This window comes from Pezoporus wallicus, unplaced genomic scaffold (genome assembly GCF_028554395.1).
Source record: "Pezoporus wallicus isolate ANWC-B61680 ecotype Strahan unplaced genomic scaffold, APGP_CSIRO_Pwel_v1 contig_3812, whole genome shotgun sequence".
Classification (NCBI taxonomy): domain Eukaryota; kingdom Metazoa; phylum Chordata; class Aves; order Psittaciformes; family Psittacidae; genus Pezoporus; species Pezoporus wallicus.
In genome coordinates, this window is record NW_026639618.1 from 2,450,045 (window position 1) to 2,594,223 (window position 144,179).

Consider the following 144,179-nt stretch of genomic DNA (forward strand, 5'->3'; position numbering starts at 1 on the left):
TGGGGGTGAGAGACATGCCTGGAAGAAGACTCCCAGATATCTGGTATATCTTGTCCTACCCAAACCTGCAGACACTGAGCCCTTGCTGTTTTGGAAAGCAGGGTGCAAGACAGAATAGAGCCTGGGTTTGGTCTTCTGCTCTTAAAACCCCACTGCTTTCCTGAAACCCACTCTGCCCACATCCTCCTGCCAAGCTTCAACCTGTGCAATGCAACCTGCATCCTAGCAGCAAGCCAGGGCTGGCACGGCATTCACATGGCAGTTTCTTCAAACGGCAAATGGCAGTTTCTTCTCTCCTGAAGTGATTTGCTGAACCTGAAATAGGAGTGTTTAGCACAGAAAGACAGCACAGACCAAGCCAAGGAGTTTGGGGGTATCCCATACCTAGTAAGAGCTATAGCCAGAAAAAGAGCCACCCATTTCCCTCTGAGATGTCCCTCTGGGTGCAGGTAACAAGGATACGCAGCCTGAATTGTGATAGCAGTTGTAAATGTTTTAAAACCCATTTGCAGTTCACATCTAGCAGGCAGGCAGGCTGCCATCAGCTCTGATTTTGCTATTTCATTTCCACTCGCTCTCATTCACGTGGAAAGATGCTGAAGCGCCCTGGGCTGTGATCTGCTCAGTTCTTGTTTTGTCTGTCTCCTTCCTCAAGGATGGTGATTTCTCACACGTAGAGTTTTTCCAGCTATCACTTGTTGAGACAACCCCCCTGTTATATTACAAAGAGAATCAGGTGGCAAGTACCTATTTACAAGTCATTATTCTGAGGCACAGGAATGCCTTATTGATCCGAGCTGTGAATTGAAACTCTTCAAATGGGACTCTTGGGAATCACACTTCTTCTGTCTGAAGTGACTCTTCTGTGGGAGATACAGAAAATTAGGATTCATCTCATTTACTTGTGTGTGTGACTAGGGTGACAGTGGTCCATTGCACAAGGATTTAATATAGCCGAGTGTCTTCTACAGGATGCTGTGAAGTTCCCATTGTATTTGATATTAAACAGGCTTTCTTCCAGCTTCTGTTCACCCACCGCACACCAAGCTGTGACCCAGCTGCTTCCTTCATTTCAAAAGCTTAATCCTTTTTGGTATATACTATTAGTTTGTAAAGCACGTTATCAGGAAAGCATGGATTTGTGAATGGATGAGTGGGTGAGCTAGCAGTGCTGTGGCCTTCCTTTTTGCTCTATCCCAGTCACAAGATGCATGGGATTACCTTTGAGCTCTACAGGCAGCATACATTTGGAAACTGGAAAATGCATGGCAATAAATGAGATTTCCATTAGCAAGGAACAACTGACTCATTCTGCATCAAAAATTAGCTGGAGTATTGACAGCATTATCATCACACATCACATACAGGACATCAAAAGCCTTGGGGCTGGCTCCTGGCATGGGCTGATCAAAGCCACATGCCCTCCTCACCATCCACTGTCCCAGTGGGTCCCAAGGCAGGTGCCAGCAGTCCCCAGCGCATCCCAGTCACAGCAGCAGGACCAGCAGGGTCTTGCTTGGAGCAGCCTTGTCACCAGTGGAGGCTCCCCACTGGACCAGCTCAGTGAAACCTCCAGACTCTGGTTTCCCTCCATCCTGTCAGCTCCCAGAGGAGGTAGTCCTGGTGAGATCTGCTGGGAGGAGGATCTGTTTTGTTGACACTGTGGACGTTTCATGCCTTATAACCTTTGGGTCTTTTTGGCAGCCACCTTTCCCTTTGCACCAGTGTCGTCAGAGCTGTCTTTTCTCCTTGAAACCTGAGTGAATTTGACATATTTCTGCAGTTTCTGTTACTTTGGTGAGCAATTTATCCCAGGGTCTTTACACCAGCTGCTTTCCTCTTCCAGCTGTTCACGCACATCTAATGGAATGATTTCATTAGAGCAGCTTCGAGCTCCTTGTAGTCAATGCCCCAGTTTCCTTTACGTGTCATTGAGATGCAGTACATTTTCTTGCTTGTAGTTTTAGAGATTGAAACCGAGCTGCGTCATCATTCTGGTAGTTTCTGTTTGTTTCTTACCCATCTTTTCATTTATAGACACCCTATTTTTTCTAGGCAAGCAATAAACCCATTATCTCTCTTCTCTCTATGTATAATTTGATCAGAAAATCAAATCTGACAACCAACTCATAGGGCTTTTCATCTACAAATGCATGTATTCAGCCTCTGGTGAGCTGTTTTGGCTCTGGTTCAGATAAACACAAGTACCAGATGTAAATATGATAACTGTAGGTCCAGGGAAACTGAAAGAGAAAACCAGCATCTTTCGAAAGGTACGAGAAGGACGTACACAGTCAGTGTAGGAGCGTCCGTTTTGAGGCCCACAGGCCTGGACTGTGCAGCCTTACTTTACACGTGGGCACTTGTATTGGAGATTTCTGTGAGCAACAGCTACCAGAAGGAGTGCTGAGAAAGAAATAAGAGGTATGATAATGCTGCAAAAAGCACGGGCCATGAGTTGAAAAGTTCAGTAATAGCACCAGGTAGCTGCAACGGAAAATGCCCTGAAAATATGTGATTGCTCTCTACAGAGCCTTGCAGTTGAAGTTTCGGGACAGTAAATGGACTATTTCCACATCAAACGTGACAGGAAGGCAGAGGAGGCCATAGGGTACCATATAAATATGAACTATGACCATTACTTAAAACCACCCTACTGAATAGTCTGACACCTGGAAATCCATCTACCAGCAAGGGCAGTTATTTTGTCCATGTCTCAATCATGTTTCTGAACCTTTTCTACCTGTCAGTAGTTAGGTTAGAAATAATTACATGATTCAACAGCATGTTTCTGGAAAAATAAGGAGTACGAGAAACCAGGTCTTTTTCCCCCCTGCAGCTTTGTTTTCTGTGCTCCCTTCTGTGCTGCTTTCACTCTCCATGTATTACATGTGGGAATCATACTAATATGAAGGAAGAATCAAGTGGCCTGGAAATATCTTATTCTAAATTACACGTGCACTCAGGCTTCTGACCCACAGAGATATCTGATAGAATAAACTGGTGTGGTGGGTTTAGTTGAAATGGGTTTTACTGCAAAGAATAAGCAAGGGAGTTTACTCTTAGGGCAGCAATAGTTAATCTTTACAGATTTGCTACGTTAATTAAAAATGGAGTAATCCAGTGATTGCATCAGGGTTCCTATTAAGACTAAATCAATAAACCAATGGGCTCAAATCACGGAATCCCTGAATTAATGCAGTGAGTAATCAAACTGGAGTCCGAGGTTGGCAATGGAAGGAATTACTTTGTGTTAGTCCTACTCCAAGCTCTCGTGAGAGCCAGGGGCAGAATTTAAGGAAAAGCCAGCTTCCTCCCCTTCCAGGCTGCAGGCTGTAGTCTAACCAGCGCATGAAACTATTCATCCAGGGAAAAGGCATTGTGCTTTCAGGCCCATGCCAAGGAGATGTTGCAATCCCATCCTGTTTCATTTTGAGGAAATGCAATTTAGAGTTCTCAGCTCCTCTCTAACAGAGCTCTTCGTGCTCAGCTGCTGCCAGTGGTTTTGGGCTAACTGTTCCCTCTGAATACCACAAAAGCTAGAAACTTCCCAGAGAAGAATAGAGACCCCTTCCATGAGGTGCCCTCAGACCAACTGCTCTTTCCCCTCCTCAAGCACTTGTTCCCATCAGCAAACTGATAGGAACAACTCTTCTGACCCGTGTGCCTTCAGAAGAGGCTATTCTGGCACAGAAATAAACATACCCTGTTGTAATTGCTCCAACCGAGTGACTTTGGAAGTGGAAAAGTTACCTGAGACTAAAGACACTTTTCTTTTAAATATATCTACGACCCTGAGTTTGCTACTGCAGTATAAAATGTCCATCAAATTGCTCATGACACACAGAAAGCCCCTCATGTGGGTGACACGGTGCATCCTCCCTCCAGACCTTCTACACTAAGTACCCCTATATGCACTGCGTGCCCTGCCCTCTCTGCTCACTAATCAGCCAAATCAGTGGCAAGACTTCAGAGCATTTTCAATGATGATCTGATTTGATTTGATTGCTTGTTTTATACAAAGTCCTTTTATAATTCAAGCTGTCTTATCTGAAGAAAGACCTCAGCCTCCTTGCCGTGGCTGTGACTTTCCTGCTGCTCTGCCTTTATCCAGGCAATTTCATGGGAACATAATCCAAAACTATTGTCCAAATATCTTGTACATTCTTGTCAGGACAGAGCAGTGCAAAGAAAACAGGGAGCTTTTACCTGTGGAGACTTAGTTCAGGATTCACTGGGCAAGTTTTGAAAGCCACATTTTTAAGGATGCTTGAAGATCCTGACAGACAACTCGTAGGGGTTTTAGTACAGGCTTTACAGCTGATTTGTAAGCTTTTGAGTTTCTAACTCGCTCACATCAGTGCCTTTAGAAATCAGGTATAATGACTAATGAGTGCATGCCTGGGCAAGTCAAAAGTTGTCCTGTTCATTTCCCTATGCTTACAACCACCTCTCTGGTACTGAGCATCCTACTGCGCAGTGTCCCAGTAGGTATCTTTTCCTACATTTACCCATTTTGGTGCATTGCTTCAAGAACTGCTCACAGCTCAGATGAACACACTCTCTAAGCATTCATTAGGATGATATGATAAGCATGAGACAGAGAAGACAAAATGCTGTATTTTTTACCCCTTGCCTGGAAAAGTTATTTCTGTCTCTGCTTCCTTGTGTGTAACACAGGGTACAAAACTGTGCCCCTCCTTTGCTGATGTCCATCATCAGAGGCACAGGCTATTACACAAGAGAGAAGGTCAAATCTTAGTCAGGGTGGCTCCACACCTGATCTAGTACCATCAGTAGTCAATATGAACCCTGTCCGAGTGCAGTAAAGTCCTGTGTGGACACCGGATCACACCAAACAGTCGGAATAATCAAATGATTTGTTCCAGATGAAATCACTCTTACAGTGTAATGACTGGGAGTCTGGGCTGTTGGGCATAAATACACCACATCTAGCAGAGCAGCTGGGGTTGTGCCATCACCAAGTGACTAGAAGGCTGGGTAGGCAATGATAACTTTGCCATAGACTTCTACGGGAGAAGTGAAAAACACAGGCAGGATATTGTGTTTTACTGGATTTGACATATTTTTAATGAATTAGAAAAAATCCATGGTAAATTCATTATGACTCTTCCGTGGGGGTCTTTAACCAGAGTCCCACAGCTGGGATTTAGAGGTCCTGAGACAAGATGTAGAAGTTTTCCCCTTGGATGAGGCCCAGAGAATGTACTGGAAAGATAAATGCACACTCCTCATCTTCTTTCTTTCTCTGTAAAACATTTAGGCTTAGATCTTCCCTGGAGATAAATTGGCACGGTTTCACTCGCTGCAGTAACTCTGCAATAATTTACAAAGGGCCTGTGCATTTTAAATCACTTCAGCTATGGCAAAGCACTGCAATCCATGGTCCCTTCTGAATGACCACATCCCCTCTAGCACCTGGTCCCCACCTGACTGCTCTCCCCATCACCACTTTGAAGCCAGGTTCAGAGAAGGTTTGCTCATCTACCAGCATCCCAGTTCTGATGTGGGGACAAGTGCCTGAAGGAGCCAAGCTGCAGCTCGTGTGCCCTCCCTGTGCTGAGCAAAGGCAACATTAAGGCTCCCTGCAAAGCTGTGCCTTGGGGACTCCTCCCACACTGCCTCCCCACACTGCCCCCCACCCCTTCCAGTTCACAGCCAGAGCGCAGGGGCCCACATCCAACCTGGACCTGCAAATCCCCCATCCTTTCCCCAGAGCCTTTGCAAGCTTTGGGGTTTCCATTTAGCAGCCCTCTGAAGTAATTAATACAGGGGGCCGTATGCTGATTCTGCAGAGCCCATTAATCACTTCTGCTGAGACAGAGGGACTGTTTGCACAGAGTTTGTAGAGATTATCGCCCTGGCTCCGGGATTTGTCACATTGAATTACAAATGGTGTTTTAGTGAGCTCCTCAGTTCCCAGCGGGCCATAACCTGTCTGATGCAAAGTCAAATATTGTCGAGCAGCAGAGGTTTCCCAAGAAAGGGCTTATCTGTTCCAGATTGCTTGATTATATAAATAGGACTTCGATATGAGATACAAATGCAAATAATTCCTCAAGGGCTACATTTGATAATGGCACAGAAATTAATCTTCAGTCACAGAAATAACACTGGCTGTTTCACAGCAAAAGCCTGTAGAGATATCCACTATCCCACCAAAAATGTTTTCCCTTTCCAAAGAATTATATTATTATTATTGTAATCTACTGAGATTTCTTATTTGAAAACGTTTTAACAAGGATTAATTCATTAGTAACTGAAAGAAAGGGCACAGCAGCTACAAGCGCTGTTCTGCACAATCAAGAGGCTAAGGCAGTGTTCCCAGGTTTGAGAAACCACTCTCCCTGCCATTATCTGGCAGAAGAATGAACCAAGATTGAGTTTTACAAAGTCATTTAATGTGCCTAAGTACTCTATTGTGAGTCAGTTGCCTAAGAGCATTGGATAACACCTCCCAGGGGAAACTGGGAAACTCTCATGTGATTGTACAAGGAGATGCTAATCATAAAGCTGTTCCTGGCAAAGCTTACCAGCAGGACAGTCAGATAAGGACAGTCCTAATGCCAAGGGCATTAGTGAAGCATAACTATTTTGGGGACTATACCATACATTTTTCAGCTGTTCCTTCTGCTTTCAAGTGAAGAGCAGATTTTCCAGTCTTAAGCTTTTACTTAAAGTAAACTTAGTAATTTAGATGTACTTAAACTTATTTAAACTTAATAACTGCATTACTGATACTTGTTTCAGGTTAGATTTTCTTTTCTGGGCCCAATGTACATGTAAATGCATCCAGTGCCTTCCCCAAGCTCTTGTTCTCCATCTGTTAAGTGGTGGCTCTATTCAGTTTGCTGTCCATACACCTCATATGCCCATGCAGAAGATCAATGCACCTAAATGCCACAGTTTTTTCTGTGGCTTTCATAGAGAAGATAACCTGGGAAGAGATGGAGGAGTGAGAGGAGAAGAGAGGAAAGGAGAGGCAAAGGCTGGTAGGATCTAGCTTCGATGCAGAGATGTTACAGCAGGGGTACAGCCAAGGATAAGTGGTGTTCAGTCACTGTCAAATATATCAAACAAGTGGTGCTTAGATATCAAGTGAAATGTGCCCAGTGACTGGGACGCACAGTTTTGGCCCGATGATGGAAAACAAATGCTGGGAAATCCTTCAAAAAAGGTGAAAGCAGGGCATCGGTCTTCTTCAGCATAACGGTACTAGATTGGTTTGTGGCAGAGGTAAGCTTATGTGTAACAGGAGGGGAGCTGAGAAAGCCTTAATCAAATGGAGGTTTAAAACGTAGCCATGAAAGAAAAGTTTTGCTATTTAGAAGTTTGGTGATTATGTATTTTGAGCAATCCTACCACCTGCATCTCAAGTCAGCTCCCTGCTTCAGAGACTGTTGGAAGGCACAAGTGAACAGATGGTGTATTTGTGACACCATCAGGTAGTGGGCAGTGGATATCAGTTAACTGGCAAGTATCCACCACAAATTATTCCAAAGCAGATAATTAAATAAGTTATAAATAACAAAATAACAAAAAAAAAAAAAAAAAATCTCAGGAGTTGAAAAGGAAGGAATGAGGAGACGAAACGAGATCTTCAGATGAATTATACAGCCTTTTTTCTTACCTTTTCCCAGCCCATTACACACAGAGACCAATTAAAAATCTAATAAATTAAACATCCCTCAGATATTCTACGCAACTCCGTCTGCCATTTTCATACAGTCAAGGATACCTAATAACAACATTCTAGTTCTCACTAGCATTAAGAAATCAGCCCCTTCCAATCTGGGCTGGTTTATGACTCTATTCAAATTATCATTTACATCATAATTTTGGTGTACAGGGATACAACCATAAGTCTAATGTATGACATATTTAGGACTTATTGTGTATTAGGTGAAGACTGACCTCTTACAATGTGTGTGTCAGCACAACAGCCAGTTGACTTGTGTGTGCCAGTGACCCCAACCTCTGAAGATCTTGGGAGCTCAGGGAAATACTTCCACTATCATTCCACAGGCAAGAAGCCGAGACGCATCCACGGTCAATGGCATTCAGCTGAGGCACATAGGGAGCTGGTGGCAAACCAAGAGCTGAATGCTGAATGAGTTCCTGTTCTGCACCTTTTCTCACAAGACTTGTCCACACTCTTCCTCGAAGAACATCCAGTGGAAAGCAGAGACACTCTGGTGTCTTCTCAAGTGGGCCTGAGTAAGTTGCAATCTGCTTTCCTGTAGGTGCTGCTGTTTGTGATGCAGAAGACACTTGGAAAAGAGATGAAATATCACAGAGATCTATGCAGTTGTGAGTGGCATGGGAAAGGTGACTATGGAATGTTTGCTTAGTGTTCCATCCTTACAAGTGCTAGCTGGTAGGTAGAACATTCAAACCAGTGATGGTATTTGTCATAAATATGTTCAAGTTGTGCAACTCCTCACCACAGAAAACAAGAGGGTTAAGGTTTACACATTCTGAAGGAGAGGTCAAGCAAATTAGTTAAACAGAGATTCATCGTGTGCTGTTGAAAACATAATATTTTGTCTGGGTCAGGAACTCCCTCACAAATTGACAGAAATTTGGAAGCACATCTGGGGAAGTACCAAAAAAACATTTTGTCTGTTTTCTTCCTGTTCCTGAGCAACAGCTTTCGGCCACTACTGGAAGTGTGATGCTGGGTGAGACAGACTTTTGGACCATCCCACAACAGCTCTGCTTGTGTTCTTGGGAGCTGAAAGAGAGGTCAGGGGTGGAAAGAGGGAGCCAGGAATTCCAGAAAACCACTCTCTTCATGTTTTCTGAACTTTGCCTGTTGAAACTGCTGCCAATTCACACAGTGAAATATGTCCTCAGTGTTTCTCCAAGACAGCCTGAAAAAGTCCCTGCCCCAACAAATCAAATCAGTAGCATCTTTGGCCTCAGAGGAACATGGCAAAAAGGTCATTCTGGATCAACTGGAAGTCAAGGCTGCAAAAAGAAACTTTTGAAGTCCCCTACTGAGTTCCTGGAAGGAGATTAGACTTTAAAAACCCTCATACCATGCTTTGGGTCATGATCTCACAGCCTCAGTCTGTCCCAGGATATTGCTAAAAGTACCATCAGGCCAATAAACTACATGGATTCACCCTATCAATAATGGCATCGGTAAGGCTGCTCCTGGATGTAATTTCTGCATGCCAGGCAGTGAGCCACGTGCAGTGTCAGGCCAGCTCTACAGAAGAAGGATTTGGCTGCAAACTTCCAGTGCTGCAGAGTGTGTGTCATATTGAAAAACCATAAAGACAAAGCATTTGGCACCATGAGCCCTTCCTTCTGCAGGAACTCGCGGGCTATCAGCGCAGGATCTGTGAGTGGGTTAGTCAGTCCAGCTCCCTGTTTTGAAAGGGCCGAAACTGAGTCAGAAACAACAATGAAGGTCTCTTAAGGGAATTAGAAAGACTGGGGTTTTAAATTGGTTTATAGTTTATTATTCTGTTTCCTACTCTCCTTGGCTGTGGGGCCATTTCTTGTTCACCTTTCGCTACTGACCAATTCTTTCCTCCAGTTCGCACCCAGAAGCCCTCATAGATATTTTTGTCTCTTCCTTGGTTTCCCTTAAATCCCCATGACTAATCTACTGTCTCGTCTCTTCCTCCCAGCTCTGAGTTGTTTTTAATTGGGCCCTTGTTAACAGCTTCGTTGTTTGCCTGTATCCATACACAGAGCACAGCTGCACGATCTCCCTCTCAACCACAGGAGAAGAAATCAGCAAGTAGAGCCCCTCCAAGAGAGCCCAGCCCGTCTCTTCTGTAACAACCAAAGCAACTTGTGCAAAAGGACTGCCTCTGTGGGCAGACAGATGAGCTTTCTGAGACAGATCTGCGTAATAAGCACCAGAAATGCATCACGAGCCGCTCTCCAGGCGTTCCTTAGACCATTCCTAAATCACCAGGTGCAGTCTCCCTCCCACTCCTGACTCTCTGGGTACGGAAACTTTTGCTTTCTGTCATTCCCTCTTGGTACACTGCAATCTTTCTGCCTGAAACTGTAAATGATAACACCTGCTGGGGCTCTTATTTGTTCATTCCCCGTATCTCCGGCTGCTCCCTGTGTGAGATATTATGCCCACACAGAGGTATGAAATATACAATAGTTGCTTGTGAAAGTTCTATATGAAAGATGCAATGAGTATAAATAATGGTATTGTTCTGACGTTCTTCATCTTGGATCTGACAGAACATGTTCAAGAAACTCTGGGAACACTCTAAAGCTGATGGAAAAGTCACTCACGCTGCTATCAGCGTAGATGAAAACAAATGAGCGGGACTGCTCTGGACATCTTATTTTCCTTTCACCACCAGAATGTATTTATTCCTCAAGTCATACCATATTCATATTTAGTTTAATGATTCATAAACATCCCAGGTTCCAGAAGCTTCTAATTAACTCATCTATTTAGTGTCGTTAACAGATGCTCAGGGAGTGATTTATTGTACAATACCCGCTCATACCATCTTATAAATCCAGCCAATCTAATTGGCAGGCACTCTAGGTAAATATCTTCTGCTGGTGGATGAGATGCTGTCCTAAATTCAGCATTAATGCCCTGCAGACTGCAGCTGAAGCATTATTATCTTCTCCTTCTATTACTCTGCACGACATACATGGTGCTGTACAACACCAGTTATTTCCCTCTTTTAAAAAAAGAGATGTAGTGAGGCACTGTCTAGGATTCGGGATATTTATTTATCCTGTCTGAGAAAAGAGAAAATGAATAGCCCCAAAGAAGTTCATGCTTAAGCTCTTTTTAATGTACTTCTGGCTTTCTGTATTTTCAAACCCAAAACAAGTCCCTCTGACATGCTACAACAAAACAATCCTAAACTTTATTAGAAAAGTCATACTGGGAATCCTGTCTTACCAGAGATGTGGCCAAATGTCCAGACCATTTGTTGCTAAATAAGGGAGTGGGACTGGCCACAGTGGCTCTGGGCAGAACATGGAGCTGAACACCTACAACAGGAAAGTTAGCTCTACAGGTACTTCCACTGCTATGGAAGTAGCAGTGTAAAGGTACAGGTACAGGTAGAGTGCAAGGACACTCCCAGCCACTCATATTGCTGGATTATTAGAGGGACCCCAGCATAGTTTCCAGCCTGAGCCAGCTAAACCTCCACCAAATCCTGACTGGCAGAGGCAGCACAGTCAGTGAGCATCGGCATGGGGCTGTTCGCAGGCAGCCAGGCTGGTGAGCACCATGTGAGTCCAGCCTGGACAGAGCCAGCACACAGGACTCTCTTAGCATCACTGTTTTAATGATACACATCCACCTGGCAGGTTTGGTGGACTTGTTTTACTTGGAAACCAGGGTGAGGCTTTTCTTCTTCCCAAATTTCAGAGTGGTAACAACACAGGGGCTGATCCCTCTGCTTGTTGCCTGGGCAGAAGCAATCATCTTCCAAAACTGAAAGACAAGTTAGCTACCTCTCTGGAGAAGAACTGCAGCTATGCTGCACACAAATTCCACGGCTTTTCTCTTAAGAGCTCACTCCCTTTGCATTCCAGTTCTTCGCAATGGCAAAACTATGACTCAGTTTGTGTTAGCAAAATACTAAGGAAACATGAATAAATATTGTCTTAAATTCCTTAAGGTGGGAGTCATTAGAGGACTGCTAAAATATTTCTTTTTTTTTTGCAGTAATTAGTTTTTGTCTGTCTGTAGTCTTCAAAAAAAGTTTATTTAAGCTTTTTGTTTCAATGGCACTGAAAGAAACCATTGTAAATAATTAGGGTGTGTTTTCTCCTCATTTTAAAACCAATGTTTTAAGTAAAGGTACTGGGTTTTAATACACTTTTGACTCAGAATGAGATTTTGATGATGAACCATCTCTGCTGTCTGCTCCAAGCTTTACTTACAGCAGTGCCTTCCGTGGGTGGGTTTGGTGAGGGGGAGGAAGTACAGGGAATATTTTAGAGGGAATGCAAAGCAAAACTACATTAAAATGGGACTGTGCCCAAATAAATGAAGGAGAAGGGAATATGACAGCTTGAGAAAGGGGTTATACATTCATCATATATACTGCAGAATTTCTAGGATTTGTTAAAGTTCTCCTCAGGACTCACTATGAGCAATCAATATAGGAACAATACCATGATGAGAATGACTGGCTTAACTTTCATCTTCAGTACAGCACCCTTCCTTCCTACTTCCCTCTCTCGTGGTCTGCTCCCAAGGTGCATGCGGTCTCTCATATGCAACAATGAAGGCACAGCCCACTCCTAACATCTGTATTGCAAGAACAGCTTTGACCCAGGCCACAGCAGCAGTGTACTATGCTTCAAGCACTTTTAAATCATTGTATCCTGGGATTTGAGTTGCATGTCATGAGAATTATTATAGCAAGAACCACCTGAAGCAATGGAGTAGAACCCTTACTTGGGGTAAGCAGCGCAGGTGCAGCAGTGACCCAACTGAGCTGGCTTTGCTGCCCAGTAACGCCACAGAACAAACCACCTCTCCTGTCCCAAGGGACCACCATTACAGATGGAACCCAAAGCCATGGGCTAGATTAATTCAGAGGACATTTTGTGGACATTTTACAGATTTCTTATAGAGGTGGCCCATCAACTTAGGGAATCGTATCTGTGTATTATATCGAAGGATGGGAAGGATGGTGGCAGTGTTTAATGAGGATGTGTTGGATAACGTGGGACCTGAGCGTGATACAAATGGCATGAATTAAGGGGTGGAGAATGTGCTTGTCTGGGATAAGAGTTAATTTTCTTTACACTCTCCGGTATGGGGCTGTGTTTTGGATTTGTACTGAAAACAGTGCAATATCAGAGACGTTTTAGTCACTGCTGAGCAGTGCTTACACAGGGTCAAGGCCTTTTCTGCTCCTCATCCCATCAGTGTGCAGGCTGGGGTGCACAAGAACCTGGGAGGGGACACAGCCAGGACAGCTGACCCCAACTGATCGAAGGGATATTCCACACCGGCATGTGAAACGGGGAAGATGAAGGAAGGGAGGACATTCAGAGTGATGGTGTTTGTCTTCCCAAGTAACTGTGACACATCACAAAGCCCTGCTTTCCTGGAGATGGCTGAACATCCGCCTACCCATTGGAAGTGATGGATGAATTCCTTGTTTTGCTTTGCCTGTGTGCAAACTAAAGATAAACTAGATACACTAGAGATACTATTATAATGTCAGGAGTATGAACCCAATTCCATGCCTTCTGGATCTTCTTAATAACAAAGATCATAAACAACAGACATACCAGTTCACATGGAATTTACACAGTAACTTAGGCTGGAAGGGACTTCTTGAGAGCATCTGATCACTTTGCGGAAGTGTTAACTTTTCTATTAAAACAACAGAGATAAAGAAGATACTCTGCTCTTTTATGTCAGTTTCACATTCTATACCAAAACAAGCGTCAGAACTAGTTTTAGTATGAATAGCAACGTAGATTTAGGAAGAAGTCTAGTATCCCACCAAAATTCATATGGAACACAAACAATTCTAAAGAATTCTCATTGATCACATGAGTTCTCTGACAGGAATCAGGATGCTTAAGAGAATAATGAAATATGAGAGTTCCTAAATATTTTGTCAGAAACCCAGTGACTAAACAACAGAATAAATTGCAGGGACAACCACCCAGAGACATCAAGATGCAGTAATGAGCTGTACCACCTAATAAAAATAAGTTTTAATATTCACAACTTAATTTCACATGAGTGCATATTAACCTTTCTTTTTGCAAAGTTCAAACAAGGTTCAAGTCCTGCATTGTTTACAAAGCTGGGGTTACTCTTCTTCATTCTTTTGCACTGACTGCACAGCTTCTGCTTTAACTCTATTTCGTTTTCTTTTTCTTCTTTTCTTCTTCTCAGAAGAAGGCTCCTGACCCTCCTGTGTTTTCTTCTTTTTCTTCTTCAGACAGCTGAGGGGATTCGGGCCGCCTGCCCTTTTACGTTTTCTTCTCTTTTCACCTCCTTGCTTTGCTAGTCCTTCTTGCTCTTTAAGCTGCACAATACTTTGTTTTTGGTGCTCTGGAACAAGCTGATTGGTCTGCAACTTTTGAACAACTGCCAAAGATTTAGTAGAAGGTTTGTCTAGCACCATGGTGTTCTGAATAATAAAGAGGAGAGGAATGCCAGCCTTCTTTTTCACCTTGTTTGCTAAATCCTGGTCCTGCAAAATTAAATACTTTAGTCAATATTTTAGGATTAAATGATATTTGCAATTCAAATGCACCTACTTTCAATACAAAACTATGAAGATAAATTACATTATGAAAAAGATAAGAAACTTAATCTATCAGATATACATGGCAGTGCATTTCAGAGCAATTTAAATTTCAATTTCTCTCCTTCTGATAAGCTGTCCTTCTGATGGAAAATTTATTAACATTTCCTTTTTTCATGCATGTGTAAGCATACGTGCATTTTCTGAGGAAGAAGTACCAGTTCATTGGTATGCGCTCCACCACTTCACAAGAAGTAACATCATTACTCATATAACAAGAATGTTAGATTCCTTGTGTCTTACGTAAGTATACAGCATTCTACTGTAAACCATTATATACATATTGTATATGAGTTAGACATACAGTCCTAGTAACAGACCCAAGAAAAAATCTGCCCATCTTATTTGTACACAATTTCTACCTTTATTCTTATTTAAAATGTCCCAAGTTTCTTAAAATGAAAGTTATATGGTCATTTAACACTTTATTTTCAGACTACTGTGCAAAACAGGGGCAGGGAATGCACACACAAGCAATATGTAAAGTAACATTCATCAATTGTTTGCTTACATGTCAATAGGTAGTCAGCATGCTTTCTACACCTGCTAAAGTAAGCAATATCCTTCTAGGGTAAAAAAACCTAATTTTTCAAGTAGATGAAAGATTCCCTACTTCATAGTTAACAAACACATTAAAAGCCAGTAAGGCTTTACAGCTTTACAAGATTAATTCCCATAAGCTATTTAGAAGTCTCATAATGGAGGTTTCTTTAAGTTTCCTTATCCTTAGGTATCAAAGGATCACCTGAAATGAAACAACGTTACGTTCTCCATGAGCATTTACCTGTGTAGCAATAAAGAAGTGATGAGGGTTGCCTTCTTCAATCATGGAAAGTAAACAGCCCGAACCACTGACAGGATCCTTGTGGTGAGAACAGTTTCGAACTTGAAAACTTTGGGCAATTAATTTTGCTCCATAAAGAGCTTTTCCCAATGACTGCAGTTCTTTTAGAACACATCTGAAAACCAAAAGCATCAAATTTAATGTGAAAGATAAGATAACTACACATTTTTTACAACAGCAGAAGGTTGACATGAGTTAATTAGGAACAAGCAATGCCTAGTTGTTCAGGCTTTACGATTTATAAATGGCACCCAGTAATCTGAAAGGAGTAGCCCATCTGAAGACGTCAGCAAGATTTTTTTGGTTCCAAACAAGATTAAGAAGCAACAAGTTATATTAAATGATTTAAAAATATTTCCTATCAGTGCCAATGCTGAGTCCTGACATTTATGTTTAGATATCACCCAGCATAGGAACTAGTACTTAACAAATAAAATTACTTGAATTAGCAAAAACTGATTAATCACTGCATACCAGTTAAATTATTAGTGTCCACCACCCTGCTTCAAACTTGCTATCAGAATCCAACTGACTCAAGCAGAAGAAGAGACTGTCCATCTAATTAAAAATCTGGAAGCTTATGGCTCCACAACATTCCAAATAGACAATAAAATGCAAACCCAAACCCCTCCTCTCAGCAGAGATGAGCAGATGCTCAGAAGTAGCAGTCTAGGAGGATGCTGCCTTCAGGATATTCAGAAATGAACAAGGGATGAAACCCAACTTACTCCTGCCATCGAGTCTTACTATTAAATATAGCCAGTGGTAGGAATGTATGGCCTTAAAATACAACTTCAAGGATATGGTAACAACTGCTTTTCTTTCCAGAGAAGAAAGGTTAGCCTTTGAGGACAGTCTTTGTGGAGATCTGAGCCTGTTCTTTTTGCAAAGACTCTCACAGCGAGACAGCTCATTTCCGCAGGGAACCTCTGGTCATGCCACTTGAGGTGCTGCCTCACCAACTTAGCATTCTGACAGCAGAGAAAATGAGTCCATTCAGCTGCCCTACGTGAAAACAGGTCAAAAAGATGAACAGATACTGCTGAAAGAAGGAAGCAAGAAAGGTCATTTAGACATGACTGCAATACAGTTTGGATCAATGTGATTCACAAAAATTTCACAGCAAAGGTCATGATCTGATACTTTGTACTGTTTAGAAGTAGAGACCAGTTCTGTATGCTTTGCAAGATGGCTCAATGTTCAATTTTTGTAGCCTAGGGTATACATCTTCCTGATCTTTTCGGTACTTGCCTCCATGATGGGCAGTTGGCTGTTCTGTCATTGCAGAAATCCAAGTGAGGGAAATCTTACCATATGCAATATGGAAAGTAAAGTACAAACAAAAGCAACTTCAAGGCAACTTAGGTATTTAGTGTGCATGATTTACTTCCACACCTTTGTCTAGCATACCCTTGCTCTCCCTTGAGAACAGCTACTTTGGAAACAATCCCTTACTGGCAGGCTGAAACTCCAGACAGGCAGCAATTCCCTCCATGCACAGGAGATCTGACCTTGCCTCTGTTCTTCTCACTTAGCCAAGAAACTGGGAGTGGGAAGAGGCCACTCCAGATGTCCCTCACTCACTGTGGTTACTTCTTGACCCACCACCACATTCAGCTCTGAGGCCCCAACGCAAGAAGGACATGGACCTGTTGGTGCAGGTCCTGAGGAGGCCATGAAGATGCTCCGAGGGCTGGAGCACCTCTGCTACAGAGACAGGCTCAGAGAGCTGGGCTTGTTCAGCCTGAAGAAATCTCCAGAGAGACCTTAGAGCAGCCTTCAGTACCTGACAGGAACCAACAAGAAATCTGGAGAGGGACCTCTTACAAGTGCATGCAGGGATTAGACAAGAGAGAATGGCTTTAAACTGACCATAGGACAACACTGGCTTTAGGACAAGAGCTAACAGCCTCAAGCTGTGGCAGGGGAGGTTTAGATTGGATACTGGGAAGAAATTCTTCACCAAGAGGGTGCTCAGGCATTGGAACAGGCTGCCCAGGGCAGTGCTGGAATCACCGTCCCTGGAAGTGTTCAAAACCCGTGTAGGTGAGGTCCTCAGTGACATGGGTTAGTGGTGGTCTTGGCAGTCCTGGGGTAATGGTTGGACCTGATGATCTTAAAGGTCTTTTCCAACCTCACTGAGTCTATGATTCTATGGCAGAGGGTAGATTTAGGTTGGCTAATGGGAAGAAATTCTTCACTATGAAGGTGCTGAGGCGCTGGCATAGGTTGCCCAGAGAAGCTGTGGCTGCCCCAGTGACCTGGTCCATTGGAAGGTGTCCCTGCCCGCGGCAGGGGGTTCGAACTGGACCAGTGTTAAGGTCCCTTCCAACCCAAACCACCCTGTGATTCTGTAACAGTTTGTCCCATCTTCACAAGGGCAGCCGGTACCGAGTGCAGCTCCGTCCCCCTCCAGGTTAACCACAGCGCTGCCTCCCCTCCACAGCCACCTCTCCCGCCTGGCACCGCAACGGTCTAAGCAAGTGGGGGAGTGGTGAGGAAGGTGTTGGGGGTGTCCAGTGCGTGGCTGTTGCTGCCTCACCGCCACGCTGCGGCTGCCTCTCCTGAGCGCCACCCGGGAGGCTGGGTGCTGCTCGCCCGGCGGAGGTGAGGCCAGCGAGGGCTCTCCCACTGATTAACTGAAAGCTAGTCCATTACCCTTTGTTTGCAGTGCTGTGCTAGCTCCTGTCTTTGCTGAGATCAGAAACACAGTTTTAGTTTGTCTAATTCACCTGAGGGAACTGGGGTTGTTTAGTCTGGAGAAGGCTCAGGGCAGACCTTACTGTTATGACTACGTGAAAGGAGGATGGACAGAGGAGGTGGCTGGTCTCTACCCAAGACGAGTGGTAAGACAAGAGGAAACAGCCTCAAGCTGCACCAGGGGAGGTTTAGATCGTATATTAGGAAAACTTTCTTCACCGAGAGGGTGGTCAGGCATTGGAACAGGCTGCCCAGGACAGTGGTGTAATCACCGTCCCTTGGAGTGTTAAAAAACTGCGTAGATGGGGCCCTCAGTGACATGGTTTAGTGGTGGGCTTGGCAGTGCTGGGATAATGGTTGGACTTGATGATCTTACAGGTCTTTTCTAACCTGGTTGATTCTATGATACTATGCTGATTAAATTACAGTTACTGTCCCAAAGACTGTAGTTTAATCATGGATTGACATACTTCTCTTAGGAAGTCTTATTCAATGCCTAATTATGTTTGCCTGTATTGGCTACATTAGTGTAAACTCTGTATGCACAGAATTGAAGTTCCAAAGCATATATTCTACATTTTAATTATACTTTTTCCATGACCAATAGAAAAATCAGTTTCACTGTAGTTTGGAGAAATGACTGTCATTCAGAAACCTAGACTACACAAATTCTTCCTTGTCCAACAGAATACATGAGCACACCAGACATTTGGCAGCTAAACTGAACCTAATGCCTGTATTTTAGGCAGCAAAGGGATGTGGTACCTTAACATGATTAGATATGGAGACATCTGTCTTAGTATGCAGGTATTGTGGGGAGACGTCTTTCTGCCAGGGACAACTGTCTTGCAAGCAAAAAGTTGCTGGTACCTTCCAGTTAGCTGTAATCAGTCAGAATACTCTAAAGTCTAATTTAAGCAAACATTCACCTGTAATATTGCTCTTTTTGGTAGCAATTTGGTTGGAAAATATCTGCTTCCAGCAGGTTAGTTAGTGATAAGAGAAATTGACAAATAGTGCATTTAACTACTATTCTAGAAATTCAAATAGTTAAATGGGAGTGATGCAGAGGGTTGACCAATGTACAAGGGGGTTGTACAAGGGGCTTGTTTGTACAAGGGGGTTAGATGAATTCGATTACTTAAACAACTATTGCCTGTACCTGTCATGCCTACTAAGCAGAACAAAGGCACTAACTATTGATAAGGAAAAGCAGACACCTGGTTCTATTGACAAGGAAAAGCAGATGCCTGATTCTGCTCATAAGCAGCTATTGATAAGGAAAAGCAGATGCCTGAAGGGGGTGAAGCAAATGGTTTATGGCTGGGACACCGACCAAACCCTAAGGCCATACATGAAGACTAAAAGATGGAAAGTTCAAGAAGAGGAAGACTCATTTACTTCATCTGAAGACCCCTACCCACAGGAGGAAGACTCATTTACTTCATCTTGAGACCCCTGCCCATGACCAGAGGGGGCACTGCACAGGCGCAAAGGACCTTCTAGCTCATTATAATACGAAGCGGGGATAGGACATGAATATGTATAGGCGTATTGTGCAACCTTATGAATATATATAACTTTAGAGAATAAATGTAGAGAGAAACAACACTGAGGCACGCATGACTTTGAGGAATTATCCCCGTGCGTCTCAGCGCTGAATAAAAGCATACCTACTTTACAACTTTTAACCAGTTGTGGAGTCTGTCCGTGTATCAGAAGGATATTTAAAAGTACTTACAGGATGAAAAGTGTGAAGAATGAGTGATTCAGAGTATTTCCATGGAATCTCACACTGTTAACAGTATTTTTCTGTCATTAAAACCTTCTTTCCAGCTGCCTTCAGGAGACAGTTGTGTGTGTTTATGAGTATCACAGACATAGGTGGCCACAGGCCTGTGAGCCAAGTGATACACTGAATTCATTGGTCTTTATTAACCTTCCGTCCCATGGCCAATGTGTTCACACAGTAGTGTGGAGTCCCACTTCCTCCATCTAACTCTTAACTATAATTAATAGTTTTAATTATTTAAAAAATTGGACAGGAATACTTAGCAAGAGGAAAACTTTAGTAGATTAATTATTTTTTCTTCATGTAGTTTTTTTCTTTTTTAGGAGGGAGCGGTGGCAACTGATTAAGTGCCCAAAGACAGGCAGTTATTCCTTATTAAGAACTCTTTCCACATCTCACAGCTAGAATGGGGAGTCTGCAGTGATAACAGCAGCTATTGCAGATTGGAGATAAAAAGGACAAAAAAAGTAAGTGAGAGCTTGAACTAGCCATCATTTAAACTAATTGCAAAGTAAGAGATAATCCAGAGCAGGGTGTCAAATACCGTTGTGAGGAGATAACTCTTTTCCTGTTCAGCTGGTAAATAATACCATCACAGACAAGTTGTAATGCAATTGGCATGGTAAAATAAGTTCAGGAGGCTGGCCAGAAGACAAAATGACAGCACAGATTTCTCCTTCTTCATCGTACTGAAGACAGCATTAACTGTAGGATAAACTACTTGCAGTACCATTCTGTAGATTGTATTTCACTTCTGTACAATTCTTTTAAATTATGTTAAATAATTTTTAAATGTTAAAAGAATCCCATCACAGTATAAAGAAGTACAGGGTTTTTTTTTGCATTTTCTTTGATACTTTGTCAGTATTTTGCATATAATAAAATTTGCCATATTCAAGTTCAGTTCTTTTGCTATTCCCATGATCCATCTGTAAAGTGGACTTTTTAACAATAAGCCTAAGGATCTCATGGGAGCTGCTGGATCCAGTAGTCTCTGGGACCTGGGGATTGCTGCTTCAGGCTGCAGAAGTCCATCTACGTATGCTGTTTGGATTTGGGAGGGTTCCTCAGCTTGTGTGTCCTGGATAAGTGTCTGCATATGCAAGCATGCATGGAGGACACTAACACAGCCAGCCATGCACACCACAACAGCACATACAACTCTACCAGAAATCATGTACAGGGTAAGCATGGATAGTGCAGTTCTGCTCCCCTCTCCAGCTGATCAGCACTGAAATTCCCAGGTGACTTCTCACATGCCCTTAACTCCCTACACTCACCAGCACACCCGCATTAGACATCAGCATGGCCCCTCGGTCTGTCTGATACCCATGTCTGGACCTTGGGTTCCTGAACTCCTGCTAACTGTCTTGGCCAACTTAAGTCTGCTAATGGATTACACATCCACAGGATTAAAGTCACTGGGGAAAGATAACTAATTAAGGAGGGTAACTAATTAAGAAAGGGGCTTAATAAGAAGACAGGATAGGCTGCTGTGCTCAGGCAGAGAGCTCAGCCAGGCAACTGTACTGACTGCTGCCGGCTCGTATGTGAGACTCCCTCCACCCCATTTTCCCACTCATCCTCCTAGATCCACCCTGGTCCTTCCCTACCTTTGGCCAGTTCCGTGTACATTCCATACAAAGTTTTGCATAGTCCCACAAGCCCATGCAGATATCCCAGAAAATGTTTTGCACAGTTCCATCTGCCTCCTCAAATACTCGCAATAATTGTGTTTCCCCCTTCTGACCAGAGACAAAGCCTGGTTGACCCCTTCAGGGTGGCTTTCTGGGCATCTTCTTTAATGGCCTGGAGAGTTCTGCTCTTCACTCTTGTCTTTGTTACCACCTGCTTATCTGGCAAGTTTTGTGTGTTTAATATATCACTTCCTTTCTCATTTCTAATTTCTTTCATACTGAATAGTCTTTAACCAGATGACTTAATGAACCAAATGCTCTCATATTCCACATACTCTTACAGAAACTGTCTGTAGCACAGCAAAGCTTGTCATAAAGCTCAGAGAAAGATACATTTTTGAAATTACTTGTTATTATATTTTTAATGAATTCATTTTCATCATGTGGCTGCACCATTAAAAGACTTTGGGGTTTTTTTTAAGCGAGCATTTTTTTGAAGAACGAAGAAACCACTTGCATTATCAGCAGATTGCCTGCCAGCAGTGTCACTGTGGAAGTGAGCTCAAGGAGGCGTGGAAGTTGTTGAAGCACCACTTTTGTTAATGTGACTTGTTTTTTCCAAAGGTATTTGAACTGGGGAGCTTCTTTTTCTCAAACAGAAGTCCTTGATTGCTGCTGGACAGGATACAGGTCTAGGGTTCAGTTCTGACCTAACAAAACTATTCCTCTGACTTTATCCATAATGTGAATACCTTGTGTGTAAATATACAGTATTTATGGAAAGGTGTCACTGAAGGAGACCTTCTGTATATCCAAAGTGGGAGGAAAGCTTCATGCTGCACTTCTCATACCTGCACAGAGATAAGCCAGGCACTACAAGAACTTGGGCTTCCCCAGTCACACTGCACATGAAACCAGCTCCAGCAGAGTATAGCTGTTTGCAGAGAAGACTGTCTCTTGGCCTGTGAGTTCAGCTCTGTTTTTGAGATGCTAGGTGATGCAGAAGTAGAATTAAGTAACATGAAATTGCTGTGACATGTGGATTACTTGAAGTGAAAGCCGTTCTTTATCAAGAGCTTTGATGAAGGCCTGGTAACAAAAATTTCCCTTAATAGCTGGCACTTGGTAAATGCTTGTAGCTTGGCAAGAAAAACATCTCAGCTCTCGATTATCCCAAAGTTGTCCTCTGTCAGACCTTTTTAATCTGAATGTGTTGCTTTTGGCCAAATCTTATGCTCTGTGGTTATCTGCAAAAAGTCTTAGCACCAGACACACTTAAATTTGAAAAAATGAACTGATTTAAAAAGAAGGGTAGGGTTTTCAATTACAAGATTTGGAAACAAACGCATAATAAACACAAGACAGTAACACCCCGTTAGAGTGTGTCTCAAAATACTTTTCTAGGTGTAGTTTTGAAATTTTCTGAGCTATGTACAGGCCACAGAAGCATTTAATATGCTAAATTATATTTGTCAGAATGTTTATTGTTCATTGCTGCCCCTTCCTTTCATTGTCTGGTTTTGAGCTTTTGAATTTTAGCCTTCACCATGTATGTTCATCTTTTACAGCACCTGCTTTTCTGGCATCTCTTAAGAATGTGGCAGCTGAATGTATAATGAACATGGCTGTGACAAGCTCTGTTCTTTATGGATTGGTATGAACTCAGCAGGTGAGAATTTTGTATGTGATAAAGCTTTCTGCACCTTTCTGGCTCTCCTGTTATCATACTCCTTAGTTAGAAAATTACTCCTGGCTTAAATACCATAACTGCCCATCACAGTATGTCCCATAATAACTATCTTTTAAATTGTATATTGTAAGAAGAACACATTTAATGTAGAGGTTACGATGCTTAGTTTTGCTACACACTGGTGGCTTTTATGGGTAAGAAATAGAATACAGGAGATACCTATACAGGCTTTTAAGTGACTGCTTATAGTAGCAAATACTTTGAGATTTGCAGGCAACTTCAGCTTTCTTACTAGAGCTGAAATAAATTATAGGGCTGAAAATAATCAGTGGGATTCTCAAATGTTATACCAGCTTTTCTCTCTTTTTTGTCCTCAAGGACAAAATTCACATGAATGATGAACAAAATGAGATCTTACCTAATTTAACTAAATCTTTTCTCTTGCTGAATAAACACACTGATACACATTATTTAGTTTATGCAGCATTTTTGGTTGATGCAGCTCTAAGAAACGCATGTTAAACAACTGGTTTCATGCTGCTGTAAGGACACACAATGGCACTCTTTAGGAGCAGTCTTTCCTCCCTGCACTGTTCATCAAGATCTGCACTCGTTAGTTGCCATCTGCACATGTAACATGCTGCAGTACTGCTCCCTCTGTACTTGCAGAGCTTGTAGAAGCTCCTGAGTGATGCAAGAGTGCCATAATCTAGGAAAATAGGAAGTATTTGCAGAGTTCCCAGGACTGGAATTGTAATTTCAATCTGGGGAGTGGGAAGAACACAGAAGACAAGAAGATATCTTGCCAAACACTGATTATGTGGTAGTTGATGTGCTAGGTAGATAGAGGGGAAGAATGGAGTGATGCTTCACATCTTGTCTCCTATTATGTCTATGGAAGTATCTGTATTGTGTTTTTGTGGCAAGGTTTTGGTAGTGGGGGGCCACAGGGGTGGCTGTTGTGAGATGTCCGACAGAGCCAGTATCAGGCAGCTTCAAAACAGACCCGCTCATGGCCAAGGTTGAGCCCATCAGCAACAGGGGTAGATCCTTTGGGATAACTTAGTTGAGAAGGGAGAAAAACTGCTGTGCAGCATCAGCTGGAAGAGAGGAGTGAGAATATGTGAGAGCAAGAGCTCTGCAGACGCTAGATCAGTGCAGAAGGAGATCAGGAGGGGCAGAAGGTGCTCCAGGTGCTGGAGCAGATACTTCCTGTAGCCTGTGGTGCAGCCCGTGGTGCAGCCCATGGTGAGGCAGGCTGTGCCCCAGCAGCCGGTGGAGGTCCATGGAGAGGAGATCTCCACCTGCAGCCTGGGGAGGACCCCACGCTGGAGCAGGCGGATGCCCAAAGAAGGCTGTGACCCCATGGGCAGCCCACGCTGGAGCAGGTTCCTGGCAGGACTTGTGGCCTCGCTGGAGAGAGGAGCCCATGCTGGAGCAGGTTTGCGGCAGGAGCTGTGACCCTGCAGGAGACCTGCGTTGAAGCAGTCTGTTCCTGAAGGACTGCACCCCATGGAAGGGACCCACACTGGAGCAGCCTATTCAGGAAGGATGCACCCCATGGAAGGGACCGATGCTGGAGCAGTCTGTTCCTGAAGGACTGCACCCCCACTCCCTGTCCCCCTGTGCCACTAGGGGAGGAGGCAGAGAAAATCAGGAGAGAAGTTGAGCCTAGGAAGAAGGGAGGGTGGGAGGAAGGGGGAAGGTGTTTTAAGATCAGATTTTATTTCTCATTACCCTGCTCTAATTTGATTGGTATTAAATGAAACTGATTTCTGCAAGTCAAGTCTGTTTTGCCTGTGACAGTAACTGGTGAGTGATCTCTCCCTGTCCTTATTTCTCTCCCCTGTCCAGCTGAGGAGAGCAGTGACAGAGCAGCTTCAGTGGGCACCTGGCATCCAAGGTCAACCCACCACACTAGCCATTGCTTTTTTTTGAACAGAACATCCCTCTCCCCCTTTTAATATTTCTAAGTAAATATATCAGGTCTATTTTAGTTCTTTTAAACAACTACATGGTTTTACTTTGGAGATCACAGGAAGAAGACAAAACGGTTTGGATTTTTGGTATGCTTACTTTATTTGTTTCCTCTTTTCTTGTTCTCCTTAGAGAAGGTTGTTATATTCAGCATGTGATATATTCTTGATGATTGTGCATCATCAAGAATCAGAAGGTGCATTAGTTGATAATGAAGATAAGGCTGAACAAATTGACATCAAAAGAAAAATGACATGGGAAGCTATCTCTGACAAGGAATTAACTTCATGGCCAACATTCTGATTTGTGCAAGAGAATTCAGTTCAGTAGCCTGAGATGTGTCTTTTGTGTCTTTACACCCTTTCACTGATTTCAGGGAGAAGTCAGTTAACTGGGAATAGACAAGTGGAATCTTTACACTGTAGTGATAAAATGATAATCTACTCTCTATGCTTACGTAATTTTCTAACTTGATACTATAGGAAGAGACTGGCTTTGCTTAAAAGCATACCATAACTTTGGGCAAATAACTTTTCTTAGAAGTTTCACAGGCCAAAATTAGCACTTAAAATGCCAGTCTTTTTCATCAAATGCATTTTCAATTAGGCAATTTTATTGTAGTTCCTCTTTTTTTTTTGTGCCAGTTAGTTGTATCCTGAAGGTTTTGACGTGCCGCAGTAAATGATCCATTAATAATAAAAATACCTATAAGCACCAGGAATGTAAAAAGAGTGGATAAACTACAAACATGCATTGGAAAACAGTTACTGAAGAAAGCCATGAAAAAGTTAAGCACTGGAAAAAAACAAGCCCACCCTTCCCATGAGGAGAGCTTACATTTTTAAGTATCTCCTTCATGTGCAGAAATACCTTATTATGATACTGTCCAGGATACCTGTTCCATTTTTTAATATAATGCTTTTACATGTAGTCAAGCAATTGCTAAAAGGTTGCCTGTCTCAGTGCATGGCTGAAACCACGCATGGCCTCTGAAACCTCCATTCTTAACAGAAAAGAAATTGAATTTTCCAAGCTCACATTCTGGTCCTGTAGCTACTTTATTGCATTTGATGTTTGTCCCTGGGGGTTTTTCTATGCTGTTGCAGCTCCCACCTTTACCATTCTTCTATCACTCCCGCACCTTATTACTTTCTTATTTCAAATAAAAGAAAAACCAAAACCATAAAACCAGTCTCCTCACTTTGATTCTCTTGAAGAAAATTAGAAAAAAATGTGGAACGGAATTCAGTATTGGAACCAGTAACTTCCAAAATCACAATTAGCCTCATGAGAAATACTAGTAGTTAAAAAGACTTTGGCACAAAATGCCTGCAGTTATGTAGCCTGATCTTATATCCTCACATTGAGCTCCTCTGTGGAAAGTAGGATGGATGCAGTGGATGAAAGCACTGGATGAATATTTGACACTTCAGAAGATTATTATTTATCAGTAAAACAGAATGTTGTATGTGCTGTAGAAAGAAGTGCGCAAAGGGCCTTACTTTAGTGACTTGCATTTGATGATCAGTGGTATCTGAACACAGTGGGTGTACAGTGTGACCTCATTTATAAGGAAGGACCTTTGCTAACGTGGGTTGATAGGCCAGGGGATATTTCATTTCCTTTTGGCTAACAGTGCTGTGGTCAGCAGAACACAAATGGCTGAGATCCTTGAATAACACAAGGCTTACACAGAACACTGCTTCCTGAAGCTGTAGTGAGTATTAGGAATTGCCTGTGCAGGGCACACTGCTACTGAAGATGATCACAGTTAACAGTTGTATATAGTTATTCAAGTGTGCACTTAGCAAAACTGTCTGCTGGAGAGACCTGAGGGTTCCTGTTATATCTTCTTCTGACCCCCTTGTTTTTGGGGCATAGACGCACAAAAGAAATAAAAGAATGAGTATTTAAGAGATTGCATCTGTTCCATTGCTTCTGAAATGTGATGCACAAGTCTTCTCACTATCATTCTGTTTTCTCTCCATCCTGTGCAATGGGAGTGAACAAGAAGTGAAATAGGGGCTTGGCTATGGGCTGGGGTCAGTCCACCACATACCTTCACAGATAAACACAGGGACCTTGTTATCAAGACTTTCACTCTCCCTATGGGATATGAGAGTGGGATGTGAGAGGCTACTATTAAAGATATCCTGTGAATAAGAAAGTAATTTCAAAAGGAGCAAAGAGGCCATGCCATGTGTGGAATCACACAGAGTAAGCTTTTTACTCGAACACAGGGATTAAGTACAGCCTTGTATTCACTATCACAGTATCACAGTATGCTAGAGATTGGAAGGGACCTCAAAAGATCATCTAGTCCAATACCCCTGCCGGAGCAGGAACACCTAGATAATGTTACACAGGAATGTGTCCAGGCGGGTTTTGAATGTCTCCAGGGAAGGAGACTCCACAACCTCCCTGGGCAGCCTGTTCCAGTGTTCCGTCACCCTCACTGAGAAGAAGTTTCTTCTCAAGTTTAAGTGGAACCTCTTGTGTTCCAGTTTGTACCCATTACCCCTTGTCCTAGCATTGTTTGCCACTGAGTAGAGCCTGGCTCCATCCTCGTGACACTCCCCCTTTATATATTTATAGACACTAATAAGGTCACCCCTCAGTCTCCTCTTCTCTGAACTATAAGGACCCAGCTCCCTCAGTCTTTCCTCATAAGGGAGATGCTCCACTCCCTTAATCATCTTTGTTGCCCTGCGCTGGACTCTCTCCAGCAGCTCCCTGTCCTTCTTGAACTGAGGGGCCCAGAACTGGACACAATATTCCAGATGCGGTCTCACCAGGGCAGAGTAGAGGGAAAGGAGGACCTCTCTCGACCTACTAACCACCCCCTTCTAATACACCCCAGGATGCCATTGGCCTTCTTAGCCACAAGGGCACAGTGTTGGCTCATGGTCATCCTGTCATCCACTAGGACCCCCAGGTCCCTCTCCCCTACACTGCTCTCTAACAGGTCGTTCCCCAACCTGTACTGGAACCTGGGGCTGTTCCTGCCCAGATGCAGGACTCTACACTTTCCCTTGTTATATTTCATCAAGTTATTCCCTGCCCAACTCTCCAGCCTGTCCAGGTCTCGCTGGATGGCAGCACAGCCTTCTGGCGTGTCAGCCACCCACTATAGTTCCCCCAAACACTATAGTTGCCCAAAACACAAGCCTTACTTTACACAGAAAAGATACTAGATTCTTGCTTCGTTTTTAAGCAATGCACCTGCCTGCTGAACCAGAATAGGTACACTGCATGTAATGGCACCTGGAAAAATGTCAGTGACACATTCATATGGCAATGGGCCACATGCCTGTGTTTCTTGCTGTTTGAAAGTTTAAGCCTGAATATTTCATCTCTTTGAGAAAACTGAACTTTTCTGAGCCTGACACTTGTAAGGGCGTGGGATATTACAAAGGCAATTTAAAGTTTGTGTTAGGAGAATCTGCTGCCACTGGAGTTTTGGAGATTATTTTACTGGAAACAGTTTTTTTTTGTAGATAATTAATGTTGGTTTAGGCAGCTGTAGTTATTACTGCAAGTCTGCATTTGGGGCGGTCTGTCTCAGTGCAAGTAGAGACTGTTATATGTGTATCCTAAGTGATTCTTTCCTATTCCTCTACACTTTGTGATAATAAAATTAAGGTATTCATTATGGTTAGAAATATTTGGAATTGCTGAGAGGGTAGGGAGGAAAAACACAGAATTAAGACATGAGCCATTTACCAAGTGGTAACAAGTCACTGCAGGTTAGCCCATCTCACGGTAACTATTCATGTGCATGGTCTTAGCCTGCAGCATACACAAACAAAATTCAAGTTGGTTTAGCCCTTAAGGTAAAGACAGTCTGACAATTTGGAAGGGATTACATCTTTGAACCCTCAATCAGACGATTTCCACTTAGCAACACTAGTTCTGCTCATAGCACTGACATGGAGCAGCGCACTGTGGAGGGAAATAACACATCTCAGTTACAGCAAGCTTTTTACTTAGGCAGATCTTGGGAGTAAAAGGGTTTTGTTTGGCTCCAGCTGTCTTTTTAGAGTATAATTTAAAAATGATTAATGGAGTTTGTGTGCTGCTTGAATTTTTAAAGTATTTTGATGGAATTCTTCAGTTTTGTGGTTTTCCGGAGTAGCTTGGGCAATGCTCTTAAAATTCTTCAGTCTGACATCCTTTTTATGGCCTCCTTTTCAAGAATTCAGTATTTTCAATGCTGAATTTCTGTACGACCTCTTGCCTACAGTGATCTGTTGAGTTCTGTAAAGTAGAAAGTTGGTATTTGTGTTTTGTCTTTCATGTTAATAATAATTAACCAAATTCACTGAATTATTCTGGCAGTGCATTAAGTAATGTGAGCCCTGTGCCAGTCCCTTGAATAGGGCTATTTTGGGTGCCCACAGCAACCTCTTTGAGCATGCTGATGTTCTGTGCTGTAGCTACTTGTTGGTTTGGGATTTTTTCCCCATCTCTTTTAAAATTACATTGAGTTTCTGTTCAAAAGCTGATAGGCAGGAATAGTGTATCACATTGGTCTGTCTCATTCCTTTTATCCCTATTTCATTCCTTTTCAGATATCAAAGAATTTGCCAGTGGTAAAGCATTGTGCATTTACAGACAGAAGGTTATGTTTTTTTTCTATTTAAATACCTTTCAGCAGTATCTTCGAAGCAGCCCACAGATCTCCAGTTGAAAACCACTGTATTACCATAATACTGTTTCCTAATCTTATTTTTCTTTAATTAAAGCTATTTGATCATATTTGTAAATTAAAATATGTAAATAACAGAAAAGTGAAATACTAACGTTGAATCAAGCAACTGTGTTCTCTAGAAAAACTTCAAAAGGCAGTGATGGGCTGGGGGGGGAGTGCAGCATTAACTCATGGAAACCCGCCAAGGGTAGGACTCAAGTTTGCAACACAAACATGATGGCAAAGCTCACTGACCACAGCATGCTGCCCTGAAACTTGGGGTTGTTACTGCATCTGCCTCCCTCCAAACTTACGTTTCACATCAGTGCCCTAATCCTGTTGCATATGCACACTTCAGTCCGTTTGGGGCACAAGGCATGTCTGACATCAGCTATGCTGCAATTCCGAACTTTCCCTTCAATTTCCATTTGACTTCCCCCCTGCCCCCCTCCCCCGGGAAAATGAAAGTGGGATATATCTCATAGAATTATAGAATCACAAAATGGTTTGGGTTGGAAGGGACCTTAAAGCTCATCCAGTTCTAACCCACTGCCACAGGCAGGGACACCTCATGCTAGACCATGCTGCTCCAAGCAGTGCCTCACCACCCTCATAGTGAAGAATGTCGGCCTTACCATCTATCGTAAGTCTCCCCTCTGTCAATTTAAAGCCATTTCTTCTTGTCCTGTCACTACCAGCCTCTGTCAAAAGCCCCTCTCCAGATTTCTTGGTGGCTCCTTTAGGTACTGAGAGCTGCTCTAAGCTCTCCCCAGAGCCTTCTGTTCTCCAGGTTGAACAACCCCAACTCTCTCAGCTTGTTTTTAGGCTGAGGCCCTCTGATCATCTTCGTGGCCTCCTCTGGGCTCACTCCAACAGCACACGGCAGTGTGCTTTTTTAAAGGTAAAACCCAACACTCTTAGATCTGTTCTCTCCTGGAAATGTTTCTCTGTACTGAGCTGGTTCATAAGGCGCCAATGCTCCGTGAGCTGAGCCTCCCTCAGCCCTGACAGCAAACCCTCTCTGCAACCACTCTCTGCAACCACTCTGACCCCGAAGCATGGCGGTGATGCACATGCCCGCGAAGACCTGAACCGCCACGGGACGCCATGAAACTTCCACTCCGCGTTTCCGCCCGGAGCCGTTACCCATCGGACCGCCGCGGCCGCGCCGCCGCTTCCGGTGTGTCGCTTTTTTCTTTCCGGTCGGTGCGAGGGGAAAGATGGCGTCGCGCAAGGAGAGCTCCGGGGCTGCCGGCAGCGGGTTCGGCGCCTCGAAAGGCAAAGGCAAGGCCGCCGCCCCGGGTGACTCGGCCGTCAAGCAAGTGCAGATAGACGGGCTGGTGAGCGGAGGGGTCGGGGCGGCTGCTGGCGGAGGGCGGGCGGGGAGGGGCGGCCGCGTGGAGCCGCCGGCGGAGCTGCCTCCGTGTGTGGGGCGGTGCCGCGGCCGGGAGCCGTGTCCGTTCTGGGGCTGGGGCTGCACTGGCTTCCCGAGGGGCAGGAGCGGTTCCGTAGAGTCACAGAGTGGTTTGGGTTGGAAGGGGCCTTCAAGATCATCCAGTTCCAACCTCCTGTCACGAGCAGGGACACTTTCCACTAGAGCAGGTTGCTTCAAGCCCCGTCCAGCCTGGCCTTGAACACTGCCAGGGATGGGGCAGCCGCAGTTTCTGTGGGCATCCTGTGCCAGTGTCTCACCACCCTCACAATTTCGCCCTCCTCTCAATCTTCCTGACTCATGCTCATCTCTGGGGAGGGAAGCAACTTGCACCCTTCAGCAAGTGAAGGCTGGGTCAGGGCAGAAAAGAATTGCTTTTAAATATTCCCTTTCATTTTTCAGTTCCACTGCTGTGGTGCCTAGATGTTCTCTTTCGGGGTTTCATACACCAAGCTGGTGAAAGCTACACAGGTGTAAGAGATGGCGAGCATAGTGGGTTTTCCCCTTATCTGTTGCACTTTTTCCCTTCTTTGTGCTGCCCACAACTATTTTGTTTTCTTAATAAACAAACTGATGAATGGACTTAGCAGAGAATGGGGGCACCCTAATAAAGGCAGTCCATGCAGACTTTTAATGGAAGAGTGTCTGCTAAACTTGATTCTTGGCTTTGCTGCTGTCTCTTTGTGTTAGTATACATCTTATGCAGTTGGTAATGTTCATAATGACACAGAGTGGGAAAAGACATGGCTACTTAAACTTCTTAAGGGTAGAAGCATTGTTTGTTGCCTCATTATTTTTGGCAAGTGTCACCAGAACACTGTCCAGCTGAAGCATGAAGGAGAATGGATATACTGGTGATGAGAAGGAAGAGCATAATTTTGAGTGAAGCTTTGAAGCTTGCTTGGCATTTATTAGTCATAGTCCACAGTCATTATCCTGGAGTTACACAGTATAGTAAATACTTGTGAAGAGGAAGAATAACTTACTTATGTGTAGTTGTTCTTATGAAAGACTCCAATTCAGATTCTCTCTTTCTGCGATACTCTGTTCAGCAGTCTGTGTATCTGTGGTTTTCATGCACATAGTGTCTTCAAAGAGTGGTGAAAAATGACCAGTTGTGAAATGTAGCCATGAAAATATGGCAGCTGACAGCAGCCTGCTGCTGTTGCAAGCTGGGTAGCGCCAGATGGACAGTGGTGTGTGTGTGTGGCTTTTTAATAGCGGGATTGAGGGAATAATGAAAAAGTGAATAGTTAAGAGCAGGATACAGGTTAGCACCATTAATTTGATTTCTCTGGGTGTAAAACCTATTCTATCAGATTTGGACTTAACAACTGTTACATTTGATTTCTTTTGTTTTTCTTTTAATGAAATAAAAAGAACAGGTGTTTTAAAACTGTTCTCCATTAGATGTGTAATCGTCTTTGTGAACTGCTATTAATTCAAATCAGCTATGAGTAGCTCTGATGGTCAGCTTCCTTTTGCTTTATGCTTTTGGTTTTCTACCCTGTCCTTGTGTAATCTGGTACAGCACAGTGGTGCCTCTTGCATGGAGTCTGTGTGGAGGAAGGTGACTTACTGAAAACAGTTGAAAGCTTTCACCTTTCCACCTGCTGAAGATGTCTCCCAGTGGGTCTTATACAACGTGTTCTCAGGGCACTAACAATATGGTTCACAAACTTCCATGACACCTGTGGTGAAGAGAAGCATTGGCATAAATTTGCTTCATTTGTAAACAAAGTGACTCCTATTGGAAGTCCTGGAATTCTGCTAAAACATTTCTAATATCTTCCTGATTTAAATGTGTGGTCTGTGCTCTCACAAAGTAACAAGACTTTGTCAGTTGTCTTGGTGATAACAGGGTGATTATGTGCCAAAATCTGGGGTGGATTTTGGTGGGTGTCAGGGAAGTTGGTGATCTCTTTCCACTGGTGCCTTGTCTCCTGGCAGTGGCACAAGTAATCCTTACAAACGAGGCTGTTTTGAAGGCAAAGGAAAGGTATGTAGGTTGCTTTTGGATGTGTGTATGCGGAACAGAAGATGCATCAGTCTTCTCTGTATGTGCAGATGTGAAAGTAATTTTAGAAAGCTTGTTATTTCAGAGGACCAGTAAAGTAAAAGAAAACAATATTAGTAAGGAAGAGAAGTTCTAAATATCAGTATGTTGCCTTAAAATACATAATGATGTAGGAATACCTACTTTTATGGCCTCCTTTTTAATTTTGGTACAAGTAGAGCAATCTGTAGTTAACTTTCTTTAATCTGATTAAGTCCTTATTTTGTTATGTAATGGTGTAATTTGAGTTTAGATCAAGTTAGTTGTATTTCAGGTAACACTATAATAAATTATAAAGTGCTGCCATGGCAGGAGTAAAAGCTAACAATGAAACCTGAACTAATAGGATGGACTAAAATCACATAACTTGTTAAAATGTTAATGCTGTTAGAGTATTCCACAAAAATAATAGCACCAAAATTTGGGAAGACGGGGGAAGAACTGTGTCACATCGTAGACACTTGATAACTTGATTGAGCTACCTGAATACTTATTTATAAAATGCTTCTGAAATGAAGAGTGAATGTAGATTTCCAATCTTCACAGTTTGACAAAAGGAGAAGAAAAATCCAAGTCTGTACTTTTCCTATGAGCTTTCCTGCTAGATACTGAGGTCTCAGTCCTCAAATTATATGTGTGCCTAGCTACTGTATCGGCATGATCATGAGATTCCAAGTATTTTATTCTGTTTTTAATAGCTTGAACATGGTTTTGTTTTCTGATGCATTTTTGAAAGGTTTGCAGCAGACAGGTATTATATATCATATGGTTATATTGGCAGTTTTGAATTAAGAATGTCTTTTGTAAGGTGTGATAAGCAAAAGTGGGTGGTATTATTCATCCAGCTCAGGAATACAAGGAATGACTGCAGTATCAAAGAAAATCGACTCTATCCAGTTGCTTTTACAGCGCAGTGAAAGACACTGATTGCACGTGGATTCAGAGCTATTGGTGTTGAGGAGGCTTATTAAGGCATCTTTGACGTGCTGTCTTTTCGAACTTGTCACCTCCTGTATTTTTAATTGAATGGGTATTGTGGTTTTGGCTATATGCTGAGTAGAAATATGAGATTTCTGTTAGTCCTTTGAAGGCGATACTGTGATTTTCTTTGGGTTTATTTAGCTTAAAGATTGTGGCAGTATGTGCTTGTTTTACAGATCACTGCATTTTAACTCATCCCTAGTGAGAAGATATGTGTAGTCTATGTAAGAACTTGTGTAACTCTAGGGGATAACACAGTTGTTGCATGCCGTGGAAAGTCCTAATATGTCACTGCTTTATGCCATCATGAAGTGCTTGGACTGATTCAGCAAACAGACTATGCTGTGTGTTTAAGTTTTTACCTGGAGATTTTGTTGATACAGCAGTGTGTTGGAAAAATTACAGGCTTGATGAATAAATCTGTAGTGAAAGCAGTTTACGATGTAGGTAGTCTAGTCTAAGAAATTAGAAATGGCAGGGAAAAAAACAACCCTCCAGAAACCTGGGTTTATAATGTGCATTTTCTTTCAGATAAGAAAAAGGTCAGCAGTTGAGTGCAGTACATCACATTTTGTTGTCTTTGCTTCCTGTTGTAGAAATCTGAATAAAAATTCCATTGTGTTCTCTCCAGTCAAGTAGTCCAAAGAAAACTTGTGTTCACAGTAGCTTTTAATATAAGAGCTGAAAGAGGAGGGATGAGGGAAAAAGCATGATTGGTTTTTTGCAGCTTGGTTTGCAGTAGGCTTTTGGACCTAATTAGAGCTCACACCTTCTTAAAGCTGTGTGTCCATTTGGAGTACCATAAGCTTTTTAGCTTGTGTGAATTGCTTTGTAAAGGCATTTTTTAGAAGGTGAGTGAGCTTATTCTTCAAATAGTCTTTTTACTGTGGTCAGATACATACTTGCATGGAGTCCATAGGAAGGAGAGCTTTCTTGAAGAAGTAGGTTTAGTTTCTGAAGTTTAGCAGTATCAGCAGCAGCTTTGGAAATATAAGTGGAAGACCATGGGCATGATTAAAGTTTTCCTTCTGTAGAAGAGAACTAGACTAACAATTCTACTGACTCAGTGTTTTCTCTTATTGAAACGTATCTGATGTGGTGGCCTCAACTGTTTTGTAGTTGTGTTTTAAAAGAAGTACAGATCACCTTATGATCATCTTTTGGTATCTGAGAATGTGTAAACAGTGTTCAGACATATAAAGACTAAAAATTACTTTGGTTTATTATTAGCTCTGGGGTCCCACATACTCTCACCTTTCTGGTGGTAGATCAGGGCAGCTAGTTTCAGGTGTACTGGATGCAGTCACAGTTGATTGCAACTGTATTTAACTGCAGGGACACCACTTGGAGATCAGAAAACTCTGACCAGACATCCAGGAGTCCCTCCTTGTAGATAATTAAATGTTGTCTCTATTCACTTTTTCATTGAAATAGAGGATACATAAGACATGAGTTTTCTAAGCTTTATATGTGGAGGAGAAAGGGTAGCACAGCTCTGATGTGTGTGCGCAAGGAATGCATGTAAGGAAAGAACATAATCTTTCTTCTCCGTTGCTCCTGTGGCGCAGATTGTCCGATCCCTTTTTCCTGCTGAATGGGGAATTAGCAGCAGATACAACAAATACCGTAATTTGTAGTTCTTACTACATGTGCTGGAGAGGCCCTTCTGATTTTCTGTGTAACTAATGGATTAATGCTAAAGATATTTGGACTTTAAGTAAGAGCCACTGTAATTGTAGAAGCAAGTATAATGAGCAATTCTGATCACTTGCATTCTCTTGCGTTTATTTATTATCTATTACAGTTTGGTGTTTGTTTGGTTTCCCCCAAGTTACTATTCTGCTGTTGCAATTTTTATTTGGCCTCTTACATCTGCACTGGATTATAGCCTTTAACTGTGTGACAGCTCTGCTCTGTAGTACCTTTGCATCCTTCATCTCACACAGCAGAGTGAGTAAATGGACAGAGAAACTGGTGCTGAAGTAATTGTGCTGTGTCTGTGAGAGCAGATGGAGTCAGTTAGTTTGTCACTGAAGTGTCTCGCTTCCAGTTTGTTGCATTATTACAGTGGAAGCTGCAGGGTAACCTTGTTTCATGTTTGTAAGCAACTCTTCAGCTTTTGCTTTTGCAATATTAGTGTTCTCTTCAACAAAGCCACCGTATGCATGGTAGTGTTATTTAGGCTCAGTATCACATTGCTTTACTGGAAGTAGCAGGTTGATGGCTGCAGGGTGTTACGATACTGATAGTTCTTCATTTACAGGCTCATTTCCCATTGCTGTGTAGCCTAATCTTGCAAACTTGTGCTCATGGGTAAACTTATTCCTGGGAAACCTGGAAGTTTAGTTTTGTGTAAGGAAGCAGTGTTAAGATTCTCCAGTTTCTAAATTGTCTACAGCTGGTAGTACTGGGAAATGGTGTAGTTCTATTAAGAGATTCTGAATTTCCATCAAAGCTTGGAGACTTTGCTAGACTGTTGTTCGGTGAAACTTCTAACCCTGCTCAATTGATACGAGTGATATCAGGCAAGATATAAAGCTGTGAAAGCAGAGATGAACTGATGCATCACTCGGAGATGTAAGGTCAGGCAGGGTAAGTAACATTTTTAGTAGATGAGCATGAAAGCTTATGTAATACAGAAATTGAACTAATATTAAGAAACAGAGTTACTCCATGTGGTAGACTGTGGGTTGTGTCTGACCACTGGTATGTAGATAATGGATATATGGAAACTTTCTTCTGGGAAAATAACAGCTGTGGGTTGGGAGATGGGGATTTTGTAGCAAGGCAAGTGTGCTGCTTGCTAGGCCAAATAAGTATTTCTTATTAATCAGGTTTGCCTTCAGAGTAGTCACAAGGAAATATGTTGTTAATGGGAAGCTGTTTACGTTCTTTGCAAATCTTCTGCATGAGGATACTCTAGGAAGGAGTGTAAAAGTAAAGGAAAATGATTCTCATCTAATTAAATTCTTAAGCACCGATATATGACTTTTTTGTTTTTCTTTTTAAAATCCTAATCTTTTGAATTTGTGTATACATTCAGAAAATTATAGCCATAAACACTTTTGTTGAGAGTCAAGTTTTCTTATAGCTTATTCTTGTATATTGATACAGCTGGAGCCTTGGCAATACACTAAAGCGTTAATATGTACATTGCTCTTAGTATTTCATTAGTGGGAATGATGTTTCCATTTTTATTAAATCTCTGTATGAATTCTTTTTACACTTATGCAATATTTCTACAGCATTTTGTATGTTTTAGATGTTAGCAAAAGTTATGTAGGCTTCTCAAAACAACTGTAAATTTCCGTTCCTTTATCTTCATAGCTGCTAATGTGGAAAGATGCAATAGTAGTAACAAATTGCCATTCTGTAGTTAATGAATATTGCAAGAGCTTTCAACAGAAGCCTTCATGGATAGCAGTGGGTGAGGGATACCTGAGTCCTTATGCCGTCAGACTCTGACGTGAGGGTTATAGGCCATGGTACTACTGAAGGTGTTTTTCTAATGCCAGGTGATGTTCGAGCTACTTAATTCTATAAATCTTTGAATGTATATATATATACACATATATATATGTGTGTGTGTATACTTCCTAAGGTTTGTATAGAACTTAAACTAAACCCTAAGACATCCTCGTCGATGTGTTGAATATAAACATACATTGGCTAAAACGTATGTCAAGAAGATGGTTAGAAGTTGTAGGCCTTTTCTGCATTTGTGTTTACACCAGTATGGCTATAGTGCAGATATTTCTCTTGTGTCAGAGATGACTGATTTAATCAAAGATTGTTACTTTAAACTTCATTATGTCATCCTTGGTTTGCTGATGGTAAAGTCTGCGTAATTGTATTCTCATCTATGGTATGTGTAAAGTTTATTTATTTTAAACATAGATGAAACCACATTAATTTACCTTTTTTTAAACACTCTAAGGTTACTGGATTGTTTTTAGATAGTTACTCTGCTCATAGTTGTGGTATTTAAGTTGTCTGTGTCTTGTATTCTTTACCAGCCATTTTTGCCCTGAAGGTGTAGGATAGACAGGATTGTATCCCCAGCTGTTAATAGGGAAAGTCTAGTTAGTTTCTTGGGTGAGGAGTTCTTTAGGTTGATAGGTTTGATCATAGTAATTGAAACAAGATACCATGTTTACTGAAAATCAGTTTTTGAGATTCATCTTACAAATGTTTGTTTAAGCACTTTTTAAAATGACAGCTTTTGACAGTCTTGGAAAGGAAGCAATCCATTTCTGTAGTATTGAGTAATTTGTAGTAGCAATGAAGCCTGTATTGAACTGGCTAAAAGTCTTTCACATTTCTTAAATTGTGAAGATTGTGCTTTTCCTAGCTTCTGTTGTGGTTTCTTCCCTCCTTTATTACCCTTTTTGAAGGCTTTGCATGAGTGCCCAGACTGTGTGTTCTGCCTGCTGTTCTCTGTACAGCTTCCTGACATTGCAGACCTGTAGAACGGGGTTTTCCAACATAATGTCCTTCAGTCTCTATTTTGTTTTGTGTGTCCTCCAGAGGAGTTCAGATGGAGTTTTGAGTTTTAATCTCTTTAAGTTTTCCTTGACCTTTTTCCCTAAAAATTTAGATCATATTATGCTGGCACGGGGTTAGTGTGTGAATTGAATACTGGCTTGATGTGGTGTTCATGGATACCTTAAACCATGGAGAAGACAGAAGTGTTTTATGTTACTTAGGTGATATACATATACTTTCTATTAATTTTCAGGTACAGTGAGTTGCATGAATCTGACCGAGGGGAACTTCTGACATATAATCCATGCTTACATTCAGAAGAGGAAGCATTGATATGTACTAGCAAGTTGAAAGGGCAAGAACCTCCTTGCAGTATAACACTTTTCATGCTCAGTGCATATTTCTTTGCCTGAAATGGGTAAAGTACCTACATTGTGGTGGTCTGGGGATTAAAATTCTGGTGTGTTTTGTCAATGAATAGCAGGTATACTTGCTAACAGAGCACAAACTTCAGATAATTTATAAGGGTGCATTGGTGCACTCAGCATCTACTAAGTGTCGTGGTAAGTATACTCTAGTGAGGCATTTAAAACTAGAACATCTGGTATCACTTCATACCGTGAAACTTGTGTGCTGACAAAAGGAGTTAATCTAACTGTGGAGGTGACTTAAATGTGTTGAGCAGCATTATACTTCAAAACTTGAAGGGAAAAAAATTATTTCAAAACAGCCTTTTTTTTTTTGTGCTGTGTGCAAGGAGAAATAATGTGTTGCATTCTGCACTACTGCTATTAACAGTTAAACTTCCTGTTTGTTTGTTTGTGTTATGTGCATATCAAACTATTCTTTTGCCTCGTACTATCTATGTGTAGCTGTTGAAAGCAGTAAGTCATGCTCTTGTGATACCTATTTGGCCATTAATGCCAAGAAAAAAGAGCATTTCCACCAAATACCTGTTGAGTAACGTACTACATTTTAATGATTAAAATACTACATGAGAAACAAAAAAAGATAATAAGTGTTACTTTTGCTATTCAGGTGTTAATTTCGACTCTAGTATCTATAAGTGGGGAAGGTGGCAGTTGCTGGCTTTGTTGCAGAGACAATGCATTATGTCCCCTGCACACTGAAACACTCTTAAATATTCTCCTTTGGTTTTCAGTTTATTGTAACAGAATTAGACCTGTGCAGCTGACATGCAGCATGATGTAGTTTAGGGAGGCATACAAGACACAGCAAGCCATGGACAGAAAACCAGCACATAGAGATGCTGAAAGGCCCTTTGTGGTATGTATAAAATGAGCATCTTTTATGCCTTATTATGTGTTAGGACCTCCACCTTTTAAATCTTACAGACCTTATAAGAGACTTTGTAAGAAGAGGAACAAGACTTGTCCAACAAGCCCTAGTGGATTTTCAGGTTATTGTTGCTATAATATTTTTTATTAATCTGTCCTTGTCAGAGACTGTTTTTGGATATGATTACTTTGTGTGCTATTTTTCTATGTATACACACATGCTCAAAATACATTCTCAGTGATGGTACAGTTTTGAGCGTGCTGTTCTTTCATATTCTTTTTTGATCTTCAGGTAGCGTTAAGATTGCAGAGATACGATGCTTGCTCCAACAGCAGTGCTTAGCAGTTTGATTATGTTAGCACATAGCATAACGGTATAATCTTAAAGGAAAGTAAATATATTGTTAATGTAATAAATTGGAAAATTTCTTGTATAGTTGTATACAAGCTTGTATAATTAAGTATTCTTGTTAGTATTTTGTAAGATAAGTCAATCTAAAATCAAGAGGGCAAAACGAAGACAATATAACTTATTTGACTTTGATAATAGCTTTTGTAACATGCATACACAGGATTCTCTAGGCATAAGAGTGGGAATATTCTTTGGTGGCTTTTATGTTGATACTTATTTCAGATAATCATTTTATTAACTTCTTTTGGCTTAATCTAATTTCCAAGTTAATGGAGAGGCTTATTTACTTACTGGAGTTTGAAGATGCACCTGAATTTTGCTGCATGCATACAATAATAGGCTAATTCTTTTATAAATATTTGATCTTTTACTGGAAAGAGGGTCAGGATTTTGCTTTGAGCATACAAGGCTTGTCAGTCTACCTTTGTTCTGCTTAAACATTGTATCCTGCTTTGCAGCCCATTTGCTTTACATCCTCTCCATTCCATGGAGCCCTGTATCAGTGCAATACGCAATATATGTACTTATTGGTGTTAAGCAAGTGTTATACCCATTTGGCATTTAGGAATTAGTTGGAAGTGTCAGTTCTTGCCAATGTTTGGGGGTTTCTTATGCAAATCTGAGGAAAATAAGCAATCTTGTTGCCAAAATTCCTCATTAACATAGAGCTGAGTTTTCTGCATTTAGGACTCGGTTATTTTTTTAATATTACATTATTTTCAATGCAAAAAAATAAACTTTTAAGGCTTTTTAAACTTCAGATGACATACAGGGTATTTACTGCAGCTACCATGTCACTTGTTGGGAGCAACCTGAAAGTGCATTGTTTTATCTATTGGTGCTCTCAGTGATAAAATTAGAATGGTGGTTTTTAATCTTACTGTTACAGCAGCTATTACTAGAAGTGGAGCTCTTCTGGAAGTGATTTCACATGGCCATGTTCAGATGGTGATACCAAGACAAGTCCTATCTCTGTCTGAAAGATAGGGAAGCTGAAGATTATCACCAGCAATTGACTTTCATTCCCTTTCCTGAATTTTATACTTTAAGCAGGAAAACTGAGATTCAGCCCAGGCTTGGTTCTTTGAATTGCACTGCCTGTTACTAGGAGGATCTGTCCCTTAGCACATAACCGAGCATTTGCCAGAGAGGGTAAGTGCTTGAATGTGGAAAAAATTATTGCACAAAAGCTCATAAATCATGAAAATGACGTGGAAGTCATGTCCAGTAGGGATTTTACTGGTTACTTGGAAGCATCTGTTGAATGCATATGGAAGTCATGATTTTTTAAGACACACCCTTAAGTAGTATATGTGTTCCAGTTCTGCTGTGCCGGGTATGGCCTTTGAAAAGGATCAGTAGTCTCAGATGAGCCCCCACTCCCTCCTCCCCTCATATCTGTGCCCTGTTTTACTAATTTCTGAAGGTCAAATAGATAAGGGTTACTGTCTTGCAGTTTTTCTTCAAAATGGTAAGTTTGGCACAATCTGATTAAAATATAGGCTGTTAAATAAAATTTGCTGCTGCTGCTTTTGGCTGTCATCCTTAAATCTTTTTATAGGAAGCTGCTAGAAGTTGATGCTGAAGAGAAATCCTTTTATGTGCAAATACGCTACCAGCTCAATGAGCTATGTGGATATGTGAACGATGGTGACTCACTAATACATAGAACATACATATCAACTGTGTGTTGGAGTACAGTATAGGGCGGAAAATATTGAAACAGTGCCTGCCTTTACTTCTTCTATGTAATTTCCTTATGTTGTGCTCTACTAAAGGAGTATATTCATCAGCTTGCGTTCTTGAAGTGATGGTTAGGTATTGAATTCATTAAAAATAATAAATATAAATTGTATTTGCAGTTTGCAAAAATTGTCCGAAGTACTGAATGTGTTCAGAAAAGATTTGAGTTCCGTGAGATTTGTGAAATAGGAGAAATAATAAACTAAGTAGTCCTGGGGAAATGCTCCATCCCACTTGTAAGTAGCAGTATTTTGGACGGTAATCTTATTACAGCCCTATTGCTGCTTCCTAACAGTGTGCTAATAGCATCTAATGCCCTGCTGCTTGCATGATTGAAATCCTGGGGCTGCCTTACAGAAATGGTTCTACAAGGAAGTGATTCTGCAGTGCCTGTGGCCCTGTTGGTTTCCATGGCAATGAGCATGAGTCCGTGTACTGTGAAATGCGTTATGAAACTTTGTACTGGGGAGAAATACGTTATTCCAATGTGTGAACAGGGCAATGGAGAATTTAAATACACAAATGTAACTGTTCATTTTTACTGATACTGGGGGAGTATTTGAAGCGTACTAGTGGCTTGAGAACAATCATGGAGATGGCTGTTAACCTGACCTGTTGTGCAGTCCTAAAAAACCCAAACAAATGAAAATGTAGCAGAGCAAAAATCAGGAAGAGATTTTGTTCCATTTGGTAAAACACACCTTAATATTTGATGGTTTTCTGTGTTTTAATAAGCTTTGCTTTTCTCCACTGTTTAATGACTCTTTCCTTTGCACGAACAAGCAGCTCACTTGGACAAGCTTAATAAATGACTTGAACAGATGTTTCATGGTACCTACAAGACATTAGCTGATTGACTCTGTCAGGAACTTATGTTAAGGAAAACCAAAGCCTATGAAAAACCAGCAGGCCTCTAGGCCTCTAACCAAACTCTAGTAATCTACCCTTCTAGTGTTGTGTTTGTACAGATACAGACTTACTGTATCTACTATTTCAGTTCTTCAGGCTGAATTCCACCTTCTGATTTATGTCAGTCGCAGAACCTTTTTTATTATATATATTTTTAGGTAAGATATTTACCAGTTTTAATTCTGGGTATTAACTAATGGCTTATTCCATTTCTGTGTTTATTTTTATATAAAATCAGTGATTTTTATAATTTGGAATAGTTTTGTTTGTGTTTTTTTTCATAGGCTTAATGTTTTTGTTAAATCCCTCCAGCTTGTGAAGTATCCCGGTAATAGAATGAGGAGCTAACCCATGCATGCAGCATCTGGGTGTGCTTCCAGTAAATATGGTGTGGGTGTCAATCACTTGGCAGTGCCTTTAGTGAGCCTAGACTCTCACTGTGTGAACGACCACTGTTACTGGAAGACTGAGACTGTTAGAAGGTGCAGACAGGCTGTAGAGAAATGCCCTGGTCTTGTTAGACTGGGTTTCCCTCTTGTTTGATGGGCAACTGTAGAGCTGCTGAATTACAGTAGTGTGGAGGTGGTTCTTAGAAAGAGAAATAACAAAATAACAAAAGAGTGGATGCTTATGAAGTATTTTATGTGGTCATTTCCTAGTGATTGTTTAAGCTCTGCATTTATTTTACATTGCATGGGTCGCTGAGGTACGCATAGTCTGTGTAACAGTTACAGAAAGTGAAAAATGAACTGAATGTCTTCTTCAGGGTAAGTAAGGTGCAGCTCTTCTGGCCATGCCCCAGAAACTGCACATTACCAGTTAATGTTCAGGAAGGAGTGACAAAATGCTGCTTGGCCTGTCACTGGCTTTGAGTTGTGCTTTGAGTCAACCACTTGCTGAGATAGTCAAAGTGGCAAGGTATATTATAGCCAGCTTAATGCTGTGTATGGATATTACCACTTTCTTTGTCCTGTTGGGGGAGACCCCATCAAAAAAACCAAACCCTCCAAACCCCACAGGAAAACGTTGTTAGATGGCTGTAAGTACTTTATGAAGCACGGGATAATACTGTAAACCACTTAGATCCCTATAATTACAGGGTAATATGTTTCCTAAGCCAAGTAGAAGTGATAGAAAATACTATGAAAATAGTCAGTGACCTGTTATGATTGTTTTAGTTTTCTTCAGCCTAGCTTACATATTGTGGAGCTGCATACTTTTTGAAGTTTACTGATGTTCTCTTTTGTAGTTAAATCTTGGGGTTTACAGACTAAGCAGGTGACATGTTACCAAGCGATGTAGTAAGTCACCCAGGGAACAAAAAGCTTTGGTTGGTTTTCATATGCTTCTTTCTATTCAAAAGTATTTAAATAGTACTGAAGCATGTAATGTCCCCATCCCATTTTCCCCCAATCCCTACAGTTCAGGATGTAGTATCTTCCCTTCAGTTTAACATGGATTGCCAAAGTGATTTGGTAATCACCTTAGACCTGCATGAGACAAAACCAACAAAATCCTATGATTTCCAATTTCTGTGTGAAATTCTATGTAGTATCCCCTGCTTGAGGACCTCAGATCAACATGCCTTGATTACTCATAATAGTTGAATTTGGGCTCAGCTCCAGGAAACTTCCACTCTCGTGTCAGAAAGAGATTTTGATATTTGCATCTGATTGGGTTGGTATGAAATGTCGTGTATCATTCTGGTATGCCTCCTATATAATTATTGTTTTTTAAGCCCAAATTTTCTGTCAAGTTCAGAAATATGATTTTAACATTGGGTGTTTATTAGCTGTTGAGTGACATAAAATGTAAGCTTACTATTCCAAGAATTGTATTTTCAATGTTGGTGTTAGGGCTCTAGCCAGTCAAGATAAAGGTAAAATATTGTGGGCGTTTGAGGTCTTCTGTCCAACTTGCTAGACAGAAGAGTGAGGCCTAAGACTTGCTGTTTCTGAACAGCAAGTTCAGAAATCACGTTCTTCTGGAGTTACCTTGCTTTCAGGTCTATTCAGTCTTGGCCTTTTGGCCTTAGATTTTGAACAGTATGTTCAGATTAAGTATCCTTTTGGTTACTTGTCAGGGAATCAAAATAAGTTGCTTTTTCTTTTTTTTTTTTTTTTTGGCCACCAGTCATACTTAGGATTGAAGGTATCTGTCAAAACAGTTCCTTTAAAATGTTGAAGGTCTTAATGGAAAACACTGGTGTTTTTTTTTTGTTGTTGTTGCATCTTCTTTTTCCTCACAAGATAAAATGGATCTAACAGTTGTAAGAGTTTTTATTCCGAAGTTCAGCATAAGGAAGAAAAGAATAAATGTTTAGACATCAGTCATAACAGGAATGGTCAAAAAATCAGCAATGTTAAATAGGAGAATCTAGAAAATCCTCACGGTTGGGCTGGGATATGCACATAAGTGAATTCAGTGTTTGACTCTAGAGATTGTCATATTTCTCAAGATTAGTACATAATGAAAAACTAAGTTTCACCTCAGATCTTCAATTCAATCATGCCACAACTTTCTGTGGTGGCAGTCTTGTGCTATAAAGCTTCATATCCAGCGCCTAAAAGACTAGGGCATCAACCTGTTGATGTCGTGCTTTTGACACATAATCTGTCAGACAGTGCTTTCTTTCTAGAACATGTTTCTGTGGACTGCTCTGATTAGGTTGGAATTTTTCATGTGTGTCTCTAAACATCTGTCTCCTTAATCATCTGGAGGAGAGTGTTATGTGTATTAGGCACACGTTTTCTTACTCTCAACCACTGCAGTGGTATCTCTAATTTGCTTCAGAGTTCCTTTTCTCCTGGCAGGAAAGTTGAGAGACTTTGTTACCATCTTAACCAAGTGCTGTAGCCAGGAGACAAGGCAGCTGAAGGCAAGTTTTTGCTTGGTCAGCTTCCAGAACATGTCTTTGTAACTGTAGGATAAGCGCTTATCTGTAGTGTGTAAAAACCTCATCTGGAACTATTAAAAAATGTTAACATTGCTGGTGTCTCACTGTATACTGCTCTAGTTTTCTCTTTTTTTCTTTTGAAGTTTCTGTTTAAAACCAAAGCCGTTCAGTGGTTACCTGAGGATTTCAGACCTGTGTAACTAAATTCCATTTTTGTGTAGCTAATAGGTTAAGTTTCAGCATGATACAGGTTGTACATTTGCTTTTGGTGTAGTGCGAGTTGGGGAAGCAGGCAGGGCCACTAACTTAGTATAAAATTTGATGTATAATGTTTACTATGGTTTTGGATATTATTAAAGAGATTAACACTTTTTCCAGAGGTGACACATACACATTTTATGTGTATCCAATAGATGTTTTGATTCTAGGCATCCTTGAGGTTAGCACAATTCAAGCTCAATTGCATGCCTCGTTGTTAGTAGTAGTTAATACCTATGCATTTACAAAACAACATTACCATTTCTCTCTTGAACTTTGTCTGTACTAAGAATTGAAGTAAAGTTGCTTATGCTGTAACACTTTAAAGTTCATGATTTGAGTTTTAAAAATACATATGGAGAAGGCACCATATGCGGTAGGGATGTATTCAGAATGTATCAGACACTATTAGTGATAATAACTTTCAAGACTCTTTTACCAAGATAAATATTGATCAGAGTTTCATTAGTGTTAAATATTGAGAGGATGTGGGTGTTGTGGCACCTTCCACATTTGGTGCCCTTGTTGGGTTTGCGAACGCCTACATAGCAGTGTTACTCTCTCTGTAGATGCTGGTAGTTGGTGCTAGTGGTTGTGCCCACAAAGCTTTCTTGGGTGGGAAAAAATGTTAAGCATTCCTAAATAATTAAATGTTTTATTTAGGACTTTAAATCGGCTTGTTACATCATGTATCCAGTGGGCTAACAGAAGCTCTCTTTTGTCTGATATCCCATCTGTAAGACACAGTACAGGTACTGGAAACCTGGTTTCAATGTGGCAGCTCTCAGCTCTCTGGAACACAATCATAAATGAAGCTTCAGTGCTTTGGTTTGCTATTGTCTCTCTTCGGAGAGATACAGAAACAGGCATCTTGGCATGTTCACGTCCCTGCAGCAGAATCTTCCCAAGACTCCCCAAGGCTTACAATACTTCAGCTGGTGGTTCATGTTACAGGTATTTCTGTAATGAAATACAAAAACAAAATGATGTCGGGATGTAGCCAAGGTTAGAATTTGGCACTACACTCCTGCAGCTAAAATATGTATCTTTAAAGTTTTTAATAGTTTCAGAATGGTTCTTTTTTGTAGTATGACTTAATTCTTAATGTCTGAGCAGTGCTTTGAAGTTCTTAAGATTAGAAGCACTTCTGAATTAATGACCATTAAAATCTGACAAGTGGCTACTTTGGTATTCTGAACACTAAATTTACAAGGCTGTAAGACTCTTGAGTTTTATTTAGGAATTATTTGTATATCCTTTAGAGTCTTAGTGTACCTGAATATTTCTTACATACTAATTGTATTTACTAGATCCAAGCTGCATGCAATTATTGTCTTGCGTGTTCAGAGGATCAGAATTTAGAAGTCAAATTACTTGATACATTTTTCTACTTGAGTACGTAGCCTTTCTTGGTTGGACAGCAGCATTACTTAAGAAGAATAGTTGGAATGTGGTTTGGTTACTCTTAATTTCATATAGCAGTGGTACAGCAGTGAAGGATGAAGGATGGGTTAGATGGTGTTTATTTAGATTTCCTTGGGATTTTTCTTTTCCTGTGTCATTTTGAAAAATTGTTTTGTATTTCTCTGTGTTGTTACTTGCATTATTTATAGTAAACTTTCTTACCTTTATTTTCAGAACAGCAAAAGTATTCTGATGTTGTTCTGATGCTTCATAAACATAATGTCTTTTTGAGGAAATGTCTAAATACAAGCTAGTGTTCATTTTTTGGCTGTGTGTGTGGTTTATTCAGTATGAAGTATCGATTTGTGTAGTCAAATGCCATGGTGTTGTCATGTTGTTGTATAGTGACCAGCCCTTCTTGCTGTATCTAGACTAGCAAATAAATGGAAATGACGTTTTTAATGTTTGAAACTGGTTATCTCCAGAGAAATAGTTCTACTTCACAGCTGAAGGTCTCCTTTTTAGTACTGAAACGCAAGCTCCAGTGCACATTTCCCTCGTAGTCATATGGTAGTTTTTTGATAACAGGTTTTTCAATCCATGTTTAAGAGCCTGCTATACTTGCGTGTTATATGTGCTAAATAGAACAAAGAACAAGCAGCCTTCCAGTATCTGATGGGGGCCTATAGGGATGCTGGGGAGGGACTCTTCATTAGAGACTGTAGTGATAGGACAAGGGGTAACGGGTTAAAACTTAAACAGGGGAAGTTTAGATTGGATATAAGGAAGAAATTCTTTCCTGTTAGGGTGGTGAGGCACTGGAATGGGTTGTCCAGGGAGGTTGTGAATGCTCCGTCCCTGGCAGTGTTCAAGACCAGGTTGGACGAGGCCTTGGGTGATACGATTTAGCGTAAGGTGTCCCTGCCCACGGCAGGGGGATTGGAACTAGATGATCTTAAGGTCCTTTCCAACCCTAACGATTCTATGATTCTGTGATTCTATGAAAATGTAAAACAAGAATGGTGTTTCAGTGGATGCATTTCTCAGACTTGTTAATTTATCTTTTTATAAATTATTTTGGTGGCTAATGCATTTTTCAGTTCAGTCATAAACCTCAACTTCAGCAGCTTGCTAATGGGTGTGAAATAGAGAGTTCCTGACCTTCTCTGCTACCTTTCTCAGACTCCGTTAGAAACAAAGCTTGCAGGTAGGCCCAAATACGGGTCTGTACCTCCCTGAATAACAACTGTGGTGGTCTTCAGGCTGGAGATTGAAAACTGCAGACTTGTGTAATAACTTCTTTGTACATTGGGGTATTTGATTAGCATTTAAGAGTTTTGAAGTCCTGGTTTTATCTCCCTGAAAAATCACTAATACTTTATGACGGCCGATGCTCATTTCATTTGCATCTGCCTTCTGTGAGCAGTTATCATCAGAAATGCTTCAATAAAATTGATGCCATGTCACGAATCTCCTAGAGTGGAATTAGAGGCAAACAGGATTCACGGTAACAAGGACAGTCAGTGTGCATGGAAAACTCAAGAGCAGATGAGGAGAAAAATACAGGAGAAGGTAAGGCTTACACAAATGTAAAGAGGTGAGAATAGTTATATAGTAGGCTGAGAGTATGCTGTGCTGTAATCTTTACAGTTATGGATTCCTTAACTGTGCAAGACAGAGCCCATGGCAAATATATGATAAACCTTAATTTTATACTAAATTCAGGTTGAATATTATTTATGTTCTGGCTATATGGTGGAAGACATCCCTCTTCTACATCCAGGTGATCTCAAACTGGTGTTTGCTCTATAGTCTTCAGCACTGTTAAATTTTACTTCACTGTCTGATCTTAATTTCCTTACTATATTCCCATGAAATGAGATTTATATCACCAAAGTGTATCTTAGTCTCTCTGCTCTGTAAATTTGCTTTAATAAATTGGATAAAAAAGTACAGCTTCAAGAGTCTTGAGGGACAGATGTGAATGTGTATTGGGGTGAAATGGCGTTACCCATCCGAGATTGAGGAGCCCTCAATGCAATTGTATTTAGATGCAAGGGAAAGCTTAAGTGAGTGATGCTGTGAATAAACAAGAAATCAAGTGGGTTTTAGTTCTGTTTGATACTTACATCCAGCTTTGTTGGGGAAAGGTATTTCTTTTCCATTCTCTGACACTTGTCATCTTCCAGCAGGTGGAAGGTCTTGGTTTTCCCATTTTAGCCCAAGAAGACAATGTATTTGTAAAGAATTTATTTTCTAGTCACCTTTTCTTCCTTTTAACCTACATAGTGGTGCTTTAATTCACTGACGGTGTTTTTAAAATTGTGACATAAAGTTCTGTGAAACAACCAATGGGAAAGCTAAGGCCAAATATGTGTTCCTGATGTGTGAATATGAACTTAATGTTATTTTCCTGCCTCTCTCCCCTGTAGAATGTTTAATAAATGCGAGCGTTTGTACAAAATCTGTTCTCAGGGTGGTTGAGCTGTAATCTATTAGGCTAGTCTGTTTGCCAATAGACATTAAAGTAGTATTGCTTTAATGACAATGTAGTCATCAGATGATTTCTGATGCTTGCTGGCTGGCTGAAGTATTAGTGAAATAAAACCTTCTTAAGCTGGACAAGGTGTAAGTTCTTTCAAGTCTGTGTTTGTGGTTAGTGTCTTAGCTTGTTCTGGTTCTTATTGTTAAGCATAAAATGTTATTTAAGTATAAAGTGTTTCTAGCAAATGACTGACTATTTTTAAGGGGTTTTGTTCATACTATTCCAGTTTACAGTATCACCTCATTAGAATTATTCATTGTAGAGTCCAGATTTAGGGAATGAAGTTAGAATTACTTTATTAAAAATATAATGAGTAATTTGTGCTTCTTTTACCATTATTCTGAAGTATCCTATGACACAGTTTACAAAATATAAACTGTCACCTGAAGTAAAACTGCAATGAGATGTAATTTTCAAGGTTGATGCAACTGAAACTTGGTGTATTTTGTACCCTTTAAAAACTTCCTACCAGTTTCAACGTAGTTACTTTTAAAGTGTTTTGTTAGTTTCTTGTGCAGTGTTTCCCTCAGGAGGGAGCTTACTGCCCCTGCAAAATAGCTTTTAACAGTTACAGCAACAAGGTAAAGTAAAAGAGATCAATATCTTATTTTACAAGGGTGTTTCAGCAAATTGGTTTGGAACTGTTTTGACCTGTTTTGATGTTTTGGAACATTTTGACCATTCATGTAGTTGTCTCTTTTTTAATTCTCCTGTAATATTAGAATTGCTACATGTTCTTCAACTTGCATTAAAATTGGTGGTGTTTAAGCCAGTAGCTGTCTTGGTTTGCAGCTGTAATTTATGCAGCACTTAAACAAATTCCAAATTCCGGATACGTAGTTTGAGGACAAAAAAAACCATTGCATGTTATGATTTACTTGTTTTGTGTTCTAGGTTGTGTTAAAGATCATTAAACATTACCAAGAAGAAGGCCAGGGGAATGAAGTAGTCCAAGGAGTACTGCTGGGTCTTGTGGTGGATGACAGACTTGAAATCACAAATTGCTTCCCTTTCCCTCAGCATACAGAAGATGATGCAGACTTTGATGAAGGTAATGGCTACAGTGTTGAAAAACTTTAAAAGAATATAAAATCCATATGTGCAAAAAATGATTTATTTTTTTCCACAGTGGCTAAGAACCTTGTATATGATCAGAGAGTGTTTTTGTTTGACTTGAGGCACCAGTGGGTTGCTTGCTATGCCATACTGAGTATCCAGCTGAAAGCTTGTCTGTATAAGGAAAGTTGTACAGATAAATACTGTATTATGTGGACACACTTAACTTTGGATTAAGACTGTCCACGCAGGAAGTTGCATTAGTCTCCAGTCTGTAATTCATACAGACTTTAAAGCTTTTTATGAAAATGGCTTTGTGTGTATGTGTCTGTATGCATACATACACCTATGTACATTGTCAGGTATATAGATTGCCTCTCTGTGGATTTATTTGTGTTAAGTACTCATTGAAAGCCTGGAGAGCAGAGCTTTGTCAATTTAATAGGCTCTGGTTAACTTGAGATCTGGGTGATCTTTTCTCCGAGGAAGCTAGAAGTAGCATCAGTGGTTTCTGTCTTGGTGTTTCCTTGCTGATCCTAGTGATATTTTGTTAGTGCCATTAAGTCAATATAATTGGCTTGAAACAGAATGATATAAAATTTATAAAGAAAGACTTTCAGTTCTAATCTTTGTAATGTAGATGTGTGTTAATGATGCTAGTAGAAGTGCTTCTTTGTTAGGGCTTGAAGAGAGTTTAACTTCAAGAGTAACTAAAGAGACAATATAGTCAAAATAGTTGTGGTTGGAAGCTTGGTTCTATCTAATTTTGGTAATTCAGTTTGAGCAAGATTACTTAATCTTTAAATATAAACTGCCTTTTCTTGCTTATAATGAGATTAGATATTGTTCAGTTAATATCTTATTACAAAAGAATCTTCGGCCCTGCCTTTTAAAAGAGAGATTATTTTAATTCTTTGCAACTCGGTAAGGTTTCTGAGCTGTTTATTTCTTCTGTTGTGGGATTATACAATTTGCTATATGGAAAAAAAAAGGCAAAACACAAGGGAATCTGAATTGTCTTAACGTTAATATGGTGCTTGAGTCAGAGCTATATTTTATTAAAGCCTAAAATATGTCTTAAAGATTCATTCTTTTCTGGAGCTCTTCAAAGGGTTGGAATAATGTGAATTTTTAATTATAGCCCATGCTTCAGTTCTTCCTGTAAAAAATGGCTGAATTATTTCCATGTAGCTGATAAGCAAGCAGGGAGTGAAATAAGTTTTAGTTTCAGAGGTGGATTCATCTCACCGTATGGGAATTACCATGCTGAAGCTGTAAGTCTGTGATCTGGTATGCAGGGTTCAGCTGTTCCTGCTTGGGAAGAAACTTTATTCTGGGAAAGAGGCCTTTGTTACTGCTCTTTGTTTTTCCCTTTTTAGCAAGTAGGCGATAATCTTATTGTTAATAATGTGCAAAAGACAATGCTTGTGGAGATTCTCTCACCTGGATGGTATGCTAGAGGCATGCATCAGTGTCACTATGCTAGTTTCACTTCTGCTCTGGCTAGGGTTTGCTCTTCTTTCTGTGCCTTCATCTTCCCCAGAGGTGTTCTTTCTGTATTTTTCTCAGTGAAATACAGTTAAACAGGCTGAACCATTCGGAAAATACACCAAATCTTCATTCTGCTTTTTCTTTACTTAGGGCCTATTCAGCCCTTTGACCAATGTAATAGAGGCTAGGGAAGATGAAAACTCAAATAAAATGGCTCTTGAGGTTGCCAGCTTGAGCATTAGATACCTTTTTAGGCTGTATATGGAGTTGTTTTCTGTCTTGCCAATGTGAAAAACAATGTTTTATAAATGCTTCTTGTTTGTTTTCCCTGGAGCCATGTTTCCCTGTGCAAGCATCCTGCCAGATTTTCAAAAGCTTCTTTTTTTCTTCTAGATACAGGTATTCCAGTTGAGAAATCTTTTGTTACATGCCAGAACTTTCAAATTCAGGATGTTAAAAACCAAACCAAGCAAGGCATCTCCCTCCCTGCAAGACTTATATGTTATATCAGTATCGTAACTGGCTTTATAGATTTGCACAAATTCAGACCTAGAGATGTGGAAAGAAAGTATAAGGGTGTGACACTTCAGTGCCTCTGTCACCCAGAATGTTGCTTAATGTTGTTGTCATTGGTCAGAAGAACATTGTATTGGCATTTCTTCCTTAGTGTATTCCCCCTCTGCCTTGTCAAAAATTCTGGAATACGAACGATCCTGTTGAGATTCCAAGTTTTTGGGCCTGCAGAAAGCATTTTGCAGCAGGCTTTGGGCATACCTGATATTATGTTAATGCAGGGACTGTTGCATTGGCTGAGGGGCCACACTACACCAGCTGCCCTTCTCCTGAAGGGAGGAAACGGCGAGCGACTGTGGTATGGTTGTCTATTGGCAAACTCCTAATCTGCTGCACTGAGAACTGGATGGATAGACCCCAAAAAAGCATTTCTTCCATATCATTTTGCAAGAACTCTAGGAACAGGTCACCCAAAAATATTTGTTTGCCTTGTGGTCTCGAGGTGATCATTGTTAAGAGAATTGAGCTTACGTTCTGGAGAGTGTTATTTGAGCAAGCAAACTGTTGAATAATTGGCAAGATGCATTTAAGCTAATGCTTTCCTTTTTCAAACTGAGCAAATCTAATATAAACCACATTTTTGAGAGTGCTGAGAAAATATCCTTAATTTGAACTTGAACTAGGTATGCATGACATTTAAGAATCAGTTTGATAAACATGCATTTCTAACTTGTTAGCAGCAAACATTTCTTCTGATATGCTTAGGTATGCTTCTGTTAGGATCCCATTTTGTCTCACTGCTAATGCCTGAGGTAATATTAATTTTGACTACTTGCTGGAACAGAATTGCTTCAAAAATTACATTTTTGATTGCCCCCCCCCCCCAAAAAAAAATACCCAGACTTGTTCTTTTAACTCAGGAACATTTTTTAGTGTACTTTGAATTGGACTATATCTAGATACTGCAAAAAACATGAAATATTTTTTTTAGCTTCAAGTAATTCTCATTACAAATCTGGGAGGATTGTCTACCATTTATGTGAATCCACAGGTGTTTTTCATCTTACAAAGTTTCTCCTGCAGTGTTGTCTTCTTATGATCCTTTTTACAAAGTGTCATTGTTTGGTAAGCTTTTGCTGTCAGGGAAGTCTTAAAACACTTTGGCCTGTTGCAGCATGAGATTTTTGGAGAGGGTGAGAAGGTTCAACCCAGCTTTCTGTGTTAGAAATCTGTAGGTGAAATTTGGTTGATGATGTGTGAGCTAATGGAGGAAAATCACAGAACAGGGGTATGTTGTTGAGTCTTCAGTAAAAGATGCTTCAGCACAAATGTTTTGGGTCTTCACTCTGGGCTTTTGTCAGGCATGTGTTTTTCAGATAACTGTGTTTCCTTATTACTAGTGCACTTAAATCTTCATAGGTATCAAATTTATTTCTCAAAACACAGGTATTTAATTTTAAGGACATACTTTGTTATCTACAGATACAGTCCCTATTCCCACGCACCTCCCTCCCATCCTCCAGCTGATGGATTCAGCTCTTGTTTACGGAAAGTTGAGTTTCTGCTGTAAGGATTTTTGGCTTAGGCATTTCTGTGAAATGATGCAGTACCCCAGTTCTGGTGGTAGTTTTCTGAGAATTGCTTTCACTTCAGGATTCTTGTAAGCTTTTTCTGAGCATAGTTTTGCTTTCTTTCAGTTGAGGTTTACATAAAAGGTGTAATGCATGAGGTCTCTTTTCTGTCTAAGAAATAAAATGTATTATTCTTGACTGTAAATTTTGTATCTAAGTGACAGGTGAAGTTCAATCCTTTGCATTTTGTTGTTTCTATCTTCAGTGCTGTTCACTGAGTAGCTCTTCTCCCTACTTAATGGAAATTTATATTCCTTTCATGGAAAGCAACTGTTAAAAATGGAATATACATCTTGTAATTCATTATAGATCTTGAGACATTATTTTGATAAAGTATTTCAAAACAGATTTTATATCAAGCTAATATGTTTTAGAACCTTACTTAGAAAGCTGAGATAATAAATTAAGTGCTGCGGTAATTATGCCAATAGAAACTTTGAGATGGCTGTGTAATTATACATCAGAATAAGTTCTAGAAGGTTGTAACTTTTTCTTCTTTTATAACTATGCAGAGTTTTCATTATATTCACTCTGAAATGCTACGGATGAAAAGATGAGTCCACTTTCTACATACCTCCCCCAGCCCCCAACATGATTTTTACCTTCTTACCTGAGAAGGTTAATTTTTCAGTTTTCAGGTTAGAAGTATCTAGATGATTAAAGACTCCAGTATCTGCATTTTTCTGTGCTGTAGGCTGTGTTTAGTTGTATCGTCAGTCTAGCATCTAGAAGTAACATAATGCAACATTTCCACAAAACCACCATTTTCTTTACCCTCAAATGCAGTTGCATATGGAAAAACATGTCATAGCTCTTATATAGTACTTTTACATGGGTTTCATTGGCAAGGGGTAGTAACAGCTATGTTATACTGCTGAGCCTTGCCTCCGGTGTTGTCAGTACAGTGACTTGCGATATATGGCCCTTGCAAAAGCAGAAGGCTTCAGGTAGCTAAAAGGAACATGCTTAGAAAAGTTAATTTAAGGTAGAGCAATGAACTGAATGTGTCCTTTTGATCTGCTGCTTGTTGCAGTGAGAACTCAGCAGGTGTTGGCTGTGTTGAAGCCTCTTCTGTTTTATTGGAGGCCTTGTTCTTGGATATGTTTCTTGAAGCTGGTGGTTTGCACCGGTTTGGCATTATAGGGACTTAGGACCTCAGTCACATGAGTTCTTATGTTCCCAGCATACTGTGTCTCAGTGCAGAGGTGTTGTGGTGTTTACAGGACTGTTTTGGCTTTTAAAAACATCTTCAGAAAACAGACTTCAGTCTTGTAGACCCACATTTTTGCTTTAATAGTTAATAGTGTAGCTCCACAAACAGCCTTGTGAGTACAACCAGAGAGGTAGTTTGAAACCCCTGTATGGTCAAACCAGGATCTCTGAGACAATGCGCAGGCTGATTTCTTTTGCTAGCGTTGCTGTAGAAGTGCTGATGTCATTAGATCACAGCCCCCTATTTCTGTTGATTCATGTCCTTTCTGTAAAGGCTTCTATCAAGGCTAAATTCTGCCAGTTTTTCTTGGGAAAACAACTTTCAGTTATTCCCATTTTAAATCTGCTAGTGTAACTCAAAGCTTTATCATTGTAGGCAGGTCTTTTATTTCTCTCATACTGTTTCAGGACAGAACTTGAGCATGCTGTAACGGTTCTGAATAGGCAGATGCAATTTCAGCTGACAAATTCCTTGCTGTTTTCTTTTGTTCAGGTTTATTCTCTTTAGGTATCACAGTTGGCTAAAATAGAGGTGGTCATGTGTATTGCCTACTATTGTAGGAAAATGGAATGTTTATGATTTGCAGAAATCCAGTTATATGAAATCAAAGTTTTATTTCACTAGGACTGGAACAGATGATCCAAAAGCACCTAAATCACAGCCTTGGTTCTGGCTTGAGTTATAGTCCGTTTATCAGAATTCTTCACCTGTATTTTTCCTACGTTCCTGTAATAACTTAGGAAAAAAACATACTACATAAATGTTGACTTACCAGTTGCAAAGTGCTGGCAAAAGCCCATCAGGTTTGTGTGTGCATTTATGTGTTTCACTTTGTGCTATATGTAAAAAGGACATTGAATTCCAAGTTGCCTTTTTTTTTTAATTTATCATTTGTGTGTAAGGAATTAATGAAGTAGTCTGTAGACTTGGTGAGGATTAATTTGTGTGAGGAATTCAGGTGGTTGTGGCAGAAGGTGGGTGGTCATTTGTTAGACACGGAATTGTCTCATCTAGTCTTCCATGTTTTGGGTTTGTTTTTTTTTAATGTGAGCGGCCAGAACTGGTACTGGAAAATACTGATTGGCAGAGAGTTTGCTTATGTGTGCTTAATTGTCGTGTTATAAAATGTATCATATAACCAAGGTTCTTTAATAAAGCTACTAATCACACCTTTGTGCTTTACCTGTCACTAGTGCGAGTTCTTGATTTGTTTCCTAAAGGGAAGCTAATATCGACACTGTTTGCATAATTGTAATGGTTCAGTGGAGTAGCAGGCATGCAGCATGGTCATGTTTTGTTAAGTTTTCATATTGTGCTGACTTATCTCTACTGGGTTTGTCTTTATTGGGCAAAGAAGAATAAATTCAGATAAAAGGCTAATTTTCAGGGCACAATCTAAAGTGCCCTGTATGTACAGATACTTGGACATGTCTGTGTCACAAACAGCAGTATACTCCAAAGTATGCTTTTTGTGATAAAGCTCTAGGAAAAAGTGTTTTTAATTATCTTGAATATGACAGAGAAAGGTGAAGAGTACGTGTGTGCATCCTCATCTCCATTTTAAAGCTCTTAACTCAGCCTGTGGACTGGTAGCAGGCAGTCTGGAAGGAGCCCCCGTTAGAGGGCACTCGTACCCAGCATACCAGCTCCGGCTGGCTGCTGTTGAGCCAGGGGACCTGGGGCTTGCAGGCAGGAGAGGGATAAAAATTATTTTCATCTGATAAGGTTCATATAATCTTTTATACAAGTGAATTCCGAAAATGTTACAAAGTGCATTGAATTAAATACAGCTCTACTGACTCAGTAGTTTTTTGTTTCTTAAATCAGCCTAAATGTGCTGCATGTTCTAAGGAACCATATAGATAGCTAGAATTGGACTCAAACTTTTGTGTATGTACCTAAAAGCAGAACAGGAGCTTTCTTGTTTTGCAAGTTCTGTCTTTCGTGTCCCAGTTCTACCACCTGTAACTAAGGAAGAGGAGATAGCACTTGTGGTGGAACTTCTTGAGGTTATTTAAGAGGGGTTATACTACTGAACTGTGCAGACTTTCCGAAGATGTATATAAACTATTCCTTTTCTGACAGTATTGCACGAAATGCCTGAAATGCTGTGTTTATTGCATTTCTGGATTTTCAAGTTAATTTTTTACTATAGAGGCAACGCTTTAAAATGATGGGTAAATCCCATCATTCAACATCTAATTTTGAATAAGAAAAAGAGAAATAATTTTGCTCTTTAAAGCACCAGGCATATTGATGTTTTATTTAAATTCAATTCCATTAAAATTTTGTTGAAAAGGGGTTTGTGTTATTGGCTTTTAAGTGCAAAACTTTACTATGTGGTGTTTTTTATTTTTTTTTAAAGGAAAATATATTTTTATATTTAAAGGAAAATGGCATTTTTACTTGAGTAATTTTAAACATAAAAATCTTATGGTTGCCTTGATTCTGATAAATCCAGGCATAGTTTGTTTGATTATTATATTTTTTTAATAATCCACAATTGCAATGGATATTATTGCCGTATCTAATAACTTCCATGCTGAAGTTTACTGAAAATTATGCTTAAGAATACTTGTTTAGTAATTCTAAAAATGAAGTTAGACGAGCATCTATTTTCAGTGGTAGGTAGTTTGCTGTATGTAACTGTCTTCTATCGGCATTGGAATGAGCTGGAACATTGTATCCAGCTCAGTTTTGCATTTAACTGTTTCACTATTTGCAAGTTTTGCCGTTGAAGCTGGGAGATTTTCACTTCAGAGTTCGTGTTCTACCTTAGTTGTATTCTTTATTTATAATCATGATATACGATCATTTAGTTTGCTACATGAGTATTTCATATAGTTTTGTAACACTTGCAGGAACTCATTAATTTTTATGTAATCAGCAATATGAAAGCCCAATTTATTTTACCTGCAATTTGGGTAAAATATTACAAATGAGCTATTCTGAATTTGTTTTTTTTTTTTTTGCTAATATAATGAGTTCAACTTTGACTGAAGACAAAAGTGTATAGAGAGGAAAACCAATTAAATAATAAAGTATGTTCAGATGTTTAATATTTGTTCTTTGATTTCATGCATCAGTCTGAATTTTATGCCTATATTACAGTTTGTGATTTGAAAACCTTAAGCCTTATGCTTACTGTTTCTTAGGGGAGAGAAAATGTTCAGGTCATGTACCCCAAGTAGTCAAAAGTTTTAAAAATAATTGTTAATGAGTTACAAAAAATCTGAAGGTTATTTGTTTTTTACAGATTCATTTAATGTTTAATTTGCTCCATTTCGGGAATATGCAAGAACCCTGACATATGAAAATATTTTGTATTCCCCCACACTTTAAATCACACAGATGCAAATGACCGTGTGTTTTTATTTTATCATCAACTTGTGGAAATATCATGGTAAACACTGTCTAATGTGCTAGTTCCTGTTAAAAGCAGAGACTCCCAAGTAATTCTTTTAGCTGTTCTACTACAGATTAGTTTATGAGACGGTATTGCTGTGAGCATATGGCAAAGATGAAACCTGCTGGCTTCCTCCCTCCCCTCCCCAGATGTAATGTGTCTTTAACTTAGCATTTCAGTTTTACTGTACTGCAGTTCAGGAAAGAAGTCAGGGTATAACTGTTTGTATATTAAGGAAACAAAGTTTTTTCAGGCAATTACTATTACATTTAATAGATATCATGGTAGATCCTGTATCCATCTTACCCAACCGAGATAGGTGTTGCCTTGGGTGCCTAAAAGTTAGAAAAGTAGTAGCTTTACACTGCTTTGGAGGAAATAAACCTTCATCAAGAAGGAAGCTCAGACCACGTAAAGATGGTTCTGTCAGCTCTGCTAAGTTTTCATCTCTGGTTATGGTTCTTCAGTGTCAGACAACATGCTACAAGAGTAGACATTTCCATTGGGCTGCCTGGGTCGCTCTCACAGTGCTTTTTGCATGTCTTGTTTTGACCTGTTTTCTTAAGAGACTGATTGCTTGTGGTTCCTCTGTTCCCCCAAAGCTTTAGCCAGTTATTTTGCCTCTGCACTTGTTTGCTCTTTTGGTAAGACTTCTCCCAGTGTGACTGGATCAAGAGGAAGAGAATCTTCTTTAAACACCTTCTTACTACCTCTTTTCATTCCCTGTCTTTTGCTTTTTGCTAATGCAAGTATGTAGCCATTTCCTTCCCTGAAGGATGCTGCAATAAACTTGAGGGAGCTGTAGAAAAGCATGGCAAAATGAGGAAATCCTACATGCTGGTATTTTTTTCTGAGAGCCAAAATGAAGGAAATGCCTATAGTCCTATTGAACAAGTCAAATCCATACATCTGGGTGAAAACTTATATAAACTGGTTGAAATAAGTAATAGTAGTAAACGTAGAAAAATATTTTTGGTTCTTGTTTCTTGCTCCATAATGTTATGTTCTCCACTGCATAATCTGGAAAAATTATGGACCAGTGTTCTCTTCTGGAAGAAAATGCTACATACTAGAGGTATAGAACACAATAAACCTAAGCAACTTTTGCGTTTATAGCATTTATTTTCTTGATTGAAAGACAGATATGTTATTGGTCCAAGGTTCTGTACTGAATATTGAATTGAATACTTAAGAAACAGACTTGAAATCCATTTTGCTAACAGGAAACCAGCTGCAGCACTGCAGTAGAAGGGATAAGAAATTGATTCTCAAAGATTACTAAGCAGAAGGGATTTTGTAGAGAAATACTAGTCTTTGATAGAGAAGAGAAAAATCCTTAGTGAATTTTAAGTTGATGTCTATATTTTAGCATTACTTACGATTAATATATGTTAACTCCAGTGTTGTCATAAAAATATATGGAGAAACTGCAAAAGCTCAAGCTGAGCAGATCATGCATTTTGCTGTAGTCTGATAAGCAAGTGTATTGAATCTTAACAGAGGCAAAATGGAAATAACTTCTTTAAAGCTCTACTGAAGATGAGCAGGGTGTATGTAGCTGCACATGCCATAGTGCATAGTAGCTTAAATTTAAGAAACTCCTTATTGACTGTACCTACATATGTATTTATTGCAGATAAGATTGTTCTCACCCATCTAACTTAAAGACATTTACTATATTTTGGTTTGTGGTGTGTTGGTTGAAAAGTTGCTGTAGTTTGCAGCACTTTTGTTTTACTGTTTGCTGAATACACAGTTATTGGATTACATGCTTCAGTTCAGTGTAAATTCATGCAGTAGGAAAATACACATTAAAATAGATTATTTACTTTTCAGTAGAATACTTGTGTGTTTTTGTAGGTTTAGTATGATAAATCCTTGACGCACGTATTTGTAGCCAACATGAAGATGCAGCGTCGGGGAGTCAGTAATAGAAAAGGGAAGATTTAAAACTTGTTTAGAAAACAAGATAGGCATGTTCTGTGTGTGATATATTTAGGTCAGAAGGGACATCTGCTAAGGATAATTTTTTAACACTTGCTAACAATCCTAATATAACATGGTCTATTCATCAGTCATATTGTTCCTGAATTGGCTAGTGTGGATTTTAGTGATTCCCGATGTGCATTCAGACTCTCTTAATTGCTCATTTCTTGCTGTTCTATCTTATTGTTTTGTAAGACAATGCATAAGCGGGCACAGAGTAATCAAAATGGTTTCCCTGGCCATATTAGGCACCTAACAGGGATATGTTCGCTCTGCAGCGTGTGCATGTTTTTTGCAAGTGGAAGTCTCATAGAAACAAAATAAATCTTAACAGGGAAGCAATTCAACAAGGCTTGAACATGCTATTCAGTATGTGTCTGTGAATATATATATTAAAAATATATATTTATACTTATACATGTGTGTGTATGTATATATTTATATATAAAAGCCTAATCTGTTTGATGTATCTTGGAGCTTTTATAGTGTGCATTTATGCAGCAGAGAAATTTAGAGGGGGACGTTAGGGAGACACTGCAGGCACTGAACATCACAATTTCAGAATTCTCGATAAAACTGTTGAATTGTGCCAGTTTTGTGCCTTTGGTTGCAAAAGGAAAGCTGGTTCAGAGATATTTGCCATGTAACTGAGACCTAATCTTTCATGTTCACATGAAGTCAGAATTTCATTTAGCTGTGAGGCATTTGACTCCTGGAGAGGTGCATGTAATGTTCCTTGAACTAGCATATGCAAGGCAGATAGCAAGAAAGATGGGCACTGCTAGACTTTGTTGTTTGAGGGGAGAGGGGTTATGGTGGGTGTTAGATTTTGGTATTAGTGAAACAGGAAAATGACCAGCTGAAATCTGGCAAAATTACTGAAAAGGGTATTCGCAATTTGACTTCCACGTTTAAATGTAAATAGTTTTGTTCCCCCCACCCATGTTGTTTTTTTTTTTTTCTTTTTTAATTTTTAACAGTTTTTACCGCTCCATATTGCGTTCTTACCTACTGGTAGTTTAATAGCTGGTTAATGCTTTAGGATAATCATTCTAATCATTAAGTGGTTTAGTGTAGTTATGCAACTCTGATTTGTTTGTGATAGTGGAATAAAAAAAGAAAGTAGAAATAGTAGCTTTTGTAGCAGGTTGGGAGAAGCTTACTTTAGGGCTTATTCCAGGTGCTGAATCTTGTTTAAACCTAAGTCTTATCCTTCTGATCAATTTTGGGAGGAAACAAAAGGACTTTATTTGCTAGATTTGTTACTCTTATGTTCACTCAGTTGTCTTAGCCAAGCACAACAGATGATCTTTTAAGTCCTGCGTAGCTGCAAAACATGAATATAGGGACTTTTTTTCCCTAATTCTTTAAGTGATTTTTAGTTCTCCTCCAGCAAGGCATATTTAGGAAAACTGGCTTGGGCTATTAAAGCATTACCAATGATTGGGAATAAATCAGCTTGTGGCTGTTAAGTCAGTTGTTGAGTACAGCTGAAAGACCATAGTCTACACAAATGTTGATTTCATTCAGAGTTTAAATGCGTAGATGTATGGCTTAATTGAAGTATTTTATTGGACTTGATCGTTGTTCTCCACATTAAATAGTTGAAAACTTGATTCATCTATGCACTGTTGATTAAAACAGTTTGTCAAAAGCTTTATGTAAAGTGCTTTACTTAAAGTATGCTTTTTGAAACGTACAGTTTAAACATAGAGCCGCTGATTTTCTGTGGCTGAAGCCTGGGAGGAAGGAATGAGGGAAGATCGTTTGAAAAGGGAATTGAAGACACTGTTGTAAGGATGCAGTTTGGACACTGGGTGCCACTCCTGGTACACAGTGAGGCTCGAAAGCCTTTCTCATGCAGTGGAACAACAAGCACTCTTAAAAATGGAGGTCTTTGTTACTTGGGAAATTCTGAAGGTCTTCGTCCCCTGAGCCTACTGGCTCTTACAAGGAATAACTAATGCTACAAGGGTAGGATTTTTTTTAAATTCTGTTATTATATTATGAGGATAATTTTCTAGACTTGATGTGTTGCTCTCTGGTTATGTAGCTCCCATCACATACATAAAGGACAAATTCGCAGTGCCAGTTGCTCAGGAACTGGATCAAACATTGCAGTTCTCAGGAATAGGAAGAATAATTGCAAAGCAAAACAGGAATGAAGTGTCTCCCTGGAAGTACTTCTTTTTTTCTTGTAGCTTGTTAGGATAGTGCAGTATTAAAATCATTGGGTAGTGTGTTAACTAATGGAAGACTAGAGGAAGGGACTGTTGAGGATTGGTTTGGGATTAATCAAGTTATCGAAACTGGAATTGAAAACATAGCGATAATTTCCAGTGGGCACCAAGTGCTGAAGATAAGAGGAATACTGAGGTGATGGAGTGAGGAGTGGGCATAAGAAAGGCTTAAATGTAAACTGGAAGAAGGTTAGTGTTCCCATCCTGAAAGCTGTGTAGGCCTCAAACTAGGAAGCGCAACCTGATTTATACATTACTCTGCTCATGCCCAGAGGCGTCAGCTGGCTCTGGTTGTCCTAAACATTGTACAAATACATACTTGCTCAAAGAGTTTAGACACAGCGCAGGAGTTTGGGTGTCCAGGTCTTAATGGCTTTCAATGGAATATTGGCATCTCTACTTGCCTGATTTTGAAACTGAAATTACAGTTACAACTGAAAGGCAGATGGGGGTTTGGAAGGCTAAATGCCATAGCATTTTAAAAATCTAAAACGGATTTCCATGCAAAAATTTTATCCATTCATTTGTTTGAAAAGGAATTGAAATAGTGAATATTGAATAGGTGAGAAACGAAAATGCACTTGGAGGGGAGGGAAAGCAAGACACTGCTTGAAATAATGGATGGCAGGGTGAGGGATGAGGGAGTTCCTTCTAAAATCTGACTTTGATGCAGTGGTGTACAGTTAAAAGCAAAAAGTCCCTCTGTCCTCAAATGTAGGAATTCAAGCTCTTGGTTTTACTTTTAAAAATGACATTTGCAAACGGGTTCCTGTTATTCACAGTGCTCTGTTCTGTGATGCTTGACTGAATCTTCCAAGTCATTTTTCTTACAATGACGTTTCGAGCAAAAACTTAATTGATGTATTTGGATGCATAAAGCACAAAGTTAAAATGAAGAATAAATGTCAAATAAGCATTTTTTAATCTGTTTACTGTCAGAGCTTATACTCCTTTTAAATGTAAAGACTTCCAAAAGTAGTTAAAAATATTAACTGTTGTTTTAATTAAAACTTTCAGCTTAAGTGTCTTAAAGTTACCATTAATTTTTTTTACTTTCCAGGGCAAACACATTGGCCCACAGAAAACTATGGCAAACATGAGTCATTTGGTATCTTTTGTAATTAACTAAGCTTTGTGTAGACAGTGAATAATACAAAGCCACACTGGTTTCTGTGGTTTTGCCAACTGTGGCAAAAAGCCTGTCTCCTCAAATAAGTATTTTTTAACTTTTTTTTTCTTTTTGAAATTACACCTTCTTATCAGAAGGTGCCAGATACATAAGCAGAGCCAGAATGAAAGAACTGGCAACAAAAGAAGGTTTGTTGCCACCTGGAAATCTATTAAATGGGCCACTTGAAATAATAAATGTGGCATGTGATAAGCTGGAGCCACCTGGGTTTTATTAGGCTACTTGATGCTTTGATCACAACTTTATTTCAAGAGATATCTGTTTATAGTGTCAGTGCATCACCGTGATTTAGATTTTAATCTGCCACAGTACAAAGGGATTGCAAAAACCAAGACAGTACTCAAATCAGAAGTTAGTATGGGAGAGATGCTGGTTCAGTGTGTCAGAGTTGGAACAAAAGCACCTGTTAAACAAGACCTGTAATCAAGCAGTAGATGGTTTTCAGCAGATGTGAGACATCAGCATCACGCCATGGAGAGCAATGGCAACAACTTGGGTGTGCTGGGAGCAGGCAGAAGAGTTCACAGGGAGCAATGCGCTGCTGTCTCGGGTGGAGGGGTCAGGGTGGACATCATTAAGGATGTGTGTATGTTGACATGCTGCAGCCATGTCCCTTAGGAGCTTGTGTCAAGACTGTAGGTCATGTGCACAGGTCTACATTGCACTATGAAACACCCGAGTTTGGTCCAGCTTTGGGCTCCCAGTGCTGCTCTCTGTATGATGCAGATGCACTCTTTATGGTTTTCCTTTGCTTTCCCTTCCTGCATTTAAGTGGTACTTTAACATGAAAGAAGGAACACTTAGGTCAGTCCTCTGATCCTGCTCATTCTTGTTGATAAATTAATAAAATCTAATCCATCTTAACTTGAATATACTTTGTTCTTAATAAAACGGTGTGGTTTTGCAGACATGAAATAAAATTATCACTGTATACAAAATGCCTAGGTTGTAACTTCCTGAGGCTTTGCTGATTGGCAGAGTTAAGAGAACTGCTTGTTTCATGGCATCTGTGCATTTGGTTTGGTCATGGATAATTCAGCATATCATTTATCCTCTAACAATGCTACTTCTCTTGCTTACTTACCTGCTACTGAAAATTCACCCATCCCATCCTTTTTTTCCCCACCAGTATATAACAGAGTAGTGCTTAATAATAAGGATGGTCATAGTTCTTAATTGGGGTTGTCTTTGTTTTTGGACGTGTTTGGGGTTTTTTAGAGTCATTGGGGTGAAGGGACATTTGATTAAATCTTCATTAAGAGAAAAGGTTTCTGCAAAAGAAGAAGAAAGTATTTTTTTTTCCGGTGTCCCATCTGGCTGCAAGAAACAGCAGTTTATCAGGGTGAGTCCTGAGGAAAAACACTGTGAGTGAGGGTGGTGGTACGCTATGGCAGGTTGAGGGGAAGTCCGAGGAGGGCTCGAAGGACACGTTAGCCAAATGCTTGCCACAAACAGCGTATAATAGGAGGAAATGACTATCAAATGACTTTCAGCTCTGTCCCTATGATTTTGATATCCAATTTATCCTGAATTTGAAAGAAACTTTTAAATTACTGAAATGTATGCATTTCAACATCTCTAATTCGATCAACTTGGTTGTTAATATTTTCCACATCCCTCCCTATACGTGGAAGTCATCATTTGTGCAGGGATTGATGTGAAGGTGGTTTGATTTCACTGAGAGTATTTAGGGTTATGAAATGGAAAACTGGAGTTGGCTTGAAAACATCTCAAATGCTGTAGTTCAGGTATCTCAGAATGGAAGAAAAAATGGTTTACTTTTATTGTTTAGCAATTTACTCAGTTGTATGTGTTGCAGTTTTTTCTCTTTAGACGCAGAGGAAGGTAGTTGATACGAACGCATTATACACCATATAATGTCCAAATGTCTTTGACATTGTAAAATGAAACAGGTCATCTGGGGAGGATTATTGGGGTGGAAGTGAGGGAAATAAGGCAAATCTTCCCCACTTTTAAACATTTGATTATTATTTTTTCCAGATTACATATGAAACTTAAAGCTTACTTGTAAGTTATGGTTTATGTGCGCTGTTATTCCATAGGGATCTGTAGCCGAGCCCTTGCTTGTACAGGTGTGAACTGGAAAGTGCCATAGAAATGGGGATAGATCTGGGACTGCTTGAGGTTATCTGGTCCTAGCCCACATACCTTTTACAGCGAGTCTGTTTCTGTCAGGATCAGTTTTCAAATGTGGTACTGAGCTTAATGGTAAAAAAGGTATTGGCCAAAAAAAGCAAAGGGTAGCGGTCATTTTTATATTCAAGTGTCAAAGTATATCATTAACGTACACTCCCAGTCCCATTAACTCTTTTTTAAAGTTTACTAAAATAGTGCCACAACTTCCACCATACTCTAATTCTTTCTGCCAAATATGTGTGTGTTTAAGTATGGAAACTAATTGATCAAATGATTTGTTTATTGTAAAGCTTGGTAAAAATAGTGGTAGTTACTTTTAACTTTAACTTTGTATAAGCTGTTGTGGGCTGCTAAATTCTGGGCCTTCAGCTCAGGTGGACTTTCTTGTTTTCATTTCCTAGTCAGGTCTTGGCAGATCTTTGGCTTGGTTAAAGGCCCATCCTCATTTTCTTGAAAACTACAGGAAAGTGTTACGGGAATGTGATTCTATGATTCTGTGAATAAAGTAATACAGGTTCCCCTCTCATGAAAGATCCCTATCATATCTTGATAGAAAAAAGAACACCATTCTGGGTTTATCAAGAAATGGCTACAAGCATTCAGAGAACTGTGTATGTGGCTAAATAACTAAAGTTTTCACTGAATTTATTTATTAATACTAAATGGGTTTTGTCTATGAATCCATTCAAACTCTTGGAAGTTAATGAAACCCCCCATTTTGTTATGTAGGAATAGAATTAATATGTCATGACATGAACAACGTAATTGATCAGGTGTTTTTAAACATTTCGGCAGCCTTGTAATTTAAAAAGCATTAAATATGTAGAAGTGCCATTGGTATTTTTCTTCCCAGGATACTTTACTTCTCCAGTCAGGACCTCAGTAAATGGATATGCGTACTTTTTCTCTCCATATAGCAGAAAGGTGTATAGTGCACTGCACATCTATAAAACGCTATTGCTGTTGGCGCTGTGAAAAGGGAAAAATACTCAAAAGAGACTTGGAAGAAAAGAATGGAAAGGGACCTCAGTTTCAGGCCTGGGGAACTGCAAAGCACTTCTGAGCTGCTGGAAGGAAAGAAAAGGCTTTGTTTATGCTAGTAAATCATAACTAGAAGCTATAGTGAATGCAGAACTAAAGTGTATTTAGCCAGTGTTGTATAACTTTGATCATCATTATGGTTTGTTTTGCATTTCCTTTGCAGTGTCCCACCAGGCTGTCTTTGAATCGGCTTTGTTGTCATCATGTCATCCACACGTGCAGACTCCAAAACTGCTATTCTTCCGTCCTATCTGGAATCTTGCAAATGCTGTATTTTCTTTAACTTTCTGAAGTGTTTTGCTTTTTCTTCCATCTTTTTGTATGGAGTATTGCTTTATGGTAAATTAATTTTTACTGTTACCTCTTTTTCTAAAGTCTTTCCCTTCTCCCACCAGATTATGGCATTAGAGTAACAGTTGATTTATGGCTGTTTTCATCTCTCTCCTTGATCTTTCTCTTTCCTTCCCCCGGCTTGTCCTGTTAACATAGAGCAGATCTGCCCTTGCTCCCTCCACTGCTCTTTTTCCTTATACTTCCTGCTTTGAAACCTTTTCTCTACTTGATCTTCTGACCTGCAGACCAGACTGATAAAAGCACTATCTCTTTGCTTCACTGTTCTTTTTGCTGCCTTTGCTGGAGCCACATCACTGGTGAATCATGCCTGTGATTTTTTCCAGTGTTCGTGTTACTGCCTGCTCCAAACTTAAGATCGTTTTACTAGTTTAGAAGGAAGTCTTCATTTAATATATTATTTAAATAGCATTATGATGAGTCAAGTGTAAACATTTTGGCTGGTTATAGAACCAATGCACGTTTTGAAAAGTATGCAATTAAAAGTTAAATTTACAAAGATGGCCAGTTTTCCTTTTGCTCCCTGTGTGCTACTGCTCTTTATGCAAGTTAGATGGTATGTGGCAACATGTGTTACATGCAGCTGACAGGAGTTCTATGGATCTTGTAGTACTTGCAGCCAAAACCTCTCTCTCTTTATGCAGCTCGCAGGCTGTGTATTTGGGCAGTCTACCTGAAGCTGCAGATGTCCTGAACCAAATTCCCTGTTTTATGCAGGAAAGTGTAGGTAGCTGAACCACAAAAGTGTACTGTGTGTAAGATGTCTGCTCTAGGGAACTTAGCCAACATATGTAGCAGGGAGTTTTGGTGGTTGTAAAGCTGCCAACACTAGGTGGAAGGTGGGATAAGAGAATGATTTGTACCTAGAGTGTGAGATTAATACCCTGCACTTGCATAGCACCTTTCATTTGAGGATCTTGGCACACTTTATGATCAGTTAATTGCCTCATAACCTCTCTGTGAGGTAAACTATCACTAGTTTACAGTTAAAGAAACTGATACATAGAATAGTTTCAGTGAATTCTTTGGGATGCCTGGGTAGCTGTGGGAGAAACACGTGAAGTTTCTCATGCTAATTTTGAGATGTCTAACATCACAGCAGTTAATTTCCCTAAACAAAAGTCAAGAAGTGATTCTTACTTTTTCTTGCTTCTCCAGCTCCTCAGTTGTGTGGGTTCCTTTCCTGTGTTTTTCCCCTGTGGTCCTTTGAACTGTAGTCTTGCAGGTGGTAGCTGTAGGGAAGTGTTGGAACGGGAAATGAAGTGCTCTTTTACTTGTGAGTTGCAAGCACTGCAACTTGTCCATCTTTGTTAGATGCTGAAGCGCAGAATTTTACCATGAAAGGTCTTGACTTTCTTCGCATTTTCCTCAACATAGAGCTGTCTTCAATCTCCTCCCTGTGTTCCCCATTGCTCTTGTCCTTTAGCGAAATCATAAACTGTTAATCCTGTAGCGCCTGAGGTACCATGCTCCTTCGATAAATTCCTGGTGACATTCTAGCCATGCTGCGTGAGCCAGACACTACTAACTAGTAGTGCTCATGTTAAGGCATGGCTTTATCTCTATTAGAACATACAAGCATTAAATAAAATTGCATTTCTGTTTTAGTGTATGAATGCACCTCTCTGCCCCAAAGAAAGCGTTCATACTTTATTCCTAATTGGCCTGTTTTCATGTTAGGAATAAAATAATCAGAGCTATCTTTTTAATTGTTTTAACTATGTCTGTATAAAATTCTTGCTTGTCTATACTGGTTATAAAGACAGGAGTAAGTAGAAGTTAATATGTGCCGGGAGAGGATACGTTGGGTATTTGGTTGAGGAGGTGTTAGAATATGAAAATTTATCTTTCAGGAAGACACTGCTACACCAGGCTGCATCCTTTGTGGTAGGATGTATGTAAAGTCAGCTCTAGAGAGGTGACTGAGATTAGTAAGTAATGCTAAAGATGGAAAAGTACTTCAAGATTTCTTGGATCTGTGAAAATTTTTATTCTGATTTGAAGCACACAAGGATAAAAATGGACACTGCATATACACCCTACCCCCCACCCCCCAGCACTTAATGAAACTCGATTTCCTTATTACGTGTATTGGCTCGTGTTAATAGTGACTTCCTTCTGGTTTTAAGACACTGGACAGTGAGATGTGGTGAAAGAAAGCTGGTATTACCCATGTGCTCAATAACCAAAACACATTTTTTGACCTTGGCTTTGGAGAATAAAAAGAAGAAAGCAAACAGGATTTTCCTTTAAGATACTGCAGACTTGACAAGACTGATAATTGGTTTTAATCTTTCATTTCAGCTGTTGTTGCCTCATGAGATAAAGTATTTTTTCTTCTCCTTCTTGAAAGGCAATAATGCATCTCATGCTGCAAGGCAGAATCATAAGGTCAAGTAATCAAGATAGATGAAAATTGGTATTTACATAGTTTTTATCCCAAACCTACTTTTTAATTGTTCAGCTTTTCTGATCTGCATCTCATTTAACAAAGCTGTGCAGTACTTCTTCCTTAAAATAAGAACAGCTAGAGCTGAACATCGTTTGACTAGTTTCTTAGCCATCTTTTGAAACAGATGGACAAAGCTTGTCTTTGTTATATGAGGCAATTTTAGAAACTTTTTAGATGGCACAAGGATGACTGTTGTGATGGGAAAGGTAATGGATAGTTTCCAGGGAGGAAACTTTAAGTTCAGAAAACAAGCTGAGTGGTTTTGAGCTAGATACATCTGCTGATTCTGTTTTTAAAAATGACGCTTCTACTCCTGTCATGTATTGCACACGTGTAACGTTAACCAGCTCTCTCTAGCTTATTGTAACTCGAAGAAAGTTAATTATGATCACACTAGGTATGTTACAAATTTCAGAGATTTATACTGGTAAGTGTTTGAACTTGCATGATGATAACTGAGCAGAATGAATCCCTTGTTATATAAGGGTACCTGGAAACCTTCTGACTATAGCTGTTTTCTTGTAGTGTTTAATGGTACTTGGTCTGCATTTGGGGTGTAATTAAAGAGTATGCATTACTGGAGTACCTGTTGCTTTAGCCTTAGTAAAGTTATGGTGGTCTTGAAGAAAAACAAACACCTTTGGTTGTTTCTCTTCTAAGTATGGTATAGTGGGGGTTTTATTAATTTACATACTCCTCTTGTGTGGCGTTTCTCTCCTGCCTGGCCTGTATGCATTTTTCATTGTGGAAATGGTACTGGTGCATCGCCCATTTTCAGTGCTCAGTTAATTTGTCATACAGAAGATAACTGACTCTGCTGGCCATAAAATCTGTTTTATTGCCAATACATTCAAATACTTCTGATTAACTTTACTGGGGTCATTTTATTAAATTTGATACCTGCAAGTATCATGCTGAGGTAAAGATTGCTACTTCAGATGCCATAAATTTATTAAATTGTTATCTGAGAGCATGGTGGTTCTTTGTTCCTGGCCTGGACATCAAGTTGATTGGGAATCTGGCAAAAGAGCATGTTGTTTCCTTCTTTTAAATTGGTATCATGAGAAGTAGGAGGGCCTCCCAAATGCTTTACACAATTATTTTTAAAAGATGCAGAAAAGCCCAGAAATACAAAGAGACTTCTTTTAGAGAAAATTGGATGGCTCATTTGAAGGACAGATTTATTTACTTTGCCTCTTCTACAGAAGGGTGCACAAAATAATAATGCCCAGAAAAACATACGTCTTTGCAGGTAGTTTTATTGTCTTTACAGAAAATAATCCAGCTGACCTGCTCAAAACACATACTTGATGTTACCCTTCACAGTGGGCTGGAAATGAAGTTTTTAGTATTTAGTGATTCAACCCTCGAGGAGATCTGTTTTTTTTTGTTTGGTGGTTTTTTTTTGTTTGTTTGTTTGTTTTTAACTGAACTGACTACTTTTAGTGCAAGTTGATTATACTCCTAAGAAGAGTAAGACAGTAGTGATCTCACCTGCCACTCAACATAGATTTGAAGATTTTAATTTAGACTTTAAAAATATATTTTCATTAGTTAAGAAACACTGCTGTGAGAAGTAGATGTTCTTATTTTTATTGAAAAGAAATATTTTCTATATAACATAATCGATACAATGAGGTTATATGATTCCATATCATGAAGACTTTATGTGGTAATTAATTGATATTATAACAAATAATATTACAGATCCATTCTGCTGAGGAATAGAGGTGTGCCAAACAGTTGCATACTGTGACTTGAACAGGCCAAGTAAGTTATTAATTTTAAGTAGTAGGCAAACATTATCTAGTAGCCCATTTACAATTTATACTGGGAAAAAGAATGTGTTTAATAGGCTTTCAGATAAAATTTTAGATAGATTAGCCCTGGTCCCCAGCAGTAAATAGAAAGGCAAAGAAGGATTAGCAAAACATACTGGAGAGTAATGCTTAAAAGAAATGCAGACGATGATAGCTTACTACTTTTATGTTTGCGAGATGATAATTTACTACTTTTGTATTTACTCAGTGGGGATTGTGTAAGTAAACAGGCAAGGCTTAAGCAGCAGGGACAACGGAAAGAAATATGGGCATTAAATTGACTAAGAGAGATCACAGCAATAAGAAGTGGAGAGAGAGGCTGGGAAAGAGGAGGAGAATTTATATGTGAAGAAATAATGTATTTATTGTGGTGTGAGTTGTAATTTGGTGTTACTTGGAGTGAAATGGTGGTGGGAAGTAGAAGTAACAGAGCAAAGTATTGGTCTTTCTTTCTGAGTGTAGTCTGTCTTTTCATACAGATAAGGCTAAAATGGGTGAGTTTATTTCCTACATTGTAAAAAATCCAAGTATTTGATTCAGTGCATAAAACCAGCATTTGCAAAATTTGATGAACTGTGTGCTAAGTGATTATTTTACCTCCAGGAGAGACCTGAAGACCTTCGAGTTTTTGACACTGAGGGAAATGTGCAATTCTTTAAAATAACTCCTGCTGCTAACCTAAGTAAAGAGAGAACTTTTGCATGGAAGCCTAGCATATGTTCCCTTAGTTATGCCAGTAATACAGATAGGGTGTTTCATGTAGGCTTTGCTGTGGCTCCCAGTAACACAACTGCTGAACATCTGATAGTAATGAATGTATTTTACCATAAATTGGTAATAATCTGTTCTTTGGATGAGAAGAGGATAGTAATCTTTTGCCTTGTGTCACCTCATCTGATTTTCAGTTTTTTAGTTACATAAACACTACAAAATCAAAGTGTGGGCATCTGTTCTAGAACATTTGGTGATTTCTTTTTGTAACAGTAATTTCTGTTTTCAGTTTGGCTTCTGTTTAAAAAAGATTTTTTTAAATTTTAGTTTTCCTCAGTCTTTCATGGACTGATCTTCTCACTTGATGTTAAATCATATCTTTGCTTTTCTAAAAATGAAGAAATACCTCTGAAACATCTCATTTCTTGAGTATTTATTAGTTGTTCTTCATATGAAGAGCTAAAGCATACCAGCTCCCTCCCCTCTTTTCAGAGGAACATTCTTTGTTTGCTTTCTAAAAATTGCTAAAAATACTTTATCATTGTGTGCTTCATCATAGTAGACAGTATGTCATGATAAAAACATATAAGGCACAGATTACAAGAAGTTAGTGTACTGTATAGATGTTATGGAAGGTGATCTATCTACATACTAGGAAAGATGTTTGCTTCTACTCAACAAAACCAGATTATTTTCTTAAGCAAGAGATCTGTTTATACAAAATATTGTCACTTGAGTATACACACAAAGTTAATGACTAGATGAATCTGTTTGAGGTGCCATCAGATGGTGGTATGTGTTTTTGGCATGCCATACTTAGTCGTATTCTCATGTTTTGGGCCAGATTTTATTTTAAACATAATTTATCTGAAAACTGGGCATGTAAATAGTGCTCTCCCTTCCCCCTGACAGAAACACACTTCTCAAAAATCACCCAGGATGTTTAACTGTGTCATTGTGAACCCAGCTGCTGAACAAGACCTGAACAGATACCAGAGTCATGGCAGTTGAAGCTTGCTCTGCCTGCTGGTTTTTGTAGGAATATTTTTAATTCACAAGTAAGAAGAAAATAAATTGCAGCAAATGACTATAGCTGGATGGCCTTCATGGATGTTGAAAAAGAAAGAAAAACAGTTGACTTGCTAATAGATTGTATAATTTGCGACTGAAAAAAGGATCCTTCACAGCTATTAGAAGACAGTGGACAATACTATAAGGAGCTAGAAGAAAATGGGTTGTAAGTCATTCCAAAATACAGTTTGTGGTTCTTACTATGATACTAAAGGGGAGGAAGAAGTAAAATTTGTAGAAATATTTTAATGTCCTGTTTTTGTAAGTGTAATTAATTAATGACTCCAAAGTTTTTTCAGTTTAATTTGTGTAAGTCAATTTTGACTAATGGAAGTGGGGGAGGGAAAAAAACCAACAGATTTTCAGTTATTTTAAATAAATTTCCACAAAAGGTGATGAACAAAGCCTGGTGGCTGCACTGTTCCTTGCAGTGGGCAGATTGAGCAAGATTTTTAAGCATCTCTTTAGAGTAAGACAGCTGCCTACCCAGTTCTGAAAATTTTAATAGATAATTGAGAGAAACAACACTGACAAATTGCGTTGACCCTGATCTGGTCACATTCAACACTTAACACTTTGGACAGAAGGAATCCTGTTTCTTAGACTCCTTTTTGACTTTCTTAAATTACATGAAAGTATCATGTAGTTTCTTCTCATACTTCTAGTGCTTTGGGTATCTTGGTGGCTGTAGTTGCCATGGAAGCGGTGGGCAATTGCAGACAAAGGGAACAGTTCACAGAGGTGGAGGAAAGATGGGGTAGTAGCTTGCTAAAGTCCCTTGACAATGTCTCAGAGGTCAAATTTGACACAGATCTTCCTAGTCTGGCTCTTCATTTCTGTGACGGAGAAGCTCAAAAGGAGTACCTGATTTGGTGGCAGGAAAGATCTCAACTGACATTTCACTCCAAAATGAGGAGGTATCTGTGATCTGGCCATAACAAAGGCACATCAATGAATGGAACTGAGCAACAAATGGTAAAAATAAATATTTGAATCAGTGCATAACTAAGCTGTTAAATGTTGAAAGTACTTACTGAAAGAGGTAATTTTTCATTCCAAGTTTATAAGGCAGTACTATGTTACACCCTCACAGAAACACCCAAGTGAAGAGAGGATAAGGTGAGATATCCTGTATTTTACTAGAGACAGAATTACTTTTCAAGGTATATAAAACAAATGGTGTTTCAGTGTAACACCATTTGTTTTAAAAGAAGGTACTAGCTTTTAATCCGTTTTTTTTTTCCTGTGCTTTAGCTGATACATGTTGATTTTTTTTGCAAAGCCCATCATGAGTTCTTTGTTTAAGCACATTCTAAACTGTAATTGAACTTAATGTTCTGGTGAGATGGAGGGGACTGTATCTGTGAGTGTTTTTTTTTAATTTTATACTGGATCAATTCTTAAAAAAATATTCTACCATTTGTGTCCTTTTGGTACCTCAGCCTTCCTAGTATGCAGTTTAATGAGCTGTCTCTGTTCAAACACAAGCATGTTTCTTACGTGCCTAAAAGCTGAGTGTCTCAGAGGATTTTGAGTCATTCAGAAGCTGCTCACTATTTTTTCACCCAATTCCCGTAAATTACATTTAAATGGCTCAGAAGTTGTAAACGGGTCCTCGGTTCCTAAATGTATAGGAGTGTCCTCCTCCCTGCAGCGTTCATTTGGTGGTGTAGCAGTTAAATCCTGTATTAGAAAAGAAGGCCCAAAGGGATTGCTACATGTTTGCTTATTTATGTGAAAATATTTATCAAACCAAAATGTGGTCACCTTGCACTAGTGGGATGCATAAACTCCCATGTTTACCTGCTTGGAAGTGTCAGCAACCTGAGCATGGCTATTAAAATAGAACTGATAAATTAATAGACTTCTTTTGAGTTTTCTTAACCTTCCTGACAGAGGAGTGGTTTCTCAAAGAGTAATGAGAAGGATTTGCGGCTCTTCATAAGCAAAAAGGGCAGTGTTTGTGCATTTCTTAAGTTTTAATTAAATACTGCAAAAAGTAAATGGGGATGGGGATGGGCTGTGGGAACAGTGAAAAGGAAATGAGCCTTTCATTCATTGTTGAATAGAATTTTACATGCGCAAAATGGGAAGGCAGACAAAAGCCTTAAAAGTGGAGAGATCAACTTACATTTGTTGTAACCAACTTCTCTTTCTTTCTGTTCCAGTTGTCTTTATATACTGCATTAGAGTGGAGTAAAGGAGTTGTATAGAACTATCTGTATCAGCTTGTGAATGGATATGAAGAAAGTATTAGTATTCTGGTAAAAGCAAATGTCAGATGCACAGAATGGCTGTGTTTTAAGTTGTGATTGACTTCCTTGCGGAAGGGTCTAGGATGGAACTTGAGAGGATCTTCACGTGCTGCCTGTATGAAGTATATTTACTGAGCTTTATGTATCAATAAAAGTAGATGGTATTCCAAGGTGGGATTTTCCATGCAAAATAAAGTGGGCTTGGATTGACAAGAAAATGAGCCTTAGGGAATGTCAAACTAAGGAAGAAGGCCAGCTAGAAAGAAGAAGAAAATACACTGTCTAGCTGTTACCAGCTTTCCTATTTAGAGATGAAATTGAGAGGTTTTGAGGAATGGGGATAAGGTGATTCAGACTGTTGGTATAAAGCCCGAACTGGTGAAGTAACATTCATTCAATATGAAGATACTCAAAGATGTCACTTCTCTAGAAAGGGCATGGATGTGTTAGCTGGTGCGGTGGGAAAACTCAGCTGTTGTGATCTAATCCGAAGGATCAAACTCGGTTTGGAGGCTTGATCCTGCATTTGCTGCAAAATTGAACATATGCTTCAGTCCTTTTAATTGCACCAGTCTCCCAAGAATAGAAATCACTCTTCTTTCTCTTTCTCACAAGAAATGCAATTCACAATTGGAATGTGAATAATGCTCTTTGTGATTCATCTTGTCTGTATAGAGTTCTGCAGAGGGAAAGACATTCCTTTGATGGTTCCCATCTTGACTAATTTCATGTAATTGGTAATTGATCATAGAGTGAAATACAATATGTACCATTGCATCCTCTGCACAATTTGATCCTGCTTGACCTGCTGACAGCACCACAAAGCTATGTGTATGCGGGAAGCGGTTTGCATGCACTGCAGGATGGGCAGAAGAATATAGAATGACTTAAAGCAAGATATGTCAATGCTTCCAAGACCTATAACTCTACTTGGTGATACAACTTTTCAGAGACTATTTCCAAATAATGTAATTTTGTATAAAAATACTCAAATCAGTAATTCTAACTCCAAGCAGACAGGCGACCTTGAGTATTAATACAGTTTTCTGTTGCATGTTTTTTCTATTTCTAACTGTTTTGGAGTTTTCCTTTATTATTAGAGTACTTTCTGTATTGATACATACTACCACCAAAATACCTGTTCTGGCTGATGAAGCAAATGCTTATGCTTCAGACAGCTTTTTACACAGAAGACTTTTTTTTTTTAAAGAAAAGATTTATTGTTTTGGAATTCCAACACTCCTTTTTTTTAATCATTTGCTGCATAAATCCTGTTTCCATAAGCAGGGTAGTCTGAATATGTATTTGTCCAGTGTTAGTGAATTGAAGTTTCCAGTTAATGTCATAGGGCTTTTGTCTTTGAGTTTTGCAATCATTTTTTGGTTTCTCATAAGTGAAAAACAAAGTAAAGCATATATATTATTTGATAAATCCTGTAAGTTCTGATTGGCTTTAATCATTTTAATGCTGTTTAAGTTTCTTGTGATACTCCTAATGAGTTTTAGCTCTTGTTAGGGCACGCATTACTAGGAGCAGACCATTTCATTGCACTGCCATTTCTGAAGCAAATGATGGTTGTTACAGGGAGACCTTTGGAGGTAGTGTTTAATTCAAGTATATTCTTATAGTGGTCTCTTGGCTGTAAGATTTTGTAAGTCAAGCATCTGTCATTTGGAGCTCACTCCCTGGCAAAGCAAATCTTAGGTAACAGAGGCATTTATATTGCGGCCTGGAAGCAGCAGTGTATTGATTAGGTTGGATGGTTTCAAGAATGGTAAATTAACTGTAACATGTAATTTACCCCTTCTTTGTTATTTTATTAGGACATGTTTTAGATGATGTATTAAAAAAAGAAAAAGAATTGATTGGGTGTTTCTAGTTACAATACTGTTCATTCTAGCAGGAGTGATTTGTTGTCTGCAGGTGAACTTTCATAGTATGTGCAATTGAAGCTCACAGCCAAGGGATGGGAGGGGTCCCGGCTGTTTCTCTGTGCGCTTGGCTGCGTGTTTCTGCCTCCTCCCTTGCAATTGCATGGCCACAAAGTGAGTCAGATTAGTTTGTTGGTCCACTAGAGAGTGAATCCAACAAGTTGATCCAGCTCACGGAGCTGGAGGAAGAAGGGGAGGGACCACCTGTTTCAGCAGCAATTCGGGGAAAAGGATTGAGTGTAACATACAACAGTATCATTTTTGTTCTTGTCTTATTTCTGTTGTTGTCTATTAACACACTGGAGTTTATTTTATCATCAAATGATCAAGAGTGTGAGCATTATGGAGGTGAATTGTTTTACTCTTTGCTGAATATCTAGGTAACATGTCAGATACAGTAATTCTGAAATAAACCTGAGCAAAACATTATCTGTCTCACAGCTTACGTGTGAAATTGTGTGAAAAGCTGAGTAATTGTTGTGTCTATCATTAAGGGAAGAACTACTTTTGAGCTCACAAAGAACGGGTAGCTAGGGGTTTATTTTTAAAGGATACTTTACTTTAGATTCCTCCAAAGGGCTGTACGTGGACAAGGTAGTGTAAACAGATAATGATTTATAGACCCTAGCATACAGATATCATAGGGCTATCCATGTCAGAATCATGTTTTGGTGATTTGCACTGGTTTTGTTTTTTGAGGGTTTAGGGTGGTTTTTTGGGTTCCCCCCCTGCCACCTTCCCCAGCTGATTTGAGTTATGAAAGCCTTTTTATCACACTTACATTCAAAGCATTTCAAAATTACATTGCAAGGTAGATTATTCCAGCAGTTATTTGGAACAGAAATTGAAGCTTGCTTGCTTTTTCTTAACAGCAAACAAGCACAAGTGCCCCCCCCCCCCCCCCCCCCTTCAGGTTTTCATTATGTCACAGGTGGTCTCTTTCTTTATCCATTCTTCTCCTGGACCTTTCATCACTTTTCTGCAGGGTGTCAAGGGGCAGGACACAAGCTGAACATCAGCACCTAATAATTTAGTATGCTTGGTATCGCAATTCTATCTCCGCATGATAGATTCTCGGTATCATGCATGATTGATATCATGACACGATTCCCTTAACTTTCACGACCAGCTCTTAATCTGTTTCCCTCAGTTGACCACTTTGCATTCATCTGTTCCCTGTTTTTGCCTCATGTCTTGCATTAAGTTCATGTCAAATGTTTTTTGTTATAATAATAAAGGCTATTATCCAAAGGTAGGTGGGAGAAAAGGCCTTTGTACTGAGAGAGTTCTCTGCAGCACAGTTGATGCTAACATGTGGTCTATTGAAAAAGTCTCTGTTCCTATGATGGCATTAAACATTTTACTCAGTTCTACTATGAAATTTGTATCTGAGAAAAGTGAGTTTGGGTCTGGATATCACATCTTTGTCTTCCAAGTTTGAAAAATCAAATGCCCACAAAGGGTATTTATTCTTCCTATTTTTGTACCAAATTTGATGTCAGAATTCCAGAGTGTCAAGAGTGACCAGTTCTCTTGGTCGCTAACCATTGTTTAGTGACTAGTTTTGTTTCTACTGTCAGTAATGTTCCTACTATTTATAACACTTTGTAAAATCCAGCCTCTCTTTCATCAGTGCTAATGGAAGTGAATGATAGGATGAGGTGATGGAAACATTTTATTTCCTAAACACTTCTTGGTTTGCCGTTGATTTCAGTTACTCTGGAGGACTGATCTTTCACAGCTGTTGCAAAATGTAAGTGGATTTTTTTCCCTGCTGTGCAGATATCTGCCTTTTTCTAAACTCTCCCTGGCACAAAAGGGTCTTTTAAAAATGTCACAAATACAAAACAATTTATGTTGGCATTAAATGTAAACATTTTGCTGTCATTGTTTATGGAAGAAATTGAAAGTTTAGGAATGAATGGGTAAAAAATAAGATAAATATTGAGCAACCTTCTTATAGAAACAGGAATGCAAGTTTTATAGAAACAGGAATGCAAGTTACACATAGTTTATTCCTTAGAAAATATCTTAGATACAGTTTTATCAGTTACTACTTGAGAGTACTTGGGTGTTCGCTTTTCTGTAATTATAATAATTAAGCCTTTTGTTCTTTCCGAATAAGATTTGACAAATGCAATGGCATATGATGAATTAATTGTAAGTTTGCTTGTGGTCTAAGTCTAGTGAAAACTATATATACGTATGTAGATCTCATTTTACGTAGGTCGCATTCGTCTGTATATAAATGTGCCTAGGTAAATGGTTGTACATGCATAAAACTGTCTAAGCCCCCCAGTGACATAAAATAGTAGGGTAGGTTTTAAATGGGACAACTCTGCTTTTGGAAATTATTTTCTGCTGAGGGTTAGTGCTGGACATTAGCACATACATATGGAAGCACAATGTTGATACAGATGGAAGAGGAAATATCAATTTAGATTGAGGAATGTGTTCCCTATAATCCTCCCTGTTCTCAGTTATTCTTCTAGAGCTTTGCATAGAGCTTGTAGCTATGGTGCGGGAATACTAACTTCAGTAGCAGATGTGAGCCTGAAGCTTATTACATATTTCACCAGATGTTTCATTTATCTTTAGGGCAACCTTCTGGTTTGTTTTTTATATCAAACACTGTAAGAAATGAAATTCAGAATGTATTTTAAACATGTTATGGACATTTGGAGATAAAGGAATCCTTTTATAACCTGGAGAAGCATTGTAATGTCTCACATTAAGTATATTCTCTTTTAAACTTTTAAATATAAAGTTCTTTTAAACTTTATTTCAACAAGACACTTTATAGTATCATGTATTGATCCAATTTGATTTACACTAAGCTTGTTTGTAAAGATAATGTAGCCCTAAACTGAGCAGATTTTGTTCATTTATGTAAGCTCATTGTCTATTTTTAAATTTCTTCGTTAATAGCTAATGTGATTTAATATCTAACGTATTTGCTGTTAAAATTCATTTACAGCTTAAAATAAACTTTTGGTTGAAGAAGCTTCAGTATTTATTTTCAGCAATAATTGTGAGTGTCAAAAAGAGATCCCTCAGAGAGGATAGTTGTAGAAGAAAATTGATCCGTGGGACACTTCTGTGTTTCCCTGTCTGTGTCTTTGCACAGTCACCTCTGTGCCTGACAGGGTGTTAGAAATTCATCTTCTGTGTGCCTCCACCCTCTCACATGCCCGTGAAGCGCATGGAGTAAAAACGTGTGCTGTCCTTGCCATGTGCGAGTTACCAGATTGTCCTAAAGCTGATGCATGTTTGATGTCTGATAAAAAGTTTAGTACTTGTTACTCATGGTCCAGGAATATTAACGGAACCACATTTTGGAAACTTTTATCAGTGAAAATTGTAGAGGATGTTAAGTTTAATGTCTGTAAAGTCTGTTTAGTGATTTTTGTTCACAAAGCACATTTAATGGCATTGCTCATTGGGCACTGTCTCTGCTTTCTGCTTTTTCTTTCATTGTATCAGTTCCATGAAAAGGAAATACTGTGTTCACAAACTTGGAAAGGAAACCTCAGGGTGAATTGTAAGTCTCCTTCAAGTAGAAGGTCAGTAGGAACCAAGTAAACACTTAAATCTGACCCTGTTCCCTAGACCTGAATATGACGCTTGAGTTCTGTAGAAAAGTTGTCAGACTTTGCATCGAGTGCAGTTCTTGTACTTGCAGTACTGGAAAAGAAGTTCTTTATTGCTCTTGTCCTTGAGAGGAGAAGTAAGAGAGAGACATTTTTAAAATCACTTTGGATCAAGAGTTTGTGAACTCTTGTGTAACATGGAGCAGGACTTAACAAAAGGCTCTTCTATGTACACGCTCCTCTGTCTGTGGATCTCTCCTTTGTGGCTGTGCAAGCGTCTCTCCCCTTTGGGACTTAATTACATAGCCTCCTTGTGACAGCTACAATTGCTTACATAAAGTAGTATCAGGAGAGTATTTCATGTATTTATAGCTATCTTTTAAAACAACAGCTGGCTACCAGAGCCAGCATGATGTGATCAGCATTTCTCTCCAAAATAGAATTTGGAAGTCTATCTTAAAAGCAAGTTGGCATGTCATGAAGTCTGGGGTAGTATTTTTGTTCTTCCTCATGCTTCCAACGTAATGCCTAAGAAAGGAGGCCTTGAGGATAGACTTTCATTGCCACATGGCTGTGTGGCAGTAGAGGAGCAGAGAACAGCCTGGGCTCTACTTCTCCTTTAAAAGACAACAGTGGAATAGGCAAATTTTCAGCTGTGTTGAAGTGATCATATCAGTAGTTCAGACAGTTGCCAAAAAAATCTCACTGAAGGATTGTCCATTGCAAATGCGGTGTGGTTTACCATGGACTGGGTTATGCTTAGTCTCTAGCGGAAGTCTTGATTTGTGGAATCATTTTGGATTCAGCTCTCCCACACTGAGGTTTTGGTAGTGCAATTGTCAGTTTATTGAGTGTTTCTAACACACAGGATTCTGGTGAAACCATTTTTCACACAATCTTCTTTTTCACCAGCCAGAGGAGTGGGACATGGTTTCCAACTCCCTTCAACTCTTAAGTGTAAAAACTCAAGAAAGATTATTTGTAGGAAGTGTGGCAGACTCTTAAGCTAAGCAGTAACTGAAACAACTTACTAGGTGGAAAAAAATCTTTTTTGTTGTACAGTGCTGTGGCTTGCAGTCTTCCTACAGAAAGAAGATTGGGTTATTTACTTTCAGCTTCATTGAATATATTCCTATGATAAAACATGAAGGAGGTGTTGGAAACACAAATTGCACTTTTATGTGGCTGGTTGGTGATTCTGAGAATGTTATAAACATATTTCTTCTGAGGCAGAGAAAACTTCTGACAAAGATTGCAGTATTTCCTGCTGGCACCTGGTACTATGATTGTGATATATAAAATAGATTGGGAAGTTAAAAATAGTTATTATAAGTAAACAAAAATTGAGCTTACTTTAATTGAATTATCACCTTCCAGATACCTCAGAGTTGTCACTGCCAGCTCATTAAATTTGTTATTCTGAACTGTTTTCTGATAGGAATGTATAACTGTGGTTTTCAGTGAAATACTTCACAAAATATCATTCTTTGTAATATCTTACAGAGGGATCTTCAGCAGTTTGTCTAGGTTTTTTTTCTGATTAAATTATTATCGAGGAGAATTTACTGACTTTGCTGTTGATGGCTGCAACAGTATTTCTCAATTTTCTTGATTTGAATGTAGTTTTAAACAGAGGTGATCATGGTCAGTGTGCTAAGATGCTTTTTAATCTGTATTTCTTTCTGCCATGTTTCCCCATCTGTTGAATAAAACGAATTCTCTAGGCCTCTCTTTTCAAGTCCTCTTGACATAGCAGTTCAGTGTTATTCAGTCCTTGGCTTTGTTTCCTTTCTGTCCTTTGACAGTTCTGTATTTTCATGTTTACTTACCATATTGAATGGCAGTTGCAAATTTAAGCACAGTTTGTGAAGCAAAATATTTTCGGACTGGCTTACCCTTGTTAATTTTTTGAATCCATTTGTGCTACATTTTTGACATTCAATGAGAGTGGGTAAAATAAATATAGTCTGTGGCTGTTAACCAGAAATTTTGTACCTATTGTAACTAGTATCTTGTTTGCATTTGAAAAAGTATTTAGGCTGAATCCTTTGAGAATTTATATACTGCTCTGCATAATTGCTTTTAACGTTTTCAATAACTAACAAAAAGATGAATGCAGAATGAAAATACTTTTCAAACACAAAAAGTCTCCTTTGGTGAAATTTCACACTATGGTTGGTTGTTTCTAAAAGCGTGTATTTAGTCAAACCAAACTCAGAGTATTTAGATTGCCATGATTTTTCTTTAGTATTTAGCAGAACTTTTGTTATCTTGGCCCTTTTCAAAGAATAATCAACAATGCCTTATGTGACTTGAATTAAGGTTTGGTGGGGTTTTTTTAGTTTTTTTTTTTTCTCTTTTAGTTTACTGTGTTCTAATTTACTAAGCCATCTTTTCTAGTCATAGAATCATTGAATAGCTGAGGTTGGAAGGGATGTCTAGAAGTCTGTGGTCCAGTCCCACTGCTCAAGGCAGGGTCAGCTAGAACAGTTTGTTCACTTGGCCTTTGATCATCTCTGAGGATGGAGGCTTTACAGCTTCAGTCTCCAGTCATCTTCAAGAACCTGTCCCATCACTCTCTCCAGTAAGCCCGTGGTTCTCTTGAACTGGGGAGTCTGTCATGGGATGCAGCACTCCTGATGTGTCTCACTGGTGCTGAGCAGAGGGAGGGGTCACCTTCCTCAGCCTGCTGGCAATACTCTGCTTATTGCAGCCCAGGAGGCTGCTGGCCTTCATCGCTCCAAGGGGACATTGCAGGCTCCACCAGGACCCCAGAGCTTTTATGCAGTTTCTTTACAGCCGGTCAGCTTCAGCATGTTCTGGTGCCTCAGATTATTCCTCCTGAGGGGCAGTACTTCGTGCTTCCCTTCACTGAACTTTGAGATTCCTGTTGGCCCATTTCTCCGTCCTGTTGAAGTCGCTATGGATGTCGGTACAGATCTCTGGTGTAACAACTAGTCCTCTTAGTTTTGTGTCATTGCAGACTAGATGAGGGCATACTCTGTGCCATCATCCAGGTAATTAATCATAGAATAGTTAGGGCTGGAAACAACCTTAAGATCATTTAGGTCCAACCCCCCTGCCATGGGCAGGGACACTTCACACTAGACTGTGTTCCCCAAGGCTCTGTCCAACCTGGCCTTGAACGTTGCCAGGGATGGAGCATTTACCACTTCTTTGGGCAACTTGTTCCTGTGCCTTACCACCCTCACAGTAAAGAACTTTTTCCTTATATCTGACCTTCTTCCTTATATCTAATCTGACCTTCTTCCTTATATCTAATCTGACCTTCTTCCTTATATCTAATCTGACCTTCTTCCTTATATCTAATCTGACCTTCTTCCTTATATCTAATCTGACCTTCTTCCTTATATCTAATCTGACCTTCTTCCTTATATCTAATCTGACCTTCTTCCTTATATCTAATCTGACCTTCTTCCTTATATCTAATCTGACCTTCTTCCTCCTATCTAACATCTTCTGTTTTAGTTTAAACCCATTACTCCTTGTCCTGTCACTATAGTCCCTGATGAAGAGTCCCTTTCCTGCACCCTTATAGACCCCTTCAGATACTGGAAGGCTTCTATTAGGTCTCCACACAGCCTTCTCTTCTCCAGGCTGAGAAGACTAATGAATATGACAGGAGTGGGGCATACCACTAGTGACTGGCCTCCAGCTGGACTTTGTGCAGCTGATCACAACTATGACATTGTCACTGTGTCTTTTATCTGAAGTCTGTTTGGATAGCGTTAATCTTGATGAACTTATTTTTCCTCCAGCTATAACTCAGACTTGTAAATATAATTTAGTTACAAAAGCATTTTGGCAGTCAGTGAAACAGATAGGTAGAACCAACTGATCCAGTGATTCATGTTTTTCTCAAACAAGGCTATTTTGCTTTGGGGCTGTGTTCAGAGTAAATGGTGAATGCTGTCCCAAGGGTTTATAAGCTTCAGAGAAGATGCAAGAATGGAAAGAATTGACTTGTCCAGCCCCCCAACAGAGTCCTTCAGCCGAGCGAGCAGCAGAACCGCAGCCTCCTGCCTCCCGCTCTGATGCACTTTACACTGTGCTTTTCCTCTTGGTAGAGAATTGATTGGACTGGATCTGCCCCTCTGCTTCCCAGCTCATTTCCCATGTAGAAAACCTACTTGAAGTTTAAAACTTCCTCCTTGGCACAGAGCACTTTTTCTGCCTGTTTAAACAGGGTGTGAGTTTAGTTCTTGGCTACTTTAAAAGAACAAGCCACACTTCGGTATAAAAGTTGCAAGTGCTGTGTTGCTGAAATACTGGCTTTGGCTTGCAGACTCCTGCCATATGATGTTACAAGCCCTTGAAAGGGGAGAATTTCACCCCAACTTTTGTCTTGTGTAGCTTGATCTAAAAACCATGAGCTTTTATTTTCCAAATTTAATGTTCTGAAACTGTTGTGGGTTTTAGTTTTCTTTAAATTAACTGGTATCTTTTGTATTTGAACATAGTGCATGATCTTAAGTTGTTAAGATGCCAGAGGCTGCTTGTGAGAAGGCATGACTGTCTTCCACCTCAAGTATCTAACCACTCCTGGTTTTATTATTGATCTTGCTGTGCGATGGGAAAGACTTTTGAAGCTGGTCTGAATTCATTGTTTCTTTGAGGACACGTTGAAGAAGTTATATTAATGACAAGTATTGCTTGTGTTAGCCTGGGCCTTAGAAACTCGACTGAGTAATAGCAGTAGTAATGCCATTCAGTAGATACTGTGCAGTGCTATAGCTCCTAACTGCAGCACTAGCGCACAATGAAATTGTTTGAGTTGCCTTGGTCTGGATTCCCTGTCAGGTTATTATCTGGGCAGTGGTGTGAAATCATAAACTGGATTCTTCTTTTGGTTGGTTGGTTGTTTTTGTTGAGGAGGGGGTTAGAGATTAACCTTGTAATACTGCAAAGAAATGTGCTGTGAGGCTTCTGTGTCTTGTTTGTTGCTGAGAAGTTGCCTTTCCATTACTTGTTGCTGAACTTGCTTACAACATCCTTTTTCCAAGTATATGAAAGTGGCCATGCGTGTTAACATTTACCATTGTGTCCACCTTGATTCTTGGTTAAATGTGTGTTTAATATGGGGGGAGTATACTCCCTCCCCCACTACCTCCCATGCCATATTTATTTGTGTATATGTACATATACATACACACGTGAAAATAAGCAGGAAGTGATTATGATAAATCTGATTTCCTTGGGAAGAAGGAATATGATAATCTGATAGCTAATTATTCAGCTCGGAAGTCTGATATAGAAATAGTTTGGGGATTAGGAGAATGCTTATGTGCCAACACAGTTGGGCTGGATCTGTCCCAGCCACTTGAAATGTCACTTTGTTGTACCAGGTTTACCGGGTTTACTTTTCACACCCATGTGGAAAGCCTTTGAAGACTGAACCATGCTTGTTTAAATACTTCTGTAGATTCTTGTATGTTAAAATAAGGACTGGGTTCCCCCCCTTCAAATATGACCTGCTAAATTGTGGTTGTCTTCCCCCAGTTAAGGAGTGAGCATTCTGGTAGAAAGATAGCGAGAACTGGAAAAAATGACTTTCATGGTTCTTACGTCAGAAAGGCTCACTGACAGCAGCTACACCATTCAAAACTACCTCCTGGCTTTCTGTGGCACCTGTGTTGAAAGCTGCTAACCCTGTGTTAAAGCATCGTATTGGAACTGTTTAGAAATCTGTATTGTTATGCCTGAAACTGTATGCTTTTAAAGTGTTAAGTACCTTAAGACTGTTTCACTAATTAAATGTTTCACATGCTACTTAATTGATAGCTGTTGTGGCAGCAGTCACAAGGAGACAGTGCAACGGTATAGTAGTGATGCTCTTGATCATCTCTGTGTTGGAATTTGCAGAAGACCCAATGTTGCACCTAATGAAGCATAACACACTTCTTAGTTGATCAGCTCCAAAATTCTTAACACATTGTTTTTCTTCTAACATCGGTGCTTAACTGTGTGGAATGAGATGTGTTGAAAATTTGGTTGCCATCAGTTCTGGATGATGATTTTCTGGTCAGAATGTCATGTCTCTCATCACTGGGAGCTCTGGCTGCCTGCTAACACTCATGATCACTGAATAACTATTTGCATCTCCAGTACCATGCTAATGCTATTGCCTGTCCCGGTGACATTTACATAGTACTGTTTGGCTTCAGGAGTTGAAGGAGGCTAGTTTTTACATGCAGGAAGGGACTGCCTGTATCAGAATTTGATTTAAAATGCTGTTTCTTGGTGTAGCCAGCAGTTTCCAAAATGATTGTGCCATGGCCTTTGGCACAGGTAACTTAATAAAAAGGCATAGGTTTCATGAGATGTGAAAGTGTGTCATCATGTAATTGCAATAACTCAGGAGTCTTTCAAGCCAATTCTCTCACAAGTTCTGAACCACTGGTCATATTCTTCCTTCAAAATTGTATATTTCAAGCACTGTGGGAAATATTAACCAAGATCTTTTACTCTTGGGCCCACCTACAATCAGTTTCCTTGATGCTGTTTCACAAACTCTGAACTACCCTAAGTGAGAATTGAGAACAGCTCTTGGTAACCTTCATACTGCAGTAAAATAGCAGTGTAACATGTATCCCCGTGAATATTTTAATATATATTTAAATATAAAAGGAACAATTATTTCAGATAGTTCTGGCTGTCATTAGTCATCAGCTAAGTGTGGATCCACAGACTCCAGATGTGCCACACAAGCCTTTCACTTTGTCTATAGAAATGTTTAGGTGGAGGGGTGGTTTATTTATCCTTTTGGAAACCTGCATGTTAAGAACTTTTTGTATTAGCACTTGGATAGTAAAAGCTGATTTTTTCCCCCCCCCCCCCTTTTTAAGTTGCCCAGTGGTGATAAGTAATGTTGAATATGTCTGTCTCCTGTGCAGTTGGATCTGTAGCTCAAGAGCTAAACCAGCAGGGAACCCCTCACTCTCAGATCTTTCTGTCTGCAAACTAAAGAAAGACAAAGAGGTTTATTATGGAAAGGATTGCAAGCAAGAGGGCTTGAGTAAGTTTATCTGAAAGTCAGTGCTTGGTAAAGCGAATGTCTTACCCTGGGTCTCATAGTGGAGAGATGTTTTCTCATCCATCTACTGGGTAGGACTTTGCCTGGATTCTTACTCGTGTGAATTAAAGTTATGTTGCTGCTCATGGCTTGAGGACCTTGCTGACAGCGGTGAGGAGTGCACACAGACGGTACTACAGCTGAGATCTGTGGAGCTGCTCTTGATTGGAGATTTCATACGGTTTAATCATTGCTCTTTAAGCTAGTTGATGGTATGTCTCAGGCTTTCTTTATGTCATGGACAGTTAAATGGCTCCCTGCTCAATGGGGATGTGTTACAGAAAAATGTCAGGTGGTGTTTTAAGAGTGTTGCAAGAGATATACTGAAATGTCCTTGTGACATTTTGTTCATCTAGGTATTATACAAAAGTCCTAGTTATTGCTTTAAATGAGGGGTGAGAGTTAAGTGTTTTTTTTACTGAAAAGAAAGAAGTGAACATGACATTTTACTGCTGTTTGATCAGTGAGTAACAGCACCTGGGCTAGATAAAACTGGTAGACTTTATAAAACCAATGTGAATTTTGAGGATTATGTGGGGTCCTCCTTGCTTCCATAAAGGAGTTGTAGATGTTAACTGCTTCAAGCCTTGCTGGTGCGTAGGGAGATCCTGCTCTGCGCAGATAGGCCCTCAGTGAAAGAAGCTGGAAGCCTGAGGCTCAAAACACACTCGTCTTTTTTCCAAGCGCATGTAGCACATTTGACAGCTATATGCCTGTGTAATTTTGATTCAAAAGATGTGTTTTGTTCAAAAGATGTTGTTGTTCTGTTTTGCCAAAAAGTAGAACTTTTCTTGGTGATTCTCCCTGCCAAATGTTTAGCAGTGTTATCCCTACATGATGGACTGATGCAGGTCACAGAAAACAAATAGCTTGTGTAACTTTAAATTGAAGAAGCAGTCTGTAGCAATGATTTTTCTTTTAATGAATCCTGATTTACCATAAGGACTATTCAGGAAAACTGTTGTATGGCGGCTATGTCTGCTACAGAGTATAGACCACATTTTTGTGAGCTTGAAACTGAAGAATAGTGTGAGAGATTCTTCAAAACAGACGTGTGGATATTTAATACTAAAGCATCAGAAAACCACTCACTATGTGGTAACAGAAGATGGGTGTTTTGGCTTTAAGTAAGCTGTTGAAGATGTCCCTCCTCTTCCCTCTGCCCTTTGAATTTTTGCAATGCAAACACTCAAGAGTGGTACAAGATACCCAAATTTTGAAGCTTTACAAAAATCCTTTTTCTGCTTTTCAAGGGGAACTGAGCATTTAAAAGCCCCCAAACCTCTTCTGTGAAGTTGTTATTGTTTTTCTTCACTTACTGAAAAGTTATTGACACAATGAAACTGACCTCCTTGTAGTATGTACTGTATGATACTGATTTTCAAAGCCCAGTGGTTGCTGGGCTGTTTCCATTTCAGTGCTTGTCCCCATTCTGCTTTCAGATTGTTTAGAATATGAAAATCTGTGTTAAATTAAAATAGCAAAAATGACCATGTAATTTGTTAATCTTTAAACATTTCCCAATTTTTTCCAGATAAATTAATAACTTCTCCGAGCATTTATGTAATATAAAATGCCATAAAAATACATTAATCTGATTAACATTTATGTAGGAAAGTAATTAGATTTTCACTATATATTTTTGTGTTAGTGTATGTTTGATTGCTTTGTAATGTGTAGCATTAAGGTAGATACTGTGTAAAGAAAGAGCTTTTATCTTTTGATGTAGCCTCACATTGTAGAGTAAACAAGAAAAAAATCAATGGCCACTAAAGAAACTTAAGGAAATATTACTAAATTTTTGAAAATATATTTCTTTTTAAGGAGGTGCTTGGTCAGATATGAGGTTACTTTAACATACAGTTGGATTTTAACCGTGCTGATTCCTATTCATGCCTTTAATCCTGCTTTGTAATGACATTTATTGGACAAAAATTGTGTAAGTAGAGGCTTCAAGGTGCTGAGGTTCATGGGAATGCATTCCTAATAGAAAACATTTGATGCTTTCATTAGGCATTTGATATTTATTATGAAATGAGATAGTCTCTTCTTGCTGTTTTAAAAGGAAAGCAAGAATTAGTTTGCTCAGATGGCATTTTTAGTGATACCATCCACTGCTGTCGTGACAATGTAGGCTGGCTGGAAGTTTTTTTTCCTTTATAAAGATTTTGATTTTGTATCAAATCCATCTTCAGTCAACATTAAAATAGCACTGTAGTAAGCCAAATGAGTGCTTAGATATGGGTAATGTTTACCTGCAGTGTAGGAGGAGATTGAGGATTAAGTGATGAGTTTTTGTAAGGTACTGTGAAGATGGAGCTTTCTATATAAGTGCCAAGAAAACTCCTCCAAATAGATGGCAGAAAACCCTCAAAATAGGTTGCGTTCTCTTCTGGCAGTTGCTTCTTAAAGATCATCGTCAACCAAACAGGGAAATGACATCACTTGGTTTCTACTTCAGTTTCAAGATGTTACTTTAAAATGGATTTCTGAGTTAAAAAATGCTTTAGAAGACTCCAGGCTTATAATATTTTTTTAAGATAGTATTAAAATGCTTTTATCCTTTGAAATCATGTTGCATGCCTTAGAAGGCAATTTTGCAAGTTACCTTGACTGTCCTCTTTAGACTATTATTGAAGCTCCAGTGTTTTGTTTAAGAACAGCACAAGTTTCCATTATCTTCAGTTGCATAGAGAATTGTGTGGTCAGCAAATTTTATTTAGTCTGCCAAAGACTCATTGGTATGTTTTGCTCAGGTGTTAATAAAATGATACGATAGCTTGATTGGTTTGATTGCCTCCTAATTCAGTGGTTATGTGCTTAGACCAGAGCCCTAAGCTTGCTGTCAGAAAACACTGGGCGAGTGCCAGCACATGTGCAGGAAGTGGTGTGCTTCCCGTTGTCCTGTCACGCACATCCCCATGCTACCTCGTCCCTTGCTTTACTCCTTACCTCTGAAAACTTGTCTTCACCCTCCTTTATTCCCACTAATGAGAGAGCTACCTCCTTGCCCTGCTCTGGAAGGAGGTATGTCCTGAGGTTGGCCCATGTCTTGGAGCCCCCTCTGTAAAGCAGCAAGGAAGTGATGGGCAGTTACCACATGCAATAGTGTGTTTTCATGTCCCAGATGTGAAGACAGTTGTCTGCCTGGACTTGCCAAGCTTCTACCCATCAACTCTGGTGGATCTTATGCAGGGGCAACTGCTGCCTAAATTGGTAATAAATAACAGTCTAGAGATACATGCTTACGTCTTGAGCAAGTGTCTCCAGACAGAAGCGCTCCAAACATGTTTTTATTATGTTGCTGTTATTTTTCACCATTCGCCTGCTGATTGTGATACCTCCTCTGGGTGTCCCATACCTTTTTCTGCAGAGCACAATTAATACCACACAGTGTTGTAGTAAAACTAGTCTTGAATTGTGATCAAGGTTAAAAATGAGTGAGTTCATTGAACCTACACAAGGAGTAGTTACTTTAGAGTTTTCCCTTTTCTGTTTCTCCCCTTCTCTCTCATAAAATGAAGGACTTTTTCCTTTAGAAAGCATCAGGGCACTAGCAAAGCCTCAGTCATGGAAGACTGTTGGCTTCAGTCAGGACATCAGTACTGACTACAGCAGTAGCATCAGTAGCCTAACTGAAGGTGATTTAGTAAAGCATGGTTTTCGGATGGTGTGCAGTTTTTCCACCAGAGTGGCTAACTTATTAAAATATAACAATTCCTTAAGAAAATTCATGTACTTTGGACAAATATGTTCTGCCCTTTTTAAAATCCTTGAATTTAGCGATTAAAATGGAGTTGAATTAAGTCTTTTGACTTTTTTGGTTTTGTGGTCTTATGACTGACTATGACTCTTGGAATTCTGCCTATTTTCAAGTGATTTTTTTATTTTTTTATTTTTTTTTTTTCCCCATCCAGCTACTTACAGGCCCTGGTCTGCTTAGCCTCCAAGTTTAGAAGAGATCAGGTGCTTTCAGCCCAGTACAGCAGAAGTGCATAAAATAGAGTACTGTTTTGTAACCCTGACTTGATACTTCAGAGAAGGAAATGAATATTATTGAGGAAGGCAATATTTACTTTTAATTTTTTTCTCCCTGAATAGGAGAATTGTTGAGTTCCTGAGCTTGTGCATTTGTCTTGGTAGAAGTGTGTGGGGGTTTGGATATAGATAAAAATCTGCAAATATGTGCATGCCTTTGTTCTGCACACTTAAGGCTTAAGAAATATATTTCAGCAGTATCTAAAGTCTTTTTGAGATAAAATATTGCTTTTGCCAGAATTATCTCTGGATTCTTATTTCTTTTTGCCCATCCTTTTAACTTTTTAATCAGATAAGTTGGTTGTGGTAGTAATTATATTTGTATCCTCACAATTGGAATTGTTATCAATAGATGCAGTCATGATGGTTCACAATTTTTTAGGCAATTAATTGAGATTGTGTCTATGGAGGGAAATGAATGAATCTGTTGTCTCCATAATTCTCTGTGTTTAATTAAATAAATCGATTTTCCATCTTTTCAAATGCATACGCTGGTTCCTTGAACTAGCATCTGCTAACTTGTTTTAGTCATTGAAGATACTGTCTGAAGCATACATGTGGTTTGGCAAAGCTTAATATGTATAGAAGACCAGAATTTTTTGTGCTAAGTGTATCGCACTTGTTCAGTACGCATGCTACCACATGGTAGCACTTCAAAAGAAAGAAATTATTGCCTTAAAAATACTATCCACATTAGTAGTGGTGCCATACAAAGAATATTTTGGCTGTTTTTCAGTATAGTTTCACCAGAAAACCTGAAATTTGTGATGTTCATGTTGCCAGTTAAATTCAGGCAATTGCTAGCATGGAGGCTGGATGTTTCTTCTGATGGACTTTTGTGTCCCTTGGAAAACACGCACAGTCTTGAGTAAATTTTATTTAGTGACAACCCTAAGTTTTAGTTTATCTGTCTTCTGCATGCCCAGGGTTCTGCAAGGAAACACAGGTACTCCAAAGAATCTTTTTGAGGAGGCTGCTGTGGGTGAGGGAGCAGTAAAGGTCTGCCTTGTTCTTGAATCAGTGACTTGCCTTATGAAGACACGTGTAACTCCTGGTTGAGCTCATAGTTAAACGACAAATTTGTGAACTGTGAGTCAAGACAAACACTTCACTGTGAAATCCAGACTGAAGGCTATGCAGATGTTAGTGGTTCCTAGCATAGAGTTGTTCATTACCTCCTTTGGCAGTGCTGCCTGTGTCCGCCATAGGCTGCAGTGAGCCAGGTGAGCAGCAAGGTAAAGCCAGGCTATGGCATATGGTACTGGGCATGAAGTTCTTCCACTTTGATGGGGCTTGGCTTTTTAGGAGCTGTGTTAGTTGCTGCTCTTAAAACCAGATTTCTTAAAACATACCAATTTAAAACACATTTTGAAAATTAATGACTTGAGCATCTGAGGTGCCATCGACCATATTGCTTCCAGGCCATCTTCAATCAGGGATTCATATATCATAATATTTACTAGCAGTCTCAATGAGCCAGGCTGAACTGTGTCTCACCTGATGGTAATGATAACTATTTAAGGACTAAATTTCAGCAACATGTGCATTGATATGTGACCTCCTGAGAGCTGGATTTTATGACTTGTTTATAAAGAAATACAGATAATACAGTTTTAATGACAAATAAACTTGCAGCATTTATCAGGTTGGTACAAGAGCACTTGCTTTGGAAGTGTTTCAGAAATAAACTGTAACTTCAAGCAGGATGTGAATTTGCCAGTTGTTTGTAGGCTCTGGTGTCTTAGATTTGCATTTTGAAATCATCACGTGGACCTTGTTTCTGTTTTTCAGTGTCTCAGTTGATTTGACCAATTATTAAAATAGGTTTTCAAATAGTGAAGTTATTCACTGAGGATATCTTGAGGTACTTAGAGAACATGGCTGAGTTGTCGCATTGTTGAATGGGTCATCACATTAGTGTTCAGTTCTTGGCCTTGTCTCTGATTTATTATGTAATTTTGGGTATGTTATTTTCTTACTGGTAAGGTAGGGTATATGCGTCCTTTATGTTAAAGCCCAGATAAAGTTTCTAATGTTGCCAGTGCTTTTTGCAGAAGGAAGATGTTTTTACATTATTTTAGTGTTTTCTTTAATCTTTTCCAAGTTTGTTAAAATGTAGCTGGATTCAGGGGAAAAATATCCACCAAGTTATTGTAACAGGTTTTACTGTTTTCAGTCAAGGGATTCTATTAGTACAAATTCACACAAGTCAGTCATATTTAAGCAAAACACTCATACTGTATAGTTTTGCACTTTATCTGCTTTAGACAAGTTATAGTAACACTTTCTAGCCTCATTAATTCCACCCCCACCCCCATCTGTTTGCAGACTAACAAAAAAATTGCCCTTTTAGAGGCAGGATTTTTATTTTATTTTATTTTTATATTTTAATAATAGCAAAAGAGAGAATCTTCTGTTTAAAAAGAAAAAAAAAAAGCCTCTGAGAGATGTTCAGGAGATGATGATGGCCCAGGAGACAGAGGCTGTATATTCTCAATGCTAGAAGCACACTAAAGAGAACAAGCGTGGCTGTTGGTTTTCCTCATCATAAGGACACTCCTGAACAAATAGCTTGCTTAAAAATGAAGGTACTGTCTAAATGATAGGGAGAGGAGAGAAGCTTCCTAATGTGGCTCTTCTCCTGCCTTTTGCCTTTCTAACCTCTGTTCTGGGCACTGTCAGGCTTAGTGGCACTGTTCGGTTGCACTTTTGCAGTGTGGCTTGGAAAGGGCTATTATTGAGTCAGTGAAGCCTAGTTAGAAGCACATGACTCTCCCAAGTCCTAACAGATTGAGGGATGTGTAGGAGAGCACCCTTGCCTAGTCTGTGCTAAACTCTAGGTAAAAACGTGTTCTGTAGTTTGGGCAAAAGCTGTAAAGAAACAGTGGTAACGATATCAATAAAAGCAACTTGGGGGCTGTTATCCATTTGTGCAAGTTGGCAGCTTGTTGGAGCTATCTAGCTACTAATATATGTTATAAAATATGTATGTTTGGTTAAAAGAGTTTCCATTTCTCCCTGGTGGGGACTGCATCATGTTCTAATTTCTGCAGTTGTTTTCCCAAGGCAGAGATGTTGGCTTTTGATGCTTTATTGGTTCTTTGAGATTTTTTCCGCTAGTGCCTTCATTATCATCTAACTGCTAACAGTCATGAGAGGAGGAATTGCTGACTTGAAATCTGGATGATTTTCAGTGAGTCCTTTTTCTTCTGGACAGTATCACTTACATTTATGTTCAGTTACATATTGCTGCTTATTCCATATTAAAGAAAATAAGTTGTCCTGGAACTTGGTTATCAGTTACCTCTCGGATGAACACTTTCAAGAGCATGATATACCTTTGTTCAAGTTTGTAAAAGATCTGGATGTAATCTTTGGCTATTTCCTCTCTTTAACATTACATCTCTTAAGGGAGAAATTATCTGAATGGGTCAATCACTAGATTTCATAGGAATCTAGATGTGTCTTTTTCCCAGTATTACATGACTACCTCTACTTTGACAGTATCCTGTATTATAAGAGAATTTCCACTGCAAGGAGCAGTCTAGCCTCAGCCATCTAAAATTCACATTTAAATTAATTCTCAAAAAAATCTTTTGTCTCTTTCAGTTCCTTTTGAAAATCCCTTTCTAGTTTTTCCTTTTCATAGCTTCATTTGGCTTGAAAGGATCTAGCCATAATTTCATGTTTTAGCATGTTGTGAAAGCAAGTCTTTCTTTCTTTCAGAGATATCTCTGAAAAGCTTCTTTAAACCTAAATAGTTTATTCTGCCTACATTTAATAAATAGATCATATGCTTTTTCAATTCAAAATTGTGGTCACAGCAGGAGGCTTTTAGTTTGTTCTGGGGAGGTCTTTGTTCTTTGTTTTCTGTTTTAATTGTAAAATTCAGTAACTTAGCATCTTCTCTCCCCCCCCCCCCCCAAAAAAAAAAAAAAAAACCCAGCAAATCTTCAAGTTTAAGGACTGAGCTTCTTTGACAAGCTAGATCCTAGTTTTGCTGTTGTGAGCAACATTGGGGTGCTACCTGCTTGAGTATGGGGGTTGCTGTGTAAAGAGCGTGCTTGCAACACCAAAATGTGTTTCTGAAAGTTGTGCAATAAAAGCAGGCTTAAGATTTATTTTGATGTGGCAAGGGGGAAGGTTTTCATAATGACTTCAGAGCAGCTGATTGACCCGTTCTGCCACCTGGCTGTCCTGAAGTGTGCAGTGGCATCTTTAGGTTTGCCCAAATGGTGCAGGTCTTCTCTTTTCCTTGCTGTGTGTAACAGGATTTCAGACTGTAGCCTGGATGGATTTGCTGTATTAGTTTTGGGGCACTGTATTAGCATAGTGTTCTGGATGAAACACAAATTGCAAGTCATTTCCATCAAGATACTGTGAACTAGAATACAAGCACCAACATTTGCTGGTGGAAAAAGTCTGCAAGGGTTTGTATAAGTGTGCATAGATTACTTTAAAAATACAGTCAGTAAGATATGGCAGTTAAATGAAAAGGGCCAGCAGGCTGCAGAATGTAGATTGTGCTGAAAGGGTGATAAGCAGGAAAAATATTTGCTCAATCTTGAAAAATGTCTCCTCATATCTTTATGGAATATGGTTGGATTTTTATTTTGCTCTTGAAAGGATATGAAGTGGGGGTCTGAAAATGTAGTGTGTTCTGTCCCTTAATTTATGTTGCTTTCTTTTATAATGGGTATCATATTCGCAGCGGCAGACAAAATTTAAGGATTGTGCAGTGTTATTGCATATGATTTCCTGTCACTTGAGCGTTGCTTCATCTGATAATCGCACTGCAATCTGTTTTCTTAAATTTAACTAGCAGGCACAGTGTCTTGTCTGTTTAAAAGGTCTGGTAAGTGATAAGGTTGCTGATCTGCTTAATGGGATTATGCTAAACATTCCTGAATAGAATTCTCTTCCATCAAGGCAATCTGTTTGAATGAAGCATTTAGTAGAAATAGGATTTATGTGTTGGTACAGTGAAACATTACAGCTGTTGGTATAAAAAGCAAGACAAAAAAATATTCCCTACAGTCTAAGGTACCTTAGTGTATATAAATATGCATGCCTGTTATGTAGGATATATACATACATGCAAACTTATGTATTTATATACATCTAAAAAGAGGAAACTGTGTTGAAAAATTGCAGATAAATGCAGTCAAAACTATCTGACAGCTGTAGCAGGTCCCCTAAACTCTAATACCAAAATGTAGTTTTACATTGTGAAAAAGACATAAATAGTTTATCTTCTATATCACATACTCACTACATAATTTGCCTTTGGATTCAAAAAGCTATTTTAATTCCAGACAGTATTTCAACTTAAATCACAGTATTTCTTTGTCGCTGAATGGTAAAATGTTAGTGCTTAATGGAACCCAGTATCCAAATTATTATTTTTTTTATGAATGAGCAAGGTAATGCACATTGTAAATGACGTGTAACAGTTTGTTGATCACTTCAGCAATTAACTGCAGCTGAAAAAAGTCTGCTTACTCAGGCTTAGTCTTACTCTAATTCTCTGAGGGAGCTCTGGATTTTAATGAAGACAGTCCAGCAGTGAATAAACAAACTTAAAGGCTTTTGCAAAAATGAAACCAAAATAGAATACAATTTACTCATTTAATATCAAGCTGTCTCTCAAAATAGTACAGATTGTGTAATTTTACTTTTTAACTATACGTTTTATTTAACCTAGTTCAATACCAGATGGAAATGATGCGAAGCCTTCGCCATGTAAACATTGATCATCTTCACGTTGGCTGGTACCAGTCCACATACTATGGCTCTTTTGTCACTCGTGCCCTCCTGGACTCCCAGTTCAGTTACCAGCACGCAATTGAGGAGTCTGTAGTTCTCATTTACGGTTAGTATGAGGTTTCCTTTATTATTCTTTTCCCCTCTTAATATTATTACTACTATTTTTGTATTCTGTCTTTTGCCTGTAAGAGTAGCCTGGCAGGCCTTTTCAAGTAAATACCAACCCTGTGTCTACGGCAGCCTCAGCAGCAGCTAAGTCTAGACAGGGTTTCCTTCTTTCTGTTTATTTTTCTTGCTATCAGAGCCCTGATGTGTACGTTTTGGAATGCTGGAGTAGCTGCTTCATTTTTATTCCTTCATCTCCCCTCCCTCGTTGAAGGGGCTGGTGGAACCCGACCAGATGTCTAACAAACCCCGCTTGCTAGCGTGTCTGGCTCTGTACGTGACTGACCAATCATCACACGAATTGCCAAGTTTTTTTTATACCTCTGACAGAAGCATACAAAACCTGGACTGTTTCTTAGCACAAAGATTTTTTTCTTTTCTGCCTATTTAATGGTGTTTCCTCAAGCTCTCCAGACCAGATGTTCTGTGCTGTATCAGAACCGTAGGCAATTTAACAGCTTTATAGCCTCCCCCTCCCCAAACACTCACAGTTTGCCATATCTGGCAGACTTGCATATAGTTTCCAGCTGAGAAGTAAATGTAACGTCCTGAGTATCTGTCAGAAAAAATACTAATGAATACGATCAATCTTATGAGCTGCCCCAAAATTGTTTCAGTATGTTAACAATTGGATTACAGTAAAGAACAAGTTGTTAAAGTATACTTATATTGGCTGGAAACATTGCATCATCAGACCTTGATGAATTTTCCACTTGTTTCAGTCTATTTTGGTTTTCATTTTAGCACCGATTGCTAAAAGTTTTACTGTGTTAAGTTTCAGACAACATGAATGTTAACACAGCTTTTATTCTCATGTTGGCATGCTACAGCCGTTATCATGCTGCAAGTGTTAAGCTTCTTTGTCCTAGGAATGTAACAGTTTGTTTAGAAAATTTCCCCCTAAATTCAGTAGAGTTTGTCAAGGCAAAGCTAATCTTTTTATACACCAGTTACATTGTTATGCACAAAGCACCAGGGCAGCTTGATCTGAATTAGCTTATTGCTACTCTAAAATCACAGTTTTTTTTGGTATAAAGTAGAGTTTAATGATTATTTTAATTTAGTGCATAATGACTGGAGGGATTTAGATGAGGTAGCTCTTACGTAAGTTTGTGGAGAGTTCATATTAAGAAAAGAAAATGTGAATTAGACCTTTAATAGGGAAATAATGTTGCAAGTAGAATGGGTCTAGATGCCCCCATGTTCTCCAACTTACGTTTATTAGTTATCTTTACTGTGTGTAATTGGATGTATTTTATGTTCCAGTGCAATAGGTTTACTTGTGCTGTAGTGGCTTTTCTGCGCTGCTTGTCTGAATTTTTTTTAATAGGACTACTCAGATATTTTCCTCCTGTTTATGTCATTTAGATATTAAAAAAAAACAAAACTAAACCCAACCAATCTGGGGTTAGTAATAATGCACTTCCTCTATTTAAAATTACAGATCCCATTAAGACTGCCCAAGGGTCATTGTCACTGAAGGCATATAGGCTGACTCCTAAACTGATGGAAGTTTGCAAAGAAAAAGACTTCTCTCCAGAAGCGTAAGTGACTTAAAAGAATGTTTTCTCGTCGGTTTTGCTGGATAATTTGAGAGGCAGAGGGCTACAGAGGGTGGTGAAATACTGTATTTTAAAATCCCATGTGCCTGGAAAACTGGCTATATATGGGTACCGACAGATGTGCACTGATACAGTGGGCTACCAAGGTATGAACATCTGTCTGGGCATCTGAATAAGAGCTGAAGTGATGGAACTTGAGCTGATTTTGGAGGTGGTCAGTGGACTGGCTATAAAGACCATGGTGAAAATGGCTGTATCTGGGAACAGGGTCAAGAATATAAAAACAGAAATGGAGAAGGAAATAGCTGGTCTGTCTTTAAAGCTCTTTTCTTTTTCCAGAAGGAAAATTGAACAGGTATTCTGGAATAGCTCCTGTTCTGTATTTATTCCAAATTAACTCCCCCGTGTGGACAGAGGCTTCTGGAGTAAAGTAGAATAATTAGTCTGTTATAAAAGATTAGCCACTTACAATAGATGTAGGCCTGAGTAGTCTTTTTCCTCAAACAGCTTGGTGTTCAACAGCAAAAGCACTTGTTAAACATTCTTTGTTGAGGAAAGATGGAAACATTTCATTGCTTGGAGTAAAAATACAGCATTTCCATGATAAACAAATCTGTGCTTAGTCAAAAAAAAAAAGGCCGAGGGGGGGAGCAGAGAATGAAAAGCATAAAACCAATATGCATACAAAGAAGTTAAGAATATATTTCCTTAAAAATGTACAGATCATGCTTGCATTTCCAGATTTTTATGAAAGGTCTACTTTATTATAAAGCACTAATAGTAGTTTTTATGTGTATATTGTTAAAAAAATATACTCTGGAAACTTGTATTAATATCCACCATGGAATTTAGTTATTCCAAAGCACACACAGTTTTATTTTGCCAATCTAATTTTTCGTCAGTAAAAATTTTAATTATTCAGCTGTTGGGGAAATTGTTTTTCATTGTAGTAGTTACGATTTTAAAGGTATATCAGTGTCATGTGGTAACTAACTGCTTACTTCTGTTTGAGAAACCCTGATGGCAGGGAGATCAGTGAAATATTTGGAAGGGGCAGAGTTAATCCTGTTAGTACAGTCTTTTGCTGGAGGCTTTTTCATGTAACTGATGTATTAGCAAGCAAAGCGGCTGCTTGACTTCTGAGAGTTTTTCCTAGAACAGCTTTTCCTAGTCTTTGTAAATGTGAGATTTTGCCATGCAGATGCTCTCTTACCAAAACTTGACTCTTGTTTGATTATGGAACTATGAAAATCAAGAGTTTTTACAAAATTGACAATTGTTGTAACAGCAATTCAGCAAAAAGAACAAGGAAGCTACTGGTTATATTAATAAATACTTTTTAAACTTTTTTTCACAGCTTGAAAAAGGCAAATATTGCTTATGAAAACATGTTTGAAGAAGTGCCCATTGTAATTAAGAATTCATACCTGATCAATGTGATGTTGTGGGAACTGGAAAAGAAATCTGCAGTAGCCGATAGACATGAATTGCTCAGTCTGGCTAGCAGGTAAGTACTTGTTACAATAATGGATGTATTTTTATTCATTTTCCCAAACCACAGTTTAACACCTTGGGTGAAATCCCAGTCTTATTACAGTCCATGGGAGCTTTGCCTTGACTTTTAGTGGGGTTAAGACTTTACCCTTCATGTTCTTTTGCTGAAGGAAGAAACTGTGATAAAACTATAGCTTTAGATTGAAGGGCTAATTCAGTCTGTAATCTCTATATACGTGTACTGCTTGAAGTGTGTAATGTTTTCAGAAGTGTATGTTTCTTCAAGAAAATACTGACCTTGATAATTCGGGCAAATAGATCTGGAAATAAAAGTTGCTTTTAAAAATATTCCTTAAGTAATTCTAGAAATTATTTTAATAAAAAATAAAGCACATTTGTTCTACTTTGGTAGCAGGATGCATTTGGAACTAAACTAACATAATAAAGTCTCTATCTGAGAAACTGGCAAAAATGCTCAGACTGATTGTCATGACAGCCAGCATTCATGATGTCAGAAATTGGTTTTAAGAGTTTTTGGAATGATCTTCTCATAACTTTATGTAAGAATAACTTTTTGTTCCTGTAGTATTTTTCCCCTGAAAATACATTTATGATAACAGAATAGGCATGACCTGTAGCAGTATGATTAGAAATTTGGTGGTACTTAAATCTTACACAACACAGTATAGTTAATTGTATTATTATTGGGCTGACCAAAATAACCAGATGCACAAAATGATGCAATGTCTTGCTGAATGTGGAAACTGGGATGTAGTCACCAATAGGTTTTTGGGGTGTAACACTTCTTTTTATGTCAAGACATTGTCTGCCAAGATTCTGATCCCCTCTGACTCTGACAACCAAGCTAGCTGAATACTAGTGGCCTCTTTAATTTTTCCTTTTTTCCACTCCCCTCTCCCCCTTCATGTGTAAGGCTAATACTGGTTAATGGACCAGGAGTGCTAGTGGTCCATATGTTGCCTGAGTTAGCAGAAATTTTCTACTCTCTTTACTCGAGCTTATGTGGATGTATTGAGGGATCTGATAGCTTTTAGAGAAATTGGTCAAGAGAGAGCAGAGATAGTGTTGAATGCTGCCAGGGAATTCACAAATTGCCAGAAGAGGTACTTACTCCCTAATTTTGTCCAGTCAAATTGTGACTTTGCACCTTGGAATTAACAATGTCGATAATTTTTTTCTGATGTGCTCAGTCTGCTTGACTTTGCAGGCTTTCTGTCAGGTTCTTTCCTTGGTCAAAGATCACAAAGCTTTCTCCATCTGAGGAGAGGGTGGGCACTGGATCTAAGAGATGACAGTGACTCCTAATGAATTCTACCACTTTACTGTGAAGAGGAGGATGGTGCTGAGCAAGTTTCCAGGTGACCTGACAGCATTTCCCTGGATTGTTCCTATGGGTTTGCTCCTCTAAAATAGGTTGGGGCTACCCAGCAGCTTGGATCCTAGCACAGGCTGTTGCTAGTTATGCAGTACAGTTTTGGAAATGGAAATTAATTTGAACAGATCACAAAGCACATTTGAAGTTTTTCATTTGCTTTACATCTTACATAGTAACTGTTCCGTAGCACTGCCCTGACTCAAGATAAAAGGTAAGAGCTGTACAAATTAATTTCCTTTCTGAAATGATGGTGTTAATAGCCTCGTGCAAGACGGGCTTTTATGTTGGTCCTTATGTACGTAAACAGGATGAGAAGTTAACAGGAAAAACACAAGCCCCAAAGAAAAAGGAAACATCATCGTTCCTGTGTAGGAATCCTTCACAACAGGAAAAAAAAGTGATAACTTTTTTCTTAGTGAATCAGATTTTCTTTTCAGTGGCTGTTTTTTGGAGCAGTGCAGTGCTGTTGTTGACAATGACACAAGTGAAATGGGATTCTTCATAAACCTGGTTAAAAGTGCCTTTTCAATTAAGTGTGTTTCTTTGAACTTAACCAGTTACTATCCCATATACTGGCAGCATTTTCTTGAGCTTATTGAAGTCTAGAATTTCCCACTAATGGGGAATTAATTCAACACATTCATCAGTTTTCAGAGGTGTTTTCTGCATTATGTCTCCTGAACTGATTTTCCTGGCAGAATTCTTCTGGCTTACCTGGTCTGTTTGAGGAACTTAAGGTGCTTAGTTTAGTTTGAAGGAGAGAAAACTTTGGGAATTACCCCAGTGGGTTTATTTCGATGTTTTTATATGGGTCCTTTTTATATTCATTTATTATTAATATTTGATAACTGCTTTTAGGTACTGGGCAGGTTACATTCAGTAATATCTTGCAGTGGTATAACTCAGCAGCTGGCAGATTAAAACATTTTAATGCTTGTTTATTCAAGGTAGAGTGACTTGTACTGCCTGTTGAAATACTTAACTAGTTTTTACTTGAATTCAACTACGAAGATTTCTCTATCAGAGCATATATTGCCTGAAGTAGCGGAGTTCAAACCCTTACTGTTTTGGAATTTTATTTTCGCTTCGTATTTCCTTATTTTTGTCTTTGAAGGGTTGTGGCTAAAACACTTCAGATACCAACTTTTAATTTTGGTGCATATCTTCCTCCCTTACCTTTGCTATTGTAGAAGTAGTTGGCAGTAACTTTAAGGCTACTTTTATTTTTGTCCTTTCTTATTCTTTTTTTTTTTTTTTCCTTTTCTAGGGTTTGGGTTTGGTTGGGCTTTTTTGGGGTTTGGTTGTGGGATTTTTTTTGGTCTTTTTGTGAGCATCCCTGAACCTTTTTTTAATCTTCTGAAGCAATGGTTTTGGCAATGAGATTATTTACCCATAGTTCTTCTCTGGAGAGTTTGTTTCATCAAGATTCTCATGTGTTCAGCCACCCACCTTGTCTGAGTTTGAAGCTGTACCCATTTGAGGTACTTTGTCTGCATCTTAATATCTTTCTTCTTTTGAAGTACATTTTGATAATTGTATAAAGCAGTTTACTTTTGGGGGCATAAATTTGTGTTTCTCTTGTGAAATCTGAATTAACTGGAATATTCTGGGGAAAGAAGTTGAAGGCAGAATAGCACAAGACTAGCAAGTAATAGCAAGCAAAGGCCTTTTGCTCAAACTGTTATCCTCCTGCTACCCTTAAGGACCAAAATGTCTTGAAGACCTTGGAGTACTGCCAGTCTTTTGATAGAGACTCAAGAATTAAAATCCTGTCAGATAATGTTCCAGATCTTCAGAGAAATAATTACAACCAACTTTCCCATTCTCATCCATCTCTTCCCTATTCTACTGATGATGTAGCTTAAATTAAAAAAAGCCTTTTTGTGGTCTAGCTTCATAATAGGGTTGTTCTATAATATCTCAATTTGTCTCAAGCAATTTTTCTAATAGTGTGCGTCAGTGGAAGCAAACATGTGCTGAACATTTACTGCAGCAACATCTACTTGGCAGATACATTTTTTTAAACATCAGACACAGTACATTTGCGAAAGTGACATAAGGAGGGTTCCTTTGGCTTTTGAAAACAATAGTAACCTTTATACATTGTACTGCTTATTCAGAAATCTCAATATGCTTAACGGATTATTAAGATAATTATGAAAATCTCTAATTTGCAGGTGGGGGAAGCTGACACAGAGAGGGTAAATGTGTTGCCCAAAGGCACACATCAAAGTCAGAGTAGAAAAGGGAATGGAACTCGAGACTCCTGACTTACATATCTCATTCAAACAAAATCCTCTTAAAAAGAGCACAGGTTGAACTCGGCCTGAAATGCTGAGATGTAAACAAGTTCTGCTAAGCAGTAGGAATGTTCCTTAGAAATACTTAATAAAAAAGATGTGCTTTGCCCAGCAATACCTCTCTAATCCACCCAAAGCTGTTCCCACCAGGAGGAGAAATACTGCACAGGGTGGCACCTTTCCCAAAAAACAGTGACTCTGAGAGGAACTTTGACGGAAAGCAGCAAAAATGAGCAGCAAATGCAGCATTTTCTTGTTTCCTCCTGCTGCTTCTTTTTCTCATCTTCCTTGGCCAGGGTGCGAGCAAAATAAAATGAAATCAGTGAGGGAATTAATTTATGGCAATTGTAGGCAAGTTTAGGGGGACCATTGTCTTTTTGGATACCTCCAGCTTCAGAATTGTTATACCCGAAAGTTAGGTGCCTGGGTGCAGCAGTGATTCAGATTTTAGAGGCTGGGTGCCTCTGCTCCCTCCCAGGCCAGCGCAGGTAGGTGGGCAGAGTGTGAGCTGGGGCTCATCAGCTGTGTGTAGAAACAGTTATGAGTAGGACATGGCAAGCTTAGCATGCTGTGAATTGCTGCCTTTCTTCGAAGATCTTGTGTCTGACTGGAGGCCACGTTTTGAGTATTTCAGACCTTTAGCGAGTGTGTGTCTGGAGTCCTTTCCTGATTAAAGATGCTGAAGTAAATGTGGGCTTCATGTGTAGTTCCCCATTATGAATCCTACAGAAGCAGAGCCAGTTTGAGGTTATAGCCCCAGCTGCTTGCATCATTTCTCCCCACTACCCCCATTTCATCTCTACACCCCTCCCACCCTCAAAAGATTTTTATTCCCTCATCTGTTTCAGAATATAGCTGTACAGATAGCTTCGTGGAATAGTCTGGTGGAAAAAGTCAGGGTCCCACTCTTCCCTTCCAGCCTTTCCCTCAGCCTCATTAAAAAAAAGAAACCCCAACAGAGGGTGTTTTTGCATTTACAGTAGGCTGTTTCACTGAGAGGGTTTGAAGTGTGCCCACGCAAACAGCTGAATCCATACAGCTGAGAGTGCTGTAATCCTTGGGCAAAGAGGGAGGGAGAGGCAGGAAGATGCTGATGCTGGAACCTCTTAAACTGGCTTTGCTGGCAACATCAGATTGCACCTTTGCTCTCCCTGCTGGTATTAGCCTTCCCTCAGGAAGGGGGACAAATGCATTCAGGTCCCTTAGCCAGATCCATATGCTAACAGGATGCCCCCACATAGTGAGTGATCAGTGCATGTAGTTAATGTACAGTTGTCACCCTCTCCTTCTGCGGATGCTAGACCATAACACCACCAAATGCAAGGCTTGCCAGTGGGAAGAAGAAGATGGAAAGGATGGTGGCTGTTACCTGCAGATGAGGCTACTCTGCTTGCAGGTTTCTACTTCTTACCATCAGAATTATTTGACCTTTGATAACTGCTAAACCAGGAGTCAAAGTAAACCATGTATCAAGGAGTCAAGTTCATATCTGCCCTTTTGGGTGAAGGATTGTAGCTCATCAAATATAAGGTTGTTACAGCAAAAATTCACAGCATGAGAAATTGCTTTGCAGGTTATACTCTCTAGCCTGTTTTGTTTTGGGTTTTTACTAAACAGACTCGAACAGTTTCCCTTTGACAGTTTGTATTGTTTGTCTGTTTTTGGCATTTTTGATTGTGTCATCCAAGCTGTATAGATAAGGCTCAAATGATAAATTTATGGAAGTTTTACATGTCACTCACTGCAGGTGAGTGTTCCTAATAATTCTGGTGAAGGAGTTCTCTCACATTACATTATTTCTTCATTAGATGTGTAAGAATCCGCATAATGTATTTTTTGACTGTCCTAACTGCAGGAAAAGCTCCCTTCTAGTTTTTTTCTCCTTTTGTTATCTACAGTTCTCCCCAAATAAGAACACAGTCCCCATGTGTTGGACTTCCTGTTGCTTATGATATCAGGTCTGCAGCTGATATTTTTCTCCCAGGAAGACTCACTGATACCTGAGGTTTGGTGGTGTCCTGGTGCTATGTTAAGGTGGAACTTTTAGTTCAACTCAGGACTGTGCTCTGATCATCATCACTGGCTGATCTCAGACCTGACTTGTTTCAGATGAAACTAAACTGGAAATACAGGCTTTAGCCACTGAAAAGGTTTAAGATCACTGGACCACATCCAGTGGACACATGTGGTGTGGACATTGGTTTCTTAGCACAGCTGTTCTGCTTCATAGATCTGTTCCTGTTGCTTCACACTACTCACTAATCTAAATGTAAGCTTGATTTAATTGACTGTTTCACTGCATCAGCTGACTGAAATGCCTCCGTTGGAAATGCATGACTTTATTGCCAGTGCCTCAGAACAACTAATGCAGGTGCTGAGCTCCACCTTCTCTGTATGTGACTATCATGGAGACTTGTAGGAAAATGGGCCTTGATGGGGATGTGAGCAGGATTTACTGGCACTCCCCTACCCTTCTTTTTTTTTTATTTTTTTTTACTTGTTTTCAGTTGCATTTACACGTAGGGGGCATTTAGGTACCTGGCAGTGACCTCTTTGAGGTCTGCTTTAGGGGATTGCACAAGGTAAGGATGTGCAAAGGCTCTAAAAGAGCCTTTGGTCTAAATAAGTGCATGATGAGTCTCATGGGCTGGAGCAATGCAATTTAATTTCCTGAATCTCACCAGAATAAGCTTCAGCTGAACAAAACTTGCTTAAACATCATATCTGTATGTTTTTACAAATTACTTCCTATTGGGCTTTCTATTTTTTAAGAGATGAAGCAAGAAAGGGTATCAGTGACTTGAGAACTGAAGAAAAAACTGGTCCTGTATTTGCAGCATACTTATCACTTCATGTCTCAGTTCACATCTGTTTAAGTTATCTGGTTTTAGCTTTTTGTTTCCCTGGCAATGAGAGCAAACACTACACTACTGCTACTTCTAACAATAACTCTCTGTTTCTGTATTCTGCTGTACTAGGCTGGTCCCAAGGATATTCACATAAAATTATTCTTTGTAACCAGCTATATTTCATATGAACACTATCTGTAAAATAATTATGTATTCCTGATGTCCACATACTCTACAAGGCTATTAGTGTGTACCTACATAAGCATTGCTGATAATATCCAGTTCTAACATTAACTCTGTATAATATAAACTCTATAAAAACCTGAAAATATGCACACCCCTAGCCAGGGCAGTAATCCATAGTTCTAAATATTGTGTGCTTGAAACACTCAACCAAAAAAACCCAAGAAGTTTAAAAATAATTATTATAGTGGCGCCTTTCTTGCTGCTGTGTAGCTGAAGTCCTCCTCACCATCTGCCTCTGTATGCAACTGAGATTTAAAGCTCTGGCTTGTGAATAAATTATGGTCTGAAGTTACTGATACAGCCTTTTGTTCAGTGAGCAGACAGCTCAGATAGTGAAGTAGCTGTCCTAGTTCTTGGATATAGGGGTGTCTTTAGGTGCGTTCTCAGCAGGTAACCTCTAGTGCCTTAGTATGTTAGGAGCTTCTGTCTCCAGCTATGGCTTCTATGGATTTGGTTAATAACTCAGACTTTAAAAGTGATGTGCGTAGTACTACATGTGTGGTTCCATTTTCACTTTATGCCTGTCTCTTCCAGTTAGTTTCTCCAGTCCATAGGCTGTAGGATGGGGTAGGAATACATTGCAAACAATAGAAAGAATCTCAGATAACCTGGAGGAGCAGTGACTAAAGGGTATTGCTCTGACAGAGAAGTGCACCAGATTTCTTAGTTGAAAGAAACTCTTGTGAATAGTAGTGGATTTCGGCAGAGGAGGAGAAAGATGGAGTTTAGCTTTTGAGTCACTGGTCTTCAGCCAAGTAGGACTGGGTAGGACTTAAATCAGAGCCAACAAACTAGGTTCTGATCAAAGGGATCAACAGAGAGCAGTAAGTATCCTTCTTTTACTGTACTGCCCTCTGAACACAGTTTAGGATGAATACTGTCTCCATGGGCACCAACCTAGAAACTTCCAAAACTTTGACTTGGAAGGTATACGTTAAGTTGAACATTCCTGCAAAATACTGAATCCATTGCTAAAAATGGTTACAATAAAAGTTGTTTAACAGACAGCATTTGTCTGGCCAAGGCAGTAGATCGCATAACTGGAGCGGGACGCGCCCAGCCTAGCTGCTTCCATGTTGCCTATGGTATGGAATGTCAAGCTGGCTGGACTGGATGCAGCACTTCACTCCCTCTCAACAGCTAAGATCAAGCGATGTCTGCAGAAACTTCCAGGCATGGTTTGATAGACCAGTTAATGAGATTGAGTTCTGAAGAATATTTAACTATCCCTGCAGAGGGGTAGTTAAATATCTGTGAAAGAGCTAGCAGTAACTTGAAACCAAACTCTTTGAACACATCTCCTGGAACCAGGGTTGCATGTCACAAAAACATCAAGCTTTTCCTTTTAAACATTTTACCTGCATCTGTAATACCAGTAAATCCATGCAAGGTGGTGTTTTAACTATGAGGTTCCCTGCAGAGACTGAAAGACTTAATTATGGCATTTGCAGTGTGGCAAAGTTGCTAGAGGATGTGCCATGTAAAGTATCATCAAATAAATATGTGAACAAAGATAACCAGGATCTTAAAAATTCGCAAACTGTGCCATTAGTGCAGAAATGCTGGTCAAGTGACTTGAAATGGATTTTAAATTTAAAATCTTTTTAATAAATTTAATCTTTCATAAATGTTGTATTTCAGTAATCACCTAGGGAAGAGTCTGCAGCTGCTGATGGACAGAGTGGACGAGATGAGCCAGGACATTGTTAAATACAATACCTACCTGAGGAATGTAAGCAAACAGCAGCAGCAGAAACACCAGGTCAGTTACATGGAAAACCTGAATGAGAAGATTTTTTCCGGCAGAATATGGTTTGGCTGGTGTTACGTAAGACAGATGAATTTGGATTTAAGCAAGATAAAATTCTCACAGAAACGTATCTATTAAGTAGCTCTATAAAATGTGCTAGTCCATGGGGAATGGATTCACTTCTGCTGACATGTAATGTGGATTGGTCTTCTTTTGCTGTTTTACATGTTTGTTAGTAATTTATGATAAACCAGAATCATTGATAAATATGCTGTGGACACAGGGATTAAGGGTTTAGTAAATGAAATGAAAGAGCTGAAACTACAAGTGAACTGTTCCAAAATAAACTGTTTTAATACCATCACATGTAGTTGTGCATCTAGAGATAAAGAAACACAGTCCGTATTTAAAAGACAGCAGACTGTTCTCTGATTAGAAATGACATTTTAGTCATGTTTTGTATCATTAGATAGTGATACCGATCAGGTGATGCCAGTTTATAATTCCTGATGCTTTAAGGGCCTTTTTAAAATGCAAAGTAGTATGAATAGAGAATACTAAGAATGGAGACCGGCTCTGGGTGGCCCTGCTTGAGCAGAGGAATTGGACAAGGTGACCTCCAAAGGTCCCTTCCACCCTCAACTGTTCTATGCTTTGGAGATGGTGTTACTTTATTTGCTGTTGCTGCATTTGATAAAGCAATACTGTGCCTAATTATGGAAGAATGCTGGTAAATTGGAAAAAAGCACTATCAGAGTGATTTAAAAGCTTGGAAAGCAGATCTTAGTGAATGCAATTCACTTCACATAATAAATTAAGTTAATGAGTGACTTGCTTACTCAAGAAGTACCTGCATGAAAAATAAATTGAACTCCTTAATCTTGCAGACAGAGATATGACAAGATTCACTATTGGCCAACTGAAAATGGGCCAGGCCACTTTAAAGATAAAATATTGCAGGTATTGCTACACAAAGTAGCTAATTATTAAAAAGAGCACCTGTGGTTCATGTGAAGTGCTTCATCACTGACTATTTTAAAATCAAAATTGGCTTTTCCCACTTAAGTGAAGTGTAGCTCGAACAAGGAGTATTAGGAAAGCAGCAGTGGTCAGTGGTCTCTTCTGGCTTTGTATTTCCTGAGGACATAAAAGTTTCATGGTTATCTTCAGAACATTTATTTTCCTTTGCTGCCTAATTTTAATAGAAAGATGGCATTCACTTCAAAGGCTTTTGCTAACAACAAGGGGGTCTATTTATTTTGAAGAGCAGAGCAAAGTAGGTTCCATGGTGTCTCACTTAATTTCTTTACTAACTATAGATGCTTTAGTAGTGGCTCATTGTAGCATAGTTAGTGGTCTTAACTTCATTTTTAAAACAGAGCAACTGTGATTAAGAGCAAGCTGTTTCAATAGCGAATAATAGGCAGACTGCTGAGAAGTGAATGGGGTAATGCAAAGAAAGAAGAAACTACATGCAATTCACATACAAATATGGGCATTTAAGATTTTATTTTTAACACTGTCCAAAAACATGTATTTGTCGCTACTACTGGAAAAAAAATTACTTCATTTGAGTATGCCACCAAGTATGCCATGAACTGTTTTCAGGCTCTTATGCACAGATACATTTAAGTAAGTGAGAGAAAATACCTTGTACCCTTTGGCCTGTTTATTTTAAAGATATTTTTTCTGTGTGTTAAATATGAGGGCTTTGATAGACAAACCTTGCAACTAATTCCTGGCTGTGACGTACGGTACAGAATCTCACATACGTGTTTTTGAATGTGAGAAACTTCTGAAAGAACAAATATGTACCCAATAGCCGAAGAAACGGTCTGCTTTAATTTTTATGAAGTTTGAGTAATCTACATGGCAAAGGGAAGCACTGGAGACAGTAATTTCTGCAAGCTGCTACTGTAGTGTATCTTCTGGTAACCCACGAAGAAATGACATCAGAGTGGCAGAATAACTAAATAACTGGAATGGAGAAATGAACCATTATGCTTTGTTTCAGCCAGCGCTTTGTTCTCAGTTTAGAGTTAATATTTTGTGGCTTAAAATACCTTGTTTAATGAGGTTCTTTTCCCCTTTCGCACTAATATTGTTTTGACCTTTAACTGGCATAAAATTGAGTATTTCTGGTCTGTATAACTGTTTGAGGTAATGGCTTCTCATACCTACATATTCCAACCTTGTTTTCCTTTCTGTGTGGGGAAATAGAGGCCTTCATCTGTCATGCTGTATTCTTTCCGTAACCTACAGTATTTATCTCAATGAAAAACAATTTACAAATGAACCCCACATCTTCAGAACCACAGTTGTTTAAGGTGCCAGCTTGGGGAGGAAATGCCTGTTACCAGTGAATTAAAATCAGTTGTGAATTGCATTTGCATTATTTGAAATAAACTGAGTTGTATTGAATAAGCATAATTTTAAAATCATACTTGCTAGTTAGACAAGGAGCATCTGAAGAGAAAAGCTTTTTCCTGCTGTGGAAGTCCTGTTGGATTCTGTTTCTGTCGCTTTATTTTCAGTACCAGCAGAGACGTCAGCAAGAAAATATACAACGTCAAAGCCGAGGAGAAGCCCCTCTTCCTGAGGAGGACATAAACAAACTCTTTAAACCACCACAGCCACCTCCAAGAATGGAGTCACTCCTTATTGCAGGTAATGTTCTAGAAGCTTCTTCAACTTGTCGTTTCATATATGAATTTTAGCTTGGGAAAAAGTGCACTTGTTACTTTAGAAAGCATCTTAATTTTTTCATTACCTTTGCCATTATGGTGTGATATTTTGGCATTGGTAGTATTCCAAATACCACCTTTTGTTTAGGCAAAGGCAGTGTTTTTAACCTGTGGTATACAGCCTAGTGTCCGAAGAATTAAATAAAGAAGCTAAAAACAACGTTATTGGTAGTAGGCAGCCCATGCCTCTGTTAGGAAGTAAGCTTCCAGACACAGTAGAATTTTTAACCATCCAGGTAAGTAACAGAGGCATTTTACTCATGCGTGTGTGGGCATATGTAATTTTTTGAAAGCAGTCGACTGTGTTTAACCAGAATGGCTGCATAAAGCTTTAAATTTTATATATGGACACTTTCTCCCTTTTATTTTACCATGGTACCTAGCTCCTGCTTGACCATCTGTGCCTCCTGGGTTGATGGGAAAGGGCAGGAGAAGCAGCCAGACTCTCTTCCCAGCTCCATTCTGAGAGGGTGAAGTAGGATTGTAAAGGAAAGCTGGAGAAGTGCCCCATGGAGCAGGTTTTCTGCACAAATGGGTATAGCAATTACTGAAGTCAGTATGCTGCTCCCTGCACTTATACCCCAGCTTGTCCCTCAACTCCAGAAGTCTGGCTGTACAGACAAGAGGCAGGAATAAGCTGTTTGGGCTGTAATTACTGATTGAAAGCAGAGCAGTTGTCTGCAGCCCTAAGTTACTGGTAACATCCCCAGGTGTTGAACTGAATCCCCAGCTTAGATTTTACTTTTAGTTTTTACTTTTAGTTTGTTAGATTTTACTGACTTGGGGTATTTTGTTTAATTTCTATGCCCAGAGTTTTAGGGAAACTATCCCCATCTTTCTGCACCCCAAGGGAAATGGAAGAATATAAGTGGAACAAAGCATAGGAATAGGTGTTTCCACCACCACCACCCAGTTTCTTCAGTTTACTGCTGTGATGCAGGATGTAGCCACAGTTTGGTACAGAAGCCAGTGCCTGTCCTGTGCCTCCTGCAAGGGTGAAAATATCTGGGACCTCACAATGGCAGCAGAGAGCAGTAACCCGGGATGCCCTGTTCAGTAATCTAAATTTGGAAAATGTCATTAGAAAGCAAATTAACTATAGCAGTCTTTTTGGATCAGTTAGCTGTTATCTCGTTTTGCACCGAGAGAAAATTAAACTCCTGTCATTTGCTGTACAGAAAAGAGTGCTTTGGCATTAAAAAAAAAAAGTGCATTTGAGTTACCACTCTTAAATCTTGGAGTAACCAAGAGATGATTATTTTAATATTAATACTGTTTCACACTGCTAAGAAGCTCTGCTTTTAGAAGAAATGAGGTTCTTGATTTATTGTTCCTTTCAGAGTCTTTCAAAAACCCTACTGTTTTGTTAGTTTTTACCAGTTAATGAATCCTAGCAGCACTGAAGTATTTAAACATTCAGCTTCAGCATAGCTTAAAAATGCAACAGAAGTGTGTATGTGTGTACACGTTTGTTTGATGAAAGTGATAGTTTAGGATGAATCATCTCTTATAAGAAGAGGAATTGAGAACTATTATACTTAAAAGAAAGAACAGTTTTCAGCCAAAGCACTCTCTCTGTTCTATTACCATAGTCAGGGGAAGAATTGAAAGCATCCACTTCAACTTAGATGAAGTAAAGTTTGTGGATAAAGAATAAAACTTAGCTCTTTTGTCTCTGAGGCATTTACAAACTTTTCAAATGGAGCATTAAATTGAGAGTTTATTGGCCTTCTAAACAGCCTTAATTTTGATTAAACTGGCTTCATGTTTTGCTATTCCTAGCTAACAAGGGAAATAACTTGTAGCAGTACGTGTATAAAAATATTTTGATGGGCACATTTGATTTGTAAAGCACTGACAAGTCTTCATACTCTGGTGATTCTTGAAATAGCTAATAAAGTGAAATATTAGGTGGAATAAAAGGCTAGGAAAATACCAAACAGGAGTACCACAATTCTCAATCTGCTACTGAAAAACCTTTGTTACAAATATTTTAAGAGGGACCATAGATGCATAAGAGGAGAACTCAAAATCAGTCTTGTAGTATTTTTAGAGCAACTACGTTGAACTGTTAATGTGATTAAGCTTCTAATACTGCAGCAAGAATTGTTTATTCTTTTTATTGTCATGGATCTTTTCAGAACTTGTACGTAATAGAATAATAGGGAAATCAAGGGGATTTTGAACGTACCAGCTTACCTATCCTGCTAATTTAGTTTCTTCTTCTTCCCAAACCTATTCAGGAATACTGAAAATGTAAAATTTCCATGTGTAGAGTAGTTGAGCTGTTTTGGTTGCTTCTCTCTATAATCCTGAATGATTCATGCACGTTCGGCTCTCTAAAATTTATGTTCTAGGACATCTTTCTGAATTTGAACGTTGACAAGGGTTTCCTCCTCTTTCCTGTTGACAGGTCAAATTAATACCTACTGCCAGAATATTAAGGAGTTCAATGCACAGAACCTGGGCAAGCTTTTCATGGCTCAAGCTCTCCAAGATTACAACAACTGAAGAAACTTTGCTGTTGCCCTCAACAGGAAAAGTTATTTACAGTTTTATACTGCTCATGATCCTCTTGAAAATTCAGTATACTGGGAAAAGAGTCTTGTAAAACAGTCACCTTGGTCTGTGTAGAATTCTGCTGTAAGAAAAATAAAGGCAAATTTTAATGATATTTTAGTATTTCCTTATTTGTTGGCCCTATTGGACTGGAATTTTCTGTGGTCACTCAGGTTTTCTAAGTGTTTGGCAGTTAATTCATGTTTAGTCATAGCAAATAATACAGGTTTTATTTAACTTGGAATCTGAAATGAAAACAAATTATTACAAATGTTCGGTATAGATGACTTCACAGAAGAAACCTGTGAAGATTTCCCAGTTTTGGTTGAGAACTTACAACCATAATGTGCTAGTAACTTGGAGCAGTTGCTTGTTTTTATTTTAATCTGTTTGGACAGTCTGGTGTGATGGACCTTCCGTATTTCATAGGCTTCACATTTGGAACATACAAAACTAGTTTTATGTGGAGAGTGATCCCCAAGCTGGTTAACAGTTGGACTCAGTCTTAAAGATCTTTTCCAACCTAAATGATTCTGTGAAATCCAGTGGTGCTACTGAAGTCTTCATGACAGAAACTAGAGAAGTAGCTAACCTGGAACAGCTAGTGTGGTGCTTATGGACACCGTGCCTACTCTGCATTAACTTTGCCATCTGGAGGTGGCTTTATTCCTGAAGTGAGGCTACTTATCTCTTTAACAAGAATGTTAGTTTAAAGGTTTAACATGTGGCATCTCGTGTGTGACTGTCATTGATTTCTTTTTTCTTCTTTTTTGAGTTCTTTTTTGCATCTCATCGTGTGATGAGTTCTGAGAGCCTAAAATGGCTGAAGGACTGTGGTTTGGTCTCTTCAAATAAATAATATCCTCTAAATGCTGTCCTCTCATGGGGTATTTCAGACTCTAAGGTGAATGTTTTGAAAAGGCAGAAGTATGTGAAAACTGGGGCTTAGACATAGAACTTATTATTTCCAGTCTAAACTATAGTGATTGCAGTATTTATGTAAATATGGGTGCAGATTTTGTTCAGACCTTGCATATCTTGTAAATTGCCAGTCTGACCTTTTGCCTTGGAAACTTCAGGCACCTGTGTGTTAGCTTTCATATAGTGAACATCTCTGAGGTGAAAGATTAGTTAAGGGTCCTGCTACAGTGCCACATGATTGAGTTTCATTTGCTATACAAATAATATTCAGCGTGAATTTTGTAGCTTTCTGAAGGACCAAAATAACCACCAGGGAACAGAAGTGGGAGCAGATAATTAGACTAAGATGAAACATCTGAGATAGAAAATCATCTGGATAACTGGGAATAGAAGACTGACTCTGTAGTGTACAGAAGGAAGCAGCAGTAACATTATATATACTAGAAGGTGTTAGCAAAAGAAATGCTTGGACTAGGTTAAAAACAAGCTGTGTGTTTTGAATTAGTTCTTTAAGATTGAGGATATAAATGCAAGAAAAAAGGCAGTAATATTCTAGAGTTTAACAAGATGGGTGAATTTTATACAGCTAGGTTGAATGGGCTGAGTGTCAGTTAAAGTCCATGAGGAAATATGGAAGACTTCAGTAGAGATTCATGGTTTCTAAAGGCATGGACCCAAGTCAGACAGGGGAATGAGATACAAAAGTAGGTGAGATGTAAGTAGACTTTGAAGATTATTTGACTATTCTGTTTTGAATCGCGCTTTAGTCTTCTGTCATGGTGGAAATAATTGGAGGACTTGTCACTCTCCCTGAATGAGTGAGGGAGGTGGAGTCAGTTGAAGATGTTGCTCTAAAAATGGCCTGTGGAGATTAGGAATTAAAAGGGGCTGGGGCTGTGTCTTTGTGCTGGGTTCACTGTCTTTATATTCCTGGAACTTTGCTTTTACGTGTTCCTTCCGCAGCGTAAGTGAGCTGGCAGTTCATTCACCATAAGACATGTCCTTCCCATTTCTAATTATCATAGCCCTGCCTATTTCTTCTCCTTCCTTGGCTGTGAAGGGCTTTTCTGCATATTAATAAAAATGTAGTGACATGGGAGTCTTTAAAAATCACCTGTAAAGAACCTAGCACTGTTTTTGGTTGGCGATCCTGTTGGCGTTGCAGAGGCAAGAAAGGCCTCTCTCCTGTGGTTCCATCTCCATCGTGTATCCGAAGGTAACGTTATGCACACAGGAGACAAAACGTGCATGTAAGGGAAAACTGTCCCTGCAGTCGTTATACACACAGTCCAGTCAAGCCGTTGTCTCTTCTGTCACACTCCTGACCATGCAGGTGTGTGTTGAGATAAGCAGCTTGTAGTTGGTTTTTATTTGTGCAGAACTATAACCTTTGTAAGAGAAAATGTTAATTTAGAATCCAGCCCCAAAGGGTGTGAGTCTTACAGGCAAGTCTCCTAAGCTGAAAAGTGAGGTTTGAAAAGAGGAAAAAAAGGGGGTGATTATTTTAATTTTGATGCTGAAGAAAAACAGTATTTTAGTTGGTCGATACTTGGGATCTTCACAAGGATAGGTTCAGTTTTGTTGTAACATTTACTGCCTGTAATCCAAGCGTACTTGGTGTGCCCTTATCTCAACATCAAGATACAACACGCTATTTCCGTTTTCCTTTCTGTGTTCTCAAAGTTGGACCAAGCTCCATCTAATCGGGGACTGGAGCACCTCCCGTATGAAGACAGGCTGAGGAAGTTGGAGCTGTTCAGCCTGGAGAAGAGAAGGCTGCGTGGACACCTCATAGCAGCCTTCCAGTATCTGAAGGGGGCCTATAAGGATGCTGGAGAGGGACTCTTCATTAGAGACTGTAGTGACAGGACAAGGGGTAACGGGTTCAAACTTAAACAGGGGAAGTTTAGATTGGATATAAGAAGGAAATTCTTTCCTGTTAGGGTGGTGAGGCACTGGAATGGGTTGCCCAGGGAGGTTGTGAATGCTCCATCCCTGGCAGTGTTCAAGACCAGGTTGGATGAGGCCTTGGGTGATATGATTTAGCGTAAGGTGTCCCTGCCCATGGCAGAGGGGTTGGAAGTGGATGATCTTAAGGTCCTTTCCAACCCTAACAATTCTATGATTCTATGATTCTGTTGGTGACTGACTGCACGGAGTAAGCCTAGGGTGCTCTCCCTCCTTCTCCACAGGTTATCACGGACTTTTTCTTCTCAGCTTCATGTGATGTTCACCCAAATAATTAAACATTGTGGAAGCTACTTTTCTACTCCACTGCATCTTGTCAGAGTTTAGACATCTGTGCAGAGCTGAACAGTGCGAGTGTAAGAATGGGTGTGTGTGCAGATGTAAACAACTGCACAGAGCAATGAAGGTCTGGGTGAGCTTGCAGATGTCCTTTTGGGTGCTAATGAAGATGTTGGATGGGATTGGCACTTGAAAAGAACATCTGACATCTTCACATTCATCCTTTTTATGCTTTGCACATTTCTGAGCACAGTCATTTATTAATGTTCTTGTATTGCCTCATTTTTTGCCTTCTGATGAATCTCTGATATGACAAATCACTGGTGACAATCTGAGACATCTTTAAGAAGTAAGTGCTATTTAATGGTTCTCACTTGATACTCAAAGGACTCCTGGTGCTCTGTTCAGAAGTCATTAGGAGCTGGTGATGCAAATAATATCCCCAGCCAAAATATGTGCAATGTGTGCAGTAAGAGGAGTTGAATTGCTCTCTGTAGAACTGCTTCTCATCCAGTTTGCCAGCCCTGGGGCGAGAGATATGTCCCTCATGATTTTCTGTGCCTGTGCATTTTCTTTCCATGGATTTTATGCCTCCTTTTAATTTTCTTCAGATTTTGCCCCACAGCTTGTTGATTTTTAAGCAAAAAGAGCATACTGCTCCTTATCCGGTGCCATCTGTCATTGTGTGCTTTATTTTTCTGTGAATTTCTCTGGAAGGCTTTGTCTGCAGTTGGAAATATGCTATAAATTTTGTGATCTGAACATCAAATTCATGGTGGAAGTAACAGTCATTTGAGTGTCAGGTATGGTCCTGCAACTTTATTGCGCCCCTCGTCTTCAGGTGCAGGGGACTGAAGGCGGTGGTGGTGCTGCTTCATGGGACTTGTGCAGAGGCAGTGATTCAGGAGTTTTTCATACCGACTTTACAACTGGAAGGCAGTTTATATAAAGCTGGGCCTGTGTTTTATTTTTTGATCTTTTAATTGACAGAGCAGATTGCTGTTGACACAACTCATTGTATGCTGAGCAGTAGTGAATTGCACAGAGCCGTAAAGGATGTCTTTAAAAACAACAGCTTTGGCAAAAGGCTCCTTAGCGGAAGAAAAGTTAATGTCTTATTTCAATTAAAGCAAACATTTATATGTGAGGAAAAATGGCCAGATCCATTTTACAATGATATTAAAAGACATTAGAGTGTCAGTAAAATAAACAAGGAAGGGTAGCAATGTATTTATCCAGCAGAAACACAGCTAAAATTTTCAAAAGCTGTATGAGACGAAAATGTGTGCAACAAGGACTTCCATTACGGTTTATATGATTGATTTATTAATCTCACTGAGGGTGGTGTTCCTTAAATACTGTATGGTACATCAGGCTTTTGATCTTATCTTTCCTCCTTATGGATTTGAGCAATATGCAATTGTGTATCCTGTTTTCATCATTTTCATCATTGTGTGTAATTTCATCTCTTGTATCTCAATAGAACCGATGGAGAGTCATATCCAACAGGGCAGAAAGTTGAAAGCTGCTCAAAAGATTCAGGGCCTCATCCCACATCCCATGTTGGGTGATATGGTTAGTGTGAGGTGTCCCTGCCCATGGCAGGGGGGTTGGAACTTGATGATCTTAAGGCCCTTTCCAACCCTAACTATTCTATGATTCTATGATTCTGTGTTTTCTTTCTTGCCTATCCTGATGTTGAAACCAGAGGATTTGAAGTAGATTTTGTCTGTGACAGAATTGGTTAACTTTTTTGTTCCTGAATCTTTTGCTTGGCTTCTTGAACATTAGCAGATTCAATTATTAGCTTGCAGATTGCATCTAAGGCAGGAAAACACATTATACAACTGGAATGCTCCAGTTGCAACAGACTTGCCTGTTTCAAGATGTGGTAATAAATAAGCCTAAAAGTGAAGTCTAATAATGACCAATTTATATATTTTAGGAGAAGTACTAAGCAATGTGGTGATCAAGGCTTGTCTGTCTTGGAATAGACTGTAACACTTGAGCAGTTTCTGCTTTGGACCAAATGTGTGACTTCACACATTTATTTTGGTGTGTTAGCAAAAAAAGCATAGTCACATTAATTGCCGTAACATTTAACACAACACAGTAGTCAGGCAAACCCCTTGTTTGTAGCTGTGGAAAAACTAGTTTCCAAAAGGATTAGCAGTTACGAGCTTTGATGATGTTAGCAGCTGGTTTACACGGACTACAAGGTCATGTTCCGTTTAATTTGTTTTTAACATGACTCCTGAAGTCATGTTCTAAGGCTATCTAGGTTTCTAGTACAGCCGAGGGGTGGGGGGAACATCAGTTTGTACAGTGATGTATGTGAGCACAAGCCGTGGTGGACATGGTTTCTTGTGGCTTTTTGGTCTCTTTAGTTCAACCACAAATAGCTGTTCACAATGACTCCTACGCACAACAGCCACATTGTATCTTCAGCTCCCTCCAGCAGTTTCTTACTGCCTGCTCCCAGCTCTGCTTGGCCTGTGTGTTGTGCAGCTCTGCTCTGGGACCTCGGTGCCTCAGCCCACCCATCTTGTTGCACTTGACCTATGAGTTTGGAAGTTGTCAGAGAAGAATTAAGAGGCTGTATAAGGTCTGCTTCTTTAGAAAAGCTCAACATTAATGCACCGAGTTCTGTCCAGGGACAGATGACGAGCGAGTTGAGAGTCTGTGGGTGAGAATTAAGGGGCAGGCTGGCAGGGGGGATACTGTTGTAGGTGTCTGTTACAGACCACCAGATCAGGGTGAGGAAGTTGACGAGGCCTTCTACAGGCAGCTGAGAGCGGCCTCACAGTCACAGGCCGTGGTCATCGTGGGGGATTTTAACTTCCCTGATGTTTGCTGGAAGGACCACTCAGCAACCCAGCCACAGTCCAGGAGGTTCCTCCAGTGTATGGATGATAACTTCCTCCTGCAAATGGTGGATGAGCTGACCAGGAGAGGAGCACTGGTGGATCTCATCCTCACTAACAAGGAGGATCTGGTTGAAGCAGTAAGGGTTGAGGGCTGCCTTGGTTGCAACGACCACGAGATGGTGGAATTCAGGGTCTTGTGTGGTAGGACTAGTAGAATACCAAGTAGAATTGCAACCCTGGACTTTAGCAGGGCAAACTTTGGCCTTTTCAAGCAATTGCTAGGGGAAATCCCATGGGCAAGGCTGTTTGAAGGTAAAGGGGCCCAAGATAGTTGGTTGGCATTCAAGGACTGCTTTTTCCGAGCTCAAGATCGGAGCATCCCGACACGTAGGAAGTCAAGGAAGAGGGCCAGGAGACCTGTGTGGCTAAATAGGGAATTGCTGGGTATGCTCAAGTGGAAGAGGAGAGTTTACAGGTCATGGAAGGAGGGGCTGGCCCCTTGGGAGGCTGCTGCTAGAGGATGTAGGAAGGCAGCTAGGATGACTAAGGCCTCCTTAGAATTAAACCTGGCGAGAAGGGTCAAGGACAGCAAAAAGAGCTTTTTTAAATACATGGCAGACAAAACTAACACCAGAGGCAATGTAGGCCCACTGATGAACGGGATGGGTGCCCTGGTGACAGAAGATACAGAGATGGCAGAGTTACTGAATGCCTTCTTTGTCTCTGTCTACTCTGCTGCAGGCAGTCCTGAAGAGCCCTGTCCCCCTGAGACCTTAGATGAAGTCAGGTCAACGGAGAGGTTTGCCTTAGTCGATGAGGAATGGGTTAGAGACCAGTTGAGCAATCTGGACATCCATAAATCCATGGGTCCAGATGGGATGCACCCGCGGGTGCTGAGGGAGCTGGCGGAAGTCATTGCTAGACCACTCTCCATCATCTTTACCAAGTCTTGGGAAACGGGAGAGGTGCCTGAGGACTGGAGGAAAGCAAATGTCACTCCAGTCTTCAAAAAGGGCAAGAAGGAGGACCTGGGTAACTATAGACCAGTCAGCCTCACCTCCATCCCTGGGAAAGTGATGGAACACCTTATCCTTGTTGCCATCTTAAGGCATATCAAGGATAAGAGGGTTATGAGGGGCAGTCAACATGGCTTCACCAGGGGGAAATCATGCTTGACCAATCTCCTAGCCTTTTATGAGGAAATAACACGGTGGATGGATGATGGCAGAGCGGTGGATGTGGTCTACCTTGACCTCAGCAAAGCATTTGACACAGTCTCCCACAGCATCCTCACAGCTAAATTGAGGAAGTGTGGACTGGATGATCAGGTAGTGAGGTGGACTGTGAACTGGCTGAAGGAGAGAAGCCAGAGAGTTGTAGTCTGTGGGGCTGAGTCTAGTTGGAGGCCTGTAACTAGTGGAGTGCCTCAAGGGTCAGTACTGGGACTGGTATTATTTAATATATTCATCAACGATTTAGATGAGGGAATTGAGTGTACTATCAGCAAGTTTGCTGATGACACTAAGCTGGGAGGAGTGGCTGACACGCCAGAAGGCTGTGCTGCCATCCAGCGAGACCTGGACAGGCTGGAGAGTTGGGCAGGGAATAACTTGATGAAATATAACAAGGGAAAGTGTAGAGTCCTGCATCTGGGCAGGAACAACCCCAGGTTCCAGTACAGGTTGGGGAACGACCTGTTAGAGAGCAGTGTAGGGGAGAGGGACCTGGGGGTCCTAGTGGATGACAGGATGACCATGAGCCAACACTGTGCCCTTGTGGCTAAGAAGGCCAATGGCATCCTGGGGTGTATTAGGGGTGGTTAGTGGATCGAGAGAGGTCCTCCTTCCCCTCTACTCTGCCCTGGTGAGACCGCATCTGGAATATTGTGTCCAGTTCTGGGCCCCTCAGTTCAAGAAGGACAGGGAGCTGCTGGAGAGAGTCCAGCGCAGGGCAATGAAGATGATTAAGGGAGTGGAGCATCTCCCTTATGAGGAAAGACTGAGGGAGCTGGGTCTCTATAGTTTGGAGAAGAGGAGACTGAGGGGTGACCTTATAAGTGTCTATAAATATATAAAGGGGGAGTGTCACGAGGATGGAGCCAGGCTCTACTCAGTGGCAAACAATGATAGGACAAGGGGTAATGGGTACAAACTGGAACACAAGAGGTTCCACTTAAGCTTGAGAAGAAACTTCTTCTCAGTGAGGGTGACGGAACACTGGAACAGGCTGCCCAGGGAGGTTGGGGAGTCTCCTTCCCTGGAGACATTCAAAACCCGCCTGGACACATTCCTGTGTAACATTATCTAGGTGTTCCTGCTCCGGCAGGGGGATTGGACTAGATGATCTTTTGAGGTCCCTTCCAATGTCTAAGATACTGTGATACTGTGAACATACCCCATCATTTATGCTGGTTTCACTGGCTGTGGATGGTACAGGCTGTGTGTGCATGAGGAGGAAGCTGTGCAGATCTGGGTTCTTAGGGACCACCAGCATCTGTGCTGGGCTGGATAACCAGCTGCAATCGAACAAGCTACTTGAAATGAAAAACTTTCCCATTTACTATTGATTTTCATAAGATTTCAATGAAATTTCTACCTGGGGAGGATATCTAGAGATTTTATGTATCTGTAAAAGGGAAATAAGGTGATTTATAAGAAGAGAGGCTTCTGAATTGAGCACTTAAAACTAGTTACCTGGTCATGAAGTGACTGGATGGTGGCTGCAAATTGCACACACTGGCATAAACATCAAATCTTATATCATTTGTTGATGTGACTATTTCTTAAGGTATTTTTCAGCTATCTTAAATGACTGAAGAGGTACACATCAGGCATCTATCTGAATTTTCTGGTCTGTTTTGTAGGCAGCTGCTGCTTCCTCTCTTGAGACAACCAAAGCTTTGCTTCTCTTCAGCAAAATGTAGGAGGGCTTTCCTCACTGCAAGAGGTGAAAGGGGACCTGGGCTATGGGCTGAGCAGTCCCAAAGGAGAAAGCCACAATGCCTAGCGAAACTCATCCCTGTCTTGTGGCCCATTAGCCACGAGCTCTCCTTGCCACCTCCTCTGCCTGCCACCCAGGCAATATCTGGGAATTTACCACTCCTGTTACTAGAGTGAGTAGTGCTGTTGGTAGACACAGGTGACTAATGTCCTTATATTACATATCAAGAACAGCTCTTCTTGATATGAGACATGAGCTGCTTCACCGTTCACAACTGCCTGCCAATGTAGACGTGGGCCTAGTGGGAATCCTGTGTCTAAACTTGGATACAGTAGGTCCAGATAAATACCCTGAGCAGGTCCTGGAATCCCAGTGCTTCCTCCTCCAATGCAATAAGCAATGATTCTTTCTCTTGTATTTTCAGAGTGTGAGCTCCTTAAGATGGATGCTGTCAGTCATGGGCATTTAAAGTGCTTCATGTGCTCAATCCAGCCCATGCTCAGCAGGTCCTTGATATGATTTTGGAGTATAATTGCCTGATTATTACATCTTATGGAGAAAATAGTACATGATTAGGCCATTAAAAGGTTGTGTGCTAAGAAACTGGATGAAGGTTGCACTGACAATTCAAGTTCTGCCTGTCTCAGGATATCTCAGATTTCCAAAGTGAGTAAAGATTTTACTTTATGAATCTGTGTAGACTGTCATGCCAGGGGTATTCTGAGGTTGTATTGGAAGGACAGGTATCCTGTCAGAGCCAAGAGAATGGAAAGCAGCAGCACAATGCAACTACTTGCTGTATGTACCTGACAGCAGAGATGTTAATGGGCTTCTTTGCCACTTGCCAGACAGCAAAGCAGTGTTCAGGCCAAAATATGTAGATGTAACCCTACCAGCCAAATAAGGCTGTTCCGCCTAGCCTCTTCTTAGCACCTGCTTTTCATTTCTTATGTCTCTTAATTCTGTAACTAGCTCATCACATTCATTTTCAGCCCTCCTCTGTGCTCGTTTTCAGCCTTCATCCATGGTCATTCTTTGAGCTGTCAGCAGGGTGATCAGAACTCTGGTAGGGCTCTATGGAAGCACCGCAGCCTTTCACATAAAACTGTAGTTTTCCTCCCTTTTTTTTCCTCTTCTTTTCTGTAACCTCAGTCTTGGAAATAGCTGAATCCCTTGAGCAAAAGCTTCCCAAAAAAGATCCTATTAGTCAGACAGCTAACATCAGGAATGTTGAGCCTGAATTGTTCAAAGTTATCCTGAAGCGGAGTATTACAATGGAAAATGTTAAGTAGCCTCCACATAAATGTGGCCACTTGTGCTGCCATTAATAACCTTGGCCTTGTAGAGAATGTTCTTGTGTTAGCTAAATTAGATTAGTGAGTAAATTTTCTCCATCTTTAATGTCTATCAGATTTAAGACTTGTGGCCTTAAGGCTGCTGCCACTAAAACTGATGGTAAAACTGTTGGATTGTGTGTGAACATGGACTTTACAGGAATAATGTCTGAATCGTGCACTGTTGAAATCTGTGAGCATTAAGAATACAAGGATACAGACATTACAATGCAAAACTGAAGTTATCAGCTTTCAGACCAGACTTAAGTGCAAACATTGCGTGGCATTTGAGTCAGTTTTAACATTAGCTTGTAAAAACCCGTAAGAACATAGGAGTCCCCGTTGTTTCTGGTAAAATTACATTTTTAATATTGTAGGGGGGAAAAAAAGTGTGATGAAGGGTTCAATTCCACTTTTCTGAATGCTTCATATATCTGGAGATTTACAACTCTCAGGAGAGCATAATATAATATCCAAAGTCATATTGGTATTTAATGTTTTATCATTGTAGTTCTGCTTGCAGCCTCTGCACCTTATTCCATCACCCTCAGATGTGCTGTGGTGTTATTCAGATTTAAATAGCTTTTACCACTCTCTGTCAAGAAAGCCATTCCAGAGATATTGCTTGCATTGCTTGCTAAAAAACCTGGTAATTCAATCTGCTGCCCTTTTCAGCTGGTGATCACTGCCACTATTAAATAGCAGGTAAACAAGCACCATCCCAAGGTCTCAGCTGGCACATTGTCACTTAGGCATAGCAATATGTGCTCTGCTCCTAAGTACAGGTGAGACATACAGAGATCTAAAATACTGAGCTGTTTTGTCCTGTGTTTTGTATGCGCGAGGCAATTTTTTGTCCCCATGCAAGTCTGCAGTACCTTCAATGCTGTTTCCTGTTGGGTTTCAGTTCCCAGAGGGTTTTTTTGTCAGAGCTCAGTACTGCTGCATGAGGGCATGGGGCAGAGCGGAGCTGGCTTTGGGAGAAGCAGTTCTCTTTGCCTGAGAGAACTCTCCTCCTGGCCTGCTGTGATAACCCAGCTAGCTGAAGTGTTTTCTCACTGCACTGCCATGCACAGTACATAGTCTGAGAGCCCTGTAGGGCAAACATGCTGTACCTGTGAGCTGAACCACTCTGCTCAGCCTGTACTTGATCCCTCACAATGTGCCAGGGAGCAGACAGGGAGATGAGAGGATTCTATGTCACCACAATGGGAAAGTCTGTGCTGCCTCTTTCCCAGTTTGAAAGCAAGAGGTGATGGTGACTGAAGCCAAGGGTTTTATTGAGCACTCCTGGAGCCTGTTCCCAGCAGAGTGGAGCTGATGTCCCATGAAATGTGCAGAGACAGGCCTAACATCTGACCCCCAAAACACAGACTGTCCACCAGCTCGTATCCACCACAGAGATCTCCCAGTGAGTGCTCTTATTTTACCACCTTGCAAAGTGATCAGATCAGCTACAAATGAGCATCTCTTTTGGATTGCTCTGCTGAGCTACTAAAAGGGAGAATATCTCTGAACCTTGTTTGTGGCTGATTTTAATAGCAGCAGCAGCAGCAGCATCTTGGTGTGTGGGGTTTTAATTGTGCACGTCCCATTAGTGCTAATAGAGTTACACACCTGAAGTCCTGTGCATGGAGATGAGACTATCAATCCAGGGTTACAACCTCATTAAAGTTGTTTATTTCATGTGTAATAGCCTTTTTGCCACCAGGATACTTCAATTCATGACTTTATTTGTCCCTTTGAATGAAGTCTTCTCATCTCAAGATCATAACTGCTTCTTCTCACGGTGCCCTGAGATGACCACTCATACTTTTCTCCATCTCTATTGCTCAACATGGCAATAAAAAGCCAGGACACATCTCCTGAGAGCTATTGGGACCCTTACACAAAGAATCTACATTATTTCTCTATCTTTTAGGCCTCACCAATTCTGTATTATTTTTCATTAGGAGTGCTGGAAGGTGCTGCCTAAGTGATGCCATTTCCCAGCACAATCTTGGTTTTGGAAATCCAGCTGTACTCCACACTTCCCTATGGGCAGTGAGCACAGGGTGCAGTGGAAGCAGTATGCAGCAGCAGCTAGGCTCATGCTGGAGAAGGTACATGTGCCCATTAAGGAATGAGGTTTTGTCACCCATGGGGCCTGGTAAAGGCTCTTGGAGCAGGGGAGAAAGAGAAGGTGGGAAAGCCAGGGGAGGATTTGTGCATTCAGAACCAGAGGGAGCTTGCTTTCCTGAAGAGCAAGTGCCAGCAGCACATGGGATAAGAAGATGGGTTTCCCCAAGTGTCAGAAGTGGGCTCAGGTGAGGCCATCTGTAAAAAGGGGTGGTATGTGAAGAGATGGAGTGTGCTGATGCAAGCATCCCATGAGGACCAGCGGGCAGAGGACATGGCTGCTCCAGTCCCACAGGAGAAGACACTTCTGACAAGGAGGTACCTCTTCCCTTGTGCCCATCTTAGGAAGATGGATGCCTTTGTCTTCTGCTGTCTTGTGGCCTTTTCAGCCATGAGCACTGTTTGGCTCTGAAGGGTGATACATACAGGAATAACAGGGCCTTTTCCAATCTGTCACACAGAGCAGGTGACAAAAAAGAGAAAAGCTGTGTTCTAATGGCCTTTGTTTTAAACTTGTTTTGTTTCAGCACAAGTGATTTTGTTCATAGTGGTCATGAAGAGTTTTGCCATCTCTCAGCCAAGACTTTCTTCAGCCCTGAATGCCCATCACAGACTGGTTTGCCAAAGACATGAAGTCTGAACTCTCTTTAGAGAGTATAAGAAGTTTGATGGTTATTTGAGAGTATTGATCTTTTCTGGCATAGAAGGGTTGAAAAACCTGCTTTAGGCCTTTGTTTCTCAATTTGGGTTTTCATGAGTGTTGTGCTTTTGGCAGGAGGACACTGAGGTTACCGGGGGGGAGTGGGAAGTGAGTGCCTGTGTTTTGGCCAGCCCAGTATGCTGGGATCAGCTTGGAAACGGGTGATGTTTCACAAACACAAGTAGGAAGGTGATCATTAACAGAATATTCAAAGGGTGGATCATATAGAAAAGTCTTGGTGGGGGAGAGGAAAGGGGAGCAATTAGGAAGACACAGAGCTATTTCCCTGCCCTAGCAAACTAGCTGGCTTGAAGAAATATCCATGTGTGAGGAAGCCATTAAAGTCAGATGCAAATGTGGGTTTTCATATTACTGAGTGGGAAGAGTGCTGCATGGAGAAAGCTGAAACTCCATAGAAAAATCATGAATGGGAGCAGACTGGAGCCAATGATGAGCAGTGTGCTGCGAGCAGTGGGACAATGACAGTGAGCTGGGAAGAGAAAGTAGAGATTTGAGTAGAGGCAAAGCTAAATAGAAGTGAAATCAGTAGAAAAGGAAACTTTCTTAAGTATTAATTATTCTCAGGTATTAGTTCACAGTTGACTCTTCTGGAGAACTGGTGTGTGTCCTTGCCAGTTAGCCCTTCACCAAAGCTCCTGTCCTCATTGCATCCCCCAGCACTGTCCTGTGTTGCCCAGTGATTGCAGTTTCTGTTCATGGTTTCTCTCTTTAGGAATAAACTTTAACAGCATTGCAGAGCTTCCATTTCACTTTTGCATTCGGTTTTCACTATGCAGCCCTCTATGTTAATTCTCAAGGGTAGTTATCATGTTTTGAAATACCTCATTTGGGGATGGATCCAGATGAGACAGCAGCAAATATAAAACTCCATGTTGTGCATCAAAATAATAACCAAAATGGAACTTCTTTAACTTGTTCTTTCCATTTCCATTTTATTTTCTTATTCATTTAAGTGAATAATTCAGATAAGGTTGCCCCCAAGCACTTGCTTCACCTGAGGTTGCATGGTGCCCTGGACCCACAAAAGCCACCTTAAAGGTGTCTAGATTATGATTATTAGAGAATGCTTTGAATTCATTCAAAGACTCAGTAATCTGAGATAGCTCTGAGATTTCAGGTGTACTGAATGTTTTTGTCTGCTCCACCATATTGAGCAGCTACAGCTGCCATAGGCACGCGTTCAAGCTATAGCCCTGCACACACAGCCAGTATCCAGCTCTCCCCCTCCATAACCAAGGCCATCATTTCTCAGCCATCCCTTGGTGCCCTGCAGGCAGATGAGCCTGCCCTTGCATTCAGTTGTGTGGAAGCTGATGGAGAGCAAGGACCCTTCAGTGAAACTGCGGACTCTACCCCTTTTGTGATAATCACAGACATTTATCTATTAAAAGAAACAAATCCAGTCTGTGCTGACATGTTGTTCTTCGGTGCTGACCTGGTTGGTCGTTCCAGAGCTGTGCCAGTTTTTGTCGTTTTTCAGGGGTTTTATTTTTGACCAAATCAGCACAAAGTAGTAGTGGCAGTAAAAATCAGGCCATTTTACTTTAACATCTGTCTCTAAGCCATGTGTGACATTGGCAGGAATACACAAAGGGATTCTGCTGTTTCCCTGTGAAAAGAGATTTTACTTTTTCCTGGGCACTTAGGTGTGTGCTGTGCTCACAGAAAGTCCATCCCATAGTTCCTCTTGAAACTTTCCTAATCATGGGCTGGGTAGGATAAATGTTTGGCAATTGACTTGGAGCCACCACCCAGGGAGCACCCCACCAGCTACTGCTAGACCAGATCCAGCAGTACTGGTACCACCAGGATCCAGGCTGCCATGCCACCTGGGTAAGCCCTTTGATGAGGCCACACAAGCTGGCTTTCATCTAGAGGCTACCGCCTGCAAAGGGCTTTTGAGTATTGTTCACCCACAACTTGATTCATCAGCTGGCTTCTGCTGCCTGCGTTGGACCTGATCTTCCGAGCACCTCTCAGGGCAGTGTGTGATGATCAGGGCACCGTGTGATGATCAGGGCACCAGATGTCAGCAACTCTTTCAGATGAGATGTTTGTGCCCTGAGCTCTGCTGACTGCAGAGAAGGCACAAGGTTACCTGCTCAGGTGCACACAGACCGTCAGCCAGATGAATATAGCCCCTGGTACCTCCGGTGAGAACACTTTAGGATTAAGGGTCCCACCTTGTTTGTCATGGCTCATCTGTGTCTTCTGCATGCCCTTTGTATGGAAGGGAGCTTAAAGCTCATCCAGTTCCAATGCCCTGCCATGGGCAGGGACACCTTCCACTAGACCAGGTTGCTCAAAGCCCCATCCAACCTGGCCTTGAACACTGCTAGGAATGGGGCAGCCGCAGCTTCTCTGGGCACCCTGTGCCAGCGCCTCACCACCCTCACAAGGAAGAACTTCTTCCTCATATCTAATCTAGATTTCCCTTAGCCATCCTCTTTTAGTTTAAAGCCATTTGTCCTTGACCCATCCCTACATGTACTTGTATAAAGTCCCTCTCCAGATTTCTTGTAGCCCCCCTCTAGGTACTGAAGGCTGCTCTAAGGTCTCCTTGGAGCCTTCACCAGGCTGCACAACCCCACCTCTCTCATCCTGTTTTCATAGGAGAAGTGCTTCCATCCCCTGCTCATCCTCGTGGCATCCTCTGGACCTGTTCCAACAGTTCCATATCCTTCTTACATTGAGGGCCTCAGAGCTGAACACAATACTTCAAGTGAGGTCTCACAAGAGCAGAGTAGAGGGGCAGGATCACCTCCTTCAACTTGCTGGTCATGCTCCTTTTGATGCAGCCCAGGATACGGTTGGCTTTCTGGGCTGTGAGCACACGCTGCCAGGTCATGTTCAGCACCCTACATCCTTCTCTGCAGGGCTGCTCTGAATCTCTTCTCTGCCCAGTCTGTATCTGTGCTTGGGGCTGCCTCGACTCCGGTGCAGGACCTGCACCAGTAGACAAGATCCATCTCTTCATCTTGCGCATGTGCGACTCTGAACTTCTACCTGGAAGTGGGACTGGAACTCCAGAGTGTCCTTGCTCAGCTAGGCCACCTTCAGCTCTATCAGCAGGTTCTTTGCATGTGAGCTCCTGCATGCACTGATTTCCCACTGGTAATCGTGCTTTGAAATACAGTACGTGCTTGTCTGAGTGGGACAGTCATGTTGGTTACACGCAGTGTATCGTGTTGCCGGCTTTGTCGATATTTTTGCATAGCTACAAATATTTCCTATCAAGTTTTATTAAGTGAGACCCACATACTTCTTCCAGCTGTGACTGTGCGGTCTGTTCCTACATAGCTGTTCACCCCGCCCTTGCTCAGCAACACTCCGCAGTCATGCTGTGGTGCAGATGAAGAATTTGGGTTTGAAGTTGGCAATCTGATTCCCATTAAGGCTGTATGGAAATTTGCCACACACCTGCCTAGGAAGCTGGAATAAATAATTCAGTGCTGCACAGTGATACCTAATGGCAAACAGATAACTTGAATAACCTTGTACTGGGTTAAGCTCCTCAGTGCTCTGTCCTTTCAGGACAAGAGAAAGGGGAAAAACCCAAGACAGACATGGAGAGGTTAGAAAGGGCTGTGAACTTTCTCTCTCTCTGAATGCTCTTTCAGCCCTTCTGAAAGGAAGGGACTGACATCTGGTACATCTGAGGAATGTAGTGAGGAGAGCAAGCTCCGAGACCCAGTGTTGCTTGCTGGGGATAGCAGCAATGAGAACGCAGCTGAGTTAATTGCTATGTGTTAATAACCATACAAGGCAAAAAAAGAGCATGTAAATCTTTGTGTCTGACTCCCATTTTGGGAAACACCTTTGGTCTTTAGGACCAAGTGTCGTAAGTAGAATTTAGAATCTAAATTGCATGGATCAGTTTCGCAGGGAAGGGCATCTCCATTACATACATCTATTAACCATTAACTGTGGGAGTAGTTCTTCCACAAGCAGGACTAATTTACTCTCTCTTGAATGCAGCTAGGCATGCAGGAGCTGTGTGAAGAAGCTTCTAGGTTTAGGTCCTGTGCTGCTTAGGAAGTCAGTTGGTTGCACTGGTTTCCTAGTGCTTCCTCACTTTTTTTGCTACCTACATGCTTATGGACACCTGGTGATTGGTATCTGGAGTTAACATTGTTGATATAACTGCTGTTGTTTCATTTCAAATTTTATAGCTGTGAAAGGCTGGGCATCTTGCATAAGAGGAGAATGTTTTCTTTCAGAGTTCACAAACTAATCCATGAGAAAATATTCTTAACAAATAGTGGTTTACATTTAAAAAACCTTGATTTGCATAAAATCATATTACCCTTTTGTCTGCAAAATCTTTTAAGTATAATTTTTCCTTATTCTTGAAAGTGATATAATCCCTGCCTCCAGGCTGCTGCTGATCTGTAAGTTACATTGAAGATAACATATCCCACTCAGCAAGGATGATGCACTAACTCCAATACATGGTGCAGCCTGTTAAAAAACATAATCTAATCTTCCTAAATATATGCATAGCTTAAGAATGCAGTAGCTTGAACAACTGACCTTTGTGGCTCTGGGATCATGACAGCTCTCTCCCTCCTGCCCTCTTGCCAAGAGAGCAACTACAACTGCCCCTTGTGCGCAGCAGATTTCTTCTGCTCTTTCTCACTAAACCCTAAACCGTATCAGCTGCATAAAGATACCTGTTAATCCTCAGCAGTTCTTTTATCTACAAAATTGCCATTGCAGGCCTCATCTTGAATAGGGGATGGGAAATAAATCTTGGATGGCATCAGATATGTCAACCCAAGCTGAAGATGTGCCTCATTGCAGACTGTCCTACCCCAGTGGTGGTGGGCTCCTGTCCCCATTGTGATGCTCCAGGTCCCTTGCAGGGAACAACCCCCCTGGGTGGAAAAATCTGCGGTAGCTCTGAACACAGCCTTGCTTTCAAAGCAAGCAGAACAACTGTAGCTGCAGACAGGGAGAACTGCTGCACAGGAAGGTGTCACTCTCATAGCATCGCTTTCCAGAGCAGTGAATTCTGGGCTCATGTAAATAATATCAGTGAATTAAACAGAAGTGGTTTCTACTATTACATAGTTATTGTAATTATTTCCAAGTTGTATGGCAAAGAGATTTTACCGGCATGTCTGTACTCAGAGGGAAACTGTAGGTAGGTCTGTGCGCTCTATTTCAGCATTTAATCTTGGGACAAGTAGGTTAACAAGTAGTCTCTCAATGACATTACAGTATATTGTGTTTACGACGTCAAACTAAGGCCATTCTGATTTTTTGACTTCAATAAAACACCCTATATACTATACTAGGAAATAGTCACTTTTTTACATATGATGTGCCAGGTTGGTATAGCGAGACAGTTTTGGTACATTTCCAAAGAAACTAGACTTCTGGGATTTTTTTATTTCATTCCGCCCAATGCAATCTGATCTACTGCTGGTCCCATGTGAAGCCAGTTTATGTACCTTTGGCCACACAGCCCCACATGATTACTAGCTGACTTTCTTGGCTCTTAGGAAAACTGTCAGGCAATTTTTTGATGTTGGCTCCAAACAAGCAGGAACAGGGAGCTTGCTGGTGCTGGTTCTGCACATAAACGGTGGGGAAAAATCCACATCTTTTATTTAAATACGAGGTAATTAAATAATATCCCTGAACAACATTTTTATTATGAGATACTGGTTTCTCTGCTGGGGAGAAACAACAGTTTCATACGTCTAAACAGGTCTCGAAACAGAAAAATTTGCCTTGCTAATAAAATCCATCAATCAGCTAAACATGTATACCCAGTAACTCCTATCAGGCCATGCTAACTACTCACTGGAAAGTGATGGGGTCTGTAGTACCTGAAAATCTTTTTTATATGCTATGATTTCTCAATCTTTGTTTTCATTTGGTGAAAACAAAGGTAAATAATGGGGTCCTTTCACCTTTTATTTAACTACTGAATGAGCTGCATGCCTCCGGCTGCAGCTATGGTTTATCTCCATTGCACTGGAGACCCTTTGGGGTCAGGCATTTCTCATCCTGCTCCCCGACCAGGGACCATGGTGGGTTGCAGGTGCGAAGCTGAAGTCACAGCTCTGTCCTGTTTCATAGAAGCTAAACAAACATTTCTCAATCTTTTAAAATCAAAGGACCTCCAAGTCCTCTTTGATGTGAACACCAGCAGCCAGGGAGTGATCGGTGCCTGTAGGCAGGCACTGACATAAGCTCCTGCCAACCGCGTGGGATGGTGTGTGTGTGTGTTTTGGTTTGGTTTCTTAATTATACTTTTGCAATCGGTTCATGGACCACCTTCTGGTGCCTTATGGATTGCGGGTTGCCCATGGGCCCCACGGAGCAACGCTGAGCTGGATGACTATTGCTTATGAACTTAGGCTGCACTGGAGGCATTATAGATGAAGGATTTATGTGCTGTTACATATATTCCCTGAAATAATCACCTGTCTCAGGTACATTGATACTGACAAGCAACTGAGGTACAATCTGTGTTCCTATCTAGTCCTACATGCCTTGTTTTGAAATTATCCACCTTCACTGCTGTCCTCATATAGGCTTAAGTTTAGCAATTATTTCTTTGCAATGCTCTACATTAATTCAGATGTTGCAACCAAGGGTTTAATCTAATGTGTGCGTTTCAGGTGAAACATTAGAAACCTTCCAGCCTCTGTAATAATAATTTCTGTATTAAATGAAGGAATTTTTTAATTTAACATTTAAAAAAATACACTTAAATAATATAAGCCAACTTCAAAGTGCCTGCAGACAGGAAATTGGAAGGTGGATGCTCTCCTTTTAGCCCCATCTGAACATAAAAATAAAGTGCCACAGGAGCTGGGCTTCCAGGCCAGCTCAGTGTGGTCTTGGTTTGCTGAGCTTGCTGCTTCACAGGGAACATGAGGTGCTTCCTGGGGATGAATGAAACTCTGGCAGGAGGCTGGCATGAGTTGTGTGCTGCCCTGTACCCACCTTGGCTGGGTCCTTCTGGGGAAATTTTTAATGCTGTGTCAAATCGGAGCCTGTGGACATTGGAGTCAGTAGGTGTTAGCTGGTGGCCAGCAGCTTAAACTGAAAATCATCTCTTCCCTGAGGAGGAGTTGACAGATGCAGTGGGGGTCTGGCAGGAGAATGCATGGCCGCAACAGAGAGTGGGAAGTGCCTGATTTATACCACTGCATTAACTGCCATTAATCCCTGTGACCGAGGCTTCGGGTAAACACTAAGAAAAAGCTGCTCTTGCCTCAAAAAGACACCATGTACTAGTGTTTAATGCACGGTTTGTGACTTCAGGCTGAGACATATGGTGGTCCTGTAACAATGGTGGGTTCCACTCCTTGCATCCACCTACATGTGGGGCAGTTCCCACAGCAATAAAGGGTGAAGATAGCCCAGGAAAGGCAGGTAATGATATGATAATGATAAAGAACAGGTAAATCAATTATTATGTGTGAAAAGGTTAATAGGCAGGCAGGTCACAGCTTAGCAGCTGGGCTTTCAATCTGCGTGGTCAGGCCGAGGTTTTCGGGAGCGGCTGATAGGCTGTACTACTTGATCTCTTGGGTACATACATCTCACTCTGTGGGTAACTGGCTGAAGTGATAAATCTGGCTACACCGCAGTAGAGCTCAACCCTGCTTCTGAACAGCCACTGTAAAAACACTTGGGGCATGTGCTGCATTTTAGGCATTGATGTTGTGGCTGGTGTTGTTGCTGTTTCAAAACACTGGAAGAGACAAGGCAACAGGATAATATAGTTCTCTGGCTCTCTTTTGCTTGTTCCTAATCTTAAAGTGATTTTTTTTCAGTCATAAATAGCATTCTTTTCATTTTCTTCTAATTTTGTCTGCCGCTTTGGATGTCAGATCTCATTTATATACTCAGCGTAAACACACATTCCTTAAAATAGAGGGATCCTGCTATTTTGCCTCAAGCACTTTGCAGCCCATTCCTGGTTATAGCAACAGCAAATCTACTTGAAGAGCAATACCCTGCTGCCCTGCCAAGTATATGACCTGCAGCAGAGCTGGTGCAGGCAGCACTGGGCTGTGCTGTCCTTGTACCTTGCCTGTATGTACCTAAGCAGAACCAAATAGAAGTTTTTTGGCCAAAAGAGGGGATGGGGAGGGGAAGCTTCCTCGCCTGCCCTGTAGGAACATGGACACTCCTGTAGTCAGTTGGAAAAATGATGGTGCAGCAAGTTTCTTGCATGGCTCTTGATGCAGATTATTTTCTTTAAGCATCATTTCCTGTGGGTGCAGAAGAAACTCGTGGCAATTTTCTAAGTAATGCTTTGAGTTTGTGGAAGAAAAGCTCAAGAGGAAAACTTCAAGGCTTAAAACCCAAAAGGTGAACAAGAAGAAACCCACGGGGTATTATTATTAAGACAAACAAACAAGCTAACCAACCCAGCAAATAGAGGCTGTCTGGCCTGGTTTCTGAGCAGGGCTGGCAGTGGTGTGCACGTCTGTCTCTTGTGCTGACGCTGTCAATACTCCCTCTGTTCCTCCTCCTTGTCTTCTAAATTTGTGAATGATATTTTTATAACTGCCTCTTCTTGGACGTGTTTGGTGAAGGTAGAGATGAGGAGAACACCATCATCCGACCCACCCTGGGCTCGGCTCTGTTTCTCTGTGCATAGTTCTTGCTTGCTGTCCATGCTGCATGCCTCCCTGATTGCCTCTGTTCTGGGTCAGTGGGTGTCAGTGGCTTGGGAGGGTGCCAGGTCCTCTTAGGGCTGCTCTGCCTGGGCAGGACACTTCCACATATGCCTTACATCGATCTAATTGTCGTCTGCCCCAGCAGAGCTGACAGCCTGCAGACCTCCCAGGGTGTCCACTTCCTTGCTCTGTGGCTTTCCTTCCATCATTTCCTATCCCATGTCTATCTCTTTCACTGCTAGAAGAGCTCAGGACGGAGTTGGAAATGGAGATACTGTGGCTTTATTAAGAGGATCTGGTATTGTTATTTACTTTCCCCATGGCTCCTATACTAATGGCTGTCGCAGCTCATGTTTTATTTCAGTCTGACATTTGACAATTTATTTAAGAATAATGGATGTTTAATTTCAGACTTTGCCTGAAAATATCCACAAGGTCTGTCTACGTTAGAGTTGCCAAAACCAGTAGCCCCATGGAAGGGAGGCTGCTGCAGCTCCTTGTCCCACATACGTATGTACAAAGCCTAAAAGTAACACCAAGTAAAGCAGATAGAAATATGCAAACACAGATAGCACAAATAACCTAATCCTGTCCCCTCGTCTGGCTCAGCAGGATTTGAGATCCATTAGTGGGAATATATAGATATACATATATACAAGATGGACCCATCCAGCAGCTGTGCTCAGACCGGATCTCAGCCTCCCTAGTTGCTGGCACCTGCACATGTGAGGTCCAAAGACCACAGCCCCACTCCAGTTGCTGTGCTCAGACCCCCTTGCACACACATGCACACAGAAGAAAGAGTCCCACACCAGTAAGAGAGTTAGAAATGGAGTTGTGTAGGAAGATAGGACAGACTGCTGTATGGCCAGACAAACATATTGACCAGACACCTTTTTATATGCAGCCCCTTCAATGCCGTTTTCCCTCTGTTTTCCCATATCTGTTCCTCCACAAAGCACACTAATCCCTCCCTGTCTCAGTCTTTGGTTCCTCCTTAAACATCCCATAATAAGTCTTGCACAATGCCAGCATGCTTTTCCCCTGCATCTCATAATGAGCACTGTCTTCCCAGAGCAGGGACCCCCCAGTCTGTGCAATACTCCAGAGAGCTTCCCCCATGGACACACAGTGCTGGGTCTCACCTAACCCATGGGACTGATGCTCCCCTGGGACAGCACTGGGTGCCTGGAAGAGGGTATTGTGTCTCTGACCAGGGCTTCCCCACTGCCTCTGTGCTCTTTGGTGTGGGTGGGGTGAGCCTTTCACCATATCCAGAAACATGAGAGATTAGCCCTGGGTCAGCCATGACTAAGGCATGTTCAGAAATGCCTGCGTGACTTAGCAGCCTTGTGTCCATCCTTGATACTTAGGAACATAAACTCATAAAAAAATGGTTGCTGTTTGTGGTTCCAAGTTGCTTTCCAACAGGGGGCTGAGGTTTTCTCTGCATTATTTATTCCTGGTATTGTACAAGCCATCAATATTGTACTATGAAAACTGCTCCCCACATAACAATTTATGGTGAAACTGCAGCACAAAGAATTGTAGAATGGTTAGGGTTAGAAAGGACCACTTATTTTAGAAAGATAGAGAATTTGAGTCAAGATTTGATAAATAATGGAAAATACATCACACCATTTAGAAACTTGTTCCAATAGCAACTTTGTTCTAACAGACAGTGATTTGTCAAAACCCACTGTCTAAAACCTGATTGAAACGGGTTGCGCTGATTGACAGAGTTGTAGTCAACAACATTCAACGTAGAAATAAGAGGATATTTTCTTCCCTGTGTGCATGTTAGATTAAAGAGCTCTCAAGGATCAGAAGAAGTGTCTCTGTCTAAGGAACAGAGGCATCTGTGAATAGTAGGGGTGTAATTTTCTACCTACCTCCAGTTACGCTCTCTTGTGATCCATCTGTCTGGAAAGCTAGCAGGAATTGTGTTTTATAATTACTGCTTGTTAAAAATATCATCTTCTTTGGAAGTTTAAAAAAGGAAATCTCAAAAGGCCCTCAGAAATGAAAGCAAAGCTACCTTTAGAAAAACTTTTAATGAGAAGAAGATTAAAAATGGGAACACTTTACAGAAGGAATTGATTTGAAAGAAAAAAACAACCCCAAACAACTCATGTAAAGCATTTAAATGATAAAAGAAATGTGCATACTTATGAAAATGTTTTCTGTCAAGAAAGTGCATTAAATGTTTAGGTGAATATGTCTCAGTATAATTGCAGGTTTGCATACAGAGGTGTCCTTTGCCTGTTCAGGAGCAAGAGTGGAGTCCAAGTTTGACCTTCAAGGCAACAGCTGTGCTCAGCTCCCTTCATCTGTGAGCAAAGCGGTGCATCTAATTGACAGGAAAGATGGATGGATTTGCCAATGGGATATGGATCTCCTTAAATAAGTGCCTAATTTCCTCATAGAGCTGGATTTAGGCAGGAAGAACAGGTGCCTCACAGTCCCAGTTTTCCCTTTGGCCAGGTGAGAAGGGACATGACTACCCCCCTTGCAATCTTGCATACCTGGATTTCCCTCCCACAGGAAGAATAGGTTGTGGCTGAGTTACATGTCTGGACCTAGGACCTGGAAGCTGTTCCTTGGCTCCTGCTATGGATATAGCCAGGACTCACATTCTGGATTTCTCTGAAGGCACTTCATTTTCATAATAAATATGTAAGGAATTAGGAGAACCATTGCAATATGCACTATAGAAGCCTTAATTATGTGGATTTGATCCCACCTGTATCAGTCTTCACCTCAGTGCCACTGTGAAATATTTAAGCAAGAAAGAGCATTATCAGGTAGCAGGGACTGAAATCTCATGTTCTTAGTGATTGCAGTGGCACAACTCAGTATACATGTTGATTTAACATCAGAATTTGTCCTCTATTTATTGATGAAGTTATGGTATTTTGATACGTATCCTGTTCCTTATCCTTGTTCTGATAATCACCACTTACTTCTATGAAAACCTAGGTGGCCCCAGCCCAGTTGAAACATATGTCTGAGAAAACTGATTCAGTTGATTCTGTCTACTTTTCCCAGTTTATTCCTAGTTGCTTCACCTTTCCTTTCTTGGCTTCTGGTCACTCAGGTTAGGAATTGGTCATTGTGAGTTGCAGAATTACAACATTTTTTGTGTGCCTTCTGTTGCAGGATCTGACCCATCTATACCAATAACAGCCCGAGAAGACACTTAAATCCAGTTGGACTTGCCCCTTCTTGTGGTGTTACATGCCAAAGACGCTCTCTGGGGTGAGCAAGCTCACGCTTCATGTCCAGGCATATACAGATAGACTGGCAGATGCTGGGCTGGCATACATTGCACCACTGCAGAGGTCTGGATTAATGCAACCAAAAATGGGAGACACAGAAGTGAAATGACCATGGGCTAATTGTTGGTTTTAAACTAAGGCCACAAAAGCCCTGATGTTACATGTCTTCAGCATGGCACCTTCAATGAAGCTGTACAAATTTCCATGGCCTAACGATGTAGTCTAGTAACTGCATGGTTATTCCTTGCTCTGCAGATGGTCAACATGGGAGGGAAAAAAGGTGGATCGGGTGGACTGGAACTGGAACAGGTTGCCAAAAGAAGTGGTAAATGCTCCATCCCTGGCAGTGTTCAAGACCAGGCTGGACAGAGCCTTGGGTGAGGTGGTTTAGTGGGAGGTGTCCCTGGCCCATGGCAGGGGAGTTGGAACTTGATGATCTTAAGCTCCTTTCCAACCCCTAACTATTCTATGGTTCTATGATTGTAAGATTTTCAGACCAGAGTTCAAGTTGGCATGTCAGCATTAAAAAGAATAATCTGAAGCCTGCATAGGCAGGGAAAGAGTTAAAAGCCGGAATTCCACTTTGGACATTGACAGAAATCAGGGCTTTTACTACATCCTTCTGCCCAGCAAGTATAGTAACAAACTGGGTGGATGAGGATCTCTCTCTGTTTGTAGAGACTGAAAATTATTGTATTTGCACAGCAATAAACTGCTGTGGAAGTAAAAACAGCTCTCAGATGTTTACTGCTGGCAAACAGGGGGATCCTGAAAAAAAGGATCACATAAGGATTTATGCTTTGTGGTGGACATACTGACAGTAAAATGTATTTTTAAGAAGGCCACTATTCTTACCTGATTCCATGGGCAGGCTGTGCTTCATGCTTTCACCCACTGGACTGTATTTCATACTCTCTGCAGAGGCAGTGCACTTTCTTTGCAGAATGAGAGCATGACAGCTTCTGTCTCATCCTCTGCCTTGGTGGTTCATTAAAAGGAAGAAGAAGAAGTACATCTGGAAAGTGACTGGCTAAATCAGCCAGGAGCCAAAGAATTGGGGGTGAGGGGTTGTGGTAAAGTACAACTTGTGGGTTACTTTACTAATATCTCTAATTGCTCATCTCATCCCAGTTATGATGGAGTAACAAGAAGGGTACTCCACTTTTAGACACAATTCAGGTGTCACCCCTGGGGATCCCTGTGCACTGAATGGGCTGTCTTTCCTAAGGAAAGTCTATAATTAAATGCTCCTTATGCTGTCCTGTATGTTTCTTGAGACCCTGGGGAGCCTCCAGAGGCAAGTGTCCGGCTGTAACACTCTTGGGATTTCCTCCTCTGGGCCATGAGCACGTGTTTCTCCCAGGGCTCTGTGTGGTTTTTCAGGCTGTGAGGGTGTGGGATGATGGGAATGGGCACACTGCCCCGTGGGGACACTGAGCACAGCATGGTCCACAGCTGCCAAGTCTTTCTGGTGGTCAGGGTGCCCGAGGAGGGGCTGTAAGACCTCCCTGTGGCAGTGGCTGGAAGCAGAGGGGCAATTTCTGCATCCAGAAGGGAGACAGCTTTGCACAAGGAAATAATCTCGTACGACAGAGTGATGAATTTGTGTGTATGTGTATCCCTGCTCGCTGCTGGAGGCAGTCCAAGCTACGTGTCTGTGTGCCATAGGCCCTTTGCGGCTCAGAGCAAACAGAAGATCCCTTTCAGCATATGTGGTAGGGAACCATCCTCCTGGCATGAGGCATCCCCAGGTCATGGGTTGTTTCCCAAGCTAGGTGTTTTGACTTAAGAAAGCTTAGGAATGAGACTTTGATTTTTGCTGTTTTAAGCTAGCAAAAGCTCTGGAGAAGAAATAGTTGATTTTGTGCTGTTATGTTAAGTTAATTCAATTAGCTAATGTCAGAGCTTTATTGGTGAAAGCCCTCTTTTTCTAGTGTAACCCAGGCAACCTGCCTGTGCTGCTCTCATCTAGCAAGCTTCCTCCTGCACAAGTGAGACCTGATGTGACGGGGTGCTCAGGATCCATCCGGTGCCTTCGGCTCTTGCATGGAGGGGTCTGGCAGAATATATCCATGTGCTTCAGCCCAGGGATGTGCTGCAATGAGAAACAGATCAGGAGCATGTGGGTGACCATGCCAGCACCATGTGCAGCAGGGGTGAAGCTGTTTGCCCCAAGCAGGCAGCAGGAATAGAGCGGCTCCCCACAGGAGAGCTGCTGTGGGGCAGTGGGACAGACTGAGCCATCTCTGTTCCCCACACCGCAGCCACCCCAGCCTCTCTCTTTCCCAGTAGTTACGTCAGAGCTTGTGCACTTTGCCAGTAGGTTTGATAGGGCTGACTAAAAGCACCATTTTCCTGGTAAAACAAACACAGACTCCTTTTTAAAAACACCTTTTGATACTTTATGAGTGGGGCTGGTATATGTAACCTATCAAGCCCAACATATGGCTTATTATGACATTTAGCTGATTAAAATAGTCTAGACATAAACTTGAGATTTCAGAAATGTTTAAGCTAAGTCCGAAATACATTTTAATGTACAGTAGATGCATACTGCAATTTGGGCCACCTGTGTCCCTGTAGGAATTATGGAGCAGGAAGTACTTTTGACTCAAGAAGTGTGTCTGAAAATTGAGGCTGTAAATTAACAACAGCTTGTCTATTAGATTATTTCACCCATAAAAGAGTCTGTATATTTCTAAATGCCTCATGATTTTCAATACCTTGCTGTTGTTGCTTTTATTAAAGAAGGAGTTTGGCAACAGTCCGGGCTTCTAGGTTGGGGCACATTTTTAGAATATTGTGGAATAAATAGCAGCCAGACAGTGGTGAAGCATACCTGTGGCTGCAACAGGAGGAAACCCCAGGTTGGTCTGTTAGTGGGCACAGTGGTGCCGGAGTCCCCTGGTACCCAGGAGACTCAGCCCGGCTCACTTCAGACTCTGGGTCTCCTGCTTGTTGGCCATTTC

General features: G+C 40.3%; 2 protein-coding genes across 3 annotated transcripts; one reads left to right on the forward strand and one right to left on the reverse strand.

Annotated features, from left to right (window-relative positions):
- Nucleotides 1-13,706: 13,706 nt before the first annotated feature.
- Nucleotides 13,707-16,765, reverse strand: UTP23 (UTP23 small subunit processome component). 2 transcript variants are annotated; one of them, XM_057415258.1, is made up of 3 exons: nucleotides 16,558-16,765; nucleotides 15,103-15,277; nucleotides 13,707-14,204 (listed from the first exon to the last, which is right to left on the reverse strand). In XM_057415258.1, exons 2-3 carry the CDS (start codon nucleotides 15,145-15,147, stop codon nucleotides 13,818-13,820), a joined length of 432 nt encoding a protein of 143 aa, XP_057271241.1. In that variant the 5' UTR covers nucleotides 15,148-15,277; nucleotides 16,558-16,765; the 3' UTR covers nucleotides 13,707-13,817. The 2 variants fall into 2 exon arrangements, with proteins under 2 accessions (XP_057271241.1, XP_057271239.1); XM_057415256.1 differs by lacking the exon at nucleotides 16,558-16,765 and having other exon boundaries at nucleotides 15,103-15,368.
- Nucleotides 16,766-30,830: 14,065 nt separating this feature from the next.
- On the forward strand, nucleotides 30,831-116,248 carry EIF3H (eukaryotic translation initiation factor 3 subunit H). Its single transcript, XM_057415272.1, has 8 exons — nucleotides 30,831-30,988; nucleotides 50,962-51,118; nucleotides 99,007-99,174; nucleotides 100,678-100,777; nucleotides 102,153-102,302; nucleotides 110,722-110,842; nucleotides 113,365-113,497; nucleotides 115,988-116,248. The coding sequence occupies exons 1-8, from the start codon at nucleotides 30,869-30,871 to the stop codon at nucleotides 116,083-116,085; spliced, it is 1,047 nt and encodes a 348-aa protein (XP_057271255.1). The 5' UTR covers nucleotides 30,831-30,868; the 3' UTR covers nucleotides 116,086-116,248.
- Nucleotides 116,249-144,179: the final 27,931 nt, after the last annotated feature.

Excerpts from the sequence above, each read along its gene's own strand:
- UTP23 (XM_057415256.1), bottom strand. The coding sequence starts at position 15,354 with ATGTCAACCTTCTGCTGTTGTAAAAAATGTGTAGTTATCTTATCTTTC. Across the intron at positions 14,205-15,102 it reads ACTTCTTTATTGCTACACAG|GACCAGGATTTAGCAAACAA; the intron begins GTAAATGCTCAT and ends TTAATTTTGCAG.
- EIF3H (XM_057415272.1), top strand. The coding sequence starts at position 30,869 with ATGGCGTCGCGCAAGGAGAGCTCCGGGGCTGCCGGCAGCGGGTTCGGC. Across the intron at positions 51,119-99,006 it reads TGATGCAGACTTTGATGAAG|TTCAATACCAGATGGAAATG; the intron begins GTAATGGCTACA and ends TATTTAACCTAG. Across the intron at positions 113,498-115,987 it reads GGAGTCACTCCTTATTGCAG|GTCAAATTAATACCTACTGC; the intron begins GTAATGTTCTAG and ends TCCTGTTGACAG.